The 122,811-nt window shown below is 47.2% G+C and overlaps 1 protein-coding gene and 1 long non-coding RNA gene across 2 annotated transcripts; both read right to left on the reverse strand.

Annotated features, from left to right (window-relative positions):
* Positions 1 to 14,582: 14,582 nt before the first annotated feature.
* LOC144167160 (uncharacterized) lies at positions 14,583 to 37,266 on the reverse strand. Its single transcript, XR_013321867.1, has 2 exons — positions 36,602 to 37,266; positions 14,583 to 16,352 (listed from the first exon to the last, which is right to left on the reverse strand). It is a non-coding gene; the product is annotated as an uncharacterized LOC144167160 (long non-coding RNA).
* A 24,919-nt stretch (positions 37,267 to 62,185) lies between these two features.
* Positions 62,186 to 108,800, reverse strand: LOC144167161 (anoctamin-4-like). Its single transcript, XM_077696521.1, has 18 exons — positions 108,746 to 108,800; positions 108,196 to 108,330; positions 103,491 to 103,596; positions 100,800 to 100,860; positions 96,886 to 96,968; positions 95,264 to 95,326; positions 94,215 to 94,289; positions 89,780 to 89,938; positions 89,401 to 89,437; positions 87,875 to 87,986; positions 84,524 to 84,578; positions 83,679 to 83,773; positions 81,596 to 81,744; positions 78,206 to 78,358; positions 69,627 to 69,679; positions 68,112 to 68,296; positions 63,843 to 63,948; positions 62,186 to 62,759 (listed from the first exon to the last, which is right to left on the reverse strand). Exons 2-18 carry the CDS (start codon positions 108,270 to 108,272, stop codon positions 62,601 to 62,603), a joined length of 1,728 nt encoding a protein of 575 aa, XP_077552647.1. The 5' UTR covers positions 108,273 to 108,330; positions 108,746 to 108,800; the 3' UTR covers positions 62,186 to 62,600.
* Positions 108,801 to 122,811: the final 14,011 nt, after the last annotated feature.

Consider the following 122,811-nt stretch of genomic DNA (forward strand, 5'->3'; position numbering starts at 1 on the left):
AAGCTTGTTGAACAGCGGAGGAGGGCACGTCGCCTGAAAATTCAAACAATTCCCGTTGCTGCGGCATTGGCCCACTACTTCGATTCTAAGTCACCTGTTATATTACGAAAATCGCCCGACCTTCCCCCTTGGAGCCAACGCCAATCCACAGACTACCGGCCACTGACCCGGATACGCCGTTTTCATAATCCGTCACTGCAGCCCAACCCTTTTCCCATCGGAGTCGGATGGCACAGCCGATGCAATGCAAGTGTACGTCGACGCAGGCATGGCCCAAAATCTCCTACACACCAGCCTTGTGTGCTCCACTCATCCAGAAGTGAACCAGACCTGCTCATACCTCACCGAGGCACCTCTTCTTTCAATCATGGCAGAACTTCTAGCCATCCGGGATGGGTTATCCTCATTAGAGCCTCGATTACGCATAAACCCGCCGTCGTGCCTTCACCTGTACACAGACTCCATACAGGCAGTCCGGGAACTCCGACGCGTCGCCAAGTCGCTCGACTTGACCTGCGATGTGCGTCGCATTGTGAACTCTTTTCCGTGTCCCGTGCGAGTTCTGTGGAATAGACGTTCAACACCTGCCCACACTGACGCTGACGCGGCCTGGCATCCCCAGAGGGTAACTGGGCCGCTACCCCTGCTCCAGTTGTCGCAGAGTGACACCCTCATCATTCACAAGGAGTCTCTCCGGCGCTCCACGCGTGCCCTTCTTCCCCCGCGTGGGTCGGACCTTCCTGGCGGTTTAACCCGCCGCGAGGAGGTGGCGCTTCGGAGAAGCCGCGTGGGCGCAGCTTTGACCCCGGCGATAAAATCCTCATGGAGGACGCAAGTTCCCTCAGAAACATGCCACTTCTGTAAAACCCCTGCCACTGAAGCGACCCTGGACCACCTCCTGGACCCTGGAACCTACTTACCGGCTCGGCCGCTTCAGCAGTAACTGGGCTCCCCATTACAGAACAGTGCTATAACGACGCAATAGAAATACCCCTTAAGCGGTTCGGCGATCAGACTCGAATTGTGCGAGACCATCTACGGGCACTGTTTGACATCAGATGAGTTTCGTCTTCGAGTGACGTCGCACAGCTTCGAAAGCTTACGACGAGGTTCAAGTACACTTCAGAAGCTTGAATGCACTTGGTACGTGCCCAGAGACTTATTGTGCCTTTCTACGCGAGATCATTCTTCGGGCACTCCCTCGAGACCTGGTCCTGAGGCACCACCGGCATTCGAAAACGTAGTCTAATGCTTCAACGGCAACCAGTGTGGAGCGTGATCATCAACCCACAGACCACAAAAAACAGTTCGATGATTTCATTAACTTCTTAGGAGACGAACATGAGTGCCGGGAAGCAGCTGTACTGAAATCGCCCCCAATAACGAAGTTTACGGCGAATGATGAACCAGGGAACAGCGTAGAACAGGAGCTTTGAGACATCGACATTCTGCAGCAGCCCTGTATGCCACAACTAAGGACGCGCAAAAGTGCCTTTTTTGTTCCGGCCCTCATGATACAGGATCTTGCTCAGATAAGAGCACAACAATGGAACAGAATAAGACCTTTCTTACCAAATACGGGCGTTCTTTCCGTTGTTTGACCCGAGGACACATCGCACGAAAGTGCAAATAGAAAATTTTTTGCCCGCGTTGCAAACGACGCCACGTTCTTTCCATGTGCAACGCAGAAACGGATAGTCATGAAAAGAGTCAAGTTACTTAAGCCCCCATACAACTCCTCTCTGGACAAGCAGGCAGCGTGGTACTACTTCAAACGCTGAGCATCCAGGCGTCTGGCTCCTGTAGTGCCAAAAGGTGCAGAGTTCTCTTAGATGGGGAAGCCAGCGTAGCTTCATCACTACAGAACTCTCTAGGAAGCTGGGGTGCGAATTCATCCAAGAAGTCTTGACTGCAGGGGTCTTCAGAGGGAAAAAAATGAGCGAAACTCTCAGAACAGTTCGAGTCCAGTTACATGACCCTACCGGAAAAACAACACTCAGCGTGGAAGCACTGGAGGTGAAGTCCATTTGCAACCAGATGATTCCTGTTCCCGACGAGCGAATCATAAATGCTTTACAGTCGCACTCCATCGACACGACAGCCGTGCTGTACGGCTCAGAAAGTGACAAGAGCATATCGATCCTGATTGTTTCTGACTTCTATTGGGACACCGTGACAGGGAATATAAAAACAGTTGGACCCTGCATGAAAGCCGTAGAGACACGACTGGGCTGGACAGTTCAAGGGCCTGTTCCCACTCCAACGAAAATAGTACACTGCAAGAACGTCGTGGGTTTGCACGCGAGCCCGTCTGATGTCACGTCCGCCCTCAAACAATTCTGGGAACTAGAGACCATTGGCATGAAAGATCCGACAAACACTTTAACACAAGATAATGTCTTAGAAGACTTCGAGGAAAACATACGGCTCGTAGACGGCAGATACGAAGTTGCTCTTCTTTGGGAGCAGGAAGTCGACCTACCGGATAGCTTCGAGGTAGCGGAGCGAAGGCTCAGTCATTTGATCAGGAAACTATCATTGAGCCCTGCAAGCCTAGATGCGTATGATAAAGCAGTTCAACAATACATCGTGGATGGAACTGGAGAAAAAGCTCCTACGACAACTCCCAACGATGGCCGCTACGTTTATTATTTACCACGTCGAGCCGTCCTGCGTGAGGACCGCCTTTCGACGAAGGTTCGCATCGTTTTTGATGCATCTTCACACGCCAGAGAAGTCAGGTCGTCGAATGAAAACTTGGAAGTCGGACCCAATCTAAACCCGGACATTGTTGCTCTCCTTTTAAGGTTCCGGCAGTTCAATTCCGGCAGTTTCGGCAGATTGGCATGACTGCTGACGTTGAAAAGGCCTTCCTCCAGATTACCTTAAAAGAACAAGACCGCGACTCCCTAAGCTTTCTTTCGTGTGAAAGCTGCCCACAGCTCGGTCAACCACTTCCACGTCGAGAGGTTCGGAGGATGTCAAGAGTGCCGTTTAGTGCAACTTCCAGTCCATTTTGGTTGATGGCAACGTTACCACGCTCATTATGCGAAGCTGCTGGTCCGACACGCACATTTAAGACCTGGACACGCTTGTTTACGCGACACACTAGTTCAGCTTCGAGGGAAGTGCTGGATCTTCAGAGGCCGCAACTTGTGAAGAAAATACTCAACAAGTGTACTACCTGAATGAACTACCTTTTCAAAGCAAGACGCGTAATGGGTCAGCAGGTCGTATAAAGCCCGGGACAGTTGTTCTGCTTGAAGACCCCAACACGCCCAGACTTCTTTGGAGCCTCGCTCGCATCGAACAGATTCAGCCAGGTCGCGATCAAAAGGTGCGCTCGTGCACAATTCGCCTTCCAAATGGACTCGTGACAAGGCGGCCCGTCCAGCGTCTCTACCCTTTGGAAGCAGACTGACCTCCCATTTTCAGTGGCCGGGAAGATATACAATCTTATGAAGCATTGCTACACAGCTCCGTCGCCATCGGCAGCCATTGAGCTGCGGCTGCGAACAATCTTTACAAACTGAACGCCAGTCTCTATTGACTGGCATCATCATCATCAGGGATCGCGCTTCACGAGCCCACGCATTTCTTTTTTCTCTTGGCTGACCGTTCGACGTTTCATTAAATGTAGACCTCGATGGTCGCTTCTGTCCTACCTTGACGCTCGAGTCTCGTCCTTGGGGGTCGACGGATCCTACAAACATGAATCAGCTCATCATGGCGGCAGGCGTGAGGGCAAGGCTCGTGCTCTCAACAGGCTACTAGAGCGGGAAGACGGTGTCGTCGTCATGGGCGCCTCCACAAACAAGGAGACGACCGGAGCAGTGTCGGTTCTGAGAACCACGAGCGAGATGCTGAGAAGCGCATCGTTTCAAATCAGCGACGTGGAAGGAGCGGACGAGTTCGCAACTTCCCTAGCCCTCACCCTTTCAGGACTTCCCAAGGCTATCACCGACTCACAGCAGGCGTACAGGAACTTTCATTTAGGCTGGGTGTCCCAGCGGGTGCTTCGCGTACTGAGACACAAAACGCCTCCGGAGTTCCAAGTTGAGTTGCGTATGGATTCCAGCCTACCCCCTCGGTGGAGAGCAGTGGTTAGCCCACCGACAGGCCCGCGCGTTAACATACCGAGCAACGGCTGGGCGGAGGTCAGAAATCAACCCATGGCCACCTACAGGGAGATAGTGCAGTATTATCGAGAGGATAGGCAGAAACTTCCTACCACGCACCCTGAAATGACGCGGGAGCAGCAAGTAATATATGGGCAGATACAATCAGAATGCTTCCCTCACTCTCTTTTATTGATAGGCATGTTTCCCAGTCAGTACGACATGACCTGCCTATTATGTAAGCAGCCGCTACTCTACGCCACATAATAGGAGAGTGCGACTTTAGCACAAAACAGCCCCCCCCCCCATCTTCATTTCGTCAACTAATAGCACCAACCTTACCCCTAGCGAGCGATGGGAGACCTTTCTGTCCAGCCCAGTCCTAAAGAATCAGCCACGGCTGGCTACCAGGGGCCAGGTGGTGAAGGCACCACGTGCAATCCCGTGAAGAAGCAGCCGCTCTCACCCAGCGCGTTTAGCGCTGACAGCTCTGGATTACAAGTTTTTCCGCCTCCTCCCTGTTTCTGCAATCACTTGGGTGCGCCGGCTAGCTAAATTGCTTGAAAGGAACTTGTCAGAGTGAAAATCTATGCGACCATTGGATTCGGTCCGATGAGTTTGTCGCTGGTGAAAAAGACAAAGGCAAACCTTTGACGGGGTCGCGTGTTTCCAAACGCTTCGCGGCACAGAGACCCCACGTGACATTTCTGATGGCCCGATGCAGGACGGTAATTATATGTCGTCATTGGCTGCGCCCCAAACCTCAAGCGACCTAGACAATCCCAAATCACTATTATCCACAAAAAATAACACGTAGTTTAGAATTCAGAAATAAACAATACATTTTGAAAGTTAAGTAATTAAACAAAAATAAGATATATACCAGCTGGGGGTCGAACCCAAGCCCTTAGAGCCATTACTCAGTAGTCTACATTGAGGCCACAGAGCCCGAACGGTGGGCTCCGTTTAGCAGGTGCTCAAAAGAATAGCGCGCACAGTGATATCACGGGTAAAGTGGGTGCTCAGAGCAGCGAAGCGTTTGGAAATATGCTACGGGGTCCTAAACTGATGAAACCGACAACTTCGCCTTGATTTAATAAACTTTATTCTCTCTTTATCTCACGAAATTATTTCAACTACACCAACTGGTAAGAAATGCTTAATGTGGCACCTTTATTTTCATGCTTAATGCTTTCATGCTTTAAATTTCGGTTAGCGGCTTAAAACAAGACTTCAATACTACTTCCAAACAGGATTGAAACCTACGCTTATACTTACGAGATTGTTCTGCTTAACTGGCACCGTCACAGTTTGCACTGCACCACAGAAATTTCATGAAGGCCTTTTTGTAGGGATTCGCCACCATTTCGTTCTTTGTGAATTCGTTTTAAATACGACTCTTTCATAGTATAATTCATCAATTTTTGTTGAATTATTTTTGTGGCTCCTGGTGGTGGAACAACTAACGAGGCACATTGGCAGCGGCGGCGGTGGCGAGAATACGCCCCCTAAATTTTCCTTCTTCGTTTCCCAGGACAAGAGATGCCTCACCAGCTGCCTCTGGACTTGTTCGAGTATTGAACTGGCAACGCTGTCTTCACGTCGTTTTATCGGGCTCCTGGTGGTGGAACAACTAACGAGGCACATTGGCAGCGGCGGCGGTGGCGAGAAGACGCCCCCTAAATTTTCCTTCTTCGTTTCCCAGGTTGGTTCCGCCTGCTGTATCTTCGAGTATCCTGGCTTTGCTGTGGTTACTGGCCTCTTCGTCGCGTCACCAAACAAAGCTTTCCCGATTTTGTCTTCCTGCGTCAGGACAAGAGATGCCTCACCAGCTGCCTCTGGACTTGTTCGAGTATTGAACTGGCAACGCTGTCTTCAAGTCGTTTTATCGGGCTCCTGGTGGTGGAACAACTAACGAGGCACATTGGCAGCGGCGGCGGTGGCGAGAAGACGCCCCCTAAATTTTCCTTCTTCGTTTCCCAGGTTGGTAGCAATTCTCGCGTTCCACGCTGACTGTTTGTCGTACTTGCTACCGCCGTTGCTGCCAGTGTCGTTCTGCCTTGCTACGGTTATTTGCTGTTTTCCCCCCGTCCACTATCATGCTTTTTGTGCTTAATTGAACGACGTGTACCTCCCCGTTATGGACGAGACGTGCCACTCCTGCGACGAGAAGCTACCGTCTGACGGTCGCCAAATCAAGTGCTCCGAATGTGAGTACGGTTACCATTTGGGAAACTGTTCGGGTTGGTCAGAATCCACGTTTAAAAGCAAAGGCGAAGCGGGGAGAAAGAGTTGGAGATGCCCTGCATGCCGCAATTCCAAGGGTAAAGCTGGAGGAAAGGGCGGTATGGAACCGGAACTTGTTTCTTGCCTCGCAGAAATAACGAAGAGGCTCGATGCACTCGCTGCCTTGCCTTCTCAGGTAGCTGAGATAAAGCAGTCAATCGAAATGATGTCTAAAAAATACGACGAAATACTGAGTAAGCAAGCCCATCACGATAAGGAAATATGTAGCTTAAAGAGGCGTGTTCTTGAGCTGGAGACTAAATCATGTGACTCTGACGACATACAACAAATGAAAACTTCGCTTAATGACATCGAGTGGCGCAGCAGAAAGTACAACATCGAAGTTCATGGTATCGCTGTGTCCGAAGACGAGAACTTGTTGAATAAGCTAAACTGGGTGGGTACACCTATTGGTCTACCAGAATTGGTTGCTGATGACATTGAGGCTATTCACCGGCTTCCTTACAAGGTTGGCAAAATACCAGGAATCATTGTCCGTTTCGCAAGGCTGTCACTTTGTGACAAATGGCTTGAAGCACGGAAAGCCCTCAAAACTGCGAAATCGCCAGTATCGATCACTGAAAACATGACGAAACACAACAGGGACTTGCTCCGCCTCACCCGTGAATGGGCAATGGCAAACCGCTACAGCTTTTCTTGGCATGCAAATGGCAAGGTCTTTGTCCGAAGATCAGAGGGTGACCCTGCCATTGTAATTCGTCGTCAGGATGATATCTTCCAATTGACTGACAGCTGAACATGTTCTATGCTCTAGTTTTGCTTCTTGTTACTCTCTTTTCCATGGATTTATTTTTGTATGTGCGAACTGTTAAGATGGCGATAGCGAATTGTAACTGTCGTGTTTCCGGTTTTTTTTATTTTGCTCCTTGCATTCTTTCGTGCAATTTCCCCTCTGCATTTTTATTTGTGTGAGAAAGAAACGTTTACTTTCGCTGGGGCAATATTCTATCCATCACTTGCATCTTGATTTGACTTTTGTGTTGACAGTGGTTATCTATTTGTATACCGCATACGCACTTGTGCGTGTACCATGTTCGATGTCTTTAACGGCACTCCACACAGCATCTGATAAGGTTCCAGCGATCTGTGCTCGTCACTGGTGTTCAACGCGTGACTTCACGCTGACTCTTACTAGGATGCTTTCGCGCTATCTATGCCCTGCGCTGCGCAACTGCGTTTTCATTGTTTTGTCTAGGCAAGGTTTTTCGAACGAGTACCCACCTCTCGCTACCTTGCGTTTCATGCTGCACAAGCGGCTCAACAAGCACACCAATCCGCAGATGATTTCTGATGCGTTAAGGCACCCTAAAGAACTACACTTTGATGTTCACTCAACCAAAAGCAAATTTCTCTTGCGTGGGCAGGTTTTCATCTTTTTGAGAACAATGTGTAATAACACAGAGATGGTTAATATTCAAGGTTTCCCTGATGCCCCAAAACTGAACGTTCTGCAATGTTTAGTTAAAGCTTGCAATTTTCCGAATTTCCTGCATCTGTAGAAAACATGGCATCTTATGATATGATCTCCCCGGCTGACTTTTCCCGCTTCATAGGACCTGACCATGTCAGATCAACTAATATATGTCATTTAAACTGCCAGTCAATTAGAAATAAGGGTGACGACATTGATGCGTTCTTTAGCAGTTTTGACCGTGAGTTCCATTTAATCATGTTGTCGGAGACATGGTACGATACTAACTCAGTGCCTTGGTGTCCACCAAACTATCAATGTTTCACTGCATCACGTACCAGTTGTTGAGGTGGGGGAATATCAATCCTTCTTCAGCAGAATATCTTGGCTGATCGCATTGATCAATTTTGCTGCATAACTGATGATTTCGAAGTATTAACTGTACTTTGTACCCGAACAGTATATTCCGTTTTCTACCGGCCACCAAATGGCAGCATAGTATCTTTCTCTTCTTTCCTTGAAAACCTATTTCGTTTTATATTGGATAATCGCTACAAGGCCGTTTTTGGAGGTGACTTTAACATCGACATGTTTGCAACCACTTCTGCCACAAGGAATTTCAATCTCTTAATAAGCACGCACGGCTTTTCAAATGTTATTTCGACTGCAACGCGGATAACGAGTTATACATCGACGTGCGTTGATTTATTTCTTACGAACCTAAACCCTGCCTATATTAAAAGTGGCGTTTTCTCCTGCGGAATAAGTGACCACATGCCTATATTTCTTAGTCTAAATCTGAAAATCGATAAGGTAAACACACGTACCAGGACAGGTCAATGTATCACGGAAAACCGACTTGAGAATTTTCGTAATCAGTTATGTCAACTCGACTGGAGCGAAGTTTACTGCACTATAGATAGTAAGACAGCCTACGAATCATTCTTGAAGATTTTTAAAACAGCATATGACGCTAACTTCCCTTTGCTTACCACTCAAGCTCACCCGCGTAATATACGAAAGCCGTGGATCACGAGGGAATTATTGAATAAAATCAAAACCAAGTATAAATTGTATAGAAAATTTCTGAATTCACGCGAGCTGTCTGATTTTAAAGTATTTAAGTCTTTTCGTAACCAACTTACAAAAGATATACGTAAAGCCAGAACAAATTATTATAATGTCTCGTCTGACGCCTGCATGAATGATACGAAGAAAGTTTGGAATAAACTTAACTCAATTTTGAATCGTAAAACTGAAGTACCGCATACTGTGCAAATCCGTAAGGATGGACTTGAAATTGCCGAACAATTAGTTTTTCATACGTTTAATGAGCATTTCACCAGCATAGGCAGCAGTAACTGCGATCTCAATGCTTGCCGTTTTATCACGACCAACCCTGTCGACACTATCTTTCTTTATCTTACCAGTTAATCAGAGGTAATTCGTATTTTCCAGGAGATTAACAATAGCACTACCTGTGATGCTGACGGCCTGCAAATTAAACCAGCCAAGTTTGTCATTAAAGTTGTTGCTCCAGTATTAGTTTATGTTTATAATCTATGCCTATCATCAGGAACCTTTCCTCAAAAAATGCAAGTGGCGAAGGTTCTTGGATTGTTCAAAAAAGGAAATAGAGCATCGGTATCTAACTACAGGCCGATTTCAATACTTCCTATCTTTTCTAAAGCTTTGGAAAAAATTATCTTTAATCGCCCATCCAACTTTCTGGAAAAGAACTCAATGTTATCGAATTGTCAGTATGCATTCAGAAAACGAAGGTCGACACATCTAGCGTTACTTGAGCAAAAAGAATTCATTCTGAAAAACATTGAAAAACGACAACTTACATTAGGTGCTTTAATCGACTACAGCAAAGCCTTCGATAGTATAAGTCATAAACTACTGCTCGAAAAAATGCGTTACTATGGTATCCGCGGCATAGCTCTAGAACTTATAACGTCATACTTAGTTCACAGAAGCCAATTTGTTCAGGTAAATAATCTTCGCTCTAAAATCAGACAATTGCACTTAGGCGTACCACACGGCAGTATTTTAGGGCCCCTTCTCTTCAACATGTACCTTAATGACATCGTGAACGTTGACACTAATACAAAATACATAATTTACGCTGATGATGTTACTCTCCTTGTTTCATCTTGTGATGTCATGCAGTTGGTACAAACCGCTAATGAAGTGCTTGAAAAAATACACAGATGGTCAGCGGACAACGGCTTAAGAATTAACGTAGATAAAACGAAAGCGATGCTTTTTCAATCCAAAAACAGAAATATCCTTTTACCGGATGATATAATGTTAAACCACTCCAAAATTGAACTGGTGATGTCTGCAAAAACGCTAGGTGTTTTTTTCGACCAAGACATGTCTTGGAATACACACAATAATTTTCTCGCAGGGCAACTTTCGCGCATAGTTGGAATGGTATATTCTGTACGTGACCTTCCGTATAAAGTCAAGTTACTGTTGTACAATTCACTATTTTTAAGTAATTTTAACTATTGTTGTCTCCTGTGGAGCACAACTTCTGCAACTAATATAAATAGGTTATTTTTGCTACAGAAAAAAATTATTCGGCTTCTATGTAATGCACGTTACGATGCTCCTACTGCCCCTTTGTTTAGTAAACTTTGTACCTAAGATTCAGGACCTGCTTAAGTACCGCTTAGCCTACACATATACTGTAGAACGCAAAAACAATACTAAGAACATTTCGTTGATAGCTAATCTTCAAATTAATCATACGCCCTATCCGACTAGACTGTCTGAACGTTGGAAAGTTCCTCGCCCACGTACAAACTACACTTTGCAGATGGTTGGGTATACCCTTCCGAAGTTGTTGAATAGACTTGCATTTATTGACTTTGATATTGACTCATGTACAAAATCTATGCTGTTTAACTTGTTTGTTCGGAAATACTATGATGTTTGGGAATAGTTCCTTGCTGTGTTTGTGCGGTTTGTTGCGTATATTTTTTTATCACTACTGCCTTCACGTCCTTATATCCACTTATTGATGCGCTATCCATTGTAGTTTTGAACATATTGTATTTTCCGTGCTAGTTTTGTTTGTCACCCACAAGTGGTGTCTATGTACTGCTTTTTTTTGTTTGTTTTCCCCGCCGCTGTTGTTGTTTATGTTGTTTCTGTTGTTTCTGTTGACCATGAAGGATGTAGGGCTTCGTCGAGTTGCTGAGTGTAGCTTTTTACCGTATTTTCCGCCATAACGGTGTACGTTTATGGAAATAAACTTCAACTTCAACTTCAAGATATAGTGTGCTCGGTTACTCGCCTTAAAGAGGACACACAAACAAAATGCACGTTTGGTTGATCCAAAAAAACTGCCCCGTTTGAATAACACTGAAACCAACGAAAACGCAAACTTCACTCACATATGCTACACAATTAGGGAAAACGAGAATGCCCATGCCACCCACATCTTATTTCCCGCGCTAGAACCTATGACGTATTGTGGGCATCTGTGCGAATCGCTGAGGCCGGTGAAAGCAAACGCAAGTTCCGCAGGGCTTATGAGCTTGTAGAACCAGCTGTTTTCGCTTAAATTTAGTGCATATCCATTCGCTTAAATTTAAGGCATATTCATATATAAAGTAATGCTTAATAACCTCCGAAGAGCACAGCGGTTTGACATAGGTTGCGAGGCCGTAGAAGTGATCAGCGAATATATCTACTTAGGCCAAGTAGGGACCCCCGATCCCAACCATGAGACAGAGATAACTAGAAGGATAAGAATGGGGTGGAGTGCATTCAGCAGGCATTCTCAGATAATGAATGGCAGCCTACCATTGTCCCTGAAGAAGAAAGTCTTGACAGCTGCATCTTGCCGGTACCCACCTACGGGGCAGAAACTTCGAGGCTCACTAAGAGGGTTCAACTTAAATTAAGGACGGCTCAGTGGGCAATGGAATGGAAGACGATAGGTGTAACATTAAGGGACAAGAAGGAAGCAGAGTGGGTCAGGAAAAAAACGCGTGTTAAGGACATATTAGTAGAAATTGAGAAGAAGAAATGGACGTGGGCAGGGGATGTAATGCAAAGGCACGATAACAGTTGGTGATTAAGGGATCCCTAGAGAAGGCAAGCGTGGCAAGGGGCGGCACAAAATTAGATGGGCAGATGAGATCAAGACGTTTGCTGGGATAAATTGACGCAGTTAGCACAGGACCAGGATAATTGGAGATTCCTAGGAGAGGCTTTTTCCCTGCAGTGGGCGCATATAGGCTCCGCCTGGTGATAATGATATTCATAATATCGCAGTAAGAATGGTGGGGTACTCAATGGAAATTACGAAAGTATACATAAACATATTGAGTACCAGTGCGTACTGCTCTTGGTACCGCGCGCACTATGCTTGTTTTAGCTGCCCAGAAGTCTGGTGCTTTGGGGCTATCTCACACGACACTAATCGATTAGCGTAAGCGTCTCACATGACACTAATCGATTAGCGTAAGCGACATTGTCTTACGTGACCCTATTTGGCGAGCATACACAATGTTTCACGAAACGATTACAACAAACCGTCACAAAAACAAGCCAGGTGCAAATGGGATCAGAAACAAAGCGAATGTGAACTTAGGTACTGAACGGTATGGTTATGCCTCCCAGGCGGTAAATAGGGCGTCTTGCAGTTCTTTGCAGACGAAACTGCGCACTAACGTTCGACTGAACATCTGCTCTCGATACCTCATTGCATACGTCACGAAACTCGCGATTTAGCGGCAGAATCAAAATTTAGGCTTAAATTGTCTAATTTGTCAGTGAAAGCATCTTTGTTGGCGTAAGGCACTGGGGGCAACAACAGCGAATCTTTCAAATAAAACAAACTTGTATTTTTTGGGCATGGCGCCTTCAAGCACCGTAGCTGTTAAAACACGTGTTCATTAAATTTTATTACAGTTTAAAGTGTCACTCAAGAAATGTTGTGTTGTCATAAGTACGTTCTGCTGACAGTCCCACAGTTGCGTTAAAACTTTTGGCTCCTTCAAGCTTCAGTACAATCCTCCCTGTTGATTTAAAGGGGCCCTGAAAGGCATTTTGAGCACACTAAATAAACTAGTGCAACCGTTAGATTGGGTCGTCAACGTCCTCTGTGCCAAGTATTACTCTTTTACTCGCAGCGGAAAGCTTACACTTTAGTTGCAAAGTTTGTCGTTTTTTATCACCCTTTCCTTCGTGTTTTTGGACGCCGCCATCTTCACATGTCTACATCATCGATTCCCAGATGTTCGTCATGAGCTAGACATCCTGCTATTGGGCGGCTTTTTCACGCACTTCCGGCAAAGAGATGAGTCGTCTGCTCAGCGTCGGCTCGCCGGCTGATCTGCCAGCGGAGTGCCGGAGTGCTTGGGCATTTTACGACAAACGAAACAAGTGTAAAACAAACGCTTAACCGTTTGTATTGAATGCAACACGGCCATAACACGACATGGATATTCTGTTACCCGAGTACTTTCCATAAAGAAAGCGTTGAAGCCCTGTGGCAATTCTTTCGTGCAATCGCAGAGAACTCCCTGAGCCGAATTCCCGGGTTTGACGCATACATTTTATTCAACTTCAAAACAATCCAGAGATGCGTTTCTAACGAACACAACGTCACAACATGCGTTGAAAGTCTGAACCACGATTGACAGAGGATGGGTTGCCTCCTGCCCGTCGTAAATTCGGTACTCACCTCACGCGCGCTTTGCGGGGACGAACAGCAAGTCACTTACTCTGGCGCACAAGCCGATGGCTTTTAGCCACGCACACTGCACATACCCCATGCGAGGTTGAGTCGTACGTCGCTCGAGAAAGATAATCCAGACCATGGGAAGCACTATCCACCCGCAGAAGCACAACGTCGCATTTCATCGCGAAACAAAGGCGTCCACAACACACACACCATCGCCTCCTGTAATGCCAAACGCATCTCACAATTCCCAATGGGAGTGAGTGGTACGCCTGCAGTGCCCACATGTCGCGAGGTGGGGCCCCGAGCTGAACCGGGATCACGCAACCGTAACTGACTTCTGGGGAGGTTTGTGCCTGGTTGCCAAGGCAACCGATGTTTGATATTGTCAAAGAAATGACCCTCGCTCCAGCACTAGAAAGCTCAGAGTCACGCCGGAGCATGTTTTGCCAACGTTGCCGCTCTCCACCACGCGTCGCCCCAAGCTTAACTGGTCACATGATTGAAGCGTTTTGTGCACGGGTTCTGTATCGGTTTAAAATGTCTTTTTCACATGCCGCCAGCACGAATTACCACCGCCGCAAAATAAGAACCGGCACCAGCGGGGCCACATCTGATACGGCGCTTTTTGGATAAACAGTGCGCGGTGCATCAAGGGAACGAGCGCACGACCCTCGCCGTGCGGCTGCGAGTCCGCCGCCGATAAAACGTCATGTGCCGCCAGCAACGTACACCGCGAAAGGGCAAGGCCAGGCCGCCGCATACATGCGGCCAGATTTTTCGTTCGCTTTTCCAGCCTTGAGGGATTCATGGTGTCAACAAAGCTTGCCCGTAGCAGACGACAGTCTGAGCAGCGCAAGAGCGGAAGTACGTCACCGCTGCGGAGCGCAGCATCATGGGAGGGAAGGCTCTCGCGCCGTCAACAGCGGAGAGTAAGTCGAAAGGAGGAGGAAACGCGGAGGGACGATAATGCGCGGTTTTTGATTTACGATTTCTCAGCTAATACTCATCGCTTTAACAAAATTCTTGCGGGAGGAGATTGCAAATAGATAGCTTTATTTGGGTACATGTACATCCATGCATCGGCGGAAGGTATTTCAGGACCCCTTTAAATAAACGTTTATTTTCTCTCTCTCTCTCTCTCTCTCAATACGGTAGAAACAAAAGACAAACAAACGAAAACTGCGCTGTTTTTCAGCACGGGCATTGCACGGCGTAAGTAAAGTGCGTCCAGTAAGCCCAATGTCGCCTTTGTTCTGTTTGCTCTCTTCGTTCTTGCGACATGTCATTCCTAAAACGAGACCTTTCTTAGTGGGATCAATGACGTTCTGTCAAGAGACTAATGTATTTCTCCGTACACAGGTTGGTCGACCGAAAAGCTCTGCAAAGATCTCTGTATACAGGGTGCGTGCGTGAAATCGCGATTCCATTGTGTCCAAACCGTTACTTAAAGATCTGGGAACACGAATGGTAGATAAGCCAGAATAGGCATCGATCATGAAGAACGAGTACAATAGTATGCCTTTATCGCATAAACCACCTATCGATATACCTGTATATAGTTCGTACATGCGTTTGCATTGTGCAAAATATCGTCGCATGGGTTAGTTCTTCGTTTGCGATTGGGGACTTTGATGGTGTGACGATCGATTGGATGCGCTCTTGGCAAATGTTGGACGCACTTATAGCTTTCACGCTTCTTTCAACTCTATTTAGTCACGAATTTTAGTTTTTTTTTCACTTAAATCTCAGTTCTCCATCAGCTAAGTGAACGTTCTCTAATAAGCTGAGTGATGTGGCGCATGGTGCTGTCAGAGCAGGTTAGGAATGGCACGTCAGATATGAATTTGCGCTGAAGTGATTTCATACCGATGAGGAGTTAGCCGGCCGTGTAACCTGGCTTTTTATAATCTTCCTAAGGCTACACACACAACAGAATGCTGTCGTATTTATGGTTCACACTGGTGTTCTGTACACTTTAACTTTCGCAGGCTACAGCAAAATGGATTTTTCTCAGCGATAACAAACACCATTCTGAGTAACAATCTTTCGGAAGACAGACGGGAAAACAACGCTTGAGGAAATCTACTAAGCTGCACTTTCACATGTCAGTTAAGTCGAACTTTTTTATTCACTGAAGTCAGCGCATGAAGTTCGAGCTCAAGGGGTCCGCACGCGAATTTGCGCCAAGGTGCGAAACACTTAAGCAGCTGACGGCCTAAAATAAAGCAGGACAGTTTATGGCATGATTGTGTACTAAGCAGGTTCATTAAATTTCGGAACTTGGTCTCGAGTGGAACAGCTCACATTTGCTCTAGCCAGAGTGATTTTGTCCGGAAAAAGTCAAAGAAGTGTTTTTCGTATAGAGCGGGATGTCTGTATCGTCTGTCGAGGTCTCTATCAGTTCGGGCGGGGCAGTAGCGGTTCGAAGTGCCGCTTCCCCCTGGGTCAGCGTAGACGGCTCCAATATGGCGGCGGGGTTGGTCTCTTGCTTCCTCTTGAAGATTTCGCTTAGCGAGAAGTAGGACCACGCTATGATTACTCCAGCTATCACGACCGTTAACGCAACGGCAAGGACGCAGCGGCCCAGAGCGTTGGTCCCTTCCCCAGCGGACGATTCCGGATGCAGCGGCACGTAGGCGTCCAGGACGTACGCGCTCCCACTCGTGTCACCAACGCCGCGCGGTTCCAAGGGTGGTGCTCGGAGATTTTTTGATGGCGGGTCACCGGTAGGCCGTTGGGACCAAAGCGAGGGAGTCACAGGTGCCGCAATGCGCCTGGCCGGGCCCTGAACGCCACCTGGGCGGACCTGAGGTGAAGTGCGGGAAAGATAGTCAACAACGGCAAGAAATGATGGGGGGAAGTGTTTTATCTGTATTTCATTTGAAGAGGGACTTCAAAGAGATAGGAAAGACAAACTTTACAACAGTTTACACTATCGGCGCATACAGGCCCATGAATTGTTGTTCATGAAATTTCGGAAGTGCGTGACTCATCTGGACAAGTTGATATGCTGTATTTTGATTTTAGTAAAGCGTTCCATAAGGTTCCCAACGGAAAATTATTTCATAAGTTGGAATGCATTGGCCTACCTTCAAATATCTTATCGGGGATTAAGGCTTACCTCCAACATAGACAGCTGTTCGTAGAAATTAACAAACGTTCCTCCAATGTGCGTCAAACGACTTCGGGTATTCCGCAGAGCAACGTACGTGGAGCGCTTTTATTTCTGAGGAATATAAATGATATAACTAACAAAATATCTGATTCTGTGCATATTAATCTATTTGCAGATGGCTGCATCATTTTCAAACAAATTGCTTCACGAAACAATCACTCATGTTGCAAAACTCAGTTATCACAAGGGCCGACTGGTGCAAACTTTGCGACATGAAAAAAACCTTCAAAGAACTGCCTTGCTTCGGTAACACAAAAAAAATATTCAAATGTATTTTTTTATCTTCGGAATGAAACAACTCTTACTAAAGTTAAAAATACCGATATTTAGGTGCTACATTTCCTAATACATTCTCCTAGACCATATTTCCGTTGCATGTTCAGCAGCTTTGCGCGAATGCGGTTCTTGAAGAGAAAACTTAGAAAGTCACCGGCATAAACCAGAATATTAACTTATAACACTTTCGTGAGATTGAAACTTGCATATGCAGCAGTTGTTTAGGATCGTTATACTAAGAAGGACATTATGAATTGGGAACTTGTGCAAAGAAGGCCGTTAGATTCATATTTGTAAAAAATAAAAGGCAGGATTTCCAAACCTACTAATACCTAGAAATAAAACCAGTTCGCTGGAACACAGGCGCAAGGTTGGAGCCTCCAGTTTTTACATAGCATCATAAGTGGAAAAATCGGACTTAACCTACCTCAGTACATAACTTTTCTTGAAGCACGAAAAACAAGACATACACATAAGCTCCCCATTACGCCAATATTTTCTCAAAACAAATTCTCACATGAATAGTTTTTGGGGCGTGTCATTAAACTTGAAGTTGTACAATCATGAAACTCACAAGAATTGGAAAACTACTTGCCTCACGAACTAGAATAATCCAAACCAGTGGTTGTGACCACTTATTTATGAGAAAAATACCTGCTGTTTTGTTATATTAGTGCTGTGTTGTTGTTGGGGCAAGGCGTTTTGTCACACTGTGATTTCATTCGTGTGGCTATGCCACGGTTTTTGTGCTGAGGCAACTATTTGGACGTTTTCGTAACATGTTATAGGTAGCATCCTTTTCATGTGTTTGTATTTTCTCTTGCTCTGTATTTCCCTCCCTGCATGGGCCAGCATCTTGCCCTGCAGTATGAATGAATGAATGAATGAAGTTGGGATAACACGTCCCTTGGTGTACTAACTGAGACAGAGAGAGAGAGAGAGAGAGAGAACCAACTTTATTAAAGACGAGTCTTTGTAGGCTAATTAAATGTAGATATTTTGGTCTGTCTGTCTGTCTGTGACTCCATTGAGCCACCCTGCCAAATTACAATACAAGCTGCTATGCAATATTCTTATATACCCCCAGACAAGTGTAGACGTGTAGTCCGGTGTCAATGTTAATACTTGTCAAAAATATTGTACAAGAACAGGACATTACGCAAATATAAGACAGAATATCAATACATAAAGAATATTTGCAGTGTTCCTTTGGGAAAAATTAATGTGTGCTTGGTTTTGCGATAGAAAATGAAATACTACATCAACTGCAGAAAACCGTCGCCTGCTGTTGCCCGCGCTACTAAGCTCTTCAAACATACTGAGTGGCCAAATACACAACACACAAGAAAGAAGACACGAACAGGCGCTACACTTCCAACAGTTTAATAGCAACGACCGCAAGTTACATTTATACATCTAAATTTATCTAAAAACCGCCCCTCAGCTTGGAACAATACCACCGAAGTGTCACTAACACAACCACTTCCCTTCAATCTGAAACGATGCGCCTCGAGCAATTCCCCGGCCTTCTGATATCTGCTCTTTCCCAGTATCTTTGTCTCGGAATATCGTGGCTCCCACATTGTGCAGGAATCACTATGCGCTGTCAAACGTGCGCCATTATTAGACTTTAAATTTTGTGCATGCTCCCTTAAACGGTCGTTCAAACATCTCCCAATTTGGCCGATGTAGAACTTTCCACAGCTGAGGGGGATTTCGTAAACCACCCCTACAGCGCAATCAACGAACAGCTTGTCTTGTCGTTTTTCGCAGGCGCTCTTTTTGCTAATAGTAGCAATGCGAGAGAAAAGTTGGTCTAGCTTTCTGGGAGCAGAAAAACCGACGGGGACACCGTACCTCATCGCAACCTTTTTTAGGTTATACGACACCTTGTGAAGGTACGGAACCACTTCAGCTGGCTTGTCATTTCTTAGCTGCCCATTCGCCCTTGGCTTACTACCCTTCACTTTTTGAAGGAGGGTTTCCGCCACCGCATTCACAACCGACAGAGGGAAGCCAGCTGACAAAAGTCGCTTCACCTGATGTTGAAAACTTGACTGCATCATGTGTGTGCACGATTTCCTCAATGCCGATTCTAGGAAGAGACTGGAAATGGCCCACTTAACTAATTTAGAGTGTTCCGAGTCATACGGTAGCAGTTATTTTCGAGACCGAGGTGAAAAGGACCAACACACATGCCCCTGTAACACCTTAATATTAAGGTCTAAGAACTGGATGGCATCATCATGCGGCAACTCATGAATAAAAGTCAGGCCTTTTTCAAGGCGCCTAAAGTAATCTAAAACACATTTCACCAAGTCAGGTTGCATCACAGAACTCTGTTTGCTAAAAACAATTCAAAAATCATCTACATATCTACAAACCTTCAACACTAAAAGAGGACTAAAAGACTCTCCAATGCCTGGTGTATCTGTGCTAAGAATATATTACACACGATAGGGGCGAGGCACGAACCAATACAAATACCCTTTTTCTGCACATACATGCGCTTGTCAAATGATATGAATGTGCTGTTAAGATACGCCTCTAACAAGGTTAAAAAGCTGTCAACCGTCATGCCGATACTTTTTGAAAGGGAATTACTCCACTGGCATCAATACATGAAGTTACGCTTTCGAAAAGTTAAGCGTAGAGAATCGAATAAAACAAATCTTCAACGTCTACCGAGAGCATATATCGTATAGACTGGTTATCCCTTAAAAAAATCTACCACACCATCAGAATTTTTTACTCATGAGTTGCCGCATGATGATGCCATCCAGTTCTTAGACCTGAATATTAAGGTGTTGCAGGGGCATGTTTGTTGGTCCTTTTCACCTCGGTCCAGAAAAGAACTGCTACCGTATGACTCGGCACACTCTAAGTTAGTTGCTCGGCACGCTCTAAGTTAGAGACGGGCCATTGCCAGTCTCTGCCTAGAATCGGCCTTGAGGAAATCGTGCGCACACATGATGCAGTCAAGGTTTGAACATCAGGTGAAGCGACTTTGGTCAGCTGGCTTCCCTCAGTCGGTCGTTACTGCGGGGGCGGAAACCGTCCTTAGCCAAAGCGAATGCGCAGCTAAGAAATGACAAGCGACCTGAGGTGGTTCCGTACGTACACAAGGTGTCGCATGACCTAAAAAAGGTTTCGACGAGGTACGGTGTCCCTGTTGTTTTTTCTGCTCCGAGTAAGCTCGGCCAAGTTTGCTCTCGCATTGCTACTACTAGCAAAAAGAGGGCCTGCGAAAAAAATTCAGGCCAATCCACCATGTGAATGTGGTTGAAAAGCAAAGCTGTAAACGGTACTCACAACGATGACCCATGAGGCGTCACTTAACCCCCTCACGTCGCTCTACAAATAGTGAAGCCAGAGAAAAGTGAAATGCGCTTAACCACACCCCTTGTTACTTTAAAGAGGTATTCTTGGTAAGTAATAAATCAATGCATGATGTATGAACGGTGGTTGGTTTAAGTTGTATTGGTGTAGTACATGAGTGGAAACTTTTTTTACAAAATTAAAGGAAGCTCAAAGCCAGCGTTAGACGATCTGAGTTCTCCTTTTCTGCCGCCGCGGACGGAGGCGACGAGATCGGCGGCATAGATGGAAGGAGGAGCTGGATGAGGAGGAAGAAATACTTCTTTTCAGATTTCTGAACGGCCCAGAGTGCGGCCCAGGGGAGTGGGTCCTTCTCCAGTGGAGCCCATAGGCAGTGCTTGCCGCCTGTGCACCAGCTGAAGCTGGGTAGGCGGAGAGGGGCTGGACAGCACCATCTCCCATTGCTTTTATTGTGTAGTTGACGGAAAGAGAGGAGGGTGATCAGGGCTAAAGTCGCACACCGCGCTTATGTGGCGGAGTGTTCGTACTTCTGAGCAAAATTTACATTGAGCGTCGTAGCGATTCGGGTGCATTAAAGACACGTCGGGTGTGGAAGGACCTGGATTGTATGAGCCGTGGGGTAGTCTTTTGTTCTCTGGAAAGGTCAAGGTAAGGCGAAGGTAGGGTCTGTCTCTGAAGGCCATATTGCTGGGTTATGTCCCTGAACGTGACGAGCGGGTGACTGTCCTCGTGCAGCTCCATAGCCAGGGAGGTGGGGGGGGGGGGGAGTAAAGCCACAGGCTTGTTGGTGGCCATGTTCGGTGCCCTCCATTGAAGCGCGAGCGGGTGTCGAGATGGGCTGAATGGAGCCGTTTGGAGAGTGTTTTTCTAGCAGACGCAGTGCAAGTCGGGACCCCCATCCCGACTGGTAATTTTGGTAGGCTTTGGGAAGCGGTGACTACCTTCTTAACCCCTTATTGACTGAGAGCCAAGGCGATGGCTGCCTCTTCTGCTGCCGTCATATCTTGGGTCTTGAGTTAGGCGCACGCAAGGAGGTTAGTTCTGTAGGCAGCCACGGTGATGGTGTACTGCTTCTCTTGATGCTGGGAGGCGTCTGTGTAGACGGCTTCATGATCCCCACCGAGGATGGGGACGAGCGCTTGAGCCCGGCCTTGTCGGCGACCCCCGTCGTATGAGGGGGTTCGTATTTTTAAACAAAGGGAGAATCTTTAGTTTTTGTCGCCAAGTGTCCGGCAGTACATCAAGCGGAGTTAAATTCTGTGCTGGCCATCAAGAGTATTTGAATGTGTTCCTTGATGTGTCGTTTGGTGTGAGGGCCGATGACAAGGAGCTGTGATTTCTTGCGTGAACATTGGAGGTCATAGGCTTTAGGACACTGGCGTACTAGATGTGAGATGACATGCGTTGGTGTGAGCGTTCTTTAATTTTGTCATTCCTAGCACACCCGCAAGGCGCGCGCCGGGCCGCTAGATGTGCCGTGGGCGGAGCGCACAGCGGCGCGGGAGGCGGCGTGACACTATCAAGTGGCATTCAGCAAGAATGCAGGGGGTAAGCCCGTATATGCGCTCGGTGAGTGCACCACATGCCTTCCCCGTCTCCGCATGGGCTCGTAGCTAAATCGGTAAGACAACGGGCTCTCGCTTTGGTACTCTATTATTTCCAGGTTCTATTCCTGGTGGCGCTAGGAAATTATTTTGTTTGTTCGCGGGAGTTTTCTGGTGACACCGACGGTCGCGAAAGAACCCTTGGGGGGTAGAGGTAAAAAGCTTTGCTTTAAAACGACATGAGAAGCCGTTCGTTGATTGCGCTCTAGGGGTGGTTTACGAAATCCCCCTCAGCTGTGGAAAGTCCTACATCGGCCAAACTGGGAGATGTTTGAACGACCGCCCAAGGGAGCATGCGCAAAATTTAAAGTCTAATAATGGCGCATATATGACAGTGCGTTGTGATTCCTGCACAAAGTGTGAGCCACGATTTTCCGAGACAAAGATACTGGGAAAGAGCAGATATCAGAAGGTCGGAGAATTGCTCGAGGCGCATCGTATCATATTGAAGGGAAGTGATTGTGTTAGTGACACTTCGGTGGTATTGTTCAAAGCTGTGGGGCGGTGTTTGGATAAATTCTTGCGCTGACGCTGTGGGCATCTCTATTGCGGATGTCGGGATGTGTGTATAAATGTACGTTGCGGTCGTTCCTATTAAACTGTTGGAAGTGTAGCGCCTGTCCGTGTCTTTTTTGTGTGTTCTGTATTTGCGCCACTCAGTATGTTTGTAGACCTCAACCAACACGGCCAGCAACACGTTCTCTTGGAGCTACTATAGCTCCTGATGGCAATTATAACTCCAAGAGCAATGAAAGGTTCCATAAGATACGTTCCACATTCCCCTTGAAACGCTCGTGGAGCAGGGAAACGTGGTTTGTAAATGTTGTAGTAGGGTGCCTCGATTGAAATCCCTTCTGAGGAGAGGTGGGAGGCCTCGCTTCGCAGCCCCGACCCGGACCTACAGGTACGCCTGGTCAAGAGGGCGGAAGAGGTCGCCGAAAGGCATCGGCCTACGGTCACCACGAGCTCGCCCACCTAACTCCAGGAGAAGACGTCCTGGTGGGGTGGACGTTCAGCCCTTACCCGTCGCCAACATAAGGACTTCAATTCTCCTTGGTCGCTTCCTCAGCCAATGAAGTGTTTTCTCTCTCTCTCTCGATTGACGCGCTTCTCCGCCTTACGGCACCGCTGGCATCGGGGCACACCACTTGGAGCAGTGGAAGGCGGTAAATCTAAAATGACTTGAGCGAACCTCTAGAGTGTTATCTTTGGAGAAACGAGACGGGAGATGAACAGATTGAGAGGTGAGTGGAAATAGAAGGGAGGCATTTACTTGGTAGGGGCGCCAGTGAACTATCGCCTTTAGTCCACATTTGCAACGAATGAAGCACTTACGCGGCCATTTTTGTCCGCAGGTCAAGATCGTAATTTCAATCTTCCATTCGCCGGTACACGTAGTACTGCAGAAAGGTCGTGCGGATCCGGTGCCCATATTCACAGGCAGTTTCCTGGGCAGCTTTGGTGTTCACTGTTGTCTGGAAAGATAGCCAGAGCTCCCAAGAAGTGATGGAGGCGAGGGGTGGGGCAAGAGATGGAGGTGTGCATTCCCAATAAGAATGAGGGATCGGTGAGTTGGAAGAACCCGTAGAACAGGAATGATGTGCTGGGCGCCAATAGAAGCGGTAAAGAATGGGATGGGATAAGAGTGAAGATGTTTGGCCTGCCCAATGAGGTATGCAGCCTCACGAGCTAGACGGGAACGGGGTAGTGGTACAGGGTGCGCGATCGGTTCTTCGCGTGTAATTGGTAACGGCAGGACAGAGGAGCAGCTGAATGCGCCATTTTTTTGTGTGTGCATTTAAGTGCATGAAGTTACCCGGAGTTGAGAGACAGTAGCTCGCGCTTGGTAATCCCTGTAGGCGTGTCTCATATCGCCTCTCGAAGGGCAATGGGGACATTTAGTATTTTACCCGTTCATCTAAATACAAACAGAATAACATTTTCCTACGTATCGCTTCTAACATTTCCTCTCCCCTCAACAAATAAACTCAACTCTGCATTTAGTTTTCCATGACAGTGTGTTAACACAAGCCTATAGAGGTTTTATAATGTGTTAGGCCTATAACTAAAAATTATTTGAACTATAACTTTTTTGAAAATTTCACATCACTTACATCACGGCCACAAGACCTTGTATAGCGTAAGCCACACTGAGTTATTCCACGACAGTGAGCAAATATTCCGCGCAACCCTAAAAACTGATGTAACGTGTGGGAACGCGACTTTAGCGCGTTCCTTTTCGTTCGGCTTCTTCGCACTGCTTGCCCCTCGCGGGAACTTGCTCGGCGAGACGTAGGCGAGGGGGATCTACCTTTTAGCTGAAGGAGTGTCTTGTGGCCGGCGAGAGCGCGCGGGATACAGTTGGTTGGACGTTGATCATGGTGGAAGAAAAATACTTCACAAACGTCTTAGAAAATTTTAATTCTCTGCGCATTTGGTTATTTCAGTGAGTGAAGCACACTCCATCCAGGCTTCCCACACCACCTTCAAATTTAGCTAGAACATAGTTATTATCCCCGAAGAATCTAGGTAACATACCTGCGAAATAAACCATTGACACAAAGCCCAAAAGGGGCGACAGTAGCATACCTGCGCAATAACCAAGTCCCAAAAGTGGCGCAGTTTGAACAACAGAAGGCTGAAAGATAATTTTTGACAGAAGGGCGAGAAACGAGAAGGAAAATCAAGCAAAGTTGAAAGAAAAAGAAGTGCTAACTTCGGGGCAACAAGAGAGGGTATGGCTAACGGAGTTCGAAGTGGTGCTTGCAAGGACCGGACAGCGCCAGGTGGAAATCCCTACTCTCACAGTAAGACAGGAGGCTACCGGCCTGCACACTAAACCAAGCATACTTACCGAGATGTTCGTCAACAAAAGGAACGACATCGAGGCGTAGATTGTTCTGGTTTCCAGGCATCACGTGTATTCAGAATAGGTCGACTCATTCAGCACGTTATTGAAGGTGCCATGAAGACAAAATATAACTTTGTTCTGTTTCAAAAAACTATCATTTAGTAACCCATTGAGCAATAGCCCAGTCCCGAGAGACGTTTGTTAAAAAAAAGCGAGAAAGTTTAAAGAATTTTGAAATTTCGCGCCTTAGCGACGTAGGGTGGGCCCCACTAAAATCGCCCAGTCATTTGTCTTGCTGGCGGCTTTGCCGTGACATGACATAGATGTCACTGGAAAGAGGCTAGTGAGTAGTCATTGGTTCATCTGCTTTCTTCAACATCTCGATTACTTATTTAAAGTTTGCAGTAACATTAGTTTGATGTCATCACGACAAAGAGGTATTTTGTTTATTGAACGAAACGTAGTTCTTGTCTTCATGGCCTCTTTATGCGGCGAAGCTTTGGCGTCTATGGGAGGCTCCTCACGGGCGCTCTGGAAATTACGCCAAGGAGGTAAAAGCTGCGCTGCTAAAAGAGTTTGATTCACAGTGACTGCCTGCCGAGAGAAACTTCAGGCACAGTTTCCCGGCTGCAGTTGAGTAATCAATGTGGTTAATTCATTACTTTGCACACTATACACAGGGGCAGAGAGGGAGAGGAATGCGGTGCGCTCCGTAGTGGAGCACTTTAGGAAGTATTGGTAATTATATAGCGGCCATCTGTCTCCCCATCTGATGGACCGACAAGCTAAAGCGCTTAACCACATGCGTTAGGTAGCAGGCCAATTTCGAGAAGCTCAAGGAGCAATACCTTTGGGAAGGTTAAAAGCTATGATCGAGGAATGACGAGTCGCGAGGCTGACCAGAGACGTGGCGTTAAGTCATACGCATCGAAACATTTTCGGTTCGATCAAATAGGTTCTTGAGGTTGCCGCAATCATTTTTGGTACAGAGCGCCATAACTGGCTCCAAATGGGACAAAGAGGCTCAGCTGTTAGTAGGGCAGATAAAATCCAACCCGGGCGTGTGTCATGCGTTGACGTGGACCTTAACGCAATCGGCCTGGCAAACGTAACAGATTACGTCGAATCGACGGAATAATACGATTCTGAACGCCGTCGTGATTGACGAGCCTCCGTTACTGAAGCGAGTAATGATTATCGAAAAGGCAATATCAGAAGTCTGGCGATTACTGTGTTTCCTGAGCTGTGGGGGCAGTACCGGAACCATAGGGCACCCTTTGGTTCACAAAGAGCCAGTCTACGCTGGATCGATGGGTCGCTCTACATACTACCGGAAGGAAAGATTAACGTGGACTTAGCGTTTGACAGAGGAAAAAATTCAACGTTAGGAAAAATTCAGAAAAAATAAAATAAAATCGGTGAAATAGGTGACTATGCCAGCTGTGGTGCGCAATGTTAGAGTCGTTTTATCAGATGTAATTTGTTTACGGATTGTTGCGATAAAAGAATGGTTACAGCCGCTTTCGGTAATCATACTACCTCCGTAGACGGCCACGCTTCACTGTGCAACACGCAATGTGGAAATGCTAGCTTGCAAAAACCAACATTACAGTAAAGCCCGCTTATATCAAACAGCGCGAGGATTGTAAAATAGTTCTGTATAGCAAAAATTCGATAGAGAAAGTGAAACAAAAAAAAACTTATATGAGAGCAATCTTGCCGACGGAGTCCCGAGCTCACGCTGAGCTCTTACCGCCCTACAGTTCACTATTGATATGCCACTTTCTCGGAAAGAAAACAATACTTTATTGGGGCGGAAGCACTGCGTGAGTGTAGCCTGCTTCTTGGAGCGCAACGTGTTGCTGGTGACTGCTTGCTCCACGGTACCTAAACAGTCGACAAGCACAAGACCGCTGCCCTCAATGGCACTGCAGTATCGCCGTAGCAGGGCCACGGCAGCAACGGCTTCGATCGTGCTCAAAAGCGGTACGGAGTACTCGGCGTCTTCGACAGAGCGGATACAAGCATGGATACAAGCAAATAACGGCGAACCCAGCGAACCGAGGAAGTGCGGGCAGCTAGTGGCGCGGTCCTGAAGTTCGGTGACACCGCAGCCCGCAGCGCCCAATGTGGCGCTTTCGGCTCCAACGGCATGCATGCGTGGATCTGGTCCACTCTGCCACGGCCGGTATGGACGCGCCCGAGCTCGCGCGGGAGTCGCAAGCGACACCCGCGACACCGCTGCGCGCCCATGTATTGAAGGACAGCCTGCCGCACGCCTAAGGAGAGCAAAAAATCCCGCGCGGGAGAGTTCGATATATCCACTGTGAACAAAATCACTTTCTATATAAAAAGTTTTAAATGCATGTAATTTTTACCAGAATTATACAAGGGTTCGATATAGGCAATAATTCGATATATCCGTGTTCGCTAAAGCGGGCTTTACTGTACAACGATACCCCTAAAGTTGGCTTCACTTTTAAGCAAAAATGCACTGCTGGGAAAACGTTTTCCTACGGGCAATACAAGCCGTTTTATATCAAACTTGCGGTATTACCCGGCGATGTCCAGCTGGGCCGCTATACTACTGAAATGAATGGGTTTCACCCTTGTTGAGTTCTCTCTTGTCATACTTGAAAAATGCACAGTGAAGTTGTACCCAATTCGGAACTCCTGCCTGGTTTGAATACATGAGCTCCTCCCGGAGGCGTCTGGTTATACGGATCGGCTGGAACTGGCGCTTTATTCAAACTATTACGAAATGAATTGTACCACGTTGATGTGCTCAAAGTACTACGTACTCATGTGAAGTATCATCTGGTAGGTGTGGAGGTTACCCATCAGTAACAGTTCTATAACAAGTAACCTGGGCTCCAAAGGGAGGTGCGTCATTGCAGAAGTTCCCAACAGATGGGGAGCCCTATGCTATGCGCGAAAATTGAACAGAATTACACTTCGCAAGGAATGCAATTTCCAAAATCCCGCTCTCCTCTTTCTGCGTTTGTTGAAAAAAAAATCGTGAAATTGGTTTTTCGAAAATTTTAAGGTCAGCACTTACAAGCAAAAACGAATTGGACATGCCAACGTTCTGAATAAATATAGGAAAAATTAGTAAAAACACGTAATTGGCCAAACGTCTTGATTACATGGCTGTTTTAGCAAAATCTTGTGAAACAGTTGTAACACATCTCTATTGGTTACATATGTCAACAAAAACATGTTTCATATCTCCACGGGCAAGCGATAATCAGGAAATTTTTGGAACAATTTTTTAGTGATTGTTACCCCCTCATAAAAAATTGGCCGCGTATCTGCTCCTTTTGTTGCAAATGTCATCAAAAGACGATAGTCTTTGTAGACATTTGCCAAGGAAATGCCCCCCTTTGCTTTCCCGCTCACCTCTCATGCTCTTCCTGTACCGTCGCGCTGATTCCAAGGTAAACACACTAAAGGTTTGCGCAAGGCGATTTGAATTTACCGCGTTCCACTGGTACAGGCCGGGTTACTCGATGCCAGCGCTCCAGTACGGCGGAGACGCGTGTGACTGGAGGCGGCCGACTAGAAGAGCTATAGAGCCGCGTGGCCGTGCTCCACGTGCGTTCTAAGCAGAACGTGGAACCTAGTTAGTGGAACCTTTCGTTGCTGTTGCCGCGTGATTTTTCATATGCCGCCAGGAGGCGGCGGTTTTCTGCAGTAGATGTAGAATATCATTTGCTATCGGAAAATCAAGCATTCGTGAATTTTTTAATAAAGGAACACTGTAAATATCCCTTGTTTAGTAATTTCCTATCTTATATTTAAGTAATGTCTTGTTCTTGTTCAACACAGTTGGCAAGTATGAACATATAAACCGGGCTTAAACGTTTACATGTGGCTGTGAGTATATAAGACTATTGCGCAATATGAAATTTACTTTGGCCGGGTGGCTGAATCGAGTCACAGACGGACAGACAGACAGACATAAAGGCAGATCAAAATTTCTGGGTTTAAGTAGCCCAAGAAAGAATATTGTCCTTAATATATTTGTTTTAATTCAGCCATACTGAGCGCCTACCTATATAAGAATTACTTATTTCTAAAATTTAAATTTTATACAACCAGCATTTTTCCTGGAGTTCAAATCGAATGTTAGGCCTTTTCGTACCGTCGTGCGTGTAATATCACAAAAAATTGTTTTCGCCCTTTTAGCGGTGTCGCAGGACGAAGTCCATAAAATTTGGTTTTCCGCGTTGGTAGGAGCAACAGTTATCAGCAAAAAAAAAAAAAAAAAACATTTGTATGTACCATGCAGTGAAACGTATCGGGGAATCTTAAAAATATTCAATTTGTTCTGAAATGCAGATACGCGCTCTTAGACTTCGTTAGGGCAAACCGTAAAAATACTTTTAGAGAATGTTTTGGACTACATTGTCAGAGTGGCCGGTTTTAGTAAGGACTTGTCTTGGAAAGAGATTAAACTGTTTAATGACAGGAAAACTGATTACATTGCGTTATAGGATCGTGGAAAGAGCACTGAGAACGTCCGTCGCGATGAGCGGCGGTGGGGCGACTCCCTGCGCACGAAGTTCAGTTTACCCTCGCAAGCGAAAGTCCGAAATCCGAACTATACGCACACAACACGTATAAACGCGGGCGCCGCTCGGGGCCGCGTGATGGTACGTATAAACACTGGCGGCGACTCGGGGAGGCGTTGGCGGCGTAAGCTGTGGCGGTGTCGTATACGCTGCAGGGCCGTCTTCTCCGCTTTCCGTTCGTTCTTCTATTTTCTTTCGTTCGTCGGCCCCCAGCGAATTCTTCGTAGCCCCTGACAACATACATCAGCAAAAAATTGCCCCCATCTCCCCGCGAGGGAACCCTGGTGTGATGCGGCGCATGCATACGCGAAATGAGAGAGTACACGTGTTTTAGCGACCACCACCCAGCTCTTTATTAGATTTAACAATGATGACTTTATGGTCAGTAAAGTGCACAGTGAGCGGTTGCCGCAGCAGTGGTCGAATCTTGGTTTCATGGTCGATGTTCGAGAAGATACCCGCTTTATATTCACAGCGCTTGAAGGAGAGGAGACCGCGTGAGAGAGTCGCGCATGCGCGCACATGCGCACCGGAGCAGCTATTAACGCAGCGTTAACGCAGCGAAGCGCGCGCCAACCAAGCGCGCCAGCTGTCGTTATGCTAATGCGCCAGAGTGAGAGTGTTGCGAACAGCTGTGGGAGAGACGAACGGAGGAGAGTCGCGCATGCGCAGGGGGCGTGCGGACGGACACCGACGACGCAGGAGGGACATGCCTTAGAGCAAGAGATGCGCCGCATCTAAAAGCACTCTATCTGAATGGGGGAACGCGATAATCACGAATTCGGATACACAAAATGTCTCTGTTCCGCTCTGTTCCAACTTCTCGCCTTCGGCCCTGTGCCATGACTGAAATATACTCCGAAAGTTCCAAGTCTATAGGTCCAGCAGTTTCAGCAGGGCGTTATAAATCACTCAGTGAGGCAGTCAGTAGAGCACTTCATTTTATAAGTATGGATTATAAAGGCCCTAGTACATTTTTTTTTCTTGATGCATTTTTTTCTATACTGGCACCGCTTTTTGCGCGGCGGAGAAACCTGTTTCAGAGAGCGTGGACACGACACCAGCCCAACTGTCGTTAGGGTCAACCATAGAACAACTCCGCTGTTAAAACGCAGCGAATACCGGATTTTCGAGCTTGTAACCCGCCCCTGCACTTAATCCGCACCCTACTTTTAGCCAGCCGGAATAGAAAAGAAGAATCCTCGCGTGTTGCCCGCACGTTTGATACAGGAAAGGCTGCACCAAAGCTACTGCTCAGGCAACACATCATGTAGAAAAAAAAAACAGTATATTAATCAAGTAGAATAAACTGACTGCACGGCGAGAGTCACAATTCACTAATAAAATTCAGTTGCTAGAGTGCGCTCCTCGCTGTTTTTTCCTGCCTTGTTCTTGTATGTTTTGCGCAATCGCTGCCATGGACGGCTTAGTCAGTGTTACTGCGTCGGAGCTTCACGGCACAACGCGCATTGCCGTGAAGCTACACTTAAGGAAGAACCCCGCGTATTATACGCACCCCCACTTTGTCACTGACATTGTCTCATTTTTGGGGTGGGTTATACGCGCTAACACACGGTAAATGGCCCGCTTTAATACGCCGTTCCCTCTTGGAGTGCACGGGAGCTGCGGCGCAGTAGGTTCACCATATACGATCCTGTAGTCTTAGTCTTGTCGGTTCGTTTCTTATGAAAGCCTTCTCAACCGCTCGTTAATTCTTGGGTAACTGAAAATCCAAGTGAATGCTCGGCTTTTTGTTCTTTTCGTGGTAATTTTGTTTTGCAACTTGCCGCCCGCTCAGTTGCTGGCGTATGTAAAAGACGTCATTACTGTCCTTAATGATGAAATTTCTGTTGGTGTGCCAAATTTAGCTTCAGGAATTCCTCGAGGTGCTTTTATCTGATTTCCACGTTAATTGAGCTGTAAGGAGAGTTATTTATCCCAAAATGTGGAATCTGCATCAAGTCGATGGTTGCCCCAAGTCTTTAGCTGCATTCTCCTCAGCTATGTCGACTGAGTGCTTGAGCATTGGATTGGTGGATCACAGTAATTGGTTTTAGGTATGCGGACAACCGGATTGCATTCCCTAAGGCAACGGACATGTCAGTGGCTAAGACGTTGTGCTGCTAAGCACAAGGACGAGGGTTCTATGCCCTGCCGTGGTGGACGCTTTTCAGGTGGAGACAAAGGCGAAAACCAACGTGCGATCGAGATTTCGGGCAGGTTCGGAGATTACCAGGTATCAAAAATAATCGGGAGCCAAGCACTCCGGCATGCCTCATCGCCTAAATAGTGCCGGTGTGTTAAACGTCGTTATGACTCAATCGAAAGGGCATGGTAGACGTTTTCAAGATGCTTGGGCAATGCGAAAAGAGACTGAACTTTACTGCGGAATTCCATTCTGAAAACTGAATTCGGTCTTTGAACTTGAGCCTCATTTGTGCAGAGAAATTCACTCGCGAAATACAAAGTCACTTACATTTCTGGCTACTTCAACACTGTTGACAACGGAGTAGTTGCACGATGCAGCGCTCGTTCTGTGTGCCTCACTTAAGTCTGTGTTTCTGTTGCGCTGTATTCTTAAGATGAATCACCAACTAGCCCAATACTACACCAAGTTGCCCATAGCCGTAGGTCCTCAAGAACACGTTAGCAAAGTGACCTAGAGCATGTCTAAACTCACTGGTGGTTGCACAGTGCCGTCTTCGCTTTTTCTCAGACACCGCGAGAATTCGAGGCATTCAATGATCATTCTTAGTCACGTGGTTAGTGGCAACAACATTCCGTCCAATCAGAAGAGCCCGCTGTGATCGCGTATTAGTCCGGTTGCATCGTTAGTTTCTTGCGCGCTTTCTTTTGCTTTCTTGGCAAGCTACGATCCAATGTAAAGTAACCGAAAATGTCAAGGTGCTGGGCGTTTGTTTGCCTGCAGGGACCCGCCGCCATGGCTCAGTGACTAAGGCTTTGCGCTGTGAGCACGAGGTCGCGGGTTCAATTCCCGGCCGCGGCGGCCGCTTTTCTGATGGAGGCGAAAAGCAAAAACGCCCGTGTGTGTGAGATTTCGGCGCACGTTAAAGATCCGAATGTGGTCAACATTAATCCGGAGCCCTCCACGACGGCGCGCCTAATCACCTGCGTTGCGTCGGTGCGTTATAACCTAAATCAATGAAATCAATCAGAAATGGACGGGAATCAAGAAAACCATTTTTCCAATCACAGGCGTCAAGAGGGTTGCCAAGTGTTTACCACTGGATGTGGAAAAGACGAATAGGCGAGGGGACAAGATGGCTATGATCGGCGATGCAGCTGTGGCCTCCTGAAAGAGATTTTTCAACAGAGATTCACTGGAAACGATGGGGCGAGCCCGCCGGAATACAAGACTGTGGGAACAACTATAAACTCAAGAGTGCTTTGAGTCTTCTTTCACTAATACAAGTCCATTTATGCTTTGTTGTTGTCTTTTTACTTCTTTTGCGCACTCGATCTCTCTGCACTTGGCAGAAAATAACGCAAACACGTAAAGCTGTTTATTGTTTATTGTTTATTGGGTGGTGCCCACCAACAGCACTAGGCCTTCTTGGGTGGTGCACACAAAAAGGACAGGGCGACACACAGATAAACAAACGGTGAAACATGGAGACTGGTTATGAAGAGCAGGGGTCACAAAGTACATAGTACCACCGCACACGCGCGTGCTCGCAGGCACGCACACGCACTCACAGACACGTAAGCACGCACGCATGCGCGCGCACACACACGCACACACACACGCACACACACACACACACACACACACACACACACACACACACACACACACACACACACACACACGCACGCACACACACACACACACACACACACGCACACACACACACACTCAATTTATACATTTAAGGAATTAAGATTACAGTCAGATACATTAGCACGCGCTGAGACAGGGCTTGTGACAAGGTATACTACAAAGTACATTGGCATACACGCATGTTCAGTACAATCCACCGTCGTAACTTACTGGGGAACATGGATACTGGAAATAAGTACAAATAAAGCAAAATATATATGTATGCACGGCACATACGCTCGTGAGTGCAAACAAAACATACATACACGCATGCCCACGCGGGTGCATGTGAAGGTGAACGAGTGCAGGCAAATGCGCACGTGCATGCATGCACACACACGTGCGGACACACATACATCGGTACACGGGAGTATGTGTACGGCAAACGAAGCAAGTGTAGAAAATGGGAAGGGAACGGAAAACACGAACACGAGATAACTTCTATACCATACTGAATGGGCAACAGCGGCTTCAAATGCATGCGTTTTTCAGGGCGCGTTTAAAAGAGTTAACATTGCCGGAAAATACGTCCAAAGATGCACGAAAGTCATCATTATACACGCGTTGCACACGGCACACTGGAGACAGCATCTCTGAGGTGGTCACATCAAAGCAAAGGTGGGGGCGGAGAGCTCGAATTGGTGCCCTTAGCTGAACAGAGCTCACTAATTTCGGGCTGTCGAATCTGGAGTGGATACACTTGAACAAAAACACTAAATCGCGGTTTGTGCGTCTAGATTGCAGTTCTTCGAGCTTCAGCCGCTTGATGACATCCTTGTAAGCGTATTTCTCGTGTAGGGTGTAGCGGCGAGAGAAGATGCGCGTGAACCTTTTCTGAACACTTTCCAAGCGCAAAGACGACGACGCACTCATGCAGTTCCAGACTGCCGATGCTATCTCCAGCTTTGGGAGTACAAGGGCTTTGTACAGAGCAAGGAAACACGAACCTCCTGAGAAGTCCCTTGTTGCACGAGAGATAGCGCCCAAAGTCCGAAGAGATGAGCGTGCGAGGTAGTTAACATGCGGTGTGAATCGTAGTTTCGAATCCATCAGAACGCCCAAATCACGTGTTTCGCTTACTCTTCTTATCGTCAGAGAGTCGAGGTGGTATGGGAAGGTTAAAGGAGAGGTTTTTCGAGTGTATGTAATTGTAACGGTCTTCAATGGATTCAAATCTAAGTAGTTAGTTTTGCACCAGAGGGAGATTGCTTGTACGTCGCGTTGAAGCTGGGCGCAGTCCGCCTGTGATCCCACTGCGCGATAGAGTTTCATGTCGTCTGCAAACTGCAATAGAGATGAATGCTTTATAATTACCTGCACATCATTCACAAATAAGTTAAACAATAAAGGACCCAGAATGGAGCCCTGGGGAACCCCGGACGGTACAGTGAAGCTGCGAAACTTAGCACCAGCGTATTGAACAAAGTTTGCTCTCTGTTTGAGGTAGGTTGCAAACCACTCGCAGAAAGCAGGAGCCAAGCCGTAAGCAGACAGTTTGCGAAGGAGCAAATCATGGTTTACGCGGTCGAAGGCCTTGCTGCAGTCGAAGTAGATGACATCCATTTGTTGACGTGAAAGTATGTACTTGCTGGCGTCACTCAGAAAGCAGGCAAGGTTTCATTCGACGGACCGGGCAGGTATAAAACCGTGCTGATTACTATGAATGAGGGGCCGGATTTTGGACAAGAGATAACGGTGTACTACTTTTTCGAAGACTTTTGAGAAAGAACAAAGGAGAGATATTGGTCGATAGTTCCCAGGCACCGACGCATTCCCGGACTTATGGAGAGGAAAAACAACGCCGGGTTTCCAATTTGTCGGAAAGTGCCGCTCTTCAAGCGAGAGACAGAAAATGTGGCAGAGCAACGGCGCGAAAATGGCAGAGCAGCCTTTTACAATGAAGCATGGGATGTTATCATGACCTGAGGATTTCTTCGAAGGTAGGCTGCGGATAGCAGCCGTGACATCCTCAACGGTTATGTTGGGCGTGTGTATGACATCACCTATCTGCGCGTGCCGAAGCGGGAAGCCGCTGTCGCGTGACGAGGAGTACGCGGACAAGAAGTGTTTTGTGAATATTTCAACAATGCTGGCTGGGTCGGAAACGATGGTGTCGCCATCCTGCAGAGTAATCCGCTCAGGGGCCTTTCTTGTGCGCGTGCTAAAGATCCGCCAGAAGTCGCTCGGGGATCGGGTAAGCGAAGATTCTGTGAAGTCCGAAAAATGTTTTTTGTCGCGAGCGAGCAGCACTTTCACAAGTGAGCGCTGTTCTTTGAAGTTAGTGTCGGCGGACGTGTTGTTTTTAGCTTTCCTTAGTTTGTGGAATCGACGCTTACTGCGCAGCGCGCTGCGGAGTTCTTTGCTGAACCAGAAAGGGAATTGATGAGGGCGCTTAGACTTTTTTGGTATGTGCTCGTCCATTGCTTTTTGGACAATTTTTGTGAGCAGCTGCACCGCTGCGTCTGCATTATGCGATGTGTAGACTGGCTCCCAATTCGTCTCCTGGAGCGTTATGTAGAGGGCATTATAATCGCCACGGGGGAAATCAAAGAATGGGGTCTCCATGCGCCGCTCATAGGCAACCGGTAGTAAAGCCGTGACAGTGAATGGTTCATGCCACGGGTCGACCGGAATAAGGGCTTCTCGAGCGTGTTTAAGGTCTAAGGAGGTCAAGTTGGAGAAGACGATGTCAAGGACATTTCCTGCGGGGTTAGGAGGAAGTGCAGCATATGCCAATCCAGCGAATGAGAAAAAGTTAAACAAATGAGCGGCTTTGGTAGAATTCCCAACATTTTCCCCGGGATTCCACCACCGGCCGGGCACGTTGAAATCACCGAATAAAAGAATGTTGTACTTTCCAGGGTCTATACTTTCTGAGAGGTGCTGAAAAACGGACGCGAATGCGGGGAAGTCTAGAGTTGGATGCATATAATACACGCCAATGAGCAGGTTTTTTCCGCGGTTTGTCTTTGTTTCGACCCAAACGCATTCATTTCCCAATTCGAGATCAGCTCGGCGAAACGCAACCATGGACTTTCGCAGGGCGATTAAAGCTCCTCCACCGTACTTTTGACCGGTGCGTTCGTAGTCTCTGTCATGGCGAAAGACAGCGTACTCGTCCGGGAAGTAATCTGTAGAAGCAATTTGGTCTGAGAGCCACGTCTCAGTAATGCAGTATATGTCATGATCGAAAGGAACCACATTATCAAAGAACTGTTGCGCTTTTGTCCGTAGGCCTCGTGTGTTTTGGTAGTAAAAAGAAATACTCATGGGACGTTTACTTCGGAGGGCTTCAGCGCACGGTCTTCCCTCAGGGTGCCGTCAAATTGTCGGAATAAGCACCCGCTCGGCCACACTGACGACTTATTCACAAGATCAAAACACGCATCGCTTACCGCAACATGAAAGGAGGCGTAGCTCGGGTGCTTGGTTTTTAGACGCGTGCAAACGACGCTGCCATCTTTACAAACATCCGTGACGAGTTTCAGCACGGTTGGAACTGAGGTGTCGGGGTGAAGACACAAACAAGGCTTTCTTGAGGGGCTGGCGGGGCACGGTCTGAAGGTCGCTGTTTTCGTTTGCCCCAACGGAAGCCTCGGGGAAGCGGTTGCGGGCTTGCCTTTTGTTGAGGCCGCCGGGGCGAAGAGGGCTCCACGCGGGAGGGGGGCCGTTCAAGCAACTCGATATGGGCGACTGGCTGGTGGGTGAGGAGGCCGGGACAGAGCTGCTGAGGGGGCTTTGTGTGGCAGGAGCGTCGAGCACTGCGGAGGGCTTTCGCGGTGACCCGCGGTGGCGGAGCTCCTCGCGCAAGACACGCACCTCACTCTGTAGACACGCAATTGCGGCCGCCTGTATTTCCGATGCCTTCGTGGTTTCGCTTCGAAGGCGGGCGTGCTCCTCCCGTAGCTGGCTGAGCTCGTCCGTTAAAAATGAGATGCCTTCCACGGCGTTGACGAGCAGGTCATTCATCTTGCTCAGTTGGCTACCAACATCGCCGGGGTAGGGAAAGAATGCGTTGTGGTCGAGAGCAACGTTTTCTGCCGCCGGTCCGGTGTTCTCGTCGGGCTTGACGGGTGGTGCCGCTTTCCAACAAGCGTTGCAGTGGAAAGGAAGATCGCCAGCGCGAAGAAGTTGGAGATCCTCGTCGGGCCAGGCGATGCACTTCGTGTGCGCGCACTTGCCACGCGAAGCACAGCGAAAAGAGTGCTGCTTGGCTGTGACACGTTGCGAGCAGGCGACACAGTTGGCTCGACCCGCCATCTTGGCGGCTTTGATGCAGCGGCCGTCGGTAGTGCACGATTTCACAAGTGGCGAAAAGGAATACAAGCAGCGATGGCGGAAGGGGAAATCGCACTCACTTGTTGCCTTGCATGCTTAGCAGTAGTTGCGAAGTGCTGTCGTCGGCTTTGGAGGGAGATTTCTTGCTGTCTTCGACAATATTTGTAGGAGCGAAGAGCGCGGTCTACTCTGTACTATACTTCTTTCTACTCTGTACTTAGCATATTTCTTCAGACTAATTTTTTTTGCAGAACCCTAATATTCTGAATGGCAGGAGTGACTCCGTAGGAAAGTCATTCGAAAGTAATAAAAACTCAAAACATATGCCCCACAATCTTAGAAAGCAAAATGCAACTTAGAATACATAGCAAAGAAGACGCCTACCACAAGAAAAAAAAGACAATGACGTTTCGGCCCTCCGAACGTGAACCACTGAACAAGGCTCCCGTTCGGGGGGCTGAAACGTCATTGTTTTGATTGCTCTCGTAGTCGGCGTGTTCTTTATTGCGTATTGTAATGTCATCCCCGACCAGACGGGCGTCCGGTCGAAGCCTCGATTTCACAACACTTGTTGCCGATGATGATGATTGATGATTGCTATTGGTTTCCCCTTTGTAGCGGGGTGATGACATGTCATCTTACCAAAAAGTACTACTATACCAATGTTTTATACTCTTGGTTTAATACTAGCGCTGCTTAGGGCAGGCACAAAAAGCTTATTAGGCACAAAATACTTTTTTTCTGTTACAGGTGGTAACTATCCTAGGCAATATTCCCCTCTCTGCTTTTCGTCCACCAGCAATCTAATCTTCTTTCTAATTCTTCTTTCTTTCTAATCTTCTTCTTTATAATCTTCTTTCTAAATCTTCTTTCTTTCTAATCTTCAGCATTCTAATCTTGACGTTTCAGTATTGCCGTTTCGGTAAGTCACTTGATTATATCCGCCTTCCCCGTGACCTTTTCTTTGTTCGGTGTTGGCGCTTTTGTTCAATATTTCACCAGCAAGCCCATCTGTCGGTACTTCTGTGAAAATACGGCCATTGCTAATAACACCGAATTGGGAATTGATGGATACATGAGATATCGCAATACCAAATCCTACGAACCGGGAGGAGCAACATTTAACGAGGTGGACACACACGGGGGGACACCTAAGCGGATATTTACACGCCAAACTTACAGGTCTGGGCGGCTGCACCGGCGGGTTGCGAGGGTGGTGCGAATCGGAGGGTTTCAGCTGACGCGGGGGCTCGTCAGCCTTCTGGTAGCCATCAGGGTCAGCGGCCGCACTTGGCGACTTGACCGCTGCCGCCTTTGCTGTGCCGCTGTTCGCCCACTGCTTGGAGGACCTTTCCGAAGCGAAAGGTTTGGTCGGAGCGACAGGTTCGGCCTGTGGCGCCTCTTGCTGTGGAGTCGGGCGGGGCGCCTCTCCCTGCAGTGCCTCGCCGCCTTCATCTTTTACAGCCGGAAGAGCAGGAGTACCAGGCTTTAGGGAGGCACCTGAAACGGGAGCGTGGGCTGGTTGTAGCTGCTTGGCGGCCATATTCTTAGGCTTCGTCTTCTTTCATGCACATGTGGTACACAGACTAAGAGGCGATATTTCGTTCGGAGATAGGCACAAGCCACAGCCTCTGTTGGCATGCAGACCGTTATCTCTAAATGTGTTTATATATCACCTAACCCTCTTAAACCAGCATAAAAACTACCAAACCACTCATATTGAGGAAAACAATGCGTACAAACGACCTAAGAGAACATTTTACCGAAACAAAATCACAGGTCTCTGACCCACTGGGGGTCCAATCCAGGCTGCTCGCTCCAAAACTCATGATTTTACTCATAGGCTACTGAGGCCCAAGAATGGTGTCGTTGTAGCAGATGATCGAAAATAAAAGGAATTTTCGGAGCAACCTAGCACAAAACGTTGCATGCACGCCCCTTATCTATTCGCTCCCGCAAAATAAACGCCGTAAGACAAGAGGGGGAAAGGAGACGACCGTCTTTCAAGTGCGGAGCACTTTAGGGGCCCGTGGTGTCATCCGTCCGATGTCCTTGGGTGTCACGCAAGTCAATTGATGCATACTCACTTAGGGGGATCGTCCAAAGGGAATTTGTTTTAGTCATGAAAACGACTTAGGTAAGGCAAAATGGCAGAGCCGAGAAATTGATTCAGTCACTAAGTTGAAGAGAAAAAAACAAAACATGGATGGAAAAACGAAAGTCAATCTTCTCCGAATAGTTCTAGCACGGCAGACGAGTGTCTTTGCAGGGATGGATTGTGTGGAGAGCATGACACATATCTTTATGGCAGTGGCCCAGCTTCTTTGTGCCCCAGAAAGACAAACGGAATGAACGAGATGATGGCATTCCTGTCAGGCAGAACTGTCAGAGAGAGAGAGAAAACTTTTTTTATTTGGCAGATAGAGCTTAGTGGAAGTGGAGCCTTCTTACAGGTAGCCATGTGCTGTCCTTGATGCTACCGCTCTCTCAACCAGCAGGAGCTGATCGCAAAAGAGGGAGCTGGACAGCAGCATCTCCCACTGCTCGGGGGAACGGGGACGGGGTGGAGGTGGCAAATCAGGGTTCTGGGTGCATTCAAGGAAAACGTGCCTAAGTGTTCCTGATTGCGTACAGAATTTGCATTGGGCTTCGTGCTGATTTGGAAACATAAGGTGCATCAGTGTTGGGTGGGGATACGTGTTTGTTTGCACAAGTCTGAGCGTAGTTTCTTGTGTCTTTGTTAGTTGTGGGTGGGGCAGTGGAAGTGTTCTGCGACCGAGTCTGTAGTGCTCTGTAATTTCCTGGTACGTCGTGAGTGGCATAGGTTCATTTGAGTCCTCCGCGGCCTGGTCGACGAAACCTCGGGCCTTGAGGTGGGCTTGATCATTGCCCTCCATGGAGGAATGGGCCGGCGCCCACACCACTTCGACTACCCTGTCTGGTGGCTTGCTTGACAATATGCGGTATGTCATTGGAGCTACCCATCCCGACGTGAGACTCCTGCATACTTCTTGGGAGTCAGTAATTATGACTGTTGCCTTCGTTTGTGAAAGAGCTAAGGCTACAGCTAGTTCTTCCGCTTCTTTTGTTGAGGCTCGTGGCAGGGTTGCTCCGACGATGAGGTCTGTCTTCGTTGTCACCACCGCTACTTTGGCTTGTCTTTTGGGGTATGCGGCTGCATCTGTGTAGACCACTGTGGGCAGAGATCCATACTTTTTGTCCAGAGCTTTGGCTCTTGCTTCTCGCCTACCCTGATGGTGAACGGGATGCATATTCTTCGGTAGAGGACGGATTATGATGTGCTTCCGCCATTTCTCCGGCATTTCCTTTGTTGAGGCAGCGTCCGCCACTGGCATCAATTTTAATTGGGCAAGTACCTTCCGGCCCGTTTGGGTTTGTGCGAGGCGAGCTTTTTGGTTAGACAGGTGACCTTCAATTAGCTCATCGACTGTATTGTGTAGCCCAATGCTATATAGCCTGTCGGTGGACACGCTCATTGGAAGGCCCAGAGCTTGTTTTGTTGCTTTCCTGATAACGGTGTTAAGTTTGTCGGTTTCTCTCTTGTTTAGAACTGCATACGGCACTGAGTAAGTTATTCTGGAGAGGATGAAGGCCTGGACGAGACGAAGTGTGTCTTTCTCTTTCATGCCTCTGTGCCGGTTGGTGATTCTTCTGATCATGTGTAGAACCTGTTCGGATGTTTTTGTAAGCCGCTGTATCATTTGGTCGTTCTTCGCGTCCGATTGCATCACAAGGCCTAGAATATTTAGTGATCTGCAGGGTTTGATGATCTGTTTCTCAAGGGTAACCTGGATGTCATCTTCTTCTCGTTTGCTGCGGCGGCGTCGAACCACAAGAAGTTCTGACTTTTGGGGTGAGCAAGCCAATCCGCATTCCTTCGCATACTGGTTGACCGTATCGGCGGCGACTTGCAGAGTGTCCTGCAGACCCCCTAATGAATCGGTCCCCGTCCATAGGGTTACATCGTCTGCATAGAGAGCGTGTCTTAGGTTAGGAATAGTCTCCAGCCGCCCCGGGAGGCCCAAGAGCGCGATGTTGAACAATAGCGGAGACAGGACTGAGCCTTGAGGGGTCCCCCGACAGCCAAGGGTGATGGGGTTCGAGGTGACGTCCCCGATCTTGATTATGGCTTTTCGGTTGGACAGGAAGTCGACAATATAGTCGTATGTCTTCTTTCCGCAGCCTGTGTTGTTCAGGTTCCGGAGGATTGCCTCGTGTGCCACGTTGTCGAAGGCTCCCTTCAGGTCAAGTGCGAGGATGGCCCGCGGGGAGTGACGAGTGGCGGGGACGAGGATCTCTTCCTTCAGCTGAATTAGCACATCCTGGGTCCCGAGGTGTCTTCTGAATCCGAGCATTGTGTCCGGCATCTGCTTGGTCTCGTCCAGGTGTTTCTGGAGGCGCTTTAGTATTATCTTTTCCATAATTTTTCCTACGCAGGACGTAAGAGAAATTGGTCGCAAGTTTTCGATGTGTGGTGACTTCCCCGGTTTTGGTATAAAGCGGATTTCCGCCGTCTTCCATTGTTCTGGAACTTTCCCCTCAGTCCAAAAATTGTTGAAGTGGTCCGTGAGAGTTTCAAGGGCTTGGTCGTCTAAGTTTGCCAGAACTTTGTAGGTGACCTGGTCTAGTCCTGGGGCGCTGCTTTTTCTGCTTTCTGCGATGGCTGCCTTAACTTCGTAGAGCTGTATCTTTTTATCGAGTTCGGCGTTCGGGTTCCCAGTGTATGAGGGAGGGGTGAAGTTACGTTCCGTCTTAAGGTATTTCCGTTCCAGATCTTGCAGAAGTTGGTCCGTAGTTCCCTGGTATGCGCTGAGTGTGCGGGTCATGCTACGTTGTGATTCGCCTTTGCTCTTCAGCGGGTCGATTAAGTGGCGCAGCAGCTGCCAGGTCTTCCTCGTGGATAGAGTGCCCTGGAGGCCATCACACAACTTCAGCCAATTTTCCTTGCACAGGGCTGCTGCGTACTCTGCTGCTTGCTTGTTTATCTCAGCTATTTTCTTGCGGAGCTTGCGGTTGTGCCTCTGCCTTTTCCATCTTCTGGTGAGACTGTGACGGGCCTCCCAGAGGTGGTTAAGTTTCGGGTCTACACAGGGATTCTTGTATGTGGTGGCGATGACTTGGCTATGCGCCTTCACGTCTGAGACGATCTGCCGCACCCAATCCTGGTACGAGAGTTCTGTGCATTCCTCCCGAGATTCTCTGGTCTTCCGAAATCGGTCCCAGTCGGTAATGCGGGCTGTACCGATTTGGGCTTTATAATTTCTGCTTTTAACTACAAGACGGATAATATAGTGGTCTGATCCGAGGTTAGTTTCAGTAGTCATCCACGAGACGTCGAGCGAACCTGCGAGCAACGAGAGGTCTGGGCTCGTGTCTCTTGACGTACTTGTGCCAAGTCTGGTTGGGGTCTCAGGCTCATTTAGTAGGACAAGGTTGTTTTGGTTGAGTACATTCACTATCGCCTGTCCTTTCTTGGTGTTGTTCTTGTACCCCCACATCTGGTGTGGGGCATTAAAATCACCCAGTATAAGTGTGGGGTGGTTCCTTGCTAACGCTAGGGCTTCCTGAACGGTTTCCTGTACTCCGGGTTGCTTGCGCGAGGGGCGGCAGTAAATGTTGAGAATAAATAGGTTCGTCCTTTTTTTGGTCGAGCATGAGTGGATCTCCACAAGGGTATGCTCACAGTCCCTCTGTGGGGTAAGATGCTGTGTCGCCGAAATACTGCTCCGCACGAGGGTTGCTGTTGCTTTTCCGGACGGGTCGGCGTATGTTATATATCCAGGCAATCTGGTGTTTCCATTCGTTTCTTGGAGGGCTATTATATCTGGTTGTGGGTCCAAGGATAACACGTATTGTAGAAGTGCACCCGTCTTGTCTTTTATGCCGCGACAATTCCATTGCAGAATTGCCGTAGCGTCGGGCCTATTGTTTCGTGGTGGCATCGTGAGATCCAGTTATATCCTTGTATTCCGGCCTTGGATCCCTTGTGTATGGGGTGGGACGTTTATTTGCGCGGGTGTTAGTGCTGTCAACTCGTTCAGCGCGTGCAAAGCCAGCTTCCAGCCATTCGATGCGAGCTACGTGGTTCTGCACTTCCTGCCCGACATTGTTGAGGCCTTGTTTGATAGCTTGTATGTCCTGTCCGAGAGCATTAAATTGGGCGTCCATGCCATCGGTCAGTGATTTGGCAAAGTTGATCATAGCTGTTCGGAACCACGGAGGTTGTGTCGTTTGTTCATCGCACTGTGTCCGGCTGGCTTCGGTGGCTGTGGGGTTGGACGTCGGCCTTGGTGTCTCAGTGTTTGGAGGTGGTGACGGGATAATGATGGCCTTCGCGGATTATAATAGGACTATATTTCAAGCTCCAAAAAAAGCGGCGAGTGAGGATTCTATTGCAAATTGATTAGTTCATTGCCCAACATTAAACCAGGCTGAGTGTGAATATATTGACCAGGAGATTGGCATACAAAAATTGGTGTCTAGCATTGAGTCATTGTCGAAAGGCAAAAGCCTAGGTCGTGATGGTCTCACTGGAGAATTTCACCAGACGTTCTGTCCTTTGCTGGCTCCGTGTTTACCTGAAATTTACCGCGAGGCTTACAAGATTGGATAGCTTCCACCTTCGCTGTACTTAAGGCCAGACTGTTCTAGTCACGAAAAGTAATGACCTTGCCAAACTGCGCAAAGCAGCAGAATACCTCTCACTCCTTTGTGTAATGTTGATTGTAAAGTATTTGCTAAAATTTCGATTTTTTTCGCGCCCATTCGCGCTTGCCTCCAGGCGGACGCTTCTTCAGTTTCCGTTCTTCTTGCTCGAAGCGAGCGACATGCATTCGTCCCGTAGTGAGGTAGCACCTCGAAGGCCTGGATCTTTATTCCATAGACACACTCGCGGGAGTCGCTTTCGCTGCCCAGTCGTGGGTATCTGATTGTCTGTGCAACACGCCAACACTGACCCAAAGTGCTCGATTGCTGGGCGCATTGAGTCAAGAGAGAGAGAGAAACAACATCTTTATTGTCCGGCAAAAAGACGCGGCCTAAACGTCACGCTGGACGGCCACCCGGCGCTCGCTACCTACTCGCACCTAGTCTCCGAGGAGACAGTGATGTCGGCCGCTAGCGCTCGAGGGCCTCCAGCGCTTGCTGGACGGGCTTGCGCTGTGCGTCGTAGTCCACACTCGCCACCGGCGCGGCGGCAACGCGTCTGTAACACCGTCCTCCACCTTGCAGTTCCACAGCATGTGCGCCATGGTGGCTCGGTCCTCGCCACACACCGCACACACGTCACTCGCGTACACCTCCGGGGACACATGTTTCGCCACCACCGGTGTCCACACCGCTCGCGTCTGTAGCTGCCGCAGCGTCACCGCCTCCTGTCTCGTGAGCTTACGGTGGGGTGGCGGGTACGTCCGCCTGCCCTCCCGGTACCAGTCCAACACGTCCTTGTACGAGGAGATCGGCACCACCTCGTCGTCGTCCTCCGCAGGTCGGGGGCTCGGGCTCGCGCCGCGGCTGGTGAGCGCGCGCGCCGCCCGGTCCGCCTCCTCGTTGCGGTTTTCGCCCGTCTCACCGGGCCCATGTGTGCCGGAAACCATTTCACCGTCACCGGCACCACTCTGTGTACTAGGGCCCCGCACACCCTCGCCGCGCACGGGACACGTTGTCCTTCGCGAAGTTCACGATCGCACTCCGCGAGTCGCTTATCACCGTCGTACACCTCGGGTTCGTCAGCGCCAGCGCAATGGCCAGCTCCTCTGCATGCTCCGGGCTCGGCGCCCGCACGCTGCCCGCCGTGCACAGCTCCCCGGAGGTCGCCGCGACCACGGCCGCTGCGTACGTGCCCGGGCGGTCCGAGTACCTCGCCACGTCGACGTAGAAGGCTCCGCTGTCCGACGCGTGCGTGGCCGTGAGAGCTTTCGCCCTCGCCAGTCGACGCTCTCGGTTCACCTCGGGATGCATGTGTCTCGGGATCGGTGGCACCTGAACGAGCGGAGCAGCCCGCACCGCAACGGCGACCGGCCCACACTCCCTCGTAGCCCCCGCGGTATCCCACTCTCTACAGTATCGAATCTCGTCCTAGTTCGCGCTAACTAGGATCTAGGATCTCGTCCTAGTTCGCGCTAACCTAGCCAGCTGCGCCGTTCGCTGCGCCTCGGCTATCTCATCCAGCGTGTTATGTACCCCCAGCTCCAGGAGTCGCTCTGTGCTCGTGTGCGTGTACAGCCCCGGTGCCGCCTTGTATGCTTTGCGTATAATCGCGTCCACCTTCTGGCGCTCCGCCGCCTTCCAGTCGTGAAAAGCCGCGACGTAGGCCACGTGGCTGACTGCAAACGACTGCACCAGCTTCAAGAGACTGGCTTCTTTCATTCCCGCGTGCTGCTTCGACACCTTCCTGATGAGCCGAATGGCCGTAGACACCTTCGCGTCCAGCTTCGCAATTGTCAGACCGTTGTGCCTCAGCGCATCGATGTGCAGCCCCAGCACCCGTAGCGTCTTCACGTGCGGGATGGCCGTCCCGTCCCTCGTTCTCAGGTTGATATCCGGCTCGGTCGTGTCACTCCGGCTCTTCCCGCGCGGTGGTACGAACAGGAGCTCCGACTTCGCCGGTGAACACACCAGCCCCGTGCGCCGCAGCTGGTCTTCGATCTCGTCGATAGCCCGCTCCAGTGCCGCCTCGATCTCGCCGTCGCTGCCGCCGGTCACCCAGAGCGTTATGTCGTCAGCATATATAGTGTGCTTGACGTTCGGGAGACTCCGAAGTCGCTCGGCCACCCCGATCATTACCATGTTAAACAGCACCGGCGAGATCACGGCGCCCTGCGGCGTGCATAGAGTCAATAGACTGCCGCGTTTAAATCTCCCACCACCCCAACGGCTATTAAATGCAGAGCATTTCAGTAACTCACGATGTCACCCGCGTTGGCGTCCGTAGTCCACACCGCAGCCCTCCCTACTAATAAAAAAAATACTATCCGGCGCCAGGTTTAGATCCCTCGACCCTGCGGGCGGAACGCAATGTACACGTCGCTCTGCCGACTGCGCCACAAAAGCGACACAGATAGGGAGGCTACGACGCGCCTTATATCCTTGACTCATTCAAATTACTGCTGACGAGCGCTCTCTCGTCAGCAGTTGCCACAAGTGCAACAACATTAACGTAACGCAAACTACTTAACGTCGTGCGCCCCCGGAAATGCTCTGCATTTGATCGTGCCCCTCGCGAGGGGGATGTTGTCGCTACCTCTTGCAGAGACTGAGTGCAACCGCCGAGAACAAGATCCCACGAGTTGCGCGCGCGCTGTAGACTGGTTGCGCCATCTGTCAGATGCGACGCGAACTACTATCAAGGCAGTGCGGAAAACGAACGCGCGAAATACAAACCGGGCTGTGAGGAGAAACGGGAAGTAAACTTTCTTTTTTTTTTTTGTTCCTGTACAACGCCCCTGTGGAGCGGGCATTCTTGGTTATAAAGAGGTTGTGGAGAGACGAACAAAATCGTAGGTCCATTGAACTTGTCCAGGCAGAGCTGCAGGTAAAGCTGAACTAACCGCGCGAACTGCGACAACTTTTTTGTGTCTTTTTTCCAGCAGCCTGTGAGCGTTTGAAGCCGCCGGAGTTTTCATAAAGACTATACACGGTAACTTTTCATAAAGACTATACACGCACTCTTGAAAAAGAAAGTGTTATTTTTTACAGGCGGAAGAAACAAAGGCCGCTGTGTTGTAGCTGATTAAGTCACAGAAAATAAAAAAAAAGAAATCATGAAGCCAAAGAAATAACAACTTGCCTGGGTTCAGCGCCCCCTGCGCGCGATTTGCGTCAGGGCCAAGATTCCTGTTCTCAGGTGGATGAAATCCCCGGGTTGGCCTCAGGGCTTCAGTTGCTGCGTGAACGGCATGCCGACGCGTACGTCGCTCTTGTCGAAGCAACTGAGGGAAGCGGCTGGGCGCTGTCCCTCTTGGGCGACGTTTCCGGCACTTCGATGGTATTTCATCGGTAACTGCATTACGTCCTGCTGTGCGTACATGCCCCCTCCCTTCAACCCCAACCCGTGCATGCCTAAACCGGCAACGCGGGATAGGCGCCTAATTAGATCTGAAGTACACTGGCTAATGGCGAGAGAAGGACTTATTATGCGACCAGACTAAGATCTATTATTATTCTTCCGCCAGAAGAACTGTGTCCAGCTGGTCAACGAGGGCCACCGACGGGACAATGTCGCTCGGAATGGCTTTGTAGATGCAGAATAATTACGTGCTCACGCTGGCGTTCCAACGGGGCAAGTCGCTTTCAACCGGAAGAGAGCCGCAGCTGGTGGGGGAGGTGTAATTTGAGGCGACAACGGCCGCAGCTACATTCTCTGCAGCGGTGGCTTTCGGGTGTTTTTCCCCCATTCGCACTGCTGGCGATTCTCCGCAATCATCTCATAAGGCGCTACTACCGCTGGCAGCCGACTGCGAAACTTGTGAAAGATGGATCGGTGGTGAGGAATAACCGTTGGGATAACCGTTGTGAAAAAAAGGGTAGTTGGTTACAAGGACGAGCCCCGAAGCGGCGCCGAGTAAATCGGCTTCACCGAAATAAAACTTTGGTGGTGAGTGAGAGATATACTGCTTCGCACTAAAAAGCAGAAGCTCTGGGGCTCGAACCCACGACTCCAAAACTAGGGCGCTGAAGTACAGCATGAAAATCGTATTAGCAGTTGCTCATGAGAATATAATTACGGTTCCATTGCAAACCAAGAGATGGTTCGCGTTGGGTGTGGGTCTAGGCAGCCAGGTTTTTGCAACGCTCCATACTGCGACATGCACCAAAATATCAGTCTACGAGGCCGTGACCGATGGTGACTCGGGCACATCACGACGACGTACGCACCTGAAGTAGTTTACCTAGTTCGAATAGAGGCTTACTACGCCAAATGACGGAATTTGAGACTCAAGTGAGTAAGTCAAATGTCTGTTAGTGTTTTAATTACTAGACACACCTTCCACCATTTAACCGCTCGATAAAGCAGTATTTATTTACAAAGCCTGCAAAGAGAAAAAGTACCATGCGCCGTCTGCGTCTCCGCAAGAACTACAGCCGTGACGCGTATTCGTCTTGAAATGTGGTTGGACGATACGATTTGCGAGGTTTTAAAGTTATGCATGAGCACTCTCGTAAGTGTCAATGCCATCTTTCCTTTAGTAAAAACTTCAGTACTTTTGGCAACAAGCATATGTGTCGGAATGTACTTGTGGTTTATTTTTCTAGAGTGGTTCAAATTTCACTTTTGGTTCGCTGGAACACGTCCATGGCTCCCGACGTTGTGTGTGATCGCACATAAGCGATACTTCAGTAATCGCTATTTGATGCTTTTGCCGTACTGTCCTTCAGACATTTGCCCAATGAACCTCATAGTAACGATTATAGCGGTTACGAAACGGTTACCGTGCAGTTACGAAGGACGAGCCGATGTTTACGCAGTCCTGAACGACTCCGTGCCAGCGTAGATGCTGAACTGGAAGCAGATTCCACGTACCTTCGCAGCCCGCAACCGGGTCGCGCATATGCGTTTCCTAGTCAGCACAGCCTGCCGTTACTTATACTTGCTACGGGCGTTATATCATAGCAGAAACACACCTGAAGCACTCAAAACCAACCGAACTAAATTAAATAACTAGAAAACAGGCGTGACCTGAGGGAAACTACGCGTTTTAAAAAAATATCGTGTGTAAGTGTTTACTGCAGCTATCTCAGCCAGACCTTTGCTGGTGTATATGGAGATGCGAAACAAACCTAAATCTGACAAAATCACAGAAATTAAAAAAAAATGAGAACCCAAACCCACCCAATAGAAAAAAAACGAAGGAAGCTCACATTAACGCATCAGACTTGAATGTAGCGAACCTGGACGCAACCTTCACGACAATCACGACCATTTCAGTCCATAATTGCAGCCGATTTGCTCCTTCTTCGCTGTCGCAACGACCTTTACTTCATCATTGTTTCTCAAGTGTGAGCTTTCTGCATTTTCTCGGAAGCGATAACCATTGCCCATCGCCTTGGAGGGACGTATGCTATGACGTATCTTTCTCCGTCCCAGCAAGTGTTACCACGACTACAGCGAAAACTGCATTTTTTTTTGCCAAATCTTGGCCAACCTCCCTAAGTGAGTATGCCTGGCTTGAAAACGTGTGCTTCGGACGGTGGGCGGTCACCACGAGGCACGCACACAGGAGGCACGCACACAGGAGGCACACACAGGAGGCACGCGCTCTGAATTTTCCTGTTTTTTTTTTAACTGCCGTTCAATCGCCGCAATCTTAGCCGATCTCCCTAAGTGGGTATGCTTGGCTTTACAAATGTGGGCAGGCCCGTTGAGCGGTCGTCGCGAGGCACGCACACATGAGCCCTAGCCATTTTCTTGGTTTTGTTTATTGCCAGATGGTCGCACCGAGGTCCGCGCTCACTTGCGCGCTCTCGGTGATTTCTTGCTGTTTTAAACTGCAGACACGAAAATTTCGATTTGCTAAAGAGCTTCACTCTTAAATCAACCGCGGTGTTTAAAAATATTTTAAAAAATAGCCAATACCGACCTAAGAGCGGCAAAACCACAAACACATCCAAAAATGGTAAATGTAATGAAAGTACCCGAAATGCCATTGAAAATGCATAAAGGTGTCATAAATACATCATATGTGGGATTCAAAGCAATAATCCTCAAGTATGACAAAGCATTGAAAAATTTAAGGAGAAATACCCCTAACAGGTTATGGTCTCGCGACTGGATGATTGCTAAGCAAGAACGAAACCAATAAACTACGAGGCCAAGTGATTCAGACATATAAAGTGGGTGCCACAAGCACTTAGATATAGCTTCAAACATGCCCCTAGATGGCGCCTATGGCTGTGCTGAATAGGAAACGCCCATAATCCACCCAGTCATATAAGACGCGTGAGCACAAATGCGACAGCTGGGCAATTTAAAAAAGAACCAAGCCCTGTATTCGAACCTGCAAAGTGTGACAACGCAGGCGTACTACTCCATCCCACTTAGCTATAAAAACCTTTTTTTTTTTCACTATTCCCAAAGACGACGGGCCGGGTGCCCAAACAATTTTGCCACTCCAACGTACTCTCTCACAATTAATGCATCTTATCCATCGAGTTTCTCACCGAAGATTTGGCCTCCAAGAATCAGATACTCTGCGCATAATCCAAGCCATCCTTATCAGCCGGATTGCATACAGTGCTCCTTACCTAGCCCTGAAACCCTCCGAACAAAACAAACTGAACACCGCGATACGGCAAGCCTACAAAACCGCACTAGGATTGTCCCCTAAAACGGCAATAAGCAAGTTACTACAACTGGGCGTCCATAATACGTGGAAAGAAATCCAAGAAGCGCACCGAATTTCTCAATTCACACGCCTCCAACTCCCCACTACGGGAAGAGCGACCCTTCGCCGGCTAGGGTATTCGACCCCACAACAACAAGACGAGAAGACACGCATCCCCGGACCAATTCGACAACACATCAGAGTGGCTCCAATCCCACGTAACATGCATCCGACCTATAACAAGGCACGACGAGCAGCAAGAGCACGAGCAATCCATGTGCAGTATGACCACCTCCCCTTCAGTCGCTATGCAGACGCCTCTCCATACCCCCCCCCCCCAATTTGCGCACGCTGCCAGTGTGACCGACGCCAACGGAAAAGAGTTAACCGCAGTCACGACCATTACAAAATCTATAGAAACAGCCGAAGAAGTTGCTATCGCCCTGGCTGCCACCACTTGCGAAAACTACAGTTTTACTGACAGACTCCCAAGCTGCATGCCGCAATTTCTTGATCGGACGAATATCCCTACCAGAATTGGCTATACTAAAACCAATTAAGCGACTTCCTGAACTACAGATTGTCTGGTCACCTGGCCACGAAACCCTCAAAGGAAATGGGTCGGCACACGCCGCCGCCCGCGCGCATACACACAGGGCCGTTCCCCGAGAGGGTGACAAACTTCAAGATGGCGACATCCTCAAGCCCACGCCCCTGAGAAAATACGCCGATATACTCGCCCACTACCGCCGCGGGCGCCAACAATACCCAGCACCCCACCCACACCTATCTAGAAACGAAGGTACAATACTCCGGCGACTACAAACAAACTCTTACCCCCACAATACCCTACTCCATGCAATGTACCTCACCCTCTACCCCGCATCTTGCAAATACTGCCCCCATCCTGGCACCCTATACCATCTGGTATGGGGGTGTCAACAAACCCCGTCCCTTACTCCCAATCCCCAAACTACTTACGAGCAGTGGGTGGCACAACTGATCAGCTCCGACTAGAGGAAACCCCCCACCAGGCGGGTGCCCAGACAGCAGCACCTAAGGCTCGCATAAATAAAGTTTATTCCTCCTCCACCTTTACTGCATAAAAACCTGCGCCTTTTACAGCCTACATAAGCTATCAGTCATCCAAGAAGATGCACATCACTGCAGCTAAAGTAATTCGTCCGTCAAAGCTCCGGCAAGCAGACGCACGCGTCTAACAGATGCAGCTATTTTGGTGGGTCACCTTTTGCCGCATATATGCTCCGAACCAACGTAGCCTCTTCCCAAAAAATGAACTTCGGTGGGTGAGGGGGGTTCCGCGTGCCTGTAAGTACTGCGGCCCTTTCAATAGCTTTACAATCCCATCACAACAAATATGTCAGAGGGCACTCTAGTAGCATCTAGAAAACGCAAGAACCGAATTGTATAAGGGGTAATGTCCATGGTCTTTTCAACAGTTCGTTGCAAAACATCCCAGGAAAACACCGCATTCCGGCACAAAACAAAGCCATGGTCAACAGTTTCAGGTTGATTATAAGCGGCAATTTTATGTACCCACATTTTCACTGGGAGTGTGGATGTATGCAGCTTAAAGAAAAACGGTTTTGCAGTTGGCGGAAGACATACGTGTGACACGCTTCAAAACGGTGTCATTACGGTGGCCAATGTAATGCTGGCGATAAACGGGCACTGCGAACAAACTTTCTAACAAAGTGTTCGTCAAAGCCTTCCTGGACAGCGTAAACAGATATTGCAGGGAAAACCTCGCAGTAAGAAAGTGAAAGATGTCGACCACCTGCTTTAAAAAGACCCAAGGTGGCTTCGTACTAACATCACCCGTGGAGCCAAGCAAAAATAAGCGCACAATTCCATTGAAGCTGGAAAGAAAACCACAAAAATAAATTTAAAAGCCTGCGTAACAGAACAGAGCAGGCAGTGGAGGCCCTCGCGAGATAGACATGTACTTGGATGTAGAGTAAATAAAAAAGACGGAGTACAAAGCGGATCACGCTGGAAGACCCCCTCTGGGAAAAACATCCCCCTCGCGAGGGGCACGATCAAATGCAGAGCATTTCCGCGGGGGGCGCGCCTGCAAGTCGTATGGATTACGTATTGGTTGTTGTTGTTGTTGTAATTGTTGTCTTCCAGCGTAGACATTGTCGATGAAGTCGATGGTGAAACGTGAAACGTGCCGTGAACCCCCTGCCGCGGCTATGACGCAACGTGGAGCGGCTATGACGCAACACAATCCAACACAATCCACTTTAATCCAATCCAAATCCAAACCAATCCAAGCCAAGCCAAGCCAATCCAAGCCAATCCAATCGAATCCAATCCAGTGCCCCGTCGCGAGAGAGTGTTATAGCGCCGAAATCGCGCCACCACATGAACGCGTGATGTTGACGTCACGATCACGCCACAGATGTTAGCGACCAGAGAGCGCACGAACGACATATGTGGTTTAAGCGCGAACCGACCGCGGCGAGAGAGCGCGATGCGAGCGCCCCCACCTGTTCTTGCGCGCGAACCGGCTGTTGCTCAGCGCGAACCCAACGCGGCGAGAGAGGGTGTTGCGCACGTCCCCCCCTGTTGTGCGCCCGAACCGAACGCGGCGAGAGAGGGGGTTGCGAGCGCAGAGAAGGCGAGGAGGACGCAGGGGAGAGGGCGCACCTGTGGCCGACGGTTGAATGAGTCAAGGATATAAGGCGCGTTCGTAACCTTCTATTCTGTGTCGGCTTTGTGGCGCAGTGGTTAGAGCGACGTGTTCCTTGCGTTCCGCCCGCAGAGTCGTGGGATCGAAACCTGGCGCCGGTAAGTATTATTTTTTTATATAGTGTAGGGGCAGCGATGCGGACTACGGACGCCAACGCGGGTGACATCGTGAGTTACTGAAATGCTCTGCATTTAAAAGGTAAATGGGAACTTATTCGCTACTGATTAACGTTTAGCAGAAGTGGATTATGCGTCACTTTGCAGAAAAAAAGCCGAGACACAAGCTGATGTACAAACAAATGCGTCAGCCAGCACCCCCAGACACTAATGGAAGAAACAAATTGTCCCTACGCATAGGTTCCGGTTGAGACCCCCCAAACAAAAGTCACAAAAACTCCATCTAGGCCTCAACTTTAGAACGCACAGATTGGAGTACTTGCCGCACAAAACAAGCTTTGCGACAAGGAAGACATTACAATCCTGCGCACGCGCACGTAAACACAGAAATTTCTCGCCCCATCCATGCCTGCGAGGCTCGCTTGACGTTTTGGAGCGCCAATGACCACTGCGGCCCGGAGTTTCGTATTTAGTGCAAAGGCACACCCGGGTACTGAAGTGCGTCCTTATCCGAAATAATGCCAGCAAATAAGTTGTGTTTCGTGCTCGATTTACCAAATCAAAATTCCTTTGTTTTTTCTATATCCACAGCCGCTCCAGACGCGTGGCTAAACTGCCTAGTCAAATTAACGGCTTCTTCAACGCTTGTTTTATCAAGGCAAAAATCAGCAATGTCATTCGCGTAAGCAAGGTTCTTAAACTCGCAGGATAATGAGGAAAAACCGCGTACCCTTTGAATCTGCTGAATACTAAGGCACAGAGGTTCTAGGTATAAGACTAACAACAAGGGTGAAAGGCGGAAGCCGTGTCTAACAGACGACTTAATGGCAACTAAGCTAGAACGCGGTTGACGACATGTTGTGTGGTGAACTGTTTGTAACAAAGCTGAACGCCTCTTAACAAAATATTACCTAAATTTAGCGCTGCCAATAGTGTGAATAGAACATCATAGGAAACTCGATCACATCCCTTTGAAAGGTCGATATGGATAAGGGCCACCTGCTGTGCCGAATCAAACACACTTAAATTGGCGGTTACCGTGACCACGGGCGGCGCTGCGAGGCGCACCTCCATGACGTCGTCTTAGAGGTTCCCGCATTTGTCGTCTGCTTCACTCGGAATAGCTCTTTTTGCTGTTTCTTTGCGCTAGGTTGAATTCTGATGCTTGTCCGTACCAGATTTTGCGCGTGCGTAACTTTTTATCATAATAATAGACGTAAAATCCTATACAATCTAGCTCAAGGCGTGAGTTAAAGTATTACATACCCCTACGGAATTACATACCCCTACGGAAGAAACATTGCAGGCGTCGCCCAATTCCTTGCGAAGCTGGTCCTGTGGGTAACGCGAAAGTCGGAGCTTGGCGTCAGCTTCTGTATTAAGCAATTTTTCGAACAAAGGGACCAGCCAGCTGCTATTAACAGACAAGAGCGAAAATACAAGACCAAAAGAAATTCCAGGACTTCGGGGCCGTCAGCTTTGGCAGAAGGTTTTACGATACCCGATAATCATATGTAAGGTAACACAGTTTTTGCAGCCTTGCCGAACACTCGAAAGTATTGTATCACATCACTTTACGTTGTCATGACATGAAAGTATGCCGACATGCATTATGGCGCGCAAAAAATATTGGTTGAGTTTAGTTCCACATAACTGTGTACAGGCGCGTACTGGTTTTATACCAGGCTTTTAAGCAGTATTTGAGCAAAACGAGTCACGTCTACGGTAAAGATACAGTAACACTATGTTCGTTCAGACCTCTGGGGATATTTCGGTACATTTCCCACGGCCATATCTTCCCAATATTCACATATGCGTTATAGGAAAACTGCACTCTAGATGAGGAAAGGAGGTAAAACATTTATTGGACAGTAAATTCGAGCTGATTAATGGGCCGGGTCCTCAGTCCAGGGCATGAGAGTAAGAGTAATTTTCTTCAATTCATAGAACACCATCCGGAGAAGACCAGTGTGTGCTATTTAGACCTGAAAGGCTCCGAAAACAACGAAGAGCTGCTTGGAAATATTCATAGGTTTCGATTCTTGTAACACACGCACGTATACTATTTATTGAGCTCGTTACCGAATATATCAAACCTTCAACACCGTAATCATGTCATAATTGTTCGTTTGACGGTCAGTTCATTATGATAACGATGGTTACGATGAAAATTGGGGGCACAAAAGCCGCCTTTCTGGACAACGTTGTCGGAGCCGTTTCGCGGTGGTGTAGCAAGCCTTTTTATTATATTTGCATGTGAATAAACAGCGCATGCTGCTGATATGCACCTCCTTGCACGCAGCTACAACGAACGCCAATTTGTGAAAAAATGAATGTATGCCATACAGCCTGAAGAAAATGTACAACTTTTGTGACGGTGCAGAAAAATTAATCCGTTGGACACAGAAAAAAAGATTAATCTGATACAAGTCAACAAGAATGAAAGCAATAAAAGACAGCCTCTTTATTACCTGCTGTGCTATTCACGTGTAGGGACCGGCTCTTTGATACGAAGCATTAGACTGTTGGGTCTTCATAAGAGCACCTCAGAAAAGCTGTATGGAAGCCTATGCATTTTGAATACTTATTAAGGAGCTCTGAGCGCTGAACCTCGCGAATAAGCCAGAAAGGACGAGTTACACACGATCGTCTGACCAATGCTGTGAAGAAAGTTGTTCTCTGTCTTCTCGTGTGTTGAAGACTTGTAGGGGATACAGCTTAAAATTATTCGGAGATGTCAGAAGCTGGTAAAATAACTGAATTACTAGAAGTGCGCTTTTTAATGCATAACAGCACAAAACGGGCGATTTGTAGCAGAGGAACTGCTGCCCCGCACAAGCGGAGTGTCGCAGAAGACAGAGGCGCGAGTTCCTAAGCCGACGTAAGACCCAGGGGGTGTCAATCAAACACCTCACCGGCAATACTGAATGAGCAATATGTATATTTGTTTGAATGCTCCTACCTCAAATACCGCAAGTTTGGTGAGGCCTTACTATTTCAATTAATTCATCCTTTATTTCCAGAAAAAATTGTCTGGATGGTCGCCAGGGCCAAAAGCTGGAAACGAACAGCTTGACTGGGCCCAGGAGTCCGTGTCGAGGCAGCGGCACACCAGAAACAAAACGTGCTAACACACAAAGCGAGTGCTGCATCAAAAAGAGAAAAAATACCAAAATACTTGTACAATACCAATACTCAACAAGTGATGACAAGTAGAAGGCGCCTAGACAAAATTTTTCTGAAAGTTTTATAATATACATACCAGAGACATCTTGGCCCATAGCCGTCCACAGATTTCAGTTTTTGTTGATCTTGCGTTTCCTGAATTAAACCTGTGTGTCCTAAATAAAAGGTTGGCGGCAAAACGTCATGGTCGGCTGCTGTGAATATATCTAACAAAACGGGTGCAAGGATAGCTGAGAACTTTTGATAAAACTCTCCACTGAAACCATCCGACTCAGTGGTCTTGTTAGTCATAAGGTTAGAAATGGCAGCCTTAGCTTCGTCAGCTGTAATAGGCCCAGAAACCACAGCGCACTCATCGTCTGTACGCTTAAGTAGTAAATCAATGTGGGAACTAAATTTGTGGGCCCAGAAACCACAGCGCACTCATCGTCTGTACGCTTAAGTAGTAAATCAATGTGGGAACTAAATTTGTGCTCCCGAGCCATTGGTCTTTCCCCAGCAAATAGTGCGCTGTAATGGTCATCGAAAGCACTAGCAATTTCAGCTGTTTCGGCGTACCTAATACCTTTATGTTGAATTTCAATAACTTCTTTGCAAGTGCTGATTCCCGCCCATCACGAAATCAACATCGAGTGGAGTAGCTATCAAAGAATTTTTCAGTTCTTGAGCGAAGAAATACCATGGCGCTTAGCCATAAAAGCATATTAGGTTCCGGGGGCAAATTATCATATGTTTATGGCTTGTACTGACGTCAGCATGGCTGCCATGTTTGTGACGCACAAGAGCCAAAGGCTGCACATTATCCGATGTTCTTATTTCTGTGAGCACTTAAAGAGCTAGAAGTGGTTCACAAAACCGGGCTGTGCTGAAGTCACGTGCATGCTATAGTATGTATATCTCTTAAAGGTATACTCCGTCAGATACTTTGCTGTTTTTTATTGTAGCGATACGAGCTGCTAAGTTGAGCATTTCTTGTGTAACGCTTGTGCAGAAAGCTTCACCTTGCTCTGGCAATAACCTGACCAGCACAGAAGGCGTTCCTTCCGGCAGCAAAAGCGACCACGAAATTGTGGTGTGCTATTGTGATAGACCACCTCGCGAGAAAGTGCTTCTCGTGCCTTCATTATACGGTTTACGATAAAAGGTTCGGTCAATTTGAACTTTTTATTACCTCGTTATTCTGGAATTGAACTGTAAATACGCTGTACTGTAACATCGCTGTTAATACGCTGTTTGGAGAGAGAATGCGGTGCATATGTGCAGTGTAAACGGGTGGTTCAACCTACGTCACTGAGCGTGTTGGGGCCAGCATGTTAGCCGGGATGTTAGCCGGCATGAGCGTCACGGCCATCTCTTGGTGTGTCGCCAAAGGAGGAGATTAAAGGTCTGGCACGTTTATTTATTGTTTATTTGTTCCTAAGAACCGGCCTCGTCATCGTCGTCAGCATCAGCAGCCATGGCGCCAAAGCGGAAATAAAAAAAGAAAAACACATTTTGTTTCATGTGGGATTTGAACCCCGGTGCCATAGTACGAGCCATGTGAGCTACAATTGCCATTACTTGGCACCCTGCCGCAACGAAACAAGAATTAGTCTGGCGTGTGCCGCGGGACACGTGAGCGCGAAGGCACGTGACTAGAACAGGGGCACACGAAACTGCCGCGTGAAGTACAGCCAGTCTGTCTGTCGGGATAATTCGTGGAAAATGCATTTGACAAACAAAGCGAATAAAGAAACACAAATTCGATGCAGCAGCAAAGAAGTCTCTGACAGTCGCTAGGCGTTCGCCTTCAAGGCACGTAAGCATAGTTGAAGGAACACTAAACCGTGGAAACAAGTTGGCCTGTAACGATATATCAAGGTGCCTAGAATCCAAATTCACCATCCTCGCAACTGGCAGTTGCTTGACAAGGCAGAAAATACCATAAAATTGAAGGCGGGTGCCGATGCCCTGAACTTTTCTGGGTACTTCGGTTTGTGACGTCACAATATTTCTGCACGGTGAGAGCTCACTGGAGCAGCATCTATAAATGTTTTTCCTAAAATAACGTTCAAAATTGGTTGGGCACATAAAATGAATGTAAATCCAATCTTTCCTTAAGCTGACGTAAGTTAAAAAAGCAGACACACAAATTTTACACACTGCGAGGAGATTTTATACACTGTGAGGCAGGTTTTTTCACTCACACTTGTCAGCCGCCATGCTTAGTTTCGCTTTGGAAAAGCATCGGTGTGAAATTAGCGAAGTCAATAACCTACCACGGTTAACGCGCGAGGAAGCGGCAAAAGGGACAAGATGCACTGCAAGTGTTTAAGTGACCCGCCTGAAATGCTAATCTGTTCTCCGCGCACGGTACGGTAGTTGCTATCGGTAAGGTGTCCCCGCGCCCGATTCGATCCTTATCGACCGTGAAAGGTTAGGGTACTGAATGCAAGGGGTTATCCGACCGATCTGAACCAGTGCTCTTCCGTTCACTGGATGCCGCTGTTGAATTGCCCGTAATCCTTGCGCGCATAGCTCTACCTGTGTTACAGTGAACAAGAATATTTCACTGTACCCTCGTTATGTTTGACCACGGCGGAGCATCCGCCACGAAGACAACTCGAGACGGGTGCGGGAAGTGATATTGTATTTCACGCCAGGTTGGCGCGTCGCCTGCCAGAAGAGATTATGAGATAGACGTGATTGGCAGATCAGTTGATATGAACGCTCCCGCTTGAGCTACGCCTAGCCGGGTAGCAGCTCCTGCTTCGTTCACGGCCGGCGTGAAGTCTGGAAGTCCTATGTAGGCGGGCAAAACAGCAGCTCGAGCGGTGGAAAGCATTTTTCGTTTGTTTTTTTACAAGTAACGAAAGTGAAAGCCATCCCTTTCGGTCAAAAAAAAAAACGTTTGCAGACATTTGCAGATGGCTTGCAGACGCAAAAGCTATACCGCGGCCAGCGAGAGAGTGCCTAGACCGCATCGGTTCCTTGTTCCTAGTTGTAAAGAAATGCCAGCTTTACTTATTTCCCAGCAAATAATGCATCGTTGCTCATCGAACAAAAGCGGAGACAGCTTCCAAGCGTATGATCTTTCGGTTAAAACAAACTTTTATTCAGCCTCCATTCATCCTTTAAGTTCACCAGGAATTCATTCATTTGACACGTTTTAATAGTACCCGTACGAAAATATTGTAGGGGTAGTTTTCAAGCAGTTATCACAACATAAATGCGTGCATTAGGAACACATATAGAGAATGCATCAGTGTATAAAGCAAGTTACCAAAAAAGAACATTATCGACAGCTTCAGCTAAATTTATGAGAAAACGCATTTTTCACTAGCCTATTCAAGGCAGTGATGGTTTGGAAAAACAATGTTAGAACAGTTGTGTCATAGTCTCCAATCTTTTGTACATTCTCTTCGCGTGATGGTACATAGTATAGCTGTTTGAAACACAAAATTTAACCGAATTATTTCGATTTTATAAGTGTTACGTAAGACTTTCAACCAGAGCAATTTCCCCCTGACTGTACAATGACATTGTGACAAGCCGAGCAGCTCTCCTTTCAACACGCTTCTAGCTTTTCCTGTAACGTTGTTGCAGAGGTCCTAGGCTACGTAGCAGTAACCAAGTATCGGTTTTATATTTGTGAGGGTCTTCCTGCAACAAGTAAAGGGGACAATATACTTCACTAAAGATGTTGGTGCTAGTGGTAGTGGTTGCTGTCGGTAGCTTGTATGTCGGCAGCTTGTATTTGAAAATACTGCTACAAAAAAGAGCGTACTTTCGTTTAGTTATTCGAGAGCTGGACATGATAGCATTTGAAAATACTTTATACACCAAGACAGTTCTCGAAAGATAACTTTGAAACGCCTGGAAGAGCTAATCGTCTTTCTCCGCCTTCCCCTGGTGGCTGCCGCGGCGTGGTATTAGTGAAAGCAGACCCAGCACCTTCTTCAGTCATAGGCAACTTGTTCTTAGAGGGCAGTGGAGCAGGAATAAGAAGTGCAGGACTGCTCTCAGGAGACATTCTGCCACCATGCCGTCCTCTGAACAGTGCACAGACGTTCTGGGCTGCCCCCGGCAGACTGTGTGGTGCGGGCGGGTCCAGGTCAGCGTAGCTGTACCAGGTCACCACCGGAACTTCACGTCGCTACGCCCCCCAGCGGCCTTCGTCAACGTACCTTTCAGAAGCGAAGGTTGTAAGCCCTTCGTATGTTTGTGGGTATGGATATAAAAAAAATCACAAGTCTCGGAGGGAGGCGGGTGTTGACAGTGTTATTTAGGAACTTCAATTCTGGAGCCGTACACTTGCCCGTGCGGTAGAATGGTTGTGAATATTTCCCTCATGTTAGCTGTGCTGCCGTGTGTTAGAGCAGCACCAATGCCACAGGCAGTTAAGGCTGGGGAGTGGTGTTGAAGATAGGCCCAAATCTGCCAACAAATTAAGTCTCCGGTGATATACTCGGGTCATCTCCTACAGTGCAATGTATTCCGGGCTTGGTTGGAGATTCTTTTTCATCTCTGCAGATCGTGATCCATCGGTCTGCTCGTACATCCTGCTCACGCAGGCATTCAAGCAGGTCTCAGTCTGTTTCATTTAGTACGTCTACTTCCAAAATTCCGCTTTGTGAATAGTTTAGTGCTCAGTGAAGATTTACTGTAAATTTTCGAGCTGCTTTTGAGTTAGTTTTGAATTTTGAATTTTAGCAGGGATTCCACAATCAAGAAGCAGGGAAGTTTTAGGGCAGGACAAATAATATTTCACGTGTAGGTGTAAGGTCGACATCAGTGCGGACCAAGGGGCAATATGAATTCCGCGTCAGTGGGTTGGTAGTATGTTCATAGGCTTCGCATTGACGAACAAATTAGGATCGACAGGTGTAGTTTTTTTTAATTAATAAGGTAGTTGCCAAAAGTTCGCATATCGCTGGGACCATTTTAGGCGCTCGGTCAACTTTGTACGCAAGTTTCGACGACTCTGTGTAGCATGGAGATAAGAGTAGGCAATTATTAACCAACCGTGTACAGGAGCTTCCTGCCTGTAGACAGACGTGCAGCCAACCTACTGAACCTCGACAAAGGCTCCTATGGTCACCATTCGAGGCATCTTCCCTTCAGCCTAACATTACTTGCCCCCTTTTGTCCAAGCCTCAGTGTGGGCGCTCGTACGCTTGTCGTGCGCACCGTGTTTTCAAGACTAAACTGTACCGTACTTCGATTATCTCACGCGCCCGTATGATCACCTCGAGTTTGCCCGCAGGAGTAGTGGCAACATTGCAGTTTAGTGGTGCCAATAATTCAGGCAAAATTCAGGAGCCACATCTTCCACAAGTTTTACTTTCAATTTCTCCTCAGGTTTTCTGCAGAAAACCATTAAATGCAAAGAATCTAAAGTAATAAAAGGAGCACCACACTGGCATCCTACAGCTGCACCCCTTAACACCTCTGAAGAACACACTGCAGTTGCAGTCACCACACTATGCAGCACCCACACGCGCGCATCATTCCAAATATACAAAGCTTTTATCACACTTTTGGGGAAAACTATCCACAAGGATTTCTATAGCATTGCTTGCACGTGCCCGCCCTTTAATATGAGTGACACGAGCTAATCATATTCTTAGCGCAAAAATAAACAACGTATTTTCAATAAGTTACCTAACGAAATCATCGTACGGTCTCATACCTATAGCATACAAAAGTAAAGGAAGGAGTGGCGCGATAAAATGTTCAGAAATCCCGTAAAACTGGCGAATGCTCTACGATCACGCTATCCATGCAATATAGATTGGGCTTCATAGTTCTGGTCTTGAAGCTTGGCGATCAAGTTCTGCACGACGATTTGCTCTCGTTTCATGCGCTGAGCGACCGACTTGGGCATGGGCGGAATCATCCCTGCGACCACGCTGGTAATGAAGAATACCACGTGCTGCAGAAGAGACAAGAAACGGAACATTCCGATCATGCAGGGCACGCCGGCTGATAGAGAAAGGCCACGTGACGGCGCCTCCGCGCGCATTAGCGCGCACCGTAAAGCAATGCCCTCAAACAGGCTGACTCTCAGTTAGCCAGAATGAAATAGACAAAAGAAAGAAAGAATGAATCGCGACCGAGTTTGTGTCTTATCTGCACACGCACCCCGCGAATCTTGCTGCGGTTGCTCTTTCCATGCATGCCATTATCAAGGTGATGCGCTGTCTCTTCAGGCGGGTGACAGGCGAAGCAGTTGCTTTCAATCAGCTTATTTGGGGACGCTACTTTACAATGCGCGCGGAAGCGCCGTCACGTGGTATTTTTCATATTTCGCGGGTTTTCTTTATCAGTCAGAATAAATGAGTACGCAATTAGTTCGTCGCTGAAAATACCGCAGTTAGATGCCCCTCGTGGGTACCTACAAGCGCCTCATTGACACTTCAGTGATTAGAACAGTACTTATCGAGTTAGATAATTAATTACAATTAATTAGTTAAGCATTATTAACGAAAAAATTACTATCCGCTTCTCCACAGTACTGCAAGCATTACGCACTAGGTTTTGTTCGCGTAACGCCATTGATATTTTTTTAAATCTTGGTGCATGATAGCTGGGACACCCTGTATATACATATATATATATATATATACAAACACACGAGAAAAACATTACCAAAAATAGGTTTTTTGACGTTCCAGGAAGAGGACTTCCTTTCACTTTGAGGGAAGGAAGTCTTTTCCTGAAACGCCAGTAAGCATTTTTAATGTTTTTCTTGTGCGTCTGTCTTTACTTGACGTATTTTCTCGCGCTCTTTCCGAGACCTACACACTGGTCTTCGACGTGTCTGTACCACCACGCCGCCATCTCAAACGATGCATTAGTGAGGAACGGTTTTCAACCCTGGGCCCGTTAGCGTACTGCTGGTAACGTCAAGCATTGCCAGCTGGTGCTGGCGTCTTTTAGCCAGAATTTCTTTGCACCACATGTGGAGTTCGCTCATCTGCTGCCCGCAAAGCAGTGGACGTGGCGTGTTGCGCACCTCAAACACGACGACGAAGCACAGCTGAGCTGTGGTGATCACCCAGAAGACGCTGGACAGCTGGTACTCGTTGTCCGTGTTTGGCGCCTCGCGAAATCCCAAGTATCTGCAAATTCACCATACGATCGGAAATGTATGAAAAATAATGGCTGCGTTCGTAGCGTTACATACCCTGTCTTTGTTTTTCTAATGCAATAAAGAAAGGCCTCAGAATGTCGCTGCTGACACAACAAAGAAAATCTGCATGAACTCCCGTAGCAAGTCTCGTACATAATGCAGAAGCAAGTATATTCGTAATTTAGTGGTAACAACTACTGTACTTATCACGGTACTTGCTCAAACGAGGGCTCGCCACCGCAAAGCTACTTGTACTTGTGTGGAAAACAGCGCAAAAAAACAGGGACAAGAGAAGGCGACGGGAACGAGCAGGGCGAGCGCTCACTGTCAACTGATATCTTTATTGAAAACAGACTACCTTATAAAACAGACTACCTTATATACGCAAATACTCAGGTCAACACGTTTTCAATCTAGCCAATGACACAACCACTACCGAACCGCAAAACCAGAATAACATTGCACTATTGTTACAACTCCACACCGGCAACATCTAATCACAACGGAAATCGTAAAAAAACTAATCTTTCTCGTGCAGCGAAACAGACATTTGGCCGACACATTTTCATCAGTGAAATAATTCAACAGCGCCCTGTCTCGCCAATGCCCACCTTACCGCATGATACAGGTATTTTATGCACAACACTTTAGCAGCATGGAGCAAAGGATGCCTAATGCATATCTTCGCACGTCCCCCTCTTTTTTTTTTTTTTTTTTTGCGCAAGCCTGTCCAGCATTTCTTTAGACTGCTGGGCACAGGCTGCCTCATAACGGCGGCCGAAAGCACTCCATCTGGACCGAGACGTGCCGCCACGATGTTTAACACGTACGCCATCTATAAACGTATACGCTAGCACAGCAAACTTTCGGCACCCTTTTCGGGGAAGTCCGGACGTCCAGTAAAACAACTTCCTCAGAAAGTACAATAAACAGTTTTTTTTAAATCACAACAAGCTTCGCTCATGGCAGACTTAATTCGGTCTTCAAACAATGCGCCTCTGAATTGCGAAAATCGCGACGTACGCAGGCCATGTAGACGATATTTCTAGGCGTTGCGAACTTCGCAAGTCCGAATGTTCGTTCCACCAAATTCGCAGGCGAAAGACGCACCATATAGAATGGACTTTACGCGGCACACATTACGGCCATTACAACAGCTCTGCTGTAAAAAACTGGCAAGCTCGCTAAAAAAGGAGGAATGCGCAGTTCAAGCAGGACCCCCGAGAGTTAAGTGCGGAAATGTTCTAGTGTTGACCTACGTGAATAGAACGACGCACAGGCTAAAAAAAGGTGGTGGCACGTATCGGTGTATGTGACGTGTTTTCGGCACCCGTAAAATTTGGGAGAGTATGCCCAGCAGCCTAGAGTAGGACTGAGCAGGTCGCAGATAACATACGGACGTGTCGATAAAGAGACAAATGGGAGAAGCGTGTTATATATCGATAATTGTTGCAGCGAATACGTCTGCCAAAAAATATATATATTACCCTGTACCAGAAGCAATATTGCTCATTAGGTCTTTATTCGTAAGAAGATGTCGCCTGTGTCGAGTTGTAAATGGTGCAAAGTTATTTCGGTTTCACGGTTTGGTATTGGTTGCGTGTCATTGGCTTGATCGGACTCGTGTAAAGAGAATCTTGGTGAACACATGATAGTACATTCTAAGTAAAGAGATGAGTTGATAGTCAGCGCTCGTCTTGTTTCCTTCATCGCTCTTCTGTGTGCGCGTGTGTTCGCGCTGGCTCCCGCGATATCTAAGCTCAATTAGCCGCCCTGCTCCGGTTGTTTTACTGTGGTACCGAGTCTGTGCCATCGTTCAACACACCTCATTTTCTGTCCCCATGGCGTTATTACGCATTACCTTGAACCTTCTACCTTCGAAGTATGTGGAAAACATGATAGAAGCTTTCGAAGCGAAGGTTTATTTCTCCATTACAACCCCCCCCCCCCCTTTCATGTGTGACCACGACAGCCCTTTACGTAGGAGCGTAACATGGGGCCTCTTTCTGGCCATCGGTTGATAATCTGGTAGCAGTCTCTTGCGGGGCCAGGTGTAGGATGGTTGGATTTGGAGAGAAGCCACTTCTCTTTTTGCCTTGACTTTTGTGCAGCTTATGATACCTCGTTTACAAACTCAACTATATTTTAGGGTCTTTGCGAATAGTTTTCCCCGAGTTAAGATTCCTGCGGCAGGCTGCCTTACTCTGCTCTCAGATTCATCCTTCTCCACGCGAATCCACGCCATAGTGCACTGGGTTTTTATAAGCCTACATGCATACCTCGCTAGGTAGTTTATAGCGCATGGATGTTACCTACTTAAGAGGCAATACATGGTTTAGCTGGGGGATTAGTGGGGGTAAATAAGTTATTCACAAAACTAATCAGGAAGCAACGCTGCGATAAAGCGCCTTTGAGAGCGACGTGATCGTTCCCTACGAACACTGAACCCAGCTTCTCGCTTGGGAGGCACGCGGCCAGCAATAGCGGTTAAAGTCACTGAAACTTGGAAAGAAAATAAACTTAATTGGAGCGTCAGTTCGATTAACGAGTAGTGGTGACAAGCGCTGGGAGGGCGCCGGAGACCTGAGCTGTTAGTTCAGCAAGTACTCGCTGGACTTGAAAATCAGAGCTGCCTTTCGCTGCCTCCAAGTGCTCTTCAGAACAGATAAGGGGGAATCAATTATGAGGATATTGCCCAATGATATGAGAGACTGGTTGGGGGGCCATTGAGGGACAGGGAAATATTTAGGGACAAATTGTGTGTAGCTTCGCACGACAAGGCACGGTAACGTGCCGTCTGTCTTTTCACTGCGCCGCAGCACCAACCCGCCTTATTCATTGGCCCCTCTCGGTCATGTGAGGCGTGGCGATTACGTTCGTTCCAACCGCTTGGTTACCCCCGCAAGCGCCGGCAGTGATTGTGCATTACTGCGATCGCATAGACCTTTTCTTGCGGGATTTTTTTTATTGCGCGGTAGGGTTCAATGTACAGCAATACAGAACTGCATGGGGTTGTGCTTTGGGCTGCAGATGTAGAAGGTATCGCGAGAAACACTTTTTTCAATCGCTAGCGGAGATTGATATGCCAAGCGCCGCTCATATCATTATTTTATCTAAAGAGCAAATTTTTCTCCTGAATAGATACGTTTGCGAACTTGAGCAGGGTGGAAAAGTATTACCTTCAGAAGACTTTTAATTGTTGTTTGTCAAAAAGGGAAAGTGGTTTAATTTTCCATCCCCAGTTACACATCTATTCATTAACCTGCAGTTTCGGAGACTACATTGTCACCAGTGTTTACTGATTATCAAAGTTGCCTTTGTTGGGCATGACATTTTCCGACTTTGTTTTTTATATGGTTCGTTGCACACTTCTGTAATTTATATTTAATGTAAGCGACAGAACCGAAGTGTTGCTAAGATGTCTTGCATTCAAAGTTTGTAAAAACAGACCGCATGCTATTTAATGTTTTAACTTATGTAACTCAAAAGGTAAGCACTATGACGACCTTTTGCAGTTCTTGTAAAAAATAGGTGGCTTGTGATAAACACAATGTTCAACTAAGCAATGCCTGCAATTTTTCAAAACTCTGTAAACGAAATAGTTCGTAAGATTTTAATAGATGCATAGCACTCTCCTCTGCAGCGATAGTGAAAATGTGCTGCTTGCGTGAGGTGTGAATGTTGTTACTGTGCAACAAAAAGTAGTGCTGCTTTGCAACCTGCCTCTTGATTCGTAAACTGTCAGCATTCCTTGATACCAGACAAGATGGGGCTAATCCGCCACCCGAGAACAGTTCTCGCAAGTGAGAGCGGCGGTTTCTATGCGATGCCGGAGGCAACACGCCCGCAGCGCCGGACTTGGTCTGGCAACAACAGCGCAATGTTGCCCGGGCGCCACACGCTCACTTTGGAAGTTTCCAAGTTCCAGTGACTTCAGCGCCGCTGAGTGGGATCGCACCATCGCAATAGAAAAGCCAACTCGGAATGAACCGGTTTTTCTCTTGTGCACATAGAAGCCCTGCCGCCTGATATACCTTTAGCTACCGACGACGACGACAAGTAGCAGGCGTTACATCTTTCGCTCCTCAAGAACACTATACTTTCCTGCGCGAATAGCCCCGAATACACTTGCAGTAAAGTGATGCAACCCACCGGCACTCGCGCACCATGGTGCCTTCCAGGGTGGTATTGTCGGGCCTCGCGTCTTCGTCGTAGTCATCGACGTCGAATTTGGACAGCGTGAAATTGACGAAGCCGCTGAGGCTGAGGTCCTTGCTGTGGCGAAGACTGTACACCAGCCGCGGGATGAACTCGCTCGTGAAGGCGATCATGAACGCCTGCGGTTGGCGGCCAACAAAAATGTGCGCTTGGTTCTACGCTTTAGCGCTCGTGAGCGCACTGCAAGGACTCAAAGTGCGGGCAGTGTTATAGAGGCAGGCGCTTTCTGCATCAGTGCATCTGTCTGTTTGGCGCAAGATCTTGCAGGTGTGATCTGTGATCGGTGCTGAGACTGAAATGGAGGTATGCCCTTTTTTTCTCAGTATTGCTTTAACAAAATGGCATTTCAATGTACCATGTTGAAAGCAATGCCTTAGTAATCTTCTGTTGCATGTATATTCTGGAGTTCCCCGTGTTCTTAACGGCATTTTTGAGAGTGGAGTGCCGCTGTAACTGAGAGTTGAGAATTTCGGGGGAATTTTCGTGATACTGCTATTATATACTGCTTGGAGCGAACGGACTTTGTACATATAGAGGCCGCCTCAATATGCCCTCATGTAAATGTGATTGACATTCTACGCCACTTGATAATCTCCCTGCTTTTCATTACATGGACTGATATCTTCCTTGTTACATTACGTAATGTGCAAGGTGCTGCGGTCTCATTGTTAAGGTGCTGTTACAAAAACTGCATGCATAAACAGTGGTTACAAAAGGTAGAATGCTAGCGCGTTTCGGTGATAGCTGTTGAAAGCACGAGGCTAGCGCGCATTGCTTCCTGTACTTCATGCCCTAGCCTTCGACATGGATTCTAGTGAAAGAAGCCGGGTTCATTAATCGCCTCCTATATTGGTGACAGGAGTAACGGTATGGCACTCCTTAAGTACGGCACTCCTCGGTTCTGAGTGCGTAAATGACAACGGCAAATCGATTAAAATGGTACAGGCAAGCTCCGGTCAGCAGCGTTGCTAAAAAAATAGAATTTTTCTATTGCTGCGTTTATTCTGCAGTGTTACCTTAAGGATCCCTTTACGGATTTGCATTAAATATTCCGTCTCTGGCGAAACAACAGGGCCTGGATGGTTTATTTAGGGGTTCCAGATATTCAGTTTAAAGGTTATTCCAACGAATAGTTTCAGCTAACGTCGCCTAGCTGGGCCCGCGATGTATGCAGTTAGCGACCACGTGTGGCTAGGGCCGTGGGATTCTTCGAGTGTGCTTTCAGAAAATTGGCGCAACAGAGATTTACGGCCATAAGAGCACAGTGTCTTTCATAAAAATGTTTTAGGTCATTTCATGGGGGTGTCGGGTGATGGGGTGCTTGTAATAGCTATCGCGTCCACTCACACATTTCTGACCGCTACAGACAGATAAACGTCACGCATTACGTAGTAAACGTGTGTTCCACTATTGTTCTCGCGAACAAAGTGCTATACACGAGTCACTTACATTGCAAATCACGGCACAACGGGCAAGGGCTCTAAGAATGGCTTGCCAAGCGCCTGCGAGAAACAAAGAAGCAGAAAAAATTATGAACAAAGACCGCAAAGGAAGCTGCCGTTCGGGAACAAAGTTTTGGTTGTTTCACAACGTACCGTAACCCGGGCAAACTTCTAAAGGCGATGGCCTTTCTTCGGCCACCTGCCGCGGAAATTCTATGATGTCTGTCTGTCACTCGCTTCAGCCGATCGACAGTGTGGAAATATTGGTTGATCGAGAACTATATACCGGAAAGATTTTTCCAAAGTAGTAACTTTGGTGCCATGCGTCGTATATGTCACGATTGTTACGAAAAATTTGAACATTTGGCATAACTGAGTCAAAACATGACTACCTAACGCTGGCAGCGTCCTTTTAATTTGAACTGGCAGAATAATGGAGAAAGGAAAACATTGAAACTGTGTACTTATCAGTTTCAACAAAGTAAGAAAATATTTCTGCCAATGAAGAAAAAAAAACATGAAAACGAGCATTTACCGGTTTACACAATACGAGGCTTAACTTCTTATTAAAAAAAACGCGCAAAAAGCAGTCAATTAGGGGCAATATAAACATACGGAACACAAGAAATATGTCTACTAGAGAAGTTGTAGGAACAATAGAAAGAAAAGGCTACAAGGGCACGCGAGCAGTGCGACCATGAAAAAACTGAATCCAATTTTCAAGAGCAATTTACATTCATCATTGGAGGAGGGAGAGGGCAAACGAACATCGTCAGATGTTTTAGGGGAGAAGACGGGGGGTTACTGGCAGGGGTTGCATATGGCTTTTATCGTCTTTAGATGATTCCATTGGTAGGCGAAGGAAGCCGAGACCCGAATTTCTGTTCTTTTTTTGCAACAGCTAAACTTATGGAGGAGCCTTTTAACATACGCTACGCAGTTAATTACCTAGCCAGAATAATTTTAAATATTTAAATACCATTGAATGCTATAGGGGCGCAGTGGATTGCATGAACCAGAACGATCTCTACGCTTATTATCTTTAAGGTTACTAGTCTGTTTACATGTGTACAGCGTAGGAGGAGCTAGGCGAAGGTTTCCCTTTGTACATCCGAGACCACATAGGCAGAAAAACTGCAAGTGTAGATGAAGGGTTATCGTGATTGAGAAAATACAGTGATGATAAGGAATGGGTGCTAAAAATGTAGCAATTGAATTTGTTTTACAGCGCAGTGGTGACAAGTGCCACTTGCATATTAGCATAAAACGGCTAATGGGAAAAAACGCCCCTCACAAATATTGGGTATAAATTACTACAAATTCTTCATTAAATTCGGCGGAGAAATTTAGTTTGCGTTAATTATTCGTTCAATAGTTCCAATTTAAAGAATTTGCACCAACATCACTACACAATTTTCTTGCTTTATATGCACACGTTTTTTTTACCATCAATCCTTGTGGGAAAATTACGTAACATGCAGAATTTTATTGAGATCAGTCTTTCTAAACAGAAAACAGAATTTTAACCCAGCGACAATAGGTCGTGCATGTACTGTAGCGCGTCTTCAGCAAGATCGGTGCGTTATTACCTCTGTGGCACAAACCTAGCTAATTTTCTTTAAACATTTTTCTAAGTTTTATGCACGGTTCCTTTATCATACAACCCCAAAATATGCGAGACCGAAAGTTCGGGCAGTTGGTCATTACTAGAAGCCGGATTTTTAGGCATTACCGAAGCACGTTCTAGGCTCCAAAAATAAGCACGCAAAATAAAGTTTTAACCTTCCGACGTCTTAGGCACCACAACTTTTACATAAATACAAGTAATTTCACGGAACGACGTGCGCAACCTATATCTACAGCAGTAAAACTAAGCATTTCGTTTGTGATGGCACAAACGCACCAAGAGTTGAACACAGCCGCTCAATTGTCCCATAAAACTGTCGCACTATTGGCAATCCATGCTTGGCTCAATCCCACAAGCACACTGCTCATATTCATGTTTGGTGGCACGTGCCGCTTGCTCGATCGTCGCATTTAATAAACCAGGCATGAAAAAGGGTACTTAAGAGCAGGGATTACCGATTAAAAAAAACTCTGATTCGTCTGTCATAGGAATCAGTAAAACACGAAAGTGAAATGTGCAGTGAAATCTGCAGCTGAGCATGATTTGCAGGTCGACAGCTGCCTTGTGGGTGTGCTAGGTGAGCCACGTCTTGCTGGCAGTGTCGCTTCGGCAAAGGCGTACTGGCGTCATTTCCGTGTCGGATTTAACGTCAGTAAAATCTTTGTGTATCCCGGCACTTTCGTGTTAAAATATATCCCAAAAACGAACAACAGTAAAATAACGTAGTCTTTAGTACTAAAGGTTGCTTCCCGGCAAGAAGCCCCTGTGTGCAGAGGTGCATCCTTCAGGCCACTTGCTTCATTCTACTGGCGTCACATCCGTGACGGATATGAAGTGAGTGTAATCTTCGCGTATCCAGAAATAAAACGCTTTTGTCTTAAAAAGCTGTACTTTTTGTCTGCCTGGCGCAATTTATTTTCATCACAAAAAACAGACAAGCAAATAATAAATACAAGAGAGGCAACGATTTATCCAGAAATTAACATTCTCTCACATGAGGCCGGTTACGTTCTACTCTTGTAATTTTCTCCCATAGGATGGCGTTATCCGCATTATTCACACAAGATGTCCCAACACTTCCAAATACACTTTCACCCATTTCAAAAGCATTTTTCCAAAGGTGTTTAGCAGCTGACCAGATTTTTGATAGAAAAGCGCATTTTTGAGCTTGTCGTCTGTTTGAATTTTAAAGCGTTAAGAAAATGCCGCTGTGCAGTATTGTTTCGCCGTCGACTCTTCAATACAGGAATGGTCGGCTACCAAAGGCTTTCTCCGTGCTCACCCGGAGCAAGCCTCTTGCAGGACTTCTTCACGATGCGACTGCACACGCTTGATAAAATTCTCCAAGAAGCAGCTTTTACCCCAGCCATTCGCTGAGGACGTAATGGAAACGTGGATTGCCCTGCGAATATAACTCCGCTCACGTAGTCACAAGTACCAACCGAAATCAGCCTCGTCGGGTGCGGCACAGACTCCTCCGTATCTGCCTACTGTCTGTCGCAATGCTTCGTTTCAATGAAGCGTTCTCAGAAGCGCTCGTTTCCCAGCGTCCTCTTCGTGGTGGATGCACTATGATGCAGGCACCTGCTCACTCGCTAGCTCACTTCCTTGCTCGCATTCGTTACCCACTTTCTAACTTGGTCTAAAACTTTCGCACAATTCAGGCGCTCTACTTGGAATTTCTCAATGCATTTTGTTAAATTATAGCACCGAAACGGCGCGGTGGGGTTCATCCAGATTTACTATATGCAGCACATAGGTTGTTTTATCGTGTTAAGTCTTTTCAGAGGTCCTTTTACCTAGACATGCTTTCGGTACTGGTAATATCAATCTTTAATTAATTGTGAGCAGAAGACGTGCGCAAGAAACATTAACATTTACCAAGCTGATAGCAAAAAAATTGCCTTCATATTTTGGGGTTTACCCACTGGTACAAGAATATTCATGGCACCAGGCTAAAGATGCGTTCTAGACGTTCGCAAATACAACCCGCACGAGGAGATAATCAGTAACACGCATTCTGCGGTTTTGCCTAGAGAACCGTAAAAATAACTGAATTTTCACTGCTTATAGGTATTGTCATCCACTACTCGCAAATTTTAACACTGCACTAGGCCAATCCAAAGACTGCCAACATGCTCGGACGAGTATGAAACAGTGAGAAAACACCCAGGTTACAAGCACGACTGCGACTACTCTCTGACATGCTTCTCTACTCTTCTAGACTATACTGCTCAAAGGTGCAATACAGACGGTACAAAACCTGGTTTACGTTGAAAGAAACTAGGCTTAAGTACCTTACCCAGCTGCCTTCCAACCAAGAAAGACGAATTTTAAACCCCAAAAAACGCCAGACGTAGTAAACTATTTTCAAACTTCGCGCTACAGTGACATGCAATGGGCAAGAGGGACGCCAAATGGAAGCAATAAAGCAGTTATCACTGCGCTAGCTTTAAAGTGAGGCGATCAATTGGAACTAGAGGCCCCGCTACAATTGTCGAGTCATGTGTCTTAGAAATTGTTAAGGGCGGCGGTTGCCAAGGCTAAGAAGACGCCACTGATTCACATGTCTTTAATATCTAGAATTGATTGAAGTTTGCGGTAACTTTGGCATCACTGTTATGGGGACAATGCAGTCCTTTCAATGAACCCAACTTGTGTTTTGTCTTGGAACCCAACTTGGATTTTGCCTTCACGGCCCCTTTAATAATTTGTAGTTTTTATTGTAGTTATGGGTTCATACTATAGTTCATGTGTATACTACACTACTATTAGCAGACACTGCTGTAGTACTCTGGTTCCGCTTGCATTGGGACACAAGATCTGACTTCCAGATTGTGAGCTCTCATTTATGATGCTCTGTAGCACACAGAATTAAGTGTCAAACTTGTGTGCTAGTTGCTTGAGTCCTGTACACAAATTGTAACTTTGAACGCCACATCTAAAGTTCTATTTAGTGCAGTAAGCGTCACCTGTGACGCTGTTCGAAATGCACGAAGGCAACTAATAATGCTAAACCCATTGCTCGCGCACTCTTCGTTGAATCTGACTCGTTTGTGCGCCTCTACGCGTACGCTTCTGTTTGAAACGAGGAGGCAGGAATAATCATCATCCTTTTTAACAAATATTTGCTTTATTATCAAACTTGGGGTGGCACGTGAGATTGTTGCCCACTCAGCAAATAAACAAAGAAGGCAATAAAATGAAAGGTTTTCGTGGTTTCCAGAAGTTAATATTTGCATGAACTGTTTGCTACAATCAACACGCAGCAATGAAAGACGGCGGCAGAGTGCATAGGATACCTCCTTTCTTTCTGGTTACCACTCTGGCTGAAATTGAGACATACAAGCTGCGATTGTGCGCTGCCAGGTATTCCTATATTTGCACAGCTCTACCAAATACAGACAAAATAGCCACGTGTGTAAGTAAAACCCGGAAGCAACACAACACCACAACAAGGTTAAATGAGGACACACGCCTGATTTGAAGATCTATAGCCACCGAAAGTGTTTCATAAAGCATGTTACGGCAAAAGAAGATCGTTCACCGGGGTGGACATTTTCACCATACGCTGGTCCTAGCCGCAGCACATGTTGACGCGCATCATAGAAAATATAATCTAAACTACAAAACCTTAAATTCTCAACAGCCTCATAAAAACTTTCACAGCAAAACAACCACAAATCAAGGTAAGCCCACAATAAAAACAACTACCAAAACTACAAAAAAATTGTGTCTTGCCAGAATGTCTTGGATTTCCGACAGACTGGTCACCACAAACAAAGGAGGCATCCTATGCACTCTGCCACAGTCTTTCATTGCTGCATGTGGAGTGTAGCAAATATTTCGTGCAAAGATTTACCTATTTCAAACGTAGAAAACCTTTTATTTTATTCCCTTCTTTGCTTAATTGCTGAGTGGCCAATAATTTCCCGTGCAACCTCAATTTTGTAAATAACGCAAATATTTGTTAAGATACGAACTCCCAATGTATCCGCACAGTTCTATTTTCCTGAGTACTTACTTAACCGTTAACCTTTGGGTTTCAGTTTGTAGTGTTTGTGCTCTGTCGGAGAAGTGTTAATTCTAAATATATCAGCCTCCTTCTGCCTTTCCTAATATTGGTAAATAGCGATATCACTAGCTGTGGTCTGCCTCATTAGGTCTACTTTGCATGGCGGAAAGAACCTGCGCTCCTACCGCTGCACCACGTGCACACCACGTCACCATTCTTCACACCTAGGGGTATGTCGTGGGGAAAGGCGACATCGGCGCATAGACGATGACTTGTCCAAGCGGCACACAGGTATCTGGGCCTCGCAGGGACACTTGGGGGCCAGGGATGGGAAATTACAATCTGCTTCTTATTCCACCACCGATGCTCGACTAAATATTATGTAAATACTGAAGCAGAGCCACTACACATGAATACTCACTCGATTCCCTACAAGCTTTCATCCGTTGTTGAAATGTCATTAGCTCGATTGCTTTCAAGAACTCCGCCGAGTATCATGCATTGATTACACTTAAATTTCTCACGCTCTTCTCTGTCATAGGGCTTGCAATACGTGCACTGAGTGAGTGTACGCCAGTATGGGATAAGTGGTAACGGTGCTAAACATTAGAATGACCGGTTAAGTTCAGTATTTCTAGTACACTGAATACTAATATATGTGGCTTTGCCTTGAAACTTTGTGTCTGCAGCCTCCCCCTCACCTTAATTACCAATAAGTCGGTGTTATGCCCGTAGTGCCCCTGCCTATGACGTTACACTACAATACAAAAAAAAGCGCCCACCTCCCCGCGAGGGGAACCCTGTGTAGATGCGACGCATCGTGGGGTTCACTTGGTGTTTCCGTTGGATTGATTCTGAAATCGCGTGAAACGTGTTGGGAACGCGTATGATTATTATGTTTTATTGGCCAATCTTGGTCAATCTCTCTAAGTGGGGCTTCGCTGTCGCAACGACCTTTACTCCATCATTGTTGCTGTAAGAGGGAGCTTCTTTTCTTTTATTGCAAGTGTAAATCATTGCCCCATCACGCGTTGCATCAGTAGCATCTTGACGTAGTTTGAATGAGTCAAGGATATAAGGCGCGTTCGTAGCATTTGATGCTCTCTCGGTTTTGTGGCGCAGTGGGAAGAGCCCCATGTACCTCGCGTTCCGCCCACAGGGTCGTGGAATCGAAACAGGGCGCCGCTAACTATTGTTTTTTTATAGTGTAGGGGAGGGGTGTGGACGGACAACGCCGTATGGAGGGACAAGGCGAGTGAATGAGATGCAGTCGCATCTAAAACAGATGCGGTCGACGCGTGCGCAACTATTATATTCGTGCCCTGTGCAATGCACCTCTCCCGTCTTTACGCGAGATTGAAGCAAAACATCGTTTAAGAAACGCCGTGAAGCAAATTTACGACAGTCCTTTCATTATTTCAGGTATATTATTTATTACTGCTGCTTTTCCCTATGTTTTTCTTCAGGTAAAATTGCCAGTGTCTGAAAGATGCTCTCATTCAAGCCCATTGCGGCGGAAGATTGAGCCGTTTACTGCTTTGACTTGACGCCATCAGCACAGATTTTGTTAGACTAGTGAGCAGCAGGAGGAACGGGACGTTTTTGTATTTATGAATCGAGGGACCATGATTTAATGCGTTACCATTAACCATATACCGTATTTACCCGATTCTAACACACACTTTTTTTCCGAAAAAATTTGCCGAAAAATCGCATGCGCGATAGAATCGGATACAAAACCGAAACTGCCGAAACAGCGGAAATTTCGTCCCACCCATCGCCATGGCCATCTCAAGATGGCGCCAAAGTTTTTAGCAACGATTTTTCGGACGCAGCAAGCCTAGGCGCCTAGGCTTTTCTATCGGAGTTCACACAAATCGTCAAATCGTTTCACTTGCGCGATTGATAACAGCAATGGCAGCAGCGGCTCCCACGAGTTCAACGAGCGGTCGGCTGAAGCGTGCACCTCTGGAGAAGCTCTCGGGATGGGCGTGCGAGGCGTGGGCCACGATCCCATAGACCATGGTTGAACGTTCGTTCAGAAGTGTGGCATTGCGAACGCGCTTGAAAGCACCGAGGCCGAGATGTGGTCAGCGGAGAGCGACGAGGAGTGAGATGAGTGAGATTACTTCGGTAAATATATCGCCTGTTTCTCTCGCATTCGTTTGTCTGGGTCGCCAAGTCCCGTGCGCGTTACATTCGGAGGTGCAAGTTTTTTCGGTTTTCTTGCCAGGGAAATCGGGTGCGCGTTAAAATAGGGGGCGCGTTAGAATCGGGTAAATACGGTACCTGCCTGCTGGACCCGCATAGTATAGTGACTGTTCATCAGGGGAATCATGGTAAAACGTGCACCTATCCCTCATGGGTAGATGGTCGTGATTCTCAGTGACAGTTGTGACGATCATGGACTGTTCCTCATAGAGGGCAGGAAGGAAGGAACGGCACTGTTCTTGAAGACGAATGGGGATGATCGTGATCTCTTTCACCTTACTGTTCGTCTACTTTATGACAAGAGGTAAACGCCATTGCTGATTCCGAGGAATGGCTTCAGGATTCCGCGTTACAGAGCAAGGTGCGCACTCTTTAGCATGCGCGCGTTCGTACACCACGCCTTAAGCAAAAATAACGTCGAACGAGTAAGCAAAAGTTTACAAACATGAACCTATGGAAACGAAGAACATACCAAGGGGTAACGAAAACAAAAACGGAGAATATCGGCGTTCCATTCAAATTCCGGACGCAATGTGAAAGTGTGCAATAAATAAATTGGCACAGAAGATTCTGCGAAACGTCCTGCACCTGAACTGCGCCACTACATACCTAGCAAAGAATAGAGCACAAAAAACAGCTGGGTACGAACCCGCCCTAAAATCTCGACCAATCGCAGGTTTGCTTTGTTGGCATGAGGAGATTGTGGAGGGCAGTTAGTTCAAAAGGCACTGACCGATGTTGGGCGCTCTCTCGGCAATGGGGCGTCGCAACCGCTTGCTGTATCGGTAAGCGTCCACTCGGATTTCGCAGATGTTGTTGATGAGCGCGAACAGCGGGGCCAGGGGAAACGCGGCCACGAACAGAGTCACGAACCCGAACTGGATGGCTGCGAGGAGCGGGACATGCATTGCTCTTATGAAATTATTTCAATCGAGCCCTCAAGGCAAAGCTCATTTCTCCAATTTTCAGGCTCTAGGTTCCTGTACACTGCTCAATGAAAGCAGCTGAATTATATCCGTGCAAGCTAACAAATAAAGCGAGCACCTGTCTCCGTTTTCCTGTTCCGTTTCCGGCAGGAGCGTTCTACCGTGATCGTTGCTATTGCAGTGTTCGTTCTAATTGTGGCACGTCAATTTTTTGCATTCCAATGGGGATTTTCTAACCTTTGGAAATCGTTGTCGATTTGGCTCGGATACTGACAAATCATAAGCTAGTGCAGACAGAACGTGACTAGGCGCAAAAGACGGCGCCTGCCGTTGGAGGAGCCCAATCAAAGGTGCATGCCGACATGGAAGGAGGGAAAAAGGGGATCTCCGTCGCGCGTTTCTACGTGGAACTGAGACCACGCGGACACAGATTAGTATAACATGTGCGTTGCTTTCGTTATGCCTCTGTGCAGAAGTTATTCCTCTGATGCGGAGATGGACACCAAACCGACTATTTCGGAGCAGGTGTAAAGTCACACGCTGTTATGGATTCAGAAAAATTAATAGCAGAGCCGATATTCCACCCGATACTCCGCGTGGGGCGTGGTCACCTTTCCTGTGCTCGCAGCCCTTTTGCGCATGAACAGTCGAGCCGGTCAGCTCCGCTCTTCCATTACAGTAACTTTGTGAAAATTGCGCTGTACGGACGTAACATCGGCGTAAGTGTATCTTTTAGCCAAAATAAAACGCTGCACGTTCGTCCTTCGGAAACTTCACATTGGCTGAGATGTAACGTCGTGTGCCTACGAACGCCCTGCTACTATGCCCGTTACCTAAGCGAGAACTTCCTGTCGTCTGCTCTTGCAACCTTGCTATTATCGCAGGATTTTAAAGTTCGTTCCTGAGCAATTGCTGTTGTGAAGAGCGAAACTTATGCCCTGCGATAGTACATTGTATAAAAAATGTGGTTGATCCTTCTTTTATAGGAAAAGGTAAAGCAGGAAAGTGAAATGTGCCTTCACAAGAGCATTTCAATGTTTATTGTGCATCGATATGAACTTGCACATCTCTATTTATTATACGTCGTTATGGCACCGCTGGACGCATCAACATTACACAGTGGATTACAAACGCCGGAGCATTGCGTAAATCCGATTGAAACCCCAGGCGCTCGCAAACCATGCGAACGAAACCGAACGAGTTGACAGCGATTCGTTTTCTGAAGTCACAGTCCCAAAGGAGCATGATTTGGGGGTCCGGAGCAGTCTTGTAGGTGTGATTGCAAGCAAAGTCCTTCTGGCGGGTCGCTTAGGCAAATGTGCGACCACATTAGTCCTGCTCCGTGGAGCGTACGCCAGAAGCTTGCGTTGCGACAAGCTTAGCTTGTGGAATGCGACGCCGGACGGATAAACACAGCACCTTCCGCTGCTGCACGCTGCTAGAGTGCCTCGATTCAAGTGCGTCCGCCGTACAGAGTGGAGACACGTATACGCTGGCGCCGCCATTTTGGGTCACTCGCTCGCCGCCGCAGCAAGTCATTGCATCAAAACCGCGCTAAAATTATCGTGGCAACGCTGTTCACTCGCGAAGTTTGTATCATCTAATCTGTTTCGTGTTGCTGGTTCTTGTGGGAAGCGAAAAGAACAACGCGTTGAGCACTCTGACCCAATAGCGGAGGCATGGAACCGTTCAATGGGTGTCATCACCCTGTACGGCGGCGCTGGCATCGAGACACACTACACGCTGCCCTATCGAAGCGCCAACTATCGGCGCTCATTAGCGTCATGACGCACTACTTAGCTTCACCTCGCCTGGACAGCAGCAGCATCTGAAGGAACAAGTTAGAGGGAAGCGCATGAGAGGCGCGTTCGTACAGTGATCCGGGAATGACTTTATGGCTCTTTTTTAAAAAAAACAAGACAATGGCTCGATCGGTCGAACATTCCACACCTCCCCCTGCGGCTCCAAACCTAGCGTTTGCTCGAAACCATGCACCGTCGCCGATGAAATTTTTCTGATGATGTCATTTCCGTGACGGATATGACGTCGGTGAGGTTTGTGTACCCCGGCATAAAACACTTTCGTGTTAACATGAAACCTGTCAAATGTGTTACTGCTATATTGTACCCGAACTTATCGTAAGCTTCCGCTTTCCTACTGTTCTCTTTCTTTTAAAAATGCTAGCTGCGAGAACATTACAAGCATTTCAATCAGACCTTACAAAATTTCGATTTTAAGGACTCTGTGATGATGATGATGATAATAATAATAATAATAATAACAATAATCATCGACCTATTGTGTACTGCAGGATGAATACCTCGCCCATTTATTCCAATTGCTTCTAACGGGGCTGCCTGGACTCATTCTTTGGCGCCGTATTTCGCTAGCCCATCTTTTTAGCGAGTTATCTGTATTACTCTGTCTTCCTCCACCACCAGTTGCGTCTCTCAGTAACAGCTCTCATACATTAACATTTTTTTTTCACAAGGTAAGTAGCGAATCTACAGAGATAACCCGAGTATACCCCTACCCTGTGTGAGTGCTGCTGACGCTATCGCTAAACTAAACGAAATGCCGCACACACTGAGGATTTTCAACAAGCCACAAGTACCTCAAAATTATTATTCAGGAAACAAAAAGCCGCATTTTCGTGCTAACGGGAAAAAATCGTTGCCAAAGAGTTATTTGTTAGGTAACTTTACAAAACCCTTTAAAAAATCAGAGCCCCTTTATTTCGAGCAAGATGGTTAAAACACGAAGCTTTCATTTAAACTGAGTACAAAAAGAAACCGAAATCCACGCTCCCAAAGTTCAAAATCACAACTTAAGAAGTCTAAAGGCAAGAGTCCACTCCAGCTAAGCCAAAGTCATAAGCCAACGCCCGCGTAACGAACTAAAAGAAAATGCTTAGCGACCCGATGTGATGATGGAGTAATAATCATCATCAGCGGTTCTATTACAATGCGAACGTGTATTTCAGTGCTATACAGTATCGTGGTTTGCGCGTGAGGACCTCCTATTATTATCGTGTGCGCTTTGATGTATGTGCCTTTGCGAAAACCCATTGTGTAAAGGTGGCTTGCCTGCAGTGAGTTTTGGCGTAACTTCATTGCCATCAGTCACGCAAAAAAAGCTTCGCTTGAAAAAAGTGCGCGTCGTAATCGTGCAAATACGGTATCCACATGTGTGCTCACTCATGTCCAGGTACTCGTCGAAGGGCGCGAGTTTGTGGCACTCCTCGAGGTTGAAGTCCTCCTCCCAGCGTGCGAGGTCCGTGCGCACCTGCTCGGGCATTTCCTTCCCCAGCCGCCGTTTCCGCTGGCGCCACCAGGCTTTCAAAATCCTGCATGCAATGCCGACAGAGTTTGGGTCTTTTTCCAGTTGAATCAGCCCACCTACAAGGAGGTGACCACCACGCGGCTACTATTTCCACCCGTTTATTTATGCCAGCTTTGCTGGTCCGTATACCATCGCCCTCAACCGTCAGAGATGTACAATTTGGCGGGACAGTGCCTACCTGTTTCGCTCCCTTTCTTCTCGGGAACGGTCACTTTTCTTTTGAAATACTTTACCCGTACGCCCTTTGTATACGCCACTCGAGCCTTCTTTGGGTCTCGTCTATTCCCTTATTTCAATGCTGCCCGTGCTGTAGTGATGTTCAATTAGTCGAACGATTTTTTTCTAGCCTATCTGCCGTCGTAACTTTATGTAGTCACGGTACTTCAACACCGGGGCGCTCGTTTTCCAACGCCTCGCACTAGAACGTTTCATCTCCGTGGAAAACAACGTGTGCTAAAAGAATGGCGCAGTCGTTTCCCAACGCCTCGCGCTAGAAAGGTTCGCGCTTCAAAGACACGAGACTTTAGAGCACAGATGTGTACCTCTACCACCAAACGGTCTCATCTCCGTGAGCAGAAACGCCAAGGCGCCAAGAATACACTTATACACTGCATGCTACAACCCTCCCCAGCTTACACGTTAGTGGGGATGGCCCGGGATTTTTATCTATTACCTGATTGATGACACAATCGTGATAAATATTCAGTAATCTTTATTCAATCTCGCTCTTTTTCTGGGACGTTGGAAATCGGTTAACAAGCAGATTGTATTGAACAGAGTGTGGCCTGATGAGTTTGTTATTTGTGTGCTTTCTGATCTGTTATGAGCGCTTGGGCGCGCTCGGCCACCACATCTTGTGGTTCAAGCGAACACTGTTTCCTCCTCCTTTCGTATACCGCATCGTCGATCTTGTTAATAAATAGAAGTGTGACTTCGTGCGGTCAATATCTTAGGCTGTTTCTGTTTGATCGACAATGTTCTCGGTCTAATTCGATGTTCTGAGAAGCGAGAGCATTTGAGACAAAAGCGCGGAGAGTAAGCCCTGCGGCATTTGATTTGCCGACGTTCGTCTGTGCCCGTTACTTTGCTGACTTTTTCTGTCGTTAGCTTTTTATTTTAGTTTAAAGTTGGCCAAAAATCTGCTGTAGCAAACGTTAGTTTGGAAAAACCTTGTTTAGTCATTTACTGGGGGGGCAATAATAATGATCCAACACCTTTTTGCCTCCTTTCTGAATGCCGTAGACGCACATAATACTCCCGCAAATTAACTCCTTGGAGCCTTCGTCTGTTCTACCCTCGTCCTGCCCTGTGATATTTCTGTTATGCCTGGGAGCTCCTCTAAGGCCCATTTCAGCTGCCCTTGTTAAACTGAGGCCACACATTGAAGGTTTAAGCATCCTCAGTGGTACTGCTGATGTGACCGCCACCATGGTCTGGTGTTATACAACTCGCTAGAGACTGAAAACCGATAGTTCGGTTGTTTATCCTGGTATGGTAGTATTCAACCGTCATGACCAGACCCGGTACTTCTGAGAGGGTGCACGCTGTTTGAATCCTCCAGAGCCTTCCCCGTAGGGTTGTGCTTATTGGGCGTAACCTCGTTAGTATCCGGGCTTCAGCATGGCGCATTGGAAGAATGGAGTTGGCTCAGAGTGTTCCGATTCCATGTCTTTAAGCGTCTTTAATCTGATAGCACCATGAGGCGCGAGCCCCCACAACCACTACCTTTCCCGCTCTGCAGCACAACTACGCCGATCTTGACCGCGCCCCGTACTGTTGACACCGCAGTCCAATCGGTATGACGCGCTGTGAGGCTAGTTATTTAGTTAAAAATTTACTAAGAGATGTTGCCGCGGAGCTCTGTGGCTAAATTAATGTTGACCTATTTCTGTTAACCATAGAGCAAAAAACGTGAAATTCCATTTGACGGAAACTTACGGGAGCACCACGTTGTTGGCCGTCCTGACAGTTTGCTGACCAACCATAATTACGGCGAGCTGCACAAATACTTCGTACAAGCAGCCTCCATCGCACTGCGAAATTGAATAGACGAAAGCAAAAGAGCGTTACCTTTGGAACCCTCCATCCAAGTTAACATAATTATACCTGCATAAAAAACGCAGGTTTATTTACAGAGGTGATGACAAAACACTTGTATGATGATACCATACAAAAGGTACCAAACCTCGATAATGTACTAATAAGGTAACACGAATTATGCAAGTAAATTTTACATTCCATTGGCCTGAGATTTTTCTACTAGCGTACGATTCAGCAAAGCGTCTCATGTGTGCTTGTGTGGAATTACTTGGACCTAAAGCGTGATACATTCTACAAACCAACACACTTAAGCCTCATTCTTCCTGGCACAAACGTGATGTGGCTTAGTTTCAACTGAACGATCGAGTTGCGACGAGCCGCCGGCCGCCTTTCGACTAAACGCTCGACCGACTGATTCTGCCAGAAGGCCGTCCAGCCGTGCAGTAGCGCAGTAAAGCCAAACCATCTTGTTTTGAAGTTATATCAAACGTCATGCAAAATCAGCAAGGATGATGCAGAGCGAAAGACAGCATTTCTTATTAGATTTTTCTACCGAATGAAGTCGCGTAAACGGAGCTAGAGTGGTCGAAACATGGCCTGGAGAGTCCAGACTAATTTTCGCTAGTAATCCCGCAATGTTCACAATCAGTTCCGTGTCCCTTTTATATTATGGGGTAAACAGGTTATTCCACGATGAGAAAGCCGAACATATTAAAAGCAGCTGACTAGAAATATATACTGACCTTGTCAAGATTGTAGCCAAACACTGTAACCTCGTGCCCAGGGTAGCCTGAAAATCTGAGACATAAATAGAGTCTTTAGGTAGGCAATGAAAGCGCGAACAAAGCCTAGCAGAAAATGCGCTTTTTAGGCTGCGGCATGCAAACCGAAAGAGCGTTTGTCCTTGTTCCTATGCTTATTCTTGCTTGTCAGCGGGGTGAAGCGTTCCCTCGCTGCGCAGCACGCGCAGTTAAACCATGGTTTTTACCGCAGCCTAAACTCTTAAAAGCACGATGAACAGGAGCGTTCCCGTCTTCACAATTAGCTCTTTCAGTGCTGGCGTTTATAAACACCAGCGAGGAAACGCCAATGGGGCACAGGAAACAATTTTGCATTTTATATTGCCAAGGAGATGTGCATTGTTACACAAGATTGACACGCACATGTTGGAGAGCACCAGCGTTAGCATAAAAAACAAGGACGTCACTTTGGCGCTGTGATCAATTTGTATTTATGGTCTTATTTTTCTCTTTGAGAGAACGTTATTATAAAGCGCTGTGGCTATCGACAAAAAATCAATTCCTTCGAAGAAATTAGCACAGCTAGCTTTAGTAAATGCTCACAAACACCCAACTACAAGATGGAAGGTCTTATAAATGAAAAGAATATAAAAAATACGCAGTGCCAGCTGTAACGAATTCCCCCATTAGGGCAATGGTTCTCGGAGCTTCTGCTCGTGCAAGAAAGAAGTTGCTGAGAGAAAACTGTTCTGGTATGTCCGTGCAGTCTGGATTCATTCGTTTTTTTTTTAAGACGATAGTCTTTCTTGGGCTACTTAAACCCAGAAATTTTGGTCTGTCTGTATGTCTGTCTGTCTGTATGTCTGTCTGTCTGTCCGTCTGTATGTCTGTAACTCCATTCAGCCATCCGGCCAAAGTAAAATTGATATTGCGCAATAGTCTTATATACTCACAGCCAAATGTAAACGTCTAAGCCCGGTTTATATGTTCATACTTGTCAACTTTGTTGAACAAGAACAAGACATTACGCAAATATAAGACAGGAAATTAGTACACAAGGGATATTTGCAGTGTTCCTTTATTAAAAAATTCATGAATGCTTGGTTTCTCGTTAACAAATGATATTCTACATCTACTGCAGAAAACCGCCGCCTCCTGGCGGCATATAAAAAATCAAGCGGCAACAGCAACGAAAGGTTCCACTAGCTAGGTTCCACGTTCTGCTTGGGACGCACGTGGAGCACGGCCACGCGATTCTATAAACCTTGTAGTCGGCCGCCTCCATTCACGCGCGTCTCCGCTGTACTGCAGCGCTGACATCGAGAAACCCGGCCTGTAGCAGTGGAACGCGGTAAATTCAAATCGCCTTGCGCAAACCAGATAACCACAGGTGTGCTAAATTAGTATCCAGCCTCCCCCGATAGGGCACATCGAAGGTCTTGCGCCCGCTTTTGCCTTCATTTTAATAGCATCAATGAAGCTCACCTTTTAGTAGAATATTCGCTTTTGAGCCGTTTATTTGAGTACAAGTTCTGTTATGGAGCTACACGTACACAGTGCCCCTTTTCCTTTATGCTCTCTAAAAGAGCTACATAACAAAATGTTAAAGGGTTTATAAGGGCCGTAAGCAGTATCTACATGGAGTGAAAGAGAGTCGTTCACATTCTATTCTAAGCAACACACAACTTGCAGATCAACATTTTACCCTGAGGCACTTATTTTTTACAGAAAAAATTTGGATAGTGCTGTCCCAATTTTTTCTCGAAACATTTGCCCAGACAGGTAGCTTTTCGGCATATTTAGCAAAGTTCATAATGCGCGAAAGTGTTGAAAGCTACATAGCTACATAGAATACCATGTGATGCCATGCATTTTTTTCACGTCGAAGAACACGAAGAAGCGGTGTTGCTTGTGAACTAAGACATCTTTGCATAAGATTGACAAGCTACAAGTAAGCCTTTGCTGAACCGACCTGCCAAAAATACATCTTGGCACGGGAACAATACACCACTGCATTCAGACAAGTACAATTTTTTCTATCACTCTCTCGAGGAGCTCACCTTGGCAACTGGTAATGGAAATCGGCCGGTAGGTTGCAAGCAAATTACAGCTGTGTCTACCCCAAAACGAAAGCCCACAGACTAAAGAGAGACGAGGGTGGACAAGTGCTAGATCCAACAGTGGTATATTCATTTATTTGTAAATCACGCGGGAAATTTTGGTACATCTTAAGCAAAACGAAACAAGTGCGCCGCAAATTAAACACACAGGCTGAGATTCATCCATACACAGCATTTGTGCGTGTTCTTCTCTCTCTGGCTTATCTGCTTTTACATTGCGCTAAACGAAGCTGTAGATTGCCGAAACCTATCGGTCCAATATCACATTTCACAAACTTTGTACACGAGGAGGCGTGTTTTCGTGTACGATTGATTTTTGAATATCTCAGGAAAGCGTCCTGCACGCTATATAATGTAAGAAGAGGGTGACTGCAAGGGTGCTTTAATGGATGTATTTAATAGTTGTGCAAGTTATTTTTCCTGCACGGGGAGAGGAATTGTTACAAACGCCGAGTGCAAGGATCATCTCTCTTGCTTGGTGTTTGCTTTCGCAAACACCAAGCATCCTTGAATTGTTCAATAAAGGAACAGTGAAAAGATCGCTTATGTATTTGTTTTCTGCCTTGTATTTGCGTAATGTCTTGTTCTTGTTCAACAATGTTGACAAGTATGAACACTCACACCGGGCATGGACGTTTAGAGTTGGCTGTGAGTATATAATACTATTACGCAGATTTCAATTCATTTTGGCCGGGTGACTTTATCGAGTCAACGAGAGACAGACAGACAGACAGACAGACAGACAGACAGACAGACAGACAGACCAAATTTTCTGCGTTTCAGTAGCCCAAGAAAGACTATCGTCTTTAAAACAAACGGTAGCAAAATAGTTACCCTGCCATAACACGACAGGCTTTTCTAATTACTTTATACGTCAGTGTTAATCAGGAATATACAATGACATGTAGACCTTGATAACAGCAAGATCTGTGTAGATACAGGATAATGACCACATAGACATAGTGGAAAGAAGATAAGTGGTGCACACGCCCGACCTATCGATGTATAAATTGTTCAGGGCGACGTATTCTTGTGAAGAGGTAGCCGGCACTGCGAGTTTCTCTTGGTCGCCTATGCTGTCGGTTTCTGGGTTGGTGCGAAACCCCCTTTCCGTCGTAGTTAGACACGCAAACGGTACATGTATAGCACTTATTTGGTATTATCTGTGCAGGGGCTCGAACGGCCTTTATTCGGACGTGGTCTGAAACGTTGCTAAGGAAGGCTGGGCCATTACCTTCCCTTGAAGAAGGCGATGTAGATGAGAGACGAGTAGGTGTTGAGGAAAGTGAAGAGGAACATCTTGAAGGCGAAGCTGTACTCATACTCCCGCTGCGTTCTGGGGCGCTCTGCGAAGGCGAAAGAGTGGGCAACAAGCCGCTCTCAAAAACGCCGTTGCTCTCGCTTGATGACCAAAAACAAGAACACTGGTGGCGCTTGGTTCCAGTCCATCTGCTGCTAAAAAAATAACCCGGGCTAAGAAACAGGCACATAAAAATGGCGAAATCACTCGGTCGGCGTGCAGGTTACGGCTAGTTTTGAACGTTTTAACAAGCGTACCTCAAAAGGTCAAACACACTTCTGGCGCTCTTTGCCCTCGGCTTAGCGCCGTAAAACCCAGTAATCATCATCATGGAAAAGCCAAAAACGTGTGTGCGGAGATCGACGCGTTCCCGCACCCGTTTTTTCATCCTCCAAAACAGTCAAAACCAGTCGTGTAGGCTTTATGCATACTCCTGAGCACTGCTTCACCGGCTCCCAGAGAGGGAATACGCGTGAAAAAACTTCTTTCCGCATATCTGTTTAATTTTTAAACGGGCACGGAAGTGCTCCATTATTGCCTTTTAGTTGTCCATTTCTTATGGTGCGCCAGGAGAGGTATTGGGAACCTTTCGTGTCTTCCTGTGTTCCCCTGTTTTAATGCATTTTATTAGGAAGGTGCGAATTAACCGGCCAAACAAGGCGTATGTTTTTGTAAATCCAAAGCACACTGCCAAGGCGCGCTGGTGGTACTTATGAGTGTCACCAGCACGCTTTCAAGTTATAATCCAAGACCGTGCTAATAATTACAAAGTATGCCCTCAAATACACCTGAGCGTTCCGTTGCGCTGAATAATGCGGACATACATGACCCTGCCCAGCGGTCCTCTTAGTTTGTAACAGTCTTCCATGCCCATATGAACTTTGTTTTCACACATTTTTTTCACTTGGGCCGCACGGTTCAATTGAGCGGCACACCAACAGACAGCCAAACGGACACACCAAAGTTTTCGCTTTTAGGTAGCCCAAAAATCATCATCATCATCAGCCTTCCCATGTTCCCCGCAGAACAAAAGCTACTCCCACTGACCTCCAACCGCTCCTGTCCCGCGCTCCTATCGTTTAAAAGAAACCCAGAGCCAAACACAAACATCCGTGCTGGCGTTCGCTGACACACGCTGAGCAAGGTCATGCCAGCAAGGCCATGCCACCACGGTACGTCAAGCTACATGACGCCAAGTTGCGAAAAAAGCTGGGCCTGGCCACCACACTGGAAACGGTATATAACTGTCGTGTTTTCTTTACCCTGCGGGACGATCAAACACTCATTTTGGTCAAAATGTCTCTGGCTTTCCTCGGGCTGCAGACTTGCAATTCATTTTTATAGGTAAATTTTCGCTGTCAGATATTCTTACGCACTTGTGCTACCTTACTGTCGGGTCATCTTAAGCACCCAGTACAAAGTGCAAACTCATTTGAACTGCTCAGTGTATGCAAACTCACCTAAGTCGGTCAAGCGAGTCGCCACCCAACTGTAAAGCTGGAAAAAGCAGCAATAACATCTGTAACGCAACGCTTGTAAAAAGTTGATGCTGCACATTCACAAAAACGCGTTTCTTTATTGCGACGTGTAAACAAGCAGCGAAATCAGAGTACAATTAGCGGGAGTTTTGCTTTACCCAGCTCCACCCACGCGCTCTGTTTTTTTACGTTCATTTGCCCCCCTACACTCTCTTGCCTATCCTCTTTTTTTTTCCTTATTCATTCAAATAGCAATTAAGCTTGCTGCTTGGTCGCTGCCATCCAACCTCCCGTGGTTACATTTCTCTCCGTGGGCAGGCTATTAGCGCGCGCGGCTGCCCTTAGTGTTAAAGAACCTCACCCTGTTCATGCTCAAGATGATGCACAGGTTGATCAGGGACCCGCTGGCGGAGGTCAAGATGTGCGCCATTGGGCGCCACGAGCTGCTCTGTGACAGGAGGGAAACCATGATGATGCGGTAGCCGATCATTCCGATCACAGTGCACAGGACGACGCAGAGCTGCGCAAGCCCAGATGAGAAGGCACGGTGTTCGGAAGAGTGCGGCAGGCGAATGGCATGCGTGCAGAAGATAACAATGAGCGGCTGGATTCGTAAATGTCTCTTGCGATGAGTGTAAGACAGGGAACGGTATCTACAGAGCGAAAAAATCAGGGGGATGCTTAAAATTTTCTAAGAATGTGAAGGCGAAAGCCTAGATGGACCTTTTATTGATCTTCTGTGGAACTTCCTGTTGAACTTTCACCGTGCGTTCGTCAGGCCGCTGCCGTAGCTTCATCCATACCCGCTTTCTCCCGACGGCAGTTACCACAAGCAGAATATCGAGACGCTCTAGCCTCTTCCACCGTGGCGTACTTTCTGTCATCCCCGCCTGCGACTGGGGCTTCGTGCCTTGTCAAGCATAGCGATATGGAACGAAGCTCTGTGCCCACGCAGTGGCCTACACCATAACAACGTGTGGGTACATGGTATTCTATGACAAGACTTTCACGCACCAAAATATTTATACAAAGGAAGTAAAGGACAGAAACATGCGCATGTCTCTGTCATTTACATCATTTGTCTAAATATTTTGGCACTTGCAAGTCTTACCATGGCGTATACCAGGCACGCCCAGAACGTTCTACGGTCCGTCCTCCTCCGTAGCGATTGTTTCCCTGCCCCGCTCTCGGATTTTCTGCACCTTGCAACGTTTTTTGTACCCCTTTTCCGTACCTCGCAAGGTGACCTTCACACAGAGATATAAGGTCAGCGCCTTACAAACATCTTGAGAAGAACGCCTCCTGGGCTAGAAACGAGCGTGCTGGCGTAGCCAGTGCGCGTGCATGTACGCCACTAGCGCCATCCTAAAGGGCATTCGCAAATGAAAGCTGCGCGAAGGAGCATCCAAGGAACCGGAAACTGCCTAGCGCAAGCCGCAATTTTAAACTAAACGGTAAGCTTTCCGAGATGCCGGTGAGCCGAGTTTGTCTGTCAGTAACAAACTTCCAAATGCCGATGAATGAGAGAGTAAACGCTTAATTGTCTGAACGACAAGCGTTTGAGTCGACAGTTGCTCGATTTCGCAGCACCGATTTGGTATCCCTGGCTACACTGCAGTGTTGTACGGAACGGCGTTACAAGGAACGGCGTTCCTGGAACTAGTTCCTTTTTGGAGGAACGGAGGAACGCCACCGTTCCATTAAGGGTCGGTGAAACTGTAACGGTAACTCGTTACGTTTTTGAAGGAACGGCAGGAACGGCGTTCCTGCCGTTACATTGCTAAGATTTGGCTGTTTTTGATGCCAAGGCTCGAGTAGAAAAATCCACAAAGCGCTACTGCGTTTCTCTTCCTATAAGATGGTCAGTTTGCCTGCCCTTCAGCCGTACGTGCTTCCTCGAAGGTCAAAGGCAGAATAATAACCACGCAGCAGGCCGCAGCTTGTGCTTGCTTTCATGCTGGTTGCTTACGCGGCGTTCGACGGGTGAATAGCGTAGCCGGGAGTATGCTTTTCACCCTTCATCGTTTGTCTTGGGAGCCCAGAATGCGCGTCTGGCCGATAGAATTGTTCCCTGGCAGGGAAAGAATAGAGTTTTAGCAGTCCGTCCGTTCTGCCGTATGCGTTGTTACTGGGTTGACCGGGACCCGGCTGGGCAGTTGGGCATTTGTCGCGGTAGGGGGATTAGTTCCGCGGGCGTGCCTTCGCCATGTCCGTGCCTCCGCAGCCTTCCTACTCGCCCTTCCGCGCGCTCAAGAGCAGATCCCGGTAACAACGTAGGCAACGAAACGGACGGACTGCTAAACGGGATCCGGACATTTCGGTGTCGGACATTTCGGTCCAGGATGTTTCGGTGTGGACATTTCTGTGCACGGAAATTTTGGTGCACGACGTCCTGGCCCAGACATTTTGAGTGAGGGGATGTCCCAGGCATTCTTTGAACATTTTAGCTTTAACATTGTAATTTCGTGACTTGATATGATTTTACGTTCGAGACTTGTGCTTGCACCGCCGTTCGTGGAAACGAACGCTAAACCCTGGCGGAGCATTCCCACGTGAAACCCAATTTCTGTAGCAGATGGCAAAAATTAGCGTTGTTAATTTGGATCCGTTCAACCATTTTTTGTTATTTTAACATTCATGTGAACAACCCTAATACTTTAAGTGTTACCAAAGCGCTTTCCTTTCACTTCACCCAACGGTGCAAGACGCTGCTGCTTTTAGTCTATTCCTCCCCCCTCCCCCCCACCCCAGCAAAATTTCCGCGAAAAAACAACAACAGAAAAACGAGGTCGATCAGGAGCGTGTGCATTTCGTTTTAATTATTATCTCAATCAATCTCGCCTTCGTTGCATTCGGTGTCAGTTCTACTTAAAACTAACCAACCAACGATCGCCAACCAACAAGGGGAGGGGAAAGCTGAGCCCCGCCGGCAATCATCCCCCTAAGTAGAGAGAGAGGGGTGTCACCTGTGCTTCACCATTGCGTCGACTGGACTTCGAAAACTTGAAGACGACTGTTGCCGCTCTCGTCACACTAGCCTATTTTTCTTCCTTATAATGGGAGGAAGCGATGTATACCTGGGGTGTCCATGATATACGCGACAGTTAATTCCCAAGGGGGCGACTGAAGGCGCAGAAAGAGCGATTCCTGGAGTGGGGGTGCCGTCGATATGATCGCGACGCGCGGAAGAGCGTAGCCAGCAAACGATAGTGGCCATTGTGTTCTCAGCGGCTTTTTGAGTGACTTTTTGTGTCACATTATAGAGGTTTCGTGCGCCCATGGTGAATGTAAAGCTTTTTCTCTGTTTTAAACGCGAAGTGGGCTATGTCATTGTTCTGAATGTATCACCCAATTCCTCTAGCAGTATGTTCTAAATAAAAAATAAAAAATCACTGCGCTGACGCTTCGGAGACCGCGAACTCCACCACGCCAGTAGGATTTTCAGGGGAAACCCAAAATAATATGGCTGAAAAAGAAATCTGGTCGAGATTCGAGCGTACAGGTGGGAGGTGAGAGGGGGGGGGGTGCTAGAACAAAGAATGAAAATGTGGTAAATGTAGGCTTGGAAACATTAAACGAAGGTTGGTTGTCCCGAACACAATGGGTGGAATTTATATGCACAACCGGTACGCGCTTAATCAGCATTTAGGACATTAGAACCTGCGGCTGTTTTCCAAAAGGCCCGTTTTTCCTCCCCGACAATATCCTAGAGCAGTGTTCGCGAATTCATTTTAGCAAGGCAGCCCAGCCTACTTAATACTCTTCATAAGGTTTTCTTCATTCTGGGGGGCTAATTAATGTTTGTTACTTTTTGGATATTGAGAGTGTGCATGTAATTTATGTAATTTGATTGTGTGTAATTAAAAAAATACAAAAGAGGCGGTAGACCATCGTAAACACGGGTAATTGTCTTAGCTAAAAAAGAGCGAATTAACAACCTGTCATAAATGAAAAAAAAACGTGTGCTAATGAATTCAATCGGCTGCTAACAGGCGTCCCCAGGAAGAGATATTAAACAAAAATATATAAATGTAAAATTTCAAAAAATACCTGGCAAAGATCGAACATGGCATCAATCAAAAAAATAAATTCACTTCTACAGATTGTTGTCCATAACTCACTTAAGCGGAAATAAAAATATAACGGCTGTCGCAAACAGGCAAGCACCAGATAATTTGGTCGCCGAAATGTCCGTACACCGAAATGCGCGTGCACCGAAACGCCCGTACACCGATATGTCCGTACACCGAAATTTCCGCACCGAAATATCCTGCACCGAAATGTCCTCGAGCCGTCTGGAGTTTGTCCGGTGCTCCTTGAAAAAATTCGCCTAGGAGCGTTCTTTTGATTATATTTATCTCCAGATAATCTGCTGCCGGTGGTGTTAATATTCGTATAATATACGTAGTTCGATGTGAGTTTTAAATGTCTCACCTAATTTCGACCCAGGATTATGCGACACTATATTTTAATTTAAAAACCTAATTGTAACGTTAATGTAACGACACGTTCCAATTTTCGAAGTGGAACTGGAACGCGTTCCTTTCGCAATAAAGGAACTTGTAACGGGAACTCGTTTCAAAATTGGCAAGGAACGAGGAACTAGCTTTCGTTCCTATTTGGGAGGAACGTGTACAACACTGCCACACTGACATTCCTTCACCCTTCACGCCTCGAGTGCCTTTTCAAACATCGCACTCAACTACACAACGGAATTTAGCTCGATAACCTACAACCTGTAACTAACAAAGTATCCGGTCATTTAAATGTGATTTCGACGTATCGCAAAAACGCACCATAAAGACGAGGATAGTATTGGCGGCTGCAACCCTTCCAATCCTCTCCCAGAAAGGGACGTGGGGCTCGTACCTCTGAAAAGAAAAAAATACATGCCAGTACATCCCAAGCTTGTATCTCCTCTGAATTCAAGGGCTTATTTCAGGTAACAAACCCTGTGAGTTGAGTAATAACAGGCCAACGAGAATGTACTTGTGGATTTGTGTTGTGTTACTAACCGCGATAATTCCAGGAGTGATAACCTAAATATAGTTTTGTCAATGGTGTACGCTACGCAGGAATTAGAACCCCTTCCCTCTGAAAAAGAGAACGACCAGTTGAAAGGAGAAAAAAAAGCAATAGAAAACATCAAAATCTAAAAAAAAACTGAAACAAATATTATATATTTGAGAATAGAAGTAAAAACTCCCTGGCACACAGTGCAACGTACCGTAAGTTTACAATCATTTTGTTATCTCTGATTTTGCTTTCCAGCGCGACAGCCAAACAGCTGTTAGTGGTGTTTACAGCAGTCGTCAACGCACCGTAAGATTTCTGCGCAGCTTATAAGAGGAATGTAAATATCGATAATATTTATTTATTGGTAGCAGGAGTTTGCTTCTTGGAAATTTTTATCAAGATCACAACCCGAGGAAAAATAAGGTCAGCGCTTCCCGATGATGTACTATCTTGATCACAATTAGGGTGAACACGGGAGCACGTGTCATTCCGTGCGCGAGAGCTGTCTGTCGGCGTTCCGGGTAACTTCGCACGCGCATCACGTAGCCTCGTTGCAAACGAACTGCGCATGCGTGCGAAGTTACCCGGAACGCCGAAAGGCGGCTCCCGCGCACGGAGTGACAAGCGCTCCCGTGTTCACCCTAACTGTGATCAAGATAGTACACACCAAGTACTAGCCTGAGCAGACACGTCAATTCATTTATTTGCCCCTTATCTTCCCGCCACCCGCCCCTCAACCCCCGACGTTCGCCAATGATGGCTTGTCTAGAATTAAATAGCATAATGTGTCACAATGGTGGCCCTTATGAAACCATGTTTTTTTTCTTACCAAGGTGACTGGGTTCAGCTTGTAGACGCGTGCTTTCGCTTCGTACTCGGGATTCACCACTTCCTGCAAGCAGGAAAAGCAATTAGCAGACGAAAATCATTCTCCTCTTGGACGTGCATGTCTTTGGTAGTTTTCAACACTGGCCGGTATCAACGAGTTGCGAAATAAATTGCATTGGCAAGGCTTCTGGGTCTTGAGTTTTTGAAAAGGTAGCGGTCTTTTCGCCATGGTCCTAAGATAAAGTTCAACAGGCCTGCCAGTTTCCAGACACGGAGGACAAGCTTTGGTCATTATACTGTACTGTCCGCCGACCCAGGTAGTCCGTATGAAATTTCATGGCCTTTTTATCTGGGGCCGATACATTACCCCTTTCGTGGTAACATTCCCTCTGCCCGTTGAAGAACCCCAGGTGGCGAAATTAATCCGAAATTCTCCAATAGGGCGCACCGTGTACCATCGCGGCGTTAAACCTCGAAATAAATCAATGAAACTATCATTCCCTGTGCACGACAGGCAGAATAAAAGATGTGATGGTTATGTAGGCGCTACGACCGACTTTACACTAAGCGCAGCAAACATAAATAATTTCTTTAACTGCTAAATCATTACTAAAAATTGTCATATTTCTTTAACAACGCAACCAGTCATGAATACCGCCTGCCATTGCCCACCGCCTCAAGTTGACTGGCGTGGGAAAAATTTAATATAGTTGGTCGACGTGCTTACTAAATATCTGCCTCATCGACTTCTCACTTGGTTGTAGCTTTATCTTGAGGACTTTCTTAACACCAACACTCGTTCTGATCACGTGACTCCAGTTACAACCCAGCACGCGACCGCCGCTCATGCTCTATGTTTAACCCCTTATTTTGCTCGGACTAATTTATCTGGCTTTTGTTTCTCCTAGCGAACCATCACAGAAAGGAGCAACTTGCCCGTTCAGTACCACCAGACGTTACAGCTTCGTAAACCTGATGTTTATTTGCTGCAAGTTTTAACCTCCCACCCCGACTGTCTTCGGATGCTTTAATTTGATGCATTGTTTTTTTCTTTCATTTTCCTAGGACAGTGAAAGAAAGAAACAATGCGTAGTAAAAATACATCTCATAAAAGCTTTTATAAGATGTATTTTTCACTCAAGCAGTGTTACGCCTGTATTGATTCTATGGTTGTATTTGTGCCCCTCCTGCTTGGGCCTTTGGCCTGCAGTATTCCACAAATAATATTAAATAAAATAAAGAAATACGGCAAACGCGGTAATATTTGGCGCCTAGGTTGAGCGCGGATAAAAAATTCTGACAAAATGTTAAAATTCGTAAACCAAATTGTTTTCATTCCTTACTGAAAGGATAAGCGTGCTTAGTGTCTGAAGCCGCCCCATTGCTCGGAGAATAGATTAATCGTAGTAAGGCAATTTTTGGAAATACATTTTATGTAGTTTGACAGCTGGATGAACGACACCAGATGTATGACATAAAGTACTTTCCGGAAATAAATAAAGATAAATTTCTTTCAAGCTTCGCACGTGAATGGCTACGTCAAACTATCAAACACGCTTGCTTTGGGACTAGATTTATCTACACTTGACGACTTCCGTTTCGCTGTAACTGCGCCGCACTGACCGTCAGCGTGTCCACGTTGCTCAGGCTCCATTCCCAGGCGTAGACAATTTGCTGGCGTTTCCAGAACTCGATGAAAATGGTGGCTGCAACCACATAGCAACGACAACAGGTCAGGCCTTCGACTGTGCGTTTGAGGAACCAATGTTGCGAGCACAATTTTGTTGAAACGTGTCAGGCCTTTTAATATCAAGGCTACTGTTCACGTAGAGCATACGCATGTTCTTTAAAAACGTACTTCAAGCCAACGCACAGCGTAACCCCAGCTGTAGTGGATCTGTGCCTGTGGGGGGGTGGGGGGGAGGAGGGGGGTGAAACGTCCACTGCTTTCAATCTAAATGATTCCGGGAGCACACGAGGGGCCAAACAACCCTTCCTTCATTTTTGCCACAGTTACCCGAAAGCGCCACGGCAGGTCCTCACATTAGCAGCTACCGCTGCAACAAAAAAACGATTTCACAGCACCCCTTGATGAGAACATGCCGGGAAGAAACATAGTTTAACAAACTCATGGTTAGGCAACCGTTAGGCAGCAGAACTTGAGTATGTTCCCCTCGCATATTATGTTGATGTTTATGACGTAATGACATCTGCAGTCAAAGAGCGCCAACACTATGTTCCAAGCCATGACAAAACTATGGCCTTGTTAAATTTTAGACCGTAAAGTAAGTTCCGCAGTGAACGAAAAAGCAGAAAATCGCCGCGACACACAGATTTCGGGTGCCCCTGCCCATGATAATTAGTTGATTTGCTGAAAATAAGACACCTTTTGCTGATTTGTGGAATGAATTTGCCTCAGCAAAATTTGAAGAAAATACTTTAAGGCAGCTTGAACATTATTTCTCGCCCCAATGAACTTCATGTAGGCTGAAATTATAGGTACAATTACATGGCTGCATCTAAACTGGGTACAGCGCGGCACCACACAAACCGTGAGAAACTAGAAATCAATTTCTTTGCAAGATCCCGTACAGCAGCGTCCGCGCCTTGCAAAGGGAACCCACCCATTCTGGCATTGTTACCCTTCCGTTGCCATTCATCCTGCTGGTTTTAGCAGGGTTTTTGTCTTGTAACTGACTCCACTTTTTTTTAGGTACGACCAAAGCCTTGGTTCAGCCAAAGGAGACCTCAGCAGAGGCAGTTATTGATCGCAGGTCGCCCGCATTAACGATTCGAATAACCGCCGAGTGATTCCAGAGCCCTGCTAAAATTCCAAGCCGTCGGTCGTGCTGTATGCCACGACCCCAGGAATAGTTGTCAGTTCGGCAGGCTGGGACTAGTGTGCCACGCAGTCACTTTGACCTCGAGCATAGTGACAAACAGGCGGCAGCTGTTTGTGTCCGAACACGGTATGCCGGATTGGTTTTCTTTTTTTCTTTTTTGCTGTCTTATTCGCCCTGCATGAATTTTTTTCTAATACGTGCGGGACTGCAACTTAAGCAATTTGGCAGGCATACCTCGGGGAGTTTTTTTTTTTTTTTTTTTGTCGGAGTGGAAGACAAGCTTCAGGATTGTAAGTGAAAGACGGGCTTGTGACTTAAAAGACGTAATCTTTACGGGTTAAGTCAGTATGGACTGCAAGTGGAGTGGTGTGATGTGCGCTGACAGATTAGGACACCATGTATCAGGACGTGGAGGCATTCCGCTACATTAGCTAGTTAGACCGAACAGTGCTGGCAGTCGTCCTCAAACTGAACACACAGACGTCTTCAAGCATCAACTTGATACTCCAATGCTTCCCAATCGCAGTGTACTGTTGTAACTCTGCACTTTCGTTCTTTTGAACTTCCATTATTTCGGACGGAGACGACGTCTCCTTCCGGTTCGAACTAACGACCTTGTACTCTGCAGTTCATGCACTCCGTTTGCACGGGCACTTGTGACCCCTTATAGGTTTTTTTTACTGAACGTTTTTGTTGTTCCAGGCAACTTGCCCTTGAATACTCGTCATTGCGCCGTGTTCGCCTGATGTGCTAGTGGCTTTAGGCATAATTGCACTGCCACATTTTTGTTTTAAATACGTCAGCCATATATAAACCACGCGGGGGGCGGGGGGCGGTATTCCACAAGTGATATAAGAATTTCGGTCACACAATTTCCGGAACACTCCCGTGCATCTCTATATGCGTGTTCAGGCCGCAAGTTTTTGAAGTGTTGGTGTATCCTCAAGAATTGCAACGAAAGCTCGGTCCTCATCTGCGGCCCCCTCCTACGCAGTAGCATTCGCTACGTACTAACAGAGAGAGATGAAAGAGGCTTTATCAGGAAAACTTGGGCAGTTAGAACAAGCTACCTTCTATGGACTCCAGAATCAGTTTCACGTTTCAAATTTTGTTTTTCCTCGTCAAAGCGAGGCTGCAGATGGCGTAAGAATAATTTTCGTCACCGAGACTTTTATTCTGACTGAAATTTCACGAGGAGTTCTTGAACATAGCGTGTACTACAAATACAGCCTTTATAAAAATGTTTACTGATATTTAATAAACCTGTTATAGAGATTGCTCAAAAGAATAATAGGATCCTTGTGTTAACATTTTACAGAATATTTCTATTTAGTTTCAATTAATAATTGACACCTAGGTTTATTTAAAGTTCAGGTCAATTAACCTTTCCTGTTTTGAATATAGTTTGTGATAAGTTTCCTGTGGGGCTTTGTTATAAAACTTTTTCAATAAGCTTTCTATATAATTTTTACTGAGTATAGCCGTAACAGCCTGTTGCGTGTAAGTCTTGTTTCAGAGAGCTTCTGAAGGGTTTTTATTAGATTTATCTCAATTAGCTTTCTATAAAATTTTCATTGTGTATAGTCGTAACACCCTGTTGATTGCGAGTCAAGTTTTAATGTAATTTTTGCTGGGTTTGAAGTAAATTTATCTGAACATTTTGTAAAATTCTTATTGGGTTTACTCGTAACACCCTGCTGCGTGGGAGTCATGTTTGAATAGAGTTTCTGGTGGGTTTTATTATATTGATCTCAATTAGATTTTTATAACATTCTAATGTTCCCAATCATACCATCCTATTCTGCATGAGCTAACATTTAATAGTGATTCTGGCGGGTTTTTACTAATCTCAATTATCTTTCTATGAAATTGTTTTAGCGTAGTCGTAACATCATGTTGCTTGTAAGTAAGGTTTAATTAGCGTTTCTGGAGAGGTTTAAAAGCGGATCTATTTAGAGACTCCAATGTCCGGCGGTGATGTCCGTCACCCCAGACACCACCACTCCCACGTGCTCCCAAGACGAAGGGACGTTGGCCCATCGCGCGTACTCGGTTCATGCGCCGGGGCCCACAGGGAAATAACACACTATATAGATGCACCGATAAACTACGAGACGTCCGTGGGTCAGCTCTAGAAACGCAATAGAGAGTCTATTAAAACTCAAAATATTGAGAGCAATAGGATGCTTGCTGCGTGTTCGTAATAAAAGTTTATGGTCTGTCTAACGACCACAGTATAAAAATTACCAGTTCGATTAGCAATATATAAAATGAATGGACAGTCTGTTAAAACCTTGTATTGCGTCTGTTGGCGACAATGAAATGCTTATTGTGTTTTCGCAATAAAATGCTTATTGACTCTCCATTGGCTTCTGTTTATAAGACGGGAGTTTTGGTTCATTCTGTAGAAGGCTATGTTTTAAAACTCAATGTCTTGAAGGTTATAGAATTTTGGTTGAACTGGCATGGCTGGGAATAAAATCACGTTAGCAATCTTGTGTTTGGTTGTTGGAAGTCTTATTTACAGAGCCAATGACTTCGCGCATGGATTTGTCTATGTATTATGTTACAGCGACGTGATGGAACAATTTTTGTTTCAAGGAACGAATTTTTCGTTGCTTTGGGCGTTTGCTGAATTAAATTAAAAAACATCGTCACAATCAAGAAACGTGGGTGGTATTACCAAAAACTTACCCCAAAGTGACATAAACACCGAGAAACCGACTGTGCCATGGTTGTCGAATATCGAAATGATCTAGATGGGAAACGAAAGGAACAGAACGAGGTTTCAGTACACCCAATGAAGAAGCCGGGATATTTTCCAGTTTAATGCTCGGACTCGGGTTTAAAAAGGAACACCAAACGTTTTCGAAATGCCAGTGCCTCAAAGGAATAAAAGTGGTGTTTGTGAACTTTTTCGTGTAAGATTATCACGAAAAATTCCATTTGCATCTCCATCAAGATTCTCGCTAACAATTGAACGGTCAGGCAAACCCACATCATTTCTTTTGTTGGCTTGAATAATTGAGAGCACTAGCTTAGAACGTGGCAATATTGTCCACTATAGACACTAAATTTTATTTGTAGAGGGTGAATTAGGGGGGACAGTGCTATGGGTATGGAGTCAACTGTGGGGTAAGGGTCAACTGTCGGGTACCAGCCAACAGCCCCGAAAGGTCACCACCCTTCTCCGTCGCAGCTGAACCTCCTCGCCTGTGGCTGCGTGAACTGATGTAAAAAATTACCCAGTGACTGATGGCGGAAGGTTAAGACCGCTGTGGACCAGAAGTATTGGGTGTTACATGGCCGAAATATTTAACAGATTGCGTCGCGGGGATGTATCCAACCCTGTAGCTTGACCGCCCACCAATATCATATATTTCCAGCTAGAGGAAACGCAGGGGATAGGCGCACGTTTCTTTAGAGTAGTAAGACTAAAAGAGGAAGAAAGCGCGGAGCCACTCTGAGACAACTTATAATTTTGAAGTTATTCCCAGAAAGTGTTCCGATACTAGTATTTCATGGGCGCTGCGAAACCTCTATAATGTACCTGTTTCAGGTCCTCTTCAATCGTCAAAAGCGTTCAAGAGTGCTGAAGTGGGCTGGCTGCATATGATCTAATACTACAGAAACAGCTCAGGAGCTGAGGGAAAAAGAGGCATAGCAAGGATGCTGAGTAGTCAATTGATGTGGTTTCATTACGGGGTTCTTGAGAATTTTCTTTTTTGTATAATTCAACGTGCGCCTAGATCAAAGCAAAAAATAATTCGTTCAGGCTGTCCATTCTGGTGAGCGAGTATTGTGTGAAGGAAAATAACTGTTTTATGTCTGGTTTTGTCCCAAACTCTCCCTGCTAGCATTGTCGATTGTAAGCATGCCTGCACTAATGGTGTTTAGAGCAGCTTCCCCATTGCAAAAGCATAACCTTCCTTTTCCAAACAGTGCTGTTATCACCTAAATGGATTATACAGGTTTACATTGCACATCTGTGCTGTAGTGGGATTGCACAGTGCTTGCAAGGCCACCAGTAACATCGAGACCTAAGCGGCAGCTCATTTTGGACATTTTCATACCCAGCTTTCTCGCTCAACATTCTAACCGGTCAGGAACCTATCAGGACAGCCCGACCGGATAATTTTTTGCTTTGATCTAGGCGCACGTTGAATTATACAAAAAAGAAAATTCTAAACAGCCCCGTAATGAAACCACAGCAATTGACTACTCAGCATCCTTTCTATGCCTCTTTTTCCCTACAAGGCCACCAGTAACATCGAGACCTATGCGGCAGCTCATTTTGGACATTTTCATACCCAGCTTTCTCGCTCAACAGTCTAACCTGTCACGAACCTAGCAAAATCACTTTAGGACAGTGATATTTGGCATAAAGCCAGAAGTCAACGTGAAAATAAAAACACTAAAAGAAGTTACCAAGATTCTGAATATTTTCTGGGTAATTCGCTGACAAATCTTACCCCCCATGCAATTGTATGGGATTGTTTCCATGGCTCAGGAACCTAGTCGCGCAACGTGCGTGACTTGAAACTGTGCACAACGCAAGTATTCACCCCAAATTCACCGCAAAATAACTTTTCATTTTGCTAAAAACTCGCAGAGTAATCACTGTCGAAAGGACTGTCATGAGCGGGAAAGCTGCACATGATGAAGAAAAACGCTAAACGCAACCGCAAGCGACAATTTCATATGTGTATTTTTGTAATATTCCCTTGAAAAGGAATTAAGTTAACGCCTTGTCTTTCCACTAACAAAGGCCGCACAATTTTACCTTGTCTGACAGAATGACTGCTTAAATCCCTTTTAAGTAACTGTTGCAGGGCTTCCTTTGCAGCTTCAGGGTTTGGTTGAAGTCACAGCGAGCAGGACGAAACTTCCCTACAGTCGTCGATAGTTGAAGAAATGTGGGAAGCCTGTACACCACAATTTTAACCAGCGCAAGTGTTTTTGGGGATCCCTGAAATTCTGATATTCCTTCTGCTTCACGGGGCTCCACGGGAACACCGAACTGCAAGTGCAGTCCGAGATCTGTTATTTCGCAGTACTTTTAAGAGCCTTATGGCCGTATACTCCACGTGTTCCCTCCCTCGACACAGCTGAGTGGATAATACCACAATGCCTTTACATGCGCAAATCGCTTTTAACTGCCTCCTCGGTGGAGGAGGGATTCCGAATACGTTCAAGGGTTAAGCTTCTTTGTTACTCAAACATCGCTGATAACTGAACAGGGAAACAGGCGGGTCACAAGCACACAGCCAACACGACAGCAATGGCGACCCCGTGTCGTCGTCCTTTGTTAGTGCAGTGCCCACAGAATTTCCCCGAGCTGAACGTAGAGAAACAGCAGAATTTTTGCGCATCTCGAATACATACCCTTGTTATGGTGCATTTTGTGTAGAGGAAGTCGTAGGCGCAATGTTTCTCGCAGCTGGGGCATAGGGTGAGGTTGCCGAATAGGTTGCGGTCGCAAGTCTCAGACCTGCGAATGAAAGATTGGGAAGAGTTCCAAAAAGGTCACGATGTGCTCGATACCGTTGTCGTTTGTACCGCAAAGGAGCTTTTGCGCTGGTTTTGTGTCTTTTTTCCGCACAATATGGGCATTCTTTTCAGCCTACTTTTGCTTACCACTTTATACGTTGAAATTTTCTCACCACGTCCCCATCGCAAATATCTACGACGAGCTTCTTCACGTATGCGAGAGAAACATTTGTTTTAGCTTTGGACAATAGAGAGCACTTTCTCGTTTGCGGAGGTCATGCAAACACATTTCCAGTACCCTCGGATGCTTGGAAATGGGAAGCGAGCGATTGTTTTCTCGATTACCTGCTTACATAGCGAACGAAATACCGGTGGGATCGAAGATCTGCAAGAATATCGTTACAACTTTCGTTGAGTTTGCTGCCATTTGTGCTGACAATGCTCACCAGAGATACACATTCGCGGACTGGCAGTGACGCCACAAAGTTGTATATTGGTAGTCCCTCCAAATTTTGTCGTGGCTTACATATTTTTTACAGTAGAGAAGACGACGCGATAACGCACTTTCTTTAAGCGCGACGACACGCTTAAAAAAATTGCGATATAAAAAAAGGCCGTGTTTGAACACTGGTAAACTAAGAACGCAGAGAATTCGCACACAGTTGCGCCGTCGCCGTCTCAGCTGTAATTTCGAACGCACAGTGAAGTTGATTGATTGATTGATTGTAGGGTTTAATGCGCCGACGCAAAGCAGGCGATGAGGCGCGCCGTAGTGGAGGGCTCCGGATTAATTTTTACCACGTGGGGATCTTTAACGTGCGCCGAAATATCGTACACACGGGCGTTTTTGTTTTTCGCCTCCATCAGAAAAGCGGCCGCCGCGGCCGGGAATCGCACCCGCGACCTCGTACTCAGCAGCGCAACGCCTTAGCCACTCAGCCACCGCGGTGGGGCACAGTGAACTTGGGTGTAGCGAGCGCCTCCTTGCAACCTTTCCTGGGGCACGCTTCCTACTCTTTACCTATATCCCTCCCTACACACCTCTCCCCTTGGTAGGAACGAGCAATGAGACGCTTTCTCTTTCTGTTCCTTCTTTTGTTTGTTTTTTCTTTCTCTCTGTCTTCCTTGGCTCTTTTTTTATCATTTCTTTCTTTACAGGGGAATTCGCGCTGACCAGCTCCGACCTGCAGGAACAGCAAAACCTGGTCCAGTTGGCCACCCGAGCAGCGAAAGCACGCTGCTACCTGGACTGAGGCGGCCACCCTTCTGCTTTAAATATTTGAAATAAACGTTCATTCCTCCTACTTTACACTCCGCGCAAGCGAATGAGGCGCTGGTTTGACCTTTGCCGAGCTTGAAGGTTAGATCCACGCTACGATGATTTCACGGGAGGAGGTGTTTTCTTGGTTAGGGCCTACAAAAACGGAGGTGTCGCTCTGAAATAGACTCGATACTTGACCAGCATTCCCCACCAGGCAAATGCGCGAGCCACAAGTACTAGTAAAAAATTTAGGTAGTTCCACTGAACGTGCAAGATGTCAATGGCCTAGCGGTGATTCGCCAAAGAAGCTGTGGCGCCCCCTCTTGGCTAGTTTCAGTATCAGCCTGGCGTTGGTACAGAAAGTGGTCAAGAAAGGCTGCCGCCGTACCTTAAGATGCCAGGGAAAGAGCAGAGAACAATCTGGGAAGACATGCCAACGAAAAAGTCATACTTGCACAAAAATTGCATAAAGGTATTTTATTTTTTTTATTTTTTTTTTTTGCGAGGTGATTGTGCTGTGGCGTTACGACTAAGACCGCTGTGCAACGCCACCCCATTACAAATGGGAAGCCGGTAATCATCAGCAGCATCATTATTATCATCATCATGCTACAAAGACACATTGGGTTGAGTGTTCATTAATTTTGAGTAATTCATGCGTTAATTCGTGATGTTTATTGTTTGTGGCCTAGAGGCGGCCCCCTCTTTGTCCACGGCGCAGCGTAGATATCAACCCAAACATTTAGCGTATGAGGAACGTGTACCTGTGAGCCCCATTGGGATTGGCGTAGCGTTCGTAACGCGAGGGACACCGGTACGATCCCGGCCAGGAGAACCGGTGATCGTTTCGAAGCCCCTGCTTGGGTGCGTAACGCCGCATTACGCGCTACTACGGTCGCAGCTACTGTGATTCCGGACGATCTATGATGGCAAGCCGGGCCCCCAAAGTGCTCCGCCCTTAAAACATGTCTCAAAAATGCTATGCTTCTCTTCCAAGTGTATTTGCGCCTCTGGGATAGTATTCCCGAAGCGAAAGCATTGTACGACCGACTGAGCCAAAGCCGCCGTCCAGCGCCTACTCGAACCGAAGCACACCTAAATATCCCATTGGATTCGGCGCGTATAGTACTAGCCCACCGAGGTGTAGTGGCCAATGATTGCAAAAAACATCAAATGGCCCGCAGATAGAACAAGACAGCGCAAATCGGCGGCGCCATATCGCTGAGCCATCCACTCTAATCCTTTAGTTACGCGTCATAACCCACTTTGATTCGCCCTCATTCAGCCATTCCTCCATTTTAATTCACCTTAATTTCTTTCAATTCACTTTCAGTTACTCTGCAGTCCACATTTATTAAATTTGATTCCTCGCAAGTCACCGGGATTACTCTTTTTTGCTTTGCCTCCAAAATTACTTTGGCCCACCTAAATTCTCTTTGATTCCGGTTAATTTCCTTAGTTTTTGTTAGCTTTATTACACTTTGCTTCCTTTTAATTTACTCTGATTGCTCTCCATTATTCACGCACTCATACTGGACGTTCTTTCGGTTTTTTGGTTGTAACCTGTAGTTTCAAACGTGCTGTCCGGCCTATCAGGTATGCTGGCGTCGTAGCCAAATTCAACAACTGGTAAATCGAACACGAGCTCTTGGAAGTAGCTGTGACATGGCCGCTCGTGTCACTTATTATTGGCCAATATTTCCTTGAATGGGTATGCAACCAGTCAGAAAACCATTGGGAACTCCGCTCTAGCACGCTCAAATTGCTATTACGCTAACATAATAGAACCAGCGCGGCACACGCGCTTTGTGGAAGTGGAAGTACCACCGGGGAAAGCCATAATGCTTTAATGCATAAGCCATAAAGCCTCCAAGCACGTAAGACAAATTAAATGCACTTCAAAATCCGTGTTGCATGTGGCGTACACGCTGAGTAGTATTTGAGACTGTCACCGCGCGTCCCAGTGTTTGATACCCATCCAGGGTACTGAGGGCAGTTGCCATCGTCAATGAACGATCTCCTTCAGTGGGTGTCAACATCATCATCATTACCAGCCTATCCAAGCCCACTGCAGGGCAAAGGCCTCTCCCATTATTCTCAAATTACCCCGGTCCAGTGCTAACTGCTACCAATATATCCCCGCAAACTTCTTCATCTCATCTGCCCACCTAACTTTCCGCCGCCCCCTGCAACGCTTGCCATCTCTAGGGATCCACGCTGTTACCCTTAATGAACAACGGTTATCTTGCCTTCGCATTACATGCCCTGCCCACGTCCATTTCTTCTTCTTAAATTCTACTAATATGTCCTTAACACGCGTTTGTTCCCTGGCCCATTCCGCTCTCTTCTTGTCCCTATCTTACACCTATCATCTTCCGCTCCATTTACCGCTGACTCGTTCTCAATTTAAGTTGAACCCTCTTAGTGAGCCTCCAAGTTTCTGGCCCGTAGGTGAGTACCGGTAAGATGCAGCTGTCATCCACTTACGTAGGCTGCCATTCATTATCTGAGAATTTCTGCCGTATGCACTCCACCCCCATTCTTATATTACTAATTATCTCTGCCTCATGGTTAGGATCCGGGGTCACAACTTGGCCTAAGTAAATATATTCGCATACCACTTCCACTGCCTCGCCACGTATCTCAAACCGCTGTGCTGTCCCGAGGTTATTGATCATTGCTTTGGTTTTCTGCATATTAATTTTCAGGCCCACGGTTCTACTCTTTGTCCAGAGCGCAAAGCATGCTTTGCAATTCGTCCCCCGAGTTACTTAGCAAGGCAATGTCATCAGCAAATTTGAGGTTACTGAGGTATTCTCCATTAACCCTTACTCCGACCTGTTACCAATCCAACGTTCTGAATACTTCTTGTAAAGATGCTGTGAATAACATTGGAGAGATTCTGTCTCCTTGTCTGACGCCCTTCCTTATAGGCATTTCACTGCTCTCCTTATGGAGGATGATGGTAGCTGTGCACCCATTGTAGATATCCTCATTGGGTGTATGACCAGTCTAAAAAAAATTCGGGACCCAAAACAGATGCTACGAAGCTATTGTGGCAACTTGATAGAACCGTTAAGGACAGTAGAACCATTCCAATCATGTAAGCTACCCAATGAACACTGAGCTGGGTTTTGCGTGCCTTGATAGATGTAATTGTGAGGACCATTGTCTTTCAACGCCCTCCTAGGGCGAAATTTGGGTCCTGACATGGGTTTTTTTGTTTTACTATAGAAGTGGGCGTGGAATTTTGGGATTACCTTATACTTGCAACACCGGGTTTCTCGCCTCATGTGGCACAATGTTTTCTCACTATAAAGTAGATGAGGCGATACGCACGCGGGAACACTGGTGATCATGTTTGCGAGTCCGTAGAGCGACGTGAATACCCCGACGAAGGCCGGCAGGATCAGCATCGACGTGTAGAAGCCGAGCCAGGCGAAGTACAGGCCGACCTTTTCCCCGAAATAGCGCCTGCGACGTTCCAATAAACATTAGCCTGTATCAATGCGTCCTTGCCCTCCTAACACATTTCAACGCAGACCAGCTGAACGGAACGGCGTCTTATTTACGGCGTTTTCGCCGCTTGTGTATTCTTTGAGTTATTTGCGGAGCACAAGTTCGCTCTAATGAATGTTCATTTCTACAAGAACAACGCTTCCGTCTTCACTGCGTGACAGTATGGTACTACAACTTCTCCAGCTGTTGCTACCTGGGCAAACTCAAATTCATGTTTAGTTATCCCCTCGAGTAACATTCATGCGTGCTCTTTTCTTTATTTCTAGTTTTTAGGTGGCGGGAAATTTTCGCTGCTCAGAATCTATTATGTGCTGTACTATTTCCTACCCTCTACCATGTCTTGTAGCAGCCAGCATTAGGCTGAACTTACCTGATGAGATAGAGTGGCTGCTGCTTGTACCAGCATCGCACTCTGCCCCACTCGGCGTACAGGATCTGCAACGATATAAGGCGATGGGTCGACAAAGTAAACTACATCAAGCGCACAGTTCACTGACTCAGGTACGTTGTTGGACTGGTTTGATAAAGCTTACCCGGCTGGCAAGGCACGAAATTGGAAGAATTATAATGTAGGGTTAACTTTTGTGGCCAGAGCCGCCCGAAATATTCTGAGGCTCTGGGCCACATTATGGCTGCGTATTGCGTTTTAAGAATAACTGCTGAAACTGACGGGTATGTACCCGAGCGTCGGTGCTTAGAGCTAACATTTCGCTTTGAGGTATAAGGATTAATGCCGCAGCTTGAAGTACGTTGAATTCAATGATGACTTTTCGCAGTAAATGAGACCTCATAGAGTTACGTCAGGCCTATCATCCTATCTTTAGGCCTGACTTTAGGTAACCTTCATATTGAGACTTAGAACCTGCCAGCCAACGTGGAACTTATTTATATATAAATGCGGATACGTGCTGACAACGATAGTCCTGAAAAAGTAACGCTAGGCCTAACGTCGGGCCGTGGCATCGACTGACCTTTTATACTGCTTACTTTCTCCCCGGCTATCTTATTTGTAGAGACTGCAATGTGCTCGTCCTCCACCTTAACTGTTTGGGTTTCATCGACGCAGCTCTCTATATGATAGGAAGCTTCTGGAATGGACCGCGCCCCGCGATAAATACACTCAGATGACGAACCCTCAATCGATTCGTCGACGCACAATTGTGCACATAACTAAAAGCCTGCTGCTTCCACGTTTTTTTGTTTTTTTTTTTTACAATGTATATGTCTGGGTGGACAACGGCCCCAGCAAGGTTCCAAAAAGTCAGGCGAACTCGGCTGGCACACATAAAGTGGCACACCAGTCTTGTTGACCTCCATTGCTCTGTCGTATTCGCGGGGAGATTCCAAGAGCACTTTGCGAGACCACGCTCAGTATTTTAGGCAATCCGATCGTCGGTATTAGTGCTGAAAGCTGAAATGCGCTGCCTCATGTACGAATATTTGATGTTTTTGGGACACGTCGCGAACGCCGAAGACGCCCTGCCCGACATAGAGAACGCGTCAGCTATATCAAACTCCCGGAGATCTTAGGAGGAAAGGGCGTGAGAATAATCTTTGCTCTACGAGTGTACTGCAAACGCTTTGTTGAAAACTTCGCACCGGGCAAGCGCTTGAAGGACAGCGTCCTTTTTTGCTTGAAGGAAGCCCAAAGGAAAGGAATCCGCGAGATTAAACACCGCGTATACACAATCCCACCTGTGCTCGCAAATTGTGTCAAAAATGACGGCACGAAAATGCACACAAACGCAAGCGACGTATGATTGTGTACCGTCCACGTACAGAAATAAAAACAACCCCCGTAGCCTCACCCCCTCCAGTTTGTGGTGAACACGTATTTTTCAGTGTCTTGACACAGACATCTTGCAGCCCAAAGGGTGTCGACTCTGACTTCAGTAACACGATCACTTCGAAGGACACACGTAACATCGCCGTGCCGTTCGTCTTTAAAACGAACTTCCTTGTATTAGGTCTGAAAATGTGCCCTTGAAAGAAGAAACACTCCGGAACGAGAACGAAGCACCTTCTGTCATTCCCGTGGACGTACAAGTAGTACAGACGCCGTCTTACAACCAGTGTAACCTAATACGTTCCGAGCTGCAGGACGGGCAATGGTGGTACATGCCGCCGTAACCCGCCTGACGTCTGCAGCCCACCACCGCACTATCCATACCCTCCCAACAGATCTGAATAGACCTAGTCCCGATCCCTACTATAGGTCCATCATTGCAGACACAGACTACCCGAAGCACTACACAAAAACAGCCGCTCTCTCCAAGCGGATACACAAGAACCGCCAAATTATTATTCCACGAAGTTCTGCTACCACACAGAGGCCCAGACCTCAAGTGCAGAGTTCATGCAATGGGTCTTAAGCTACAACAGCACGGACACTCACAAGACAACGGCGTACCAGCCCCAAAGACTTGATTATCAGAACGCTTCAGCACCACTGTGAATATGCTTTCCATGTAGCTCATAATGGGGGCGAAATCCTCCCTTATATCACGTTCTCGTGCAGCACAGCCATTCAGGAAAACACACGTATGCTCCGCTTGAGCACGTCTACGGAAAAGATTGACGACGAGGCTCGACGCCGTGCTCCAGAGTGACGGCCTTAACGCTGATGTCGAAGGGACCTACAGCGGGCGGAGGAGGCCCACCAGCGTGTCGGTACAAAAGGGCCCATTTCCCCGCGAGGGGAACTCGAGTAAACGCGTCGCATAGGGGGTGGGTGTATTGCGTTAACGTTTAGTGTTTGGGGAGTTGGTGGTAGTGAATGCGTTGTATCAGCAGCTTGTTGACGTAGTTTGAATGAGTCAAGGATATAAGGCGCGTTCGTAGCCTTTCATTGTGTGTCGGTTTTGTGGCGCAGTGGGAAGAGCACCATGTACCTCGCGTTCCGCCCACAGGCAGTGAATGCGTTGTATCAGCAGCTTCTTGACGTAGTTTGAATGAGTCAAGGATATAAGGCGCGTTCGTAGCCTTCCATTCTATGTCGGCTTTGTGGTGCAGTGGGTAGAGCACCATGTACCTTGCGTTCCGCCCGCAGGGTTGTGGGATCGAAACCAGGCGCCGGTAAGTATTATTTTTTTATATAGTGTAGGGGGAGGGGTGCGGACCTGTTGTTGAGAGCGAGGAGGGTAGCGTGATGCGGGAGAGGAGGAGTGGGGGAGAGGGCGCACCTGGAACGGCTGTTGCGGACGCCGAGGCACGCCGACTACGCCGGGTGACATCGTGAGTTAAAGAAACGCTCTGCATTTAAAAGGCCAGGAGCTGGTGGATGCCAGGCGTTACAAATGTTGACTCCAAGACGCCAAGTGTTGTTCCGGAGGCGGAGCGTAGGCTTGGACGCCATGCAGGCTAACGACCACGTCAATGCACTGAGAAGCACGGCGACGATATTTCTTATCATACAGAATTCAACGACGTGTTGGCCAGCTCAACCACTATCGCGTTGCCCCCGATGACAAAAACACGACATTGCGATGACGTAACACGCCATCGTCATACATGTGGCTTGCCTCAAGCCGTACAACACTAGATAATTCCCTTCCGCTTGTTTGGCCGACATTGCCTGTCGCGGCGTCCGAATATGGCCAAACAGCCACTTTCCTGTTGCTCTGTCCTGCCCTTCCCCACGCTCTAGCCCTCTCGAGTTCTCCCGCTCCGGGCAGTCACCCGTTTGGCAGCACTGCTTTGCGGAAATAGAAACAACTTCCAAGGTTTTTCCAGCATTTATGAGGTGACGCTCCTACGCATGCATGTTTTTTTAAGTGTGAATACACTTTATAGGCGACCCCAAACCATCCACCGCCGGCGGCGGCGTCGGCGTCCGCAGTGCTCCTCTATAAAGAAACAGCATCCGGCGCCAGGTTTCGATCCGCGGACTTTGCGGCCGCAGCGCGACGCTCTACCGATCAAGCCACGGACGCGACGGTGATATCAGTGTTGACGCGCCTTATATCTTTAACGCATTCAAACTACGTCGTCAGCGGCGTGCGTTGGCGACTCAGCGGCGTTATAGCGGCTTGATAACTGCGTGGTGTACACGTGATACTACAAACCCGATGGAAGAGATGGAAGAGAAGGCGGCGAGGCGGTGGGCTGCGGGGGCCGAGCGCAAGCGCCGCAAGCCGGCCGACAACCGTGCATTCGCAATTTCACATTCTCCCCCTCGGGGAAATGCGGGGGAATTTCGGTGTCTGCCTGTCAAGCTGCACTCCAAGCTCGAGCGGTGACGTGAGGGGCGGCGCCCACTTCCGTACGGCACACTGCGAATAAGCGGCTGAACTAGGCGTTCCTACTGTTTCCTTAGGGAAGCTCGTGGCGCGACAGGTACTAATATACACGCGGCGTTGGTTTAGCAGGCAATTCAGTTTTAGCATCGCTACGATGTACCTTCATACAAAGGGGGTGGGGGGAGGGGAGATGCTGCGAAGCATGCAGTCGTTTTTTGTTGTCGGATGCAGCTGGGAATGGTTATCTACTCCCAAAATGAATGAACTGTCCTGTTTTACTGCGCAGAACTTTGGCGGCCGCTACTGTGCCCTGGCGGCGGCGACGCCGTCATAACCAAGCGAGCGAAAACAAAGAAACAGCAGGAACAAAGCGTTGCGTAAGTGTGAGGGGGAGGGCAGTATTCTGAGTCTGCACGAGACGTTAGCCGGCGGCGACGCTTGGCGAAAGTGTGAGGGGGGGAGGGGCGGGTGGCAGGGAGACACTTGTGCGTGATAACACGGTGTATTTAAATTGCAAAAGCTCAGAATAGACCATTATGGATTACGATCTTGTACATTACAGGGGCATATGACAACGTAAACAGAGAACTGCTGTGGAGGGTGCTGAAACAAGGGTTAGATGAGTTAATGCAGTTTCTTATCGCAATCTATAAAGATAATACATTGCACCTTACATGGGAAGGGCAGAAATGCGCACAGCAGGTCAACACCCATCGAGAAGTGAAACAGGGATGCCCTTTGAGTCCAATAGCTGTTTACGCTTTACATGGTACGGTTAGAAAGAAACTGGAAGAAAGTCAATTAGGGCTCAGCTAAGCGCATATGTGGTGAGGCGAAGTGGTACAACAGCGTACTGCCGGAGTTTTATACGCAGACGACACAGTTCTTTTAACTTATAACCAGAGTGATGTGCAACGGCTGAAATATTAGTGGCCAGGAAGCCACAGACCTCGGGTAAAGTTTCAGCATTGAAAAATCGGGAATAATGGTTTTCAATGACACCATTGCTGACTCAGTATCAATTCAGCATGCAGAATTACCCAGAGTGAAGTAATATAAATATTTGGAGTGTGGATAAACGAAGGGTAAAACTACTTAAGAACTCACGAGGAGCAACTTAAGAAAAAAGGAAAGCGCAACGCAGCTATAATGAAGCATAGAGCTGGTGGGGGTATAACAAATATGAAGTAGTGAGAGGAATGTGGAAAGGAGTAATGGTTCAGCGCACCACATTTGCGAATGCAGTACTCGGCTTAAAGTCAGACGCACTTTCATGCTTTGAAGTGAACCATAAAACGGTACACTGTTTGGACTTAGAAGCACATGGTAAAACAACTAACGAAGCAGTGCACGGAGATATGGGCTAAGCGTTGTTTGAAGTTCGAGAAGCTCAGAGTAAAATATGCTTTCAGATAAGGTCGAGAGAAATCGATGAACATAGGCGGACAGCTAAAGTTTTTAGGTACCTATACATGAAAAGCGTGGACACGCAGTGGTTAAGGTAAACTAGAAAGCTAACGATGATATACGAAAAGAACAGTGCAGAAGCAAAGACAGCCAAGGTAACCCAAACTAGAAGAAGACAAACGAAAAAATGGAGAGAAAAAATGGCAGCTAAAACTTGGTTATAGATGTACATGGCAGAGAAATTGGACATCACAACAGGCAAATTTCTACGATAATTGTAACGGCAGTGCTTTGTTTTTGATGCTACAGCAGGTTGCTTGAGAGCTAAAAGCTTTGTGGGGAAGTATTCACAAAATGATGGGGTATGCGTGGCCTGCGGTAAAGAAACGAACTTGCGGCACATGGTTTTACAATGCGAATGTATCCATCTGAATATTCAAAAGGGAAATATTCGGCTTCCAGAAGCCCTAGGATTTAAGGGTAGAACAGAGGTAGTTAACTTCAGGGCTATCGACGTGACTAAAAGAAGGTTAGAATGCTGGTGCACGAAAAGCAGAGGCGGGAATAATGCCTAGGAGAGCTACCACCTGCAACAGGAAAAAAAAAAGTATTTTGTGCCTGCCCTCAGAGCAGCGCTAGTACCAAAACGAAGAGTATAAAACAGATATATTAGTTTTTTCTTGGTAAGATGACACGTCATCCCTTCGTTTCAAATGGGATAACACTAGCAATCAATCAATCAATCAATCACTCTTCGTTGCGTGGCTCATCCGGACCACGTGACGTTTGCGAAAGATTCAAACACGAATTGCAATATTCTCGGCGGCGGTGACACGCTGCGAGGTAACGGGAGGGTTGCGCGCACCTCCGTGCGTTCGCTGATCCCAAGATCACATGGCTGCTGATCCCAAGATCAGCAGCCATGCGCCGTGTCCGAGAAGACTCCACTGCACGCTGGACACAAATTTTGCATTAGGGAGTATACTTACTATTCGTCAGCCATGTTTTTTTTTTCTTTAAGGCATCAGCCCGCACCCTCCTATCTTGCGTGATACGGAGACTGACACCCACTCTTCACTCCCCTTGATCGTCCTGGTTTTACTGACAATGGGCCAGCCTATACTATGCTTGTGGAGTTGACGCCATGACAAGATACACGTGGGTGAAGCATGAGGCCATTCGATTTGCCGTATCTCGCCTGTGCACGCAGTTGGTTCGCTGCATCGTCGACGTTTCTTCTTTCTTACAGCTCAATGTTGAACACGCGTTTACTCGAATAAAGTGTATTAAGTACGAGAACCTTGCGTCCTCCCTTGCCTCCGGACAGTTTTTTTAAAGCGAAGCTTTCTATGCCCCACTGATGGTGTCGATGGCAGAGTAAAGCGCACTGCACGAAAGCCAACTTCACACAATGGGTTTCACAAAACTATGATGATGATAAGCGCAGGTTCATCAAACGCCTCAAGAAAACAAAACGCATCCCGTGTTCGGAGTCGAACATGGTTCCCTCGCGTTATGAAGTCGACGTCCGTCCCGTTGCGCCATTCCGACACGGTCGAAGAATTTGGATTTTGGACTTAGACTCACGTTGCATGGGAGAAAGCTTCGCGTTTTAACCATCTTTATCTTAAGTTTTCAGCAGTTTGAATGCGCCCCCTACCGTCGTGAATATTTGCTGCCGATGACCAGGCCTACGGCTGCAAATATTTGCTCGCCGTTATTTGTTACGAAATAGTTCTTAGTAGTCAGCGGACAGTTCCGTGCGTTCTCACAAGAATTCAATGGCCAAAAAATCAGAAGTTGGTCTTGGGCAGTTCTGGGCAGTCTAAAATACCTAATCGAGAAGACCTAGAGTGGCAGGTAGGTAACAGGAAGTGAAGCACGTACCCTCCGCTCGGTGTAAGTCTCCGTCGCCTTGTTGAATTTCCCTTTCCCGAACGGTCCCTGCGGAGAGATTATCGTGTATGACATCAACGCGTACCCCTCGGTGACAAACGGAATTCATTGGCTGCTTATTTAACAGCACTACACTCGCCACCTCGCGCAGCCTGTCCGTTTCTTTCGCTTACACAATATGAAAGCAAGTTCTAGAAGTTTGAAACGGACGTAAACTGCGAAGGTCGCCAAGGTGCGCCCGTAAGAAACATATAGGGAAGTTAAAGCATGCCAACTCCTACATACAGGGTAACGTATGAAGCAGATGGCAAAAATGTGTGCAGTGGGCCGAAGATCTTAGCGTGTTGTTTTGTTTGAAAGAAATGAGGTCTTTGTATACGTCATTATCATCATCGCAATCACCGGTGTCCACGGCAGGAAGAAGGCCCCTTTCATGTTGTAGACATTAGGTGGGGAAGAACAGGATGCGGTTGCCATTAACACCGCCGCACACCAGCGGGGTGAGGAAGGCGCGAAATTCGAATGAGTGCACGTCGCAGGCACGAAGGTATGCTTTATGGCTGAAAGGGATGGTTGAGGACCGAGGAAAGTATTGTCGGGCTTGCGTCAGTGTCGTTCCTGCGGACCGTGGGGCTTACTACACGTGACGGGTGGCGCTCGCATAAGCACTTATTAATCTGTCAATTAGCTGTGAATATAATTAAACAAGAGAGAGAGAAAACTTTATTGTAAACAGAAAACGGTCCGGTGGCGCCTAATGGCGACGCCCGGGCCGGCACTAAGAGCCACAGTTCGGGCGGCCGGCGCGCGGCCCCGAGGGACCCGCCGCGCCTGCCCGCTGCCGCTCTAGGGCCTCCCGGACGCACTGGACGACTAACTTCTGGGTGTTGTAGTCGGACGAGGTGATTGCTCTACAAACGAAGGCTGGTAGCTGCCGGAGGCTAGAGGGTGCGGGGTCTTGGGGAAAGCACTGAAGGATATGGGCTAGCGTTCCACGCGCGGCACAACACACGGCACACACTGCACTGGGATACACTTCCGGAGCCACATGTTGGCCCAACACAGGGGTGAGCACTGAGTCCGTTTGTATCTGGCGCAATAACACTCCTTCACTGCGGGTGAGTCTTGGGTGGGGGGCTGGGAGGCGACGCCTGCAGTACCTGTACCAGCGCAGTATAGAACCGTAGTCTTCGAGCGGGGTTGGTGATTGTAGCCGTGTCTCCGAAGGGCCCACCAGTTCCGACCCAGGGCCTGTTAGTGGCCTGGGGGACCTCGCCCGAGGGGATGCCTGACTGGTTAGATCGCGGGCGGCCCGGTCCGCATCGACGTTGCGGTTGTGGGCTCTGTCCCTAGTCAGGGCGTGGTCCAAGTGGGCTGGGAACCAGATGAGGTGCACAGGACTGCTGGAGGGGGTGGCGGTGTTGGTGAGAAGTCTCGCTGTCGGCGACGTGATTGTATTGGCTCCAAAGTTGCGAATGGCCGTCTTAGAATCACTAAGGATCGCAGTGCAGTGCGGATCCGTGGCTGCGAGGGCGATCGCCATCTCCTCGGCTTGCGCCGGCGTGTCGGCACGAAAGCTAGCCGCTGTGGCAATTGTTCCCGAGGTCGCCGTCACGACCGCGGCCGCGAACCAACCCGGACGGGTTTGGTAGGCGGCGGCGTCTACGTAGCGGGCTCCTGTGTCGTTGGTGTAGAGCTTGTCCAGAGCTCGCGCCCGAGCCTGGCGTCGTGCGTCGTGAATTCCGGGGTGCATGTTCTTGGGCAGGGGTGCAACACTGAGGCGTCGGGCAAACGGCGAGGGAAAAGACGACGAACGAGTAACAAACTTTGTTTATTTACCTTTAGCGGACCAGAGCGATCCACAACAGTGATTTTTGGGGGGCCCTTACCTTGAGCCCTCTTGCCATGGGGGGGGGGGGGGGGGGGGGGCAGTGATATGTCATCGAGCGGAACAGAGGGTGTTTTATCGCCGCTCTCTCCCGCAGTAATCAAGGCATGTAATCGATCCAGAATTCAATTAGGAGAGGTTTCGGGATGAGAGTGGGCACGTTTGCATGTGTAAGAATTCATTAGGGTAGAATCTCTATAAACGGAAATCGCTTAAATGGAACTTCCGCTTAAACGGAACAGCAGCCTGTAAGCTGGTTGGTTTTGTATTCAGATACCGTAAAAAAACTGCCTGTAATCGGAACTAAAATATCTGCGTCATCACGTAAACAGAACCACAATTGGAACTTCTTGTGATACCCATTGGCATGAGAATCAGCTTTTTACGGTCCCGGCTGTTTTGTTTTTGTTTTTTTCTTCCTCCATGTTTTTTTTTAGCCTCGTTGGCTTTGTAAGCCTCGTCTCGTAAGTGGTTAGCCGTGTTAACGCTACGAATGCAACATAGCAGTTCTTGTTCCATTCGTTCGGTCTCGATTCAAGACGCCGAGGTTACAGCGCTCAGCTCCTACCACCTCGTTCGTGCCACCGTGGTGCTATTCGCGCTTCATTACCAAGTTGCCGTCTTCTAAATGCGGTGGCTCGTAAGCACTCCCGAAGTTGAGGCCTCTAGCCTCCTTGAAGATGCAGTTGCAAGGACTCAAACAGAAATAATTGATGCATTTTGTAGTTCATAGCGACTCATCGTTGCCAAATCAACTTTGTGAATGCTGTGCCTAAGCCTCTTGTAGTTTTCTTGCTTTCTGAAAAACTATCAGCTACATTCACCTTCTAGTGCTTAGAGTTCCATGAAATGTCATTAAGAGTGCGTACGCACATAAATTTTCTCCTTTGCACATCTCTCTCAGTAAACGAAACTCCTGTTAAACGGAATTTTTTCGGTCTCTTGAAGTGCCGTTTAATGAGAGTCTACTGAATATGAATGTAACCACGGTGAAAGATGACCTTCCAATAAATCTTCACGTTCGTCTCTTCGCTGGTGACTGCATCATTTCTGGCCATACAAATGCTAACTGTGACGTATCCGCGTTACAACTCCAGCTTTTCCTCGTGCAACACTGGTCCAATAACTGGCTCCAAAAGATTTCGCATATCTCTTCTCCAGACAGAAGGACAGTAACACTCTCCCTACCCTTTCGCTCGAGAGAAGCGTGTTTTTTTCTCAGTCCCAACATAAAGCCGTAAATGACAAGATTTGTCACCAAAAAAAACTTTCTAGTTTAGTGTCGTGTTGGTATGGTCTTTTATTAAGCTCACGCCGAGAAGTGCCAACCGGAAAGTACATGATTCCCGTCATGAACTTCCGTAGCGAGAGTTCATGTTCTGATCCTGTGCGTAAAGAGGAAGGCCGGGAATGCAACGTATATGACTCTTTCTTCAGCTGATTGTATAGCTGTAGTTCCATTAGCTAATGATAAATGTTACCTAGCCTAGCACTAGTCACAGACCTGGTAAGCAGTCAAGCAAAATGTCAAAATAAAACAAAACTCACGTCGTGCAGGGGATAAGCTGCCAGGTAGACCTGGAGACTGAGGAGGTTGTAAATTCCTGGAATAAACGCAGAGGAACAGCCATGGCATTACCAAAATTCGTTATAATTTCTGATCTGAGCGGTGATAGTTGGTGTCCGTCAAATAAGGTGCTGCCGACATCGCTACTCCGCTTACGCGTTCCTATCCTGTGCGGGAAAGGCTAACATTTCGATTCGAAGTACAAGTGTCCGCGTCAGTTACGGCAGTTCCCCGGAAATATGGAATAATTTTTCTTTTCAGGCGCATGAAAGTTGAGTAAAATACGCGAGACAAAAAAACCAAATCAATGCATATTTCAAACCAAAGTCTCACGCGTTAGTCACGGAGAGTTTAGCGTTGTTGGTATCCAGTGCTGGGCGCCTACTTTGACGACATCAAGCTTTACCGCCGGATTTGTCTGCTCGAAATAGGCGTCACGACGTCCTAGGCGTTCCCAACAATCGCCAGCGTTCTTCTAGACTCGCTTGACCACCGAAGCGGCGGATATGTATTTCTTAAGCTAGAATACAAGCTGGCCATGTGGTAGCCAGCAGCCCTAAACAATTCCCCGTAAGGGGCTACAAATGCCGTCAACTCGTTGGACGAGTCTGGTTCTTGGCACTGCCTGCGGAGTACATTAACGCCACGCCGCTAGCCCAGGTTTACGCTGTAGCCTAAAAATATCCGGAACCCTCTTGCCACGTAGGTATGTAAAAATGACGGTTCGGAATAGTTGTGGGACTCGTGGAAACCCGTGTTCCTAATTCAGTGTTTGCGATGCGTGGTAGCAGACGACGGGCCCACACCGGGACGCCTTGGGACGCTCGTACTCGCTTCGACGTCGCGCTCGCAGCACGGGACGTCAGGCGGAGCGATGGGCGAGACGTTGGCTGGGCCTCGAGAGATTGCTCCACCGTTTCAGCGCGCGTGAGCGGACATCTCAAGAGTTGTCTTGAGATGTCCCTTTCCTGTCTGTTTTACTTCCTCCAGTTGTGCCTGGCGCTAACCTGTTCCCATGATCAAGAGTTGTGCCGCCGCGGACACGGACACTAGTTCCAACTTCCGGACGTCATCCGACCTGGTCCGAACCTGTCGTCGACTGGTAGCGCCGGAGTCGAAGTCCAGCCATCTTAGTCGAGGGGCTTCGGTCGCTCATGCAACGCGCCATTCGTCGAAGACGTAGAAGACGGGAGCGCTAGGGTGTGCTGGGAATAAACCCCCTAGAGGTTTGCCCCGGCTGCCTTTGTGTCTTTCCCACCTCTCACCTCGGCGCCATAGATACTGCTGCCGCATGGGGAGTATCATCCGTGTAGGGCGCGTCCAACACGGTTCAGGCCGATTTCAACATGTTTTGTCAAGTCGTACACCGACTGCTACTTGCAAACTCTGATGCTTCTCAATGCAGGCGAAGATTTTCCCGTGCTCTTCTTGGGAGAGGACGTGTTTGGCTTTGGTGCGTGTTCTGCGCCCGATTCCTAGGTGAGCTCGGTGAAACGGGCGTAGCGTTGCCGAGCGCGAAAGCCCACCTGAACCCCGAGGGCGTTGGACTGTAAATAAGTGTACTGTTGGCTCTCATCGCGTGCGCCACGCACACCAGTGTGGCGCCGCGGTCTTAGCGCGTGCAGATCCACCATAGGGCATTCTATTCCAACATTGCGTACGCTGGAAAATTGGCGGTGAAAGCTGGCTGAACATGAGAAAATGTCACAACATGTCCGGCTTATTGCCGTTGGAGTTTTTCAGGCTCGGTGACCTACTAGTCTTCGAGAGCAAATGTATGGATTGCGAACGCCACCGCTTCTGGACGCGTTTTGCAGTTGAACAAGCAAAGATGCTGCATTAATTTTTCTCCCAGCAAAAACGGTATTCTGAATGTAATCGTACGTAGCTAGTATACCCTGGCTAAGTTATTTGTTTGTTGATTTCCTTAAGGTAGGATTGAGGTAGAAGGGTTTGCTGTCCCAAACCGCGACAGGCCGGGTATGCGACACACTGGATTACAAGCCGCATCAAGCATACAAAAGTACGAATAAATTTATAACGACGAAGCTGGACAGGCGGAAAACACGTGTAAGTTAGGATGCAGAGAGTTGAAAGAGAGCGCGGACTAGTTCGGTAAGATTCGCTGCAACAAAATAAATGCCCCAAAGGCTTCCGTCTTCGCACACCCACTGCATGTACTTTTACAAGATAAAGTACGGGATACGTCAGTCGCCGTTTATTTAAACTACTCCTTCTTCTGTTTCTACTGTTTTCCCTTGCAGGGAACGCAGGACCAGAGGAACCTAAGTCAAACCTAGAAGAGTATTCAGTGAAGCATTCTGTTAGGCTTTAGTGCATCCTATTCGTGCAATTCCATAAGCGTCGATTAAATTGGGCATGCAGGCCTAAGTTGCAAGATACATGAACGTGATCCAGCTAGAACACAAGAATGCACTAGGAAAACGCGCGCTGTCTCGTTAATGTGCAATTGTCGTTCTGGTCCGCCGCTCATTCCCGACAAAATATTCCGCTATGCCAAGAATATGAAACGTGAAATTATAGGAGACATCATGATGAATCAGTTTCCCCTCGGCGCATTAGTTATCCTTGGATCTTCCATTACTGTGTTTCCTTATTACTAATACCTGCGAGCAGTCTATTGTATGCTCTCTTCACGCGCTTGGAACGGTATAGGGTTATTGCTTCTGATACAGTTATTAGTAATTATGGGGAAGGTGCTGCTTAGTAACGGTATGAAAACTCGCAGACAGGTTTAAAGCTGGTAGCGTTTCTTGGGAGAGGCAAATGGAAAAGAAATTATTCTCTTGCCTGTCTGTAATCTGAATCAGTGAGAAACATACTGAAGGGTCGCTAGCGGGCCCCTATACTCGGGTACAACTTAAGAACGGCAACGGAAGTTGCCGCTGTGCCTGATCACCACAGCAGGATGTTACTCCGCGCGGCGCTAGTAGTGCGTTACTGGGAATATTTTGAGAATGGCACGAGCTGTTTCCATGATTTTTGTACTTAACATACCTATCAACCACTGCAGCGACGACAAACTAACTACGCGAGAAAAAGCAGACGATATCACGCATTCACAGCATCTCCTTCCAGACCGCGCGTTCGTTGACATTCGGGTCCGTCGCTTCGGCGGAGTGATACCGTACATGAGCTGTTGCCGTTTTAACCTGCTCCAGAGTATAGTAGCACCCTAATAGTTCCCAAGTTATCAGTAATCCACATATCGTTGAACACGTGCGTAATGATGTAGTAGCTGGCTGTGCAGAGGGATAAAAGAGCAGAAATAAAACAGACGCAGACTGAAGGTTGAGGGAGGCGAGTTTTCGGTATTTTATAGCATTGCGTAAGAGGGACTTGTTGATGGAGAGAGAAGGTGGTGGGGGAATGGTGGGAGAGTGTGGAATGGGAGGATAGGTACAGCGCACGAAGGAAAG

The sequence above is a fragment of the Haemaphysalis longicornis genome, unplaced genomic scaffold (assembly GCF_048455015.1).
Source record: "Haemaphysalis longicornis isolate Haplotype H1 unplaced genomic scaffold, Haemaphysalis longicornis Haplotype H1 scaffold_2, whole genome shotgun sequence".
Classification (NCBI taxonomy): Eukaryota; Metazoa; Arthropoda; class Arachnida; order Ixodida; family Ixodidae; genus Haemaphysalis; species Haemaphysalis longicornis.

What these genes read in the sequence shown, in the direction of transcription:
- LOC144167161 (XM_077696521.1), bottom strand. Translation starts at nt 108,272, where the DNA reads ATGCTGATCCTGCCGGCCTTCGTCGGGGTATTCACGTCGCTCTACGGA. An exon ending in ATACTATCCTCGTCTTTATG is followed by an intron (nt 89,939 to 94,214) that starts GTGCGTTTTTGC and finishes GGGCTTGCGCAG; the next exon opens with CTCTGCGTCGTCCTGTGCAC. An exon ending in TCATCTTGAGCATGAACAGG is followed by an intron (nt 89,438 to 89,779) that starts GTGAGGTTCTTT and finishes TGCTTTTTCCAG; the next exon opens with CTTTACAGTTGGGTGGCGAC.